Source organism: Canis aureus, chromosome 16 (genome assembly GCF_053574225.1).
Source record: "Canis aureus isolate CA01 chromosome 16, VMU_Caureus_v.1.0, whole genome shotgun sequence".
Classification (NCBI taxonomy): Eukaryota; Metazoa; Chordata; class Mammalia; order Carnivora; family Canidae; genus Canis; species Canis aureus.
In genome coordinates, this window is record NC_135626.1 from 51,984,105 (window position 1) to 52,128,283 (window position 144,179).

Consider the following 144,179-nt stretch of genomic DNA (forward strand, 5'->3'; position numbering starts at 1 on the left):
GAAGTAGTTTGATCCACTAGTAGTATTTTTACTGTTATATAGACTGAAAATGCAGACCCTCCAGACTTGCTGAACACTTTAAGTTGCTTTCAGATAATTCAGGCAACAGCACAAAACATAAAAATAAATACGGATACACACACTTAAATTTTCTGCCTTTGCCCTTGGATCACTTAGATAATAGAAACAAAATAAGACTCCCCATCTCCTCCCCGCTAATTCCTTCAAATCCCAAACACAAAATGCCTATTTTGCCTGATTCACCAAATATTCATCACTCCTCTATTTTAGATTGCCCACTATAGATCCTCTATATGTGCTTTGCTGTTAACTCCCTTTCTATGAAATACAGTCTAGGTGTACTGAATTATTTTAAAGCATAGCCAAAGATGATTTCCTGTTAAACATGTATTTAAGAATATACTTCAGAACCATTGATTTTAAAGTCAACTAAAAGTCTGGTTCTTCTACCTTTTGATATTTGCATAGTTGAAATGTCACAACAATGACCAAAAAAGACGACTTCTGTGAGCCAGATAAGCAGCCTCATTACTTTATGAATCTACCACAGACATGAGCATATATGCAAGCATTCTTATAAGACTATATAACTAAAATCCCAAACACAAAATGCTTAATTAATATATACATTGCTTTTGTGGTCTACTTTTGCAGAGTAGAAAATTCACACATATGAAAAATGCTATCAGAAACCCAAGCAAGAAAAGTAATGGCCATTAATATGAGTTTTTCAATAATTACAGATATCAAAGAGTTGGGGTTCTATCGTAAAAATAAAATACATTATGTTCACTCAATAAGTACATTTATTGTACTTAATTAGGATAACCTAATGACCAAAGGCACTGAGAGATCCTAAAATATCCTTAATCAAACTAATGTTGAAATTTGTGTGTACTTTTGAAGTCAAATGTATCTTGAGTATGAGAATCCTTTTTAAAGTGGTAATTCATACACAGAACATACCCTGCTGTCTGGTAATCACTGCTTTGCTCTGAAGTGTAAAGTAGAGGCAAAGACAACAAAAAGCTCATAACCTAAAAGAGAGAGAGAGGGAGAGCATGTGCACATAAACACCTATGCTATGACTAGGCCAGACACTAACCAGTACTGAACAAAGGTTTTGCCAAGTAAGGACCATCTGAAACATCAGAAATATATGTCTATGCAGTTTGTGTATGTACATACTTTACATGAACAGCATTTAGAAAATTTGTATTTTGGCCACTGGGGCGGTTCAGTCAGTTAAGTGTCTGCCTTCGGATCAGGTCTTGATCCCCACATAGGGCTCCCTGCTCATCAGGGAGTCTGCTTCTCTTGCTCCATCTGCCTGCTGCTTACCCTGTCTGTGCTCTCTCTGTCAAATAAATAAATCTTTAAGATAAAAAAAGAAAATTTGTATTTTATTTCATAGTAACTACATATATTGACACAAACTACATATATTGACACTATTGAAATCTCTCCTTTCAACTAAAAACTTTACAGTTTTTTTGAGCCATCCATTGTTCCAGGTAATGAGGAAATTCCTACCCTCAAGCAGTGGGAGAAACAGTCAAGCAAACAGACATTTCTGCAGGTGAGCCTCCAAGACCTTCCACATTTGAATTTTCCCTCTGGATCTCCAGGCTCAACTGATTTCTTAACATGGATGAATTGCAACTACCAAACTAATACACATGCTTTTTATCTCACATAACTTTTAATTCCCATTCCCTTCATATCTTCCATATAATATACTCTGCTCCTTTCCTTCCCTTCCATCCCCATACGTCTCCCCGCCTTTGCTCCCCTTTCCTCCCCTTTCCTTTCTTTTCCTTTATCCATTCACATTCATCAGCTTCGTTAGGTTTTATAATTATCTATCATAAATTTGGCTGCTCTCTTAGCAAATGGATGCTATGATTATCATTTGATCATTGAAATTCTCAGTAAACCATATTTTTGTTTACATCATGTTTGACTTTTAGGTGGCCAAAAATAAGACAAAAATGTATTCAGTGAAGTCCCTCAAGGATACAGAATGTTCAGTCCAGGTCAGTCTCTACCTCTCCTGCCATCTTCTCTCCATCCACATTAGACTCTTACAGGACTTTGAGGTCTAATTTTTCTTTTTATTCATCTTTGTGCCACAAGCATCTAATACAGGGCATATTCAGGGCATATACCTATTTAGGTATAAAATAAATGAGGAAGAACTAGATAATGAATATTGCTCCTCACAACAGTACCCTAAAAATTGTAAGAAAATGTTCAGCTAAGAAGGCAAGCTAATAGTTTATAGCAACAAGATCAAAACCAGAAAGAACTAATTGGTTAACTAGAAAGGTTCATTATTCAAAATTCTCTGAAATCCCTAGCATTAGGGTTAACACAGGTTACTTTGCATATCATTGTAGAAGTGAAGAGCATTATGAACTCTTGAGCCAGATTACCTGAGTACCAATCCTGGCTTTGTCACTTGTTATCTGGATGAACTTGGCAAGTTATTTACTCGTTCTGTACTTCAGTTTCTTCACCTGTAAAACTGTCATAACAACATACTACCATCCTCATAATGTTATGAGGATTAAAAGAGATAATATTTATAAATTGCCTAAAATTGTATTTGGCACAGTAAATACTCTGTATTGATAAATACATAGATAATACCAGCACCTCCCAATCTGAGTCTTGAATAATTCTGTTCCGACAAGATGCTCTATGTAATTATATGTTGAATAAATTTTGAGAATGTTGCATTTTGTGGAGGTCACATTACAGATTTGTAAATGGAAAGCTTTAAAAAATTTTATGAGGGTGGTCCAAAATAGTGGTATAGTAAGACTCTGAACTCACCTCCTCCCACAGACACACCAAATCTACAGCTACATATGTTATAATTCCTCCTGAAAAAGAACTGAGAAGTAGCTGAATAGTGCCCTCCACAAGGGAAAAAAGGGCCACAATGAGAGGGGTAGGAGAGTCAAAGACATGGTCTTGCCCTTTATCTGATATGTCATTATTATTGCTTCTGTGCATGGCAATTACTATACTTCTTTTTTTTGTTTTGTTTTGTTTTGTTTTACTTTTTTTTTAAAAAATTTTGTTTATTTATTATAGTCACAGAGAGAGAGAGAGAGAGAGAGAGAGAGAGAGAGGCAGAGACATAGGCAGAGGGAGAAGCAGGCTCCATGCACCGGGAGCCTGACGTGGGATTCGATCCCGGGTCTCCAAGATCGCGCCCTGGGCCAAAGGCAGGCGATAAACCGCTGCGCCACCCAGGGATCCCAAAAAATATTTTATTTATTTATTCATAGAGAGACAGAGAGAGAGAGAGAGAGAGAGAGAGAGGGAGAGGCAGAGACACAGGCAGAGGGAGAAGCAGGCTCCATGCAGGGAGCTCGATGTGGGACTTGATCCCGGGTCTCCAGGATCACACCCCGGGCTGCAGGCAGCGCTAAACCGCTGCGCCACCGGAGCTGCCCTGTTTTTATTTCTAATAGCTGAGTTATATATAAACATGCTCTTGTCATGTTGTTTTTTTTTTAATTTTTTTAAAAAATATTTTGTTTATTTATTCATGAGAGACACAGAGAGAGAAGCAGAGACACAGACAGATGGAGAAGCAGGCTCCATGCAGGGAGACTGACGTGGGACTCGATTCAATTCAACTTCACCTCTTCATAGGGGAGTGACAAGTTTCTAGAAGGTTTTATGAGACTAGAGAGATTACTGCAGTTATTTTTGGAAAATATAGTCTTCTACAGATACATCAACTCCTTAGCTTGGAATCCCCTTTCTTTCGTTGTTCTCTATGAAGCCCAGCACATCCTCAGTGTTCTGCTTAGACATCACTCGCTTTTACTGTGTCACGTGTATGACTCATATATTTGTCTATTATTTCTCTTTATCCAATACACTTGTTGATATCTAACTTGTCATTATACTATGAGCTCCTTAAGAGCCAGTACTGCAAACACTACTAGCTCACTGTCAATCATCATATAGGTGACAAAGGTTTGATGGTGCTGAAGCAACCTTTCACTCCCATAGATGTTACTCCCAACCCACAGTTGAGTTCGGCCCATAGAGCCAGCTCAGTAAGGCCCCTGATCTCAGGCCACTGATTTACAGCTTTGCTACTCAAAGTGTGGTCCACAGACCAGCAGCAGCAGAGCCTCACCTGGAAACTTGTTAGAAATGCAGACCATCACACCTTATCTGAGACCTACTAAATCTACATTGTAACAAAATCCTAGTGACTTGTTTGCATATGAAAGTTCCGAGAAGCATTGTTTTAAAGAACAGCTCTGGTCCACTTGTGAATAAGTCAATGCAGCCAAGTGAGTGTGTCCATCTGGACCCCATGCCTCTGCTTCTAGGCTATGCTTCTAGTAAACAGAACTGTGGAATTATCTGCCCAAATGGCTCTTTCTGAAAGGGCACTGTATTTCTGTCATGTACCTCCCCTCTCCCTCCTGCCTGTAAAGCCCCTCATGGTATAAGGTAGACCCCGGGAGGCAGGCTGTGGCTGGGACTTCCCATTTGTACCTTTTGCCTTGGGCCCCAATAATAGTTAGAAGTAAGCTAGCAAGGATAATCATTTTTCCAGCCTTGCTGGTGGGATTTTGATAGGGATTACATTGAATTTATAGTTCAATATGAGGAGAGTGGCCATCTTGACAATACTTAGCCTCCCAGTCCAGGATCATGACATGTCTTTCCATTTACTTAGGTCTTCTTCAATTTTTTTCAATGATGTTTCCTAGTTTTCAGCATGCAAGTCTTATATTTCTTCCATTAAATTTATTCCTAAGTATTTTATTCTCTTTGTTGTTTTTGTGAGGGAATCATTCTTTTAATTTCTGATTTTTTATTGTTAGTATATATATATATCTATATATATATATATAGATATATATATATATGGTTAACATATATGTATATTGTTTTTGTAAGCTCGCTAAAGTTCTTTATTACTTCTGGAAATTTTTTTGTGGATTCCTTTGGATTTCCATATAGGATCATGTCGTCTGTGATTAAAGGCAGTTTTACTTCCTTTTTTTCCCTTCTAGTTGCCCTTAATTTAAAAAGAATTTTTTTTTTATTGCACTAGCTGTAGAATCTCCAGTGTGAAGTTGAATAAAATTGGTGAAAGCAGACATCTTTGCCTTGTTCCTAATCTTAGAAGGAAAGCATTCAATATTTCAGGCATTAAGTATGATGTTAGCTGTGGGTTTTTTATAGATGCCCTTTATCAGGTTGAGGAAGTTATCTTCTATTCTTAGTTTGAGAGTTTTTATTATCAATAAATGTTGGATTTTTTCAAACGCTTTTTCTGTGTCTATTGAAATGATCATGTGTTTTTTCTGCATCTTTTGAGATGATCCTGTGGTTTTTGTCTTTTATTCTATTAATCGACTACATTTTCATTTTTTCTTTTTCGTTTATGTACTTTCAGGAATTTTTAGGGCTTCCTGAAGTTCAAAGCCAAAAGTTGTTAAGTTTCACTTCTTCCATTTGTCTTGGAGGCAACTAATTTTCTTCCTTGAAATAAAATAATCTGTTTGTCAAGTGTTACTCCTACTGGGATGAGTCTAGTTTCTCTTCCTTCTTTTGGGTTTTAAGTCATCTCAGGATTTTGTTGAAATACTCTAAAATGAATTAGTCTTCCAAGGAGCAAATGGGTATAAATTTATATAAAATTTAAACCTACTCAGGTAAAACCTACCCTCTCGGTCATTGCTTTTGCAAATCACTTGAGAGCCAGAGGAAAATAAGTCTCCAGATACTGCTTATCTAGAAAAAGTTGTAGAAACAGAATTGAGGACTGGAGGAGAGAGATGATGTATAGACAAAGATTCTGCAAAGAATCTTGTTTGAGTGAGCACTTAAATTAACAAAACCCTACCCTTTACCACTATGTCTGATACCTACCATCAAAATCGGTCTTTGGAAAAAAAAAAATCAGTCTTTGAGTCCAGTATCAGAAGTATTGTGTGTGTGATAAGATAAATAACCTATTTTAAATGGGCAAAAGAGAGATGCCCGGGTGGCTCAGTGGTTGAGCATCTGCTTTCTGCTCAGGGCATGATCCCAGGGTCAAGGATGGAGTCCTGTGTCAGGCTCCTTGTGGGGAGCCTGCTTCTCTCTCTCTGCTTGTGTCTCTGCCTCTCAATCTCTCTCTGTCTCTCATGAATAAATAAATAAAATCTTTAAAAAAATGGGCAAAAGATTTTAATAGGAAGTTTAGAAAAAAACCTGTATGAGTGGGACTAAAAAACATGTGAAAAGGTGCTCATCATCATTAGTCATCAGAGAAATGCAAACTAAAATCACAATGAGATATCACTACACACCTTAACAGATGGCTAAAAGTGAAAAGGTTGACAATACCAAGTGTACATGAAGATGTGGGAAAAACTGGAACTCTGTTGTTTTCAATATGCTGGTAGCAATGTAGAATAATATGGTCACTTTATTTTTATTTTATTTTATTGTATTTTAATTCCAGTATAGTTAACACACTGTTATATTAGTTTCAGGTGTATAATATAGTGATTCAATAACTTATACCATCACTGTTGACAACTGATTGGCAGTTTTTATAAAGCCAAATGTAAACTTACCATATGACACATATATTCTGCTCCAAAGTATTTACTCAAGAGAAATCACAATCTATGTCCAAGAAAGAATTGTATACAATGGTATTAGCAGCTTTGCTCATAATAATTCTAACATGGAAATAACCCAAACGTCCATCCACATGAGAATGGATTAAAAAAAAAGGTATATCCATCCATACAACAACATGAATGGACCTCAGAAGCATTTTGCTGACAGAGAAAAAGTCAGACACAAAAAGTACCCACTGTATGATTCTATCTATATGAACCTTGAGCAGGTAAAACTCATCTCCAATGATGCAAAGCAGATCAGTGGGTGCCTGGGGCTGGGAGGTCAGGTGTAGGATGAGATTAACTGCAAAGGGGCAGGAGAATATCTTAGGGTGAGGGGTAGTGTTATATAATGTGAGCATGGAGATATTTGCACAGGTGTATATTGATTATTAAAACCCTTTCCACTGTGCACTTAAGATAGCTGACTTTTATTCTACTTCAGAAAAAGTTGATCTAAAAAGAAAAACTATATACATAGTGAAGAATATTGAAATAGAAACTTTTCTTGAAGATTGATTTATTGTTTATTTCATTCATTTAGAAGACAGAACAATTTTTTTAAAAGATTTTATTTATTTATTCATGAGAGATACACAGAGAGAGGAGGAGACATAGGCAGAGGGCTCCCTGTTAGGAGCCTAATGCGGAACTTGATTCCAAGACCCCATCATGACCTGAGCCAAAGGCAGACGCTCAACCACTGAGCCACCCAGGTGCCCAAAGCAGAACAGTTTTTATGGGAAGAAGATATGGTTCCTGAGACACACTGTTCCAGAAGGAAGTTTGAGTGACCTGCTACTTTGGTGAAATCCTTCAGGTGACTGATGGCTGCAAGGAAAGGGATCCTGGGGAGTAGGGGATGGATAGGAATGGAGGGAGGCTAGAATAGACTTCCTGCTGCATAACTGTCTAGATGCTTTCTGGTACAAAGCCATTCACTCTTTGTTACATTTCTACTAGAATTATTTTGTCTTTAGTTTTTCAATTTGTTGAATGTCACTCTCCTAAAAGGAGTGACAAAGAATTTCAGGAGAAAATAGAACAGTTGAGTGGGATAGGGTGAGGGACTGGAAACATTCAGACAAAGACTGCTTAATTATGTTGTAAATAATTTACTGCTGAGAAAGAAGAATGACAAAGCCCTTAAAGAAGCAAGGAAGAGTGGGCTGGGGTGTTCCAGAGGCCAGGGAAGCTTGTGTACTCCTTTGACTTAATCTTGCATTATTTTTCTTCTTTACTGCTGTCAGACAGCTCTTGGAAGGTCTGTATGCTCATTTATTTAATTTAGCATTTAAGTCCCATGTAACAAGCTGTACCCATGATTTTCAAACATAAATGTGTACAAGACTCTTGTGGGGAAATGCAGGTTCCTGAGCCCCATCCCTGAGACTCTGCTTCAGTTCCTTCAGGATCTTCATTTTATCCTATATGGTTTGGGTACATTGTCTTTACAGACATTTGAGAAAAACTGACCAGGAAGGTTATAGGTGAGAATAAGTAAGCATAATTTGATGATCATATTTTCTTTTCCAGAGAAAAGAAACACAGAAGTGATCAAAAGAAATCTTACATTAAGAAAAGCATCAGAGGCATCCAGGTGGCCTAGTCCATTAAGCATCTGCCTTTGGCTTGGGTCATGATCTCAGGTCCTGGGATGGAGCCTTCCATTGGGCTCCCTGCTCAGCAGGAAGTCTGTGTCTCCCGCTCCCTCTGCCCTTCCCCATCTCGTGCTCTCTCTCTCACACGTAAATAAATACAATCTTAGGGGTGCCTGGGTGGCTCAGTGGTTGAGCGTCTGCCTTCAGTTCAGGGCCTCATCAATTCCCAATTCTGAGAATTGAGTCCCGCATCAGGCTCCCTGTGAGGAGCCTGCTTCTCCTTCTGTCTCTGTCTCTGCCTCTGTCTGTGTCTCTCATCAGTAAATAAATAAAATCTTAAAAAAAAGAAAACATCTGTATTTATTTCAGTGAGGGGTGTGTATGTGTATGTGTGTGCTTACACACTTGTGCACACAGTAGGAGAGAGCTAAGATATTAAGTAGGAGGTTTAGAGCCTTCTGATATAGGGAACATATGCTTTGCTACTTATCACCCTGACCCGGATCTGGTTTTAAAGACTCTACTAGTCTATGCCTCAAATCCTTTTTTCCCAAAGCCCATCAAATCGGTAGCAAATGTGAAACATTTGCTGGCCTGTCCACCTAATCCATCATAGTACAATACAAAAAGATACGAAGAGACTGAGGTGGATAAAGGAAATCAATACCCGTTTCCTGTTCTTTACCTTGAGATCCTTTGTCTGGTTTCACTATGTCTTCAACAGAATAAGAAACATAGCTTGAATTCCCAATCAAAATCAGATAAAATGCAGGCGATAAGACATTGTGTCTCTCCTTTCTGAAGATAAGAAATTTGGGTTATAACAGAGCCAAATTGCCTAAACTCACTGCAGTTTTTTAGTGATTAGAAGTTTTTTGTGATTCATAGGAACTTATATATTTAACCATAAGGTATTTAGAAACAAGGCAAATATTCTAACAATAGAATGTTGAGCAAGTTGAACAAATATTTTAATTCTCCACAAATTATAAATAATTCTGTATACCTTCCAAGTTAGATTGTAATCTTTCTTTTCTTTTTTTTTTAATTTTTTAATATTTTATTTATTTATTCATGACAGAAAGAGAGAGAGAGAGAGAGGCAGAGACACAGGCAGAGGGAGAAGTAGGCTCCACGCAGGGAGCCCAAGGTGGGACTCGATCCTGGGTCTCCAGGATCACGCCCTGGGCCAAAGGCGGTGCTAAACCGCTAAGCCACCCAGGCTGCCCTCTTTCTTTTCTTTTTCAAGATTTTATTTATTTATTCATGAAAGACACTCAGGAAGAGAGGCAGAGACACAGGCCAGGGGAGAAGCAGGCTCCATGCAAGAAGCCAGATGTGGGACTCTATCCCCGTACCCTGGGATTATGCCCTGAGCCAAAGTCAGATGCTCAACCACTAAGCCCCCCACATGTCCCATAATCTTTCTTTTAAAATTCCTGAGTACTGGGACACCTGGGTGGCTCAGTGGTTGAGCATCTGCCTTTGGCTCAGGGTGTGATCCTGGGATCCTGGGATCCAGTTCCACATCGGGCTCCCTGCATGGAGCCTGCTTCTCCCTCGGCCTGTGTCTTGGCCTCTCTTTCTGTGTGTCTTTCATGAATAAATAAATAAAATATTTTTTTAAAAATCCCTGAATACTATTACACTGTACATACATAAGCAAATATAAATATATCCATGATTTCCACACTTTATGGAGCAATATAAACAAAAAATATAATAGTTCATTATATTTTCTAGCCTGATGGCCCCATAGAGCAGTCTTTGCAAAAGTTTTCTAAATTGTCTATGAGTTTTTTTTTAAAAACCATGTTTTTAACACATACATATATATATATATATATATATATATATGTCATTTGGACACTTAGAAAATTATGTGCTTATTACATACATACTACATGGTTTTCATTTATGAGTGAAAGATTTTTCAAGTATGAGATCAGCTGCTTCTTGATAGCATACCTAAGGCATTTCTTCAAAATGGTCATGTAGTAAAAGAGAATAAACCTTATTCCTTAGCCTTTGCATAGAAATGTGTTTAGTATAATACTTGTAGATGAGATCAATAAAGTTATAGGAGACTCTAAGAAAAAGATGGAGAAAAAAAGCCTATTTACAACAGGTTAATAAAGCTCATGTGCTTGCCTAATAGCCACATTTCCCACCTACACATGAGCATCAACATTCAAGTATGGTTAATGTGGGCTACCTTTCATTTTGTTTATTATTATACAGCTAGGGTTATGCCTTCAAATTGTCCCCCATAAAAGAGGGAGTTGCTTAATATCCAAGTACTTATGGTGTTTCTCCTCTTGTGGGGCTCTCTTGATTTTTAAGTTTTGAAATACAACAGAGTACTACTTGGGAATGAGGTATTAGCCTGAAATGACCCTCTTTAACATAAGCCTTAGATGTTGATAGAAGTCCCTGGTGAAATAGGTTTCAAGTTTTAAAAGGAGGCAAAGAAATGTAATACAGCTATAATTATTATTATAGGGAATGTGATCTCATAAATACTTGTATAAGATATCATTGCAAAAAGCTCTTAAAATTACTTTTAAAACAAGTCAGAAAATTATTTAGTTCACAGGCTGAACTAGAAGGAAACTTTCCTTCTAGTTATATGTGATTTAGGATAAATTCTCTAATAGCATCGTATACGGATTTAAAAGTGCTCTAATTCAAAAACCTACTTGGACGTTAAGATGATGTATTGTAATAAGCTGTTGGATGAATCCGAGATTAGTTCTGGTCATAACAATGATGCTGTATTTTGTTAATTTCCATTAGGATTGCCCTGCTCTAACAATTATTGCTTGTCCCTGGGTGAAATATAAGTGTATGTGTTCCTTTGTAAGCATTTGCTTATAAGAGAATGTGTTATGCTAAAAAAAAAGGAGTGATTAACAAATTTGATCATCTTCTCTTCTACTTTGGAGCAAAGTGGAACAATTGGGCTTAGCTGCTGCCCATGTAATACCACACGCGGAGTTAAGAAAGACTGATGAGCCCAGGTTTTGGGCTGAGACTTTTCCATCCATAGCCTCTCCAATCCCTTTGCCATGTTCATGTACACAAGGTTACCTGCATGCTTTCATTCCCAGCTTCTGTGTCTTTGTTGAAGGGTTGCCCCAAGTGTCTAGATTCTAATTTCCCTACACATGGAGGGTTGGCAGTACCTAGGAATTTAAGTTCTCCCAAATACAGTCCTTAGCCAATGGTTAATAGATGCAGGGGTATAATATACTCCTCCCTGGCCGCCTAATGGGAATAACTGAGGAAGTACCTATACTGTTGCCAGAGCTTCCCTGTAGCATCAATCCAGTGACCAGCTGTAGGATTTTGCTTGATAACCTTACTGGCCTCCTTTCTTCCCTAGTTTTCACCATTGATTTGTTCTGGGAATGTTTCCTAATCAATCACTTTAACATGAATCCTAATCTCAAGGTCTGTTTCTAGGGAACTCTTCCTAAGAGAGGTGGTTCATTGTGGATGCTTGCAAGTGCCTTGCCGGGGTCACAGAGGTCGGCCCACACACCTGAATGAAATGGATACTACCCCTGCAGCAGGAAATGAGATGGGCTTCCTTCTTTATAGTTGATTCTGGCCAGATCTCTCCTTCGGGACCTAGGCATTCATTTCCCCAGCTTCTGGGAACATTGGCAGCTCACATTCTTCTCTGTGAATTGTCATTAGCCAAAGGGCAGCCCCCATGGCATGGCTGTTCAATGTGGAGTTCAAGGCCAGGTCTGCTTGTCTCCATTTGGGACAACTTTAAAGTGCTATCCCAACTCTAGAACTTCCATGGCATCAACTGAAAACTGTTGTTATTCCTTGTAACCCAATTCCTTCTGCCCAGCCCTGCTTTTTTATTCCCCAAGGTATTCTGAAGGACATTCTTCCATAAAACTCTTGCCAATAAATCTCTCTCTCAGAGTTTGTCTCCTGAGGAAACTGACCCAAGCTATATTCTTCAACCTTGAGAGAGAGGGGTGGGTGACCAAACTGACAGTTGAGAGGTCTGAAAACAAAGGCTTAGAGAAGTAGTTTGCTGGAGGCTGCATAGTTTGTAAGGATTAACAGAATCTGACTCAAACCACCTGGGTTTGAATCTGGATACCTTTCTATTTGCACATAAAACATCTAAAATGTGTGGCTAAATTTTCTTTTTGGAGGTTTTTATTTTCATTACTTATTTTAATAGTATATTAAAATATTTTATTTACTAGTTTTTGTTTTCTTCTAATGAGAATAACTACTAACTACATATGCTTCAGGATGATGGGCCATGTTAAACTTCTCTCTACCAAGTACACTTATTTGTACTCTAAGATTAAAAAGGGAGTTTTCTGGCACTCAGTACTCAGAAAAACATCCAGGGCAATACTGTGTGCTCTAAGGATATTTCTATATGTTGGAAGGAAGTTTCCATCATGTGCTAATGATAACATTTCCTTTTGGAGCATATGCCCAAAAGAATAGCAGCTTAATGGGAGAACTTTGATTAACTGCCCAGACAAGTTTCTGTCAACTACTATTAATAACAAAAGATATATATGGATCTGAACACTGTGCGCACACACACATATGTACACACTCACACATACTGGATCCTCCCTTTCCTTCACCATCTTATGTTGGGGTCTGTCAACCTGTGAGCAAATAGGACTATAAAAAGTGTTCATTAAATTATTTATTGTGCCTAGCTGGGCTATGGCTGCAGAAAATGAATAGGATTATGCCTGGTGTTTTGCCAGATATGGCCTAGTATTAATAAAAAGAGAGACATAATCTCATCTGCTGTGAAGCTTTAGAAGAAAAATAAATTCTGAAGAAAATATTCTTGATAACATTGGAAATTAAGTCTATAATAGTTTATTGATATTTATTAAATACATTTCATTAGCACTGTTGAGATGGGAAAGCAAGGAGTAAAAGGGAAAAATGAAATGTGGGAATACAGGTTGGCTGGTAAGAATGACAGAGTGAGCCTGATAAACAGGATATGTCTGCGGTTGATTGGTATCCTCAATTTCACTGTTTTTTTCTGACCTGTCATGGATATTTCTCTCTTGAGTTTATGAACAAGGAGATAATCATGATGTTCTGCTGCTGCTGTCCAGTAGAATTTTCCTACATCTTCCATGCCCAATATGATAGTCAGTAGCCATGTGGGGTTATCTAATACTTGAAATGTAAGTGCAACTGCAGAGCTGAATGGTAATTTTCTTTAATTAAAAGTTAAATTTAAATCGCTGTATGTGGCCAGTGGCTAGTGCATTGGATGGTGCAACCTACAATTATGTAATAAGGTGAAAATTTTAGTTCTTAACATTTATCATTAGGATTCCTTTTAGGTATAAAAATGACTTTCCTTAGGATGACTGGTGCTAAGCCCATTTGGGATATATATTCCACTTTATATGTATTAGCTTATTTAATTCCCAGTTTAACTCAATGAGATAGTAATTATTATTATTCCCATTTTAGAGGCAATGAATCTGAGGTTAAAAGAGATTAAGTTACTTGCCAAGAGTCACATAATAAGTATAGATCCAAAGATGTGTCTGTCAGTGGATACAGCAGATGCTGCAGCATCATGGCAGAAGGACGAATTGCTTGGCATGAATTAAGGGATGATGAGATGAGTGAGAAAAATGGAGAGAGTCTGAGACTGAGACTCTATGGGGTGAAAAGCTCATGAGGCTGTGGGGAGGGGACTTGGGTTATGTTATAAACATGGTAACCACTAGCCACATATGCTTATTTAAATTTAAAGACATTAAAATTAAATAAGTCTAAAATTCAATTTCTCAGTTATACTGGCCACATTTCAAGAGTTCAAAAGCCACATGTGCCTAATAATGACTGTAGATATGGTGCAGAAGTAGGGCATTTCCATTATCATAGAAAGTTCTATTGGACAGGACTGAGTCATAGGACAGTTCAGGATGACTGTATCTATTGACCAGGGAGGTGGTTTTCACTGATGTAAAGTAAATCTCTCTTTCATCTTCCCCCCAAATTACCAGCAAAGCCCATTAATTTCATGAATGGCCTATAGGAGTAAATATAAATTGAAGAAAGGGTTATATTTCTTGCCTAGGTCAATATGACATGGTATATGGGATGAGCTTCAAAAGCAAGAGGCTGAAGTCTCAGGTGGTCACATAAGTTGTAAAAGGTGTTCTTAGGGTAGGATTGGAGCTTAAACTCCCATAAACTGTGGAATTAGGGGAGTGATGGTGGTTCAAACTAATTTTCACTAAGATTTGTGGATACTGTGACCCTCTCTCCTCCAGCTGGCAGTATTCATATGACCATTCTTATAATGTGAAAGAGGGAATTATGTTCTACTCTTATTCTTGATCTCATAATCTTTAAAACATTTGTCAAGTTTTCTTGAAAGCTGCAATTTGTAGTAAGTTTGTATTTATCCATCCTGCTACTGATTTTAAGTCACCACACAGGAGACATTCCTGGCTCTAATTAATAATAATGGTTAGCAATCTAAGTACAAAACACTGTTTTAAGCATTTTATACATATTAAACTCATTTGTTCCTCAGAGTAACTCAAGGAAATAGTGTTCTCCTCATTTTAAAGGCAATGAATCCAAGGCACAAGAGACTAGGTAACTTGTCATGAGTCCCATAGTGAGAGAGGCAGGATTTGAATGAATTTTTCCTCAGAGGCCAACACAATGTCTTTCTTGGGTTTCAATAGGCAGGTAACCAGTGTCTTATGGTTTGTTGGCCTGGCTCCTGAATCTTGCCCTTGTGTGTTGCCTTCATGGATACCTCGCTGCAAGAAGAGTCAGCTCTGCAAGTGAATTGAATACATTAATTCACATGCCCATCATTTCTGGGAGTATGGAATTGAAACACTGAAGAACATCAGGGACACCCTGAACACTTTGTAATTGTGAAGGAGCCAACCTCTACCCTTTGGGTGGAAAATAAAAGTTTCCCTGCCCAACTGTGCAGCTCTCTGAAGGAACTAGCTGCCAAGCTATTGAGAATTTCTGGATGTTCACTGAATACCTAGTTGTCATAATTTCACCAGCCATATTACAGGAGAACAAGCAGTAGAGATATAAGCAATCTATAATTAATTGCATATTATACTCCTGTAGAATGGTCGTGATGGGATGGACTTTAGGTATCATCTGGTCCAGACGTTTTCAATGGCTGGGTTGTAGACAAGGAAGACTTTTAAATATGTGGAAGCCAGGTCCTACCCCTGGGGACTCTGATTCCATAGATCTGTGGGTAGGATCTGGACATCTGTACTTTAAGAAGATGTCCACTAAACAGAAATTCATTGGTCACATTTGGAAGATGTTAGAGAAATAACTAATTAATTTAAAATCTGCCAAATTAAGGGGAAAGCATGCACTCATCCTTCTTTTCACTTACCAATGCTAACAGGAAACTTGAATAGCTATTTAGGGAAAATTTCTCATTACAGAAGATTGCAGCTAGTATGTAAAAAAAGAGGTAAAATATCATCATTCTTAAATCCTAATGAATCAATGGATCAAGGCAATGATCATCAATAGCTGTAAATAACACAAAATGGTCATCCTGATGAAGGTACACAACACCACGTATAAAGTGTTCTCACCAAAAACTTAAAATAGAATCTCATCAAGTCTCTATATCTCACTTTCAATTTATAAGAGATATAGAGGACAGAGGAACATGCTAAACAACCCTACCAGTATTCAGTAATCAAAATCCAGACTATGACAACATCTATAGGTCAAATAATCCTGTTTCATCCTCAAATACATTGAAAGGGGGAAAAAGATGAGGGGGAAATCCCTGGAAAACGGATCTTGATAAAGCTCTTGACTTGATCCTACACTTAAAATTATATATTGTTAATTTTGTTAGGTGTGATAATTACGTTGTAGGTACTTTTAGAGTTACTGTAATGTTTATGGATGAAATAAATATTTATGAATAAAATAAGAAGATTTACTTTAAATTATGTCAGAGAAGGGAGGTAGGTAAAGGATTATATGAAACAAGAATAGTCCTAAGTTGACAACAGTTGAAGCTAGGTGATGGACAGTAAGCAGTCATCATACCATTTTTGCAAGTTATGTATATGATTGAAATTGCCAATCAGAAAAAGTTGATAATAAAACTGTGTCCCAAAATGCAAAGGCTGTGGCTTACAGAAAACTACAACTCTCAGGCTGAATCCAGTCTGCTGCCTGTTTTTGTTAATACAATTTTATTAGAATACAATAAACTGTACCTATTTATTTGCCTGCCTGTTGTCTACAATGACAGAGTTGAGCAGTTGCTGCAGAGACTATGTGGTCCATAAAGCCTAAAATATTTGCTATCTGGCCCTTTACAGAAAATGTTTGCCAACTCCTAACTTAGAAGAAGTTACAAACTGAGAAAAGAATTAACTACTAATTTTTTGTTTGGTTATTGTTATACATACCATTTCTCATGTGTATGTTTCTAATTTTTTTCAGCTTTTTAAATAATGTTAGAAGGAATATTAGAATTCAAATATCATCATTTTGTAACTCCTGATGAGTCACCAGTTGTAGGCAATGGTTATCAATAGGAGTAGGTCTAGGCATTGGTCATCAAAGAGTAATACATAATAATATTGATGTAATAATGTGCAATACTATGAATGATGAATGGTTTAAGCTATTGTTCTAAAATATATATATAAGCCTAGGTGATTCCAATGACTGTACCAAGTTGAGAACATTAACCTCCTTTCTCTTTATTATTCATATGTGAAAAGTTAAGTCACAGAACAGATACCAAAAGGGAGTACCCACCCAGAGACCCAGACATGTTTCATCATGTGAGTTCTTCCTGCCCTCTCACGGTGTACTAGAGTGTTTAAAACAAAACAAAATGGTATATGAATCCTAGCAAGATATGCTTTGTATCAGTTTTCTCTATCTCAATTCTGGTAGTTCCTATAAACCATATCGGTCAGTAAAATATTGTGTCCTGTAGCACCATTACCTGCCAAGTGGAGAGAGAAAGGAAGATAGTTATGTAATACCTGCCCCTATAGTGATGGCCCATATATTATCTGTCTAATCTTCTAAAGAATTGGGTGGTGCAGAGGGTGGAGTATTATAATATTCCAATACTAGCTTCTCTGAAGGACTAATATATTGCTGATTTAGTAGTGGTCAAAGTTGAGAAGTGGGAAAGGAATGGTTGGGAAAAACTCTAAGGAAACTTGGGCTCTCACAAGGCTAAAGGAAGTAATGCTGGAGTAGCAGAAAAGCTTGAAGCTGAAAGACTTGGTTCAAGTCCTGGCTTTTTTCTTATGACAAGGTGACTTAGAAAAAGCCCCTTAACCTTTATGAATTGCAGTTGCCTCTGATGTAGCAGGCTAACTTCACAAGGTTGTTGTGAAGATTAAATGGAGTAATGTATCTGAAAGAATTTTGTAAACTCTATAACACTAGGTAAATAGAAGTTCTCATTACTTAGGCTCATTCATTTTGCCAATGAACTAAAGCCATCTTTGGTGGTTGCCAAGTTCAGGAACGTTAAAAGAAGCATTTGGCTTTCTGGCAGATGGGTGATTTACACTGAATCTAAGCTGTTGCATGCTGTCTTTTTAGACTAAATAGCTTACTTTCCATTTATTCTCTTGTCTCTAGGAAGGGAGCTGGATGTGTCATGGAGAAGAAGCATAGAATGAAAAGAGATGCAGGAGTTGAGGCAGCCATACACTTCTTTTAGAAGCAGTATCCCTCTATAATTTGGCAGAGAGAAGGTAAAATGAATACAAAGTAATGTGTGATAGAAAACAGAACTGAAAAAAAAAAGAAAAAAGAAAACAGAACTGAGGGGATGCCTGGGTGGCTAAGCGGTTGAGTGTCTGCCTTGAGCTCAGAGTGTGATCCTGGAGTCCTGGGATCGAGTCCCACATCGGGCTCCCTGCATGGAGCCTGCTTCTCCCTCTGCCTGTGTCTCTGCCTCTCTCTCTCTCTGTCTCTCATGAATGAATAAAAAAAAAAAAAAAAAAAGCAAACAGAACTGAGAAGGAAGGAGTGAGGAACACAGAGATGGTAGATGTACTTTCAGATACACATGGTTTGCAGTCACCTATAGCATGACATTCCAAAACTAAATGCAGTTTCCTGGTTTTATGTGTAACTCTGGCATCTTCCCAGCCTATTTACTTCCTTTGGTTCTAAACAGTATCTGACAAAGTGTAATGCACATAGCAAGAACTCAGTAAATATTTGTGGAGTGAATATTTCCGTTAAGGCTGAAAATTGAGAGTTGGCTACACATATTCCTTTCCTTTCGTAACAGGACTTTGATAGCTTAGAGAAGGGCTGAGCCATTCAAACAACATTGAGAATTCAGTTCAGGTTTGACGTGGTTAATTATCATCCTGTTTTCTCTGGCTTGGCCAGATATCATAACTACTTTCAAAGGTTCTGTACAGCTAGGATACAGCTAGAAGCCACTGACAGTCTTGGAAACTACTATTATCTAAACATTTTGCAGAGATGTATTTTTTATTCTCTGTTAGCAACTGAATTCTTGCTTTTGTATTTAGTCTAATTGCCACTCAGAGCAGAATATTTTTAATTGGTGCATCCTTTCTACCTTGCCCACTTCTAAATATATGAATAAACATGTTTGCTGCTTAAAAAAAAAAGAGTAAGAGTTTCTTGAGAAGGTCATCATTGCACTAAGATTCTTCGATATCTTAGATATTGAATAATATTATAGGTATTAAATGATATAGCTATTAAATAAATGTGTATATTTTATACACAATACTGACTGGATCATGAGGATATAATGTACAACATGGTGACTATAGTTAATAATTCTGTATTCCATATTTGAAAGTTGCTAAGAGGGTAGATATAAAAATTCTCATTGCAAGTAACATCTTACAGCTATGGTGATGGATGTTAACTAGACTTATTGTGATGATTTCCCATAAATATGAATATTGAATCATTATTTGTATACCTGAAACTATTATAATGTTATATGCCAGTTATACCTCAATAAGAAAATAATTTGACAAGGTTGAATATTCATATTGAATTACAGTATGAATATGCAAAAAAAAATACTGAGCATTTGGGATAGCATTTGTTTCTGACGTTTAATGCAGGTGACCCAGACAGTACTGGCTCTTTTTGAGAAATTTATTGCTTAGGACTTGCCTTAAGTCAGTTTGGTTAGAATCAGAGCCTGGGATGGGGATTCTTGCTTGAATGATTTATTGGGGAAGTGTTCCCAGGAGAACAGGAGCACGGAAGCAGGAGAGAGTAAGGAAGGGAGCTAAGCACGGATGTGGTATCAGCTGGAGACTGGCTTCAGCCTGACCCCGTGGGGTGCTGACAGTATCACTACATGGCTCCTTTTCAAAGGTAAAAGGAGTTTGAAAGCTCAGTGAATTTTGTAGTCATTTTACTTGACTAATGAAAAATCATATGAAGGAGAAAAGATCCTGGAAGCTCAGGTAACAGCATTTCCTGTCCCTAAAAGAATTTCTGTTCTTCATGCATTTTCTTTGGTTAAATTAATCCAGAAATAATGTTTTTAACCTCTCATGCTTTACCTTTTTTTTTTTTTTAACAAAGAAATTGATGAATGTGGAAGAATTGACTAAAGATTATTGCTTGAAATACTATTCTGGAAAGAAATTGTAGAAATTAATAGCACTTATGATGTGTACATAGATAGATATGGCAATTTTGAATTTGTTAATTCAATCTTTTAGTTCATATTTAAAAAATAAGACTTTCAAATTTAAAAATAATCCTTGGTTTAATTGTTATGTAAAGGACGACAAGTAGCAGCTCACAAGATGCATATAGAGAAAATTTTTGCCAACATCAGTAAGACAAATAGTATTAAGTGTCTAATTAGGAAATTCTACCACCCTGAGTAGACTAAGTGTTACATGAAACTTCTTACTTGAATACAGTTGGTGACGATTATTTCAGTATGTGTGTGGAAGGAGAGATGTTAGCGAGAATGAGATAGGATTGTAAGAACGATGGTGAAGATTTGGTAGATTTTTCTAAAGCTAAATACAGAGTATGTATATATACATATTCTATATATATTCTCTCTATATATATTTTACATATATATAGTAAATGTATAGCTAAACAGAGAATATATATATTCTATGGGAATATATATTTCCCCATAGAATGTCATTTCATATCCATTTCACTGTTAGCACCAAAATGGAAATAGCATTTGCTACCTAAATTGGGTTAAGAGAGAAATAGATTAAAATTCATACAACATTTTGCATATGATAATGTGATGAAATTTGTCAAAATTACTCATTGTCTCTTCCCTTCTTACTCCTTTCTACTTTGTAAAAATGGGTCAATAATTTATACTATCTCAGGGCACCTGGGTGGCTTAGTGGTTGAACATCTGCTTTTGCCTCACGTTGTGATTCCGGAGTCCTGGGATCGAGTTCCGCATCAGGCTTCCCCTTTGCCTATGTCTCTGCCTCTCTCTGTGTGTCTTTCATGAGTAAATAAATAAAACCTTAAAAAATATACTGTCTCTAAAGGTGTTATTTATTGCTTTTTAAAGACTTCTCATTCTTTCACTGATTATTTTTATTCTATAATTCCTTTTTATAATTAAATTTATTTAAGTAAAGTACCCCCAAAGTAGAGGTCCAACTCAACCTGAGATCAAGAGTCATATGTTCTACCAACTGAGCCAGTCAGGTGCCCCCTATGATTCTTTTTTGATACATGTGCACAAAAAGGTATGAGAGAATTATAATAAACAAGCAAACAAAAGATCATGAAGTATGTGTACTATAATCTAAAATACTGTGTACTCATAGAAAAAGACATATGGGCCTATATCTGGACCCAGATACTTTCCCTGTGAGCACTACAAAAACAACCACAAGGATGGGGAAGAAGGAAATTGGGAGACTTTGAAGGTCAGTTGGCTGTATAAAATGTGTATAAAATGTGTATAAATGTGTATAAGTCCCAGCATAAAAGTAATTTAGTAAAGGTCAGAAAGATGTTGGGGTTTTTTATGAGTTATCAGAATGATGTGAGACAACATTGGGGAATTAGCAAAGTGCCAGAATTGAAAGGGAGTGTCAATAGGAAAGCTAGAAGCCTAGGGCCTGAAGGAGACTCAGGTAGGAAAGAGTTCAGAAACTTCGAAGGGGACAGAGTTTGAGCCAGGTTCAGGATAAACCCCTGTTGCCACTGCACAACATCCTATAATTTACAACCTAACCTTAATCCTTGTTGCTGTTTTTTTTTTTTTTTAAGATTTTATTTATTTATTCGTGAGAGACACACAGAGAAAAGCAGAGACATAGGTAGAGGGAGGAGCAGGCTCCCCGCCCAGACCCCGATGGGGGACTCCATCCCAGGAACCCTGGATCACAACCTAAGTCTAAGCAGATGCTCAACCACTGAGCCACCCAGGTGCCCCGAGGGACAGAGAGAGAGAGAGGGAGAGAGAGAGAGAGAGAGAGAATCTTTAGCAGGCTCCATACTCAGCACAGAGTCCTGCATGGGGTTTCATCTCACAACCCTGAGATCATGACCTGTGCCAAAATCAAGAGTCAGATACTTAACCGACTAAGCCACCCATGTGCTGCCTTGTTGCTTGCATGATAAATAACAATCCTTTCCCAGAACTGGAGTCTTGACCCGGTTTAGTGCCCTGGGCCCTCACTAAGACCAGTCCTTCCAGAAGGCTTCCTTTGCATGTCACATAGGCCCGCTCAGGGCTGGCCTTTCTCTCTGGTCCTGACTTCATCGAGAGATCCTTTGTATCCCTCCCTTACTCTTCACTGCTACTGCCTGGGAAAGTCATCAGAATTTTTTGTTCTGAGACTAAAAAAAGGGCACTGTCATGCAATGTTGCCTCCTTGAGGACATCCAAGGGTTTCTGAAGACCTAAAGATTGGTGGCAGGACCTTGAAGGGGCACAGTGAAGAGAAGGCAGTCTCAGTACCAGTGGGCCTCCAGACCCTAACACGACTGATGTAGGGGCGGGTCTTCCCAGCAGACAGTGGACCCCAAAAGTGGTTTCCAGGTGTGAGTACATTCCCAGGGTAGTGTAAGAGATGATTCCCTGGGAGGTGGGCAAAAAATGTCAGAGTTCCTGGGTTTTTTTCCCCTTATCTAACATTAAGCCTTAGTAATATTGAATATGCATGTGGACATTGGTACCTTTTATGATTGTGAGATGGTGCATATTATGGTCTTTGAGGCATCTTAAGGCAAAGATGGGCGCTCCACTATGTGTGGTGTGTGGTGTGCAGTGGGTGGGGTTGACCTTGGCATCTTCACTTACTTGAATGTTACTAAGTGCTGTGATTGATGTGTTCTGGGCTACTTGTGCCGTATTAATTGTGTTTATAAATATTTCTATCTACTCAAACTAACCCTTGCAAAATGAACAAGAGGGTTAAGCAGATTCCTACAAAGAGACTGAAGACTAAACTAAATGTAAGTATAAGCAAACAACAAGAAAGCAACAGAGCTGGTGTCACTTTTATTCCTAGATAGACTCATCAGTCACTGAAGAGGTAAAAATGATGTTGGTCCCACTAGATCTGACAAAGTTAGCCAGAGTAAATTGTCGTTAGCACAATGACTTTATGATGTAGATCTACATTGATTTTCATAATGATGGTCCTTACCTTTTGTGAATATGGAGCACTAAGATATCAGTGTATGTGTTTTTTTTTTTTAATTTTTATTTATTTACTTATGATAGTCACAGAGAGAGAGAGAGGCAGAGACACAGGCAGAGGGAGAAGCAGGCTCCATGCACCGGGAGCCTGATATGGGATTCGATCCCGGGTCTCCAGGATCGCGCCCTGGGCCAAAGGCAGGTGCCAAACCGCTGCGCCACCCAGGGATCCCTCAGTGTATGTGTTTTTAAGCACAGGATGAACTTGGTAGAACAAAGGAGGAACAGGACAATAAGGAGTTGGCTTTATTTTTCTCTAAACATCATTCTTAATCATGATTGTCTTAGTCCATTCAGGCTATTATAACAAAATACCATAATGAGTGGCTTATAAAAAACCAGAAATTTCTTTTTCACAGTCTGGAGGCTGGGAAATCTGAGATCATGGTGCCTGCATGTTTGCATTGGCTCCTAAGGGCCCTCTTCCTGGTTCATAGCTGGCATCTTCCCATCAGGTGAAAGGGTCTAGGGGAGCTCTCTGCGGTTTCTTTAATAAGAGCATTAACTCCGTTCATGAGAGCTCCAGCCTCGTGATCTAATCACCTCACATAGACCCCACCTCCTAATAATTCACATTGGATATTAAAATTTTAACATATGAATTTTGAGGTGGCCACATTCAAAACATAGCAATGATATCCCCCACCCCACCCCATTGTTGAACAAGTTATTGGATTAATATTATTTTAGTCACTTGCAGCTATGTAAAAAGCCTCATGTAGGTAAATATAAGCCATCTTCAGGTGTTAGAGGATTCAACTCAGCCTAACACTGAAACAGCACTCTCACACCCAGGGGACTTACAGTGTCAGAGGTGTCTCAACCTTTCTCAGGTAGATGAAGAGAAGCAAGAGCCTTTTGTCACTGGTGCCACTATTGTTCTATCTTGATTAACACTGTCTGGCTCTTCCATGGGACATTTGTGTGTTGTTTGGAATGTCCTCCTGTGGGAAGTGATGTGGGTGATACATTCTACTACCGACTCCTGGGTCCAGCCCCTTCAGCTCTTACCTTCGGCAGTCTACCCTACAGACTCTAACTCCTCACCCTTGTCCTCATGGGTTGTTTTCTTGGGCAGGCCCCATCAAGACAGTTTGGACATGCATCTATGTGCCCATGGGAACCACCTACATTCTCGCCACCCAAAAGAGAGCATTCAGGTCTGCTCTCCTCTTGCCTTTGATGGCTGAAGGCTCTACCTACCCTCCTGCTCTCTGTTGTCACTAGCTGGTAAATAGATCCCAATCTTCATGTTCACCCTTGCCTTCATTCAATCAGTCCCCAAGTTATTCTGATTTTACCTCTTAAATATTTCTCAAATGGATTTTTTCCCTCTCTTTTCTTACTGCCATTTTTTGAGTTCGATCTTTCATCTATTTTTCTTTCTAACTTATCTTGTCCTCTTGAAACCTACCCTCCATGTAACTGCTGGAATGATTATCAAAAATGAAAATTGAATCCCATCACTATTCTGCATAATGAACATTGATGTTTCTCCTTGGGCATTGCCTACAGGATCAGTCCCAAGTTTAACTTGGCCTAAAAGCTTCTCCATGATCTGATTCCTGGTCACCATAAACACATGCCAAGGTACATCCTGGCTGCCTTGATTTTTACTATCCTTCCATTGGAAATGTTTTCTAGCCATCATGCTGTCCTCCCCACAGCTAACTCATTGGTTAAGACTCAGCTCATTTTAGTCTCCTCCAGGGGCCTTCCCCTGAGACCTCACCTCCACCTACACTCCCATTGGCCCTGAGCTGGGTTAGGAGCCCCTCCTCATCCCTCTTTAGGCTCTTTTTGTCACTGTTGGTTCTATTACTGCACTTACAGTGTATGTTCCAGTATGTATGTGTCCATTAGACTGAGCATCTGGGAGGAAGAACAGGGTCTTTTTGATTTGACTTTCCTTGTGCTGGCACATGATAGGCACTAAAATATTTGCTGAAGGAATAAGTGAAGAAATGGAAGAATAAAATAAGGCTTTAAGATAACAGAGGGCAGGAGATGAGGTTGGAAAAGATGATTTGACTCCTTCTTTCCCCTTTATTGTTTCTGCTGCAATTCTGAGTCACCACCAAGTGGGCTTTCTCAACAGCAGTGGGGAAGCCATCTGTGCTCCCACCACCTGTCTGCATGTCTTTTTTTCCCACTTAAGAAAATACATGGCCAGAGTAGAGATGGTCATTCCTTTGACTTGTAGCACAAAGATTTCTTGCCTAAGAGGATCGTGACAGTTTGCCTGGTTTTAGGAAACAAAACAAACAATGGAACTGGTGCCTGTGGGTTTTCTCATTGGATTCCAGACGTGTGGTGGGTGTGAGTAATCATAGAGAGGTATTTCTGAAATGCTTCTAGGTTTCCAAGGTTGTCTGATAGTCCCAATTCTTACAAAGCATTTTCAGACTTTTCATGACTGCAGTTGCCAATGGGAAGGTAGACTAGGAATAGGCAGGATGATAGGCAGCCATGAGAATCTGGGACCAGGATGGCTGGAAGACCTAGAAACAGTATTCAAGAAGCTGCCATTTGATGAGGCTCCTAAATAGCAGGGTTGGGGAGGTAGAGAAAGGCAGGAACATGGTGGGCCCTATGGCACATTTTGCCTCTGTCTGTATTTACCTAGTGTCTAGCACTGAATCTGGGAAATAGCAGACATCTGCTAAGGGAGAAGGTGACACAGGACTTAGCAATGTCTAGGATTATTTCAAAAAAACAAATAAACTTGTCCTAAACCATGGCAGCCACTGAAAATAACTTAGTCTTGCAAAAGTATGGACTTTCTAAATTAAGAGAAATGGTTTTGGCCTTCAGTTCTTGCATATGCCTAAGATCATTGTTATATAAGCAGTAAGATCTTTCCTGTAAAACTCTGAAGAAACACCAATATGCTTTTGCAGCCTGCTCAGTATCCATCTCCCCTTTTTCTGATAAAAGAGCCCCACCTTTTCTTTTGGGGAATTATCCTTCTCTGTAGTTAATCCATGTGAGATCTGTCCTCTTGTTTTCAGAAATGGACATGTCTAAGACCCGAGACTAGGCAATAAAAGGATAGCAACTCCTGGCCACAGTGATGTGTCTAGGGGAGAGGACAAAAGTCAGGCCTTGAAGATACAGGCTTGGCTCTTATCTTGGAATGATTGTCAAAAAAAGCTGGCTTTCTTTCTTTTCTTTCTTTTTTCCTTTCTTTCTTCATTAGAGAGAGGAAATCTTAAGCATTTTGGACTAAGCATGGAGCCTGACATGGGGCTTGATCTCATAATCCTGAGTTCATCACCTGAGCCAAAATCAAGAGTTGGATGCTTAACCGACTAAGCCACCCAGGTGCCCCAAAGAGGTTGCTATGAGAAAATGTAAGCCTAGAAATGCTGGAAGCTGTGTTTGGGAAAAGCCTACCTGGAAATTATGCCAAGTCAGAGGAAAGCAGAGCATAATGATGGAGAAAATCAGATTCCTGATAACATTGTATGTATGCCTAGATCAAGCCAGACCTGTAACCAAGTTAACCCTGGATTTGTTATATTCCAAAAGTCAATAAATTTCTTTTGTTTAATTAAGTCAGTTTTAATGGATTTTCTGTTATTGTCTATCCCCAAATTTCTCACATTCTAAGACCCTGGAATTCTGCTAGGAGTGGATGGAGTCTTACCTACTGCTGTCTAGGAGATACTTCTTGTATATGCCCTCTGGTTCACACAGGAACATGATAGAGGCTCACACTATGGAAAATGACAGGAGTTATTAGGACAGAAGCTCATCCCACTTACTCTTTTTCTTAGGTAGATACGTAAGGTAAAGAAATATTGACTTGAGACATGATATGTATTTTTAAGGTTACTATGACATTTTGAATACTTTCAAAAGAGAAAATAATTTTCCACTTTTCCCTCACCCTCCATTTCTTCTTCTTCTTTTTCTTCTTCTTCTTTTTAAAGATTTTATTTATTTATTCATGAGAGACAGAGAGAGAGAGAGAGAGGCTGAGACATAGGCAGAGGGAGAAGCAGGCTTCCTGCAGGGTGCCTGATGTGGGACTTGATCCCAGGACCCAGGATCATGACTTGAACCAAAGGCAGATGTTCAACCACTGAGCCACCCAGGGGCCCCTCTATTTTTTTTTTCTAAGGACAGTGATAAGAAAAGCTCTTCTACTTTGAATCTTGAGTTTTCTGTTTGTCCTTGCTTCCTATCCCTCTTTCCCACAGCCCTCCTGCCAGTCTCCCAATGTGGTGCCTGGGACAGCCTTGCCACAGGGCCCATACCAATGCCAATAGCTCCAATTCAGAAATAGTTCTGACATCATTGTTCTAACTTTACCTTCTCTCTCTCTCTTTTTTTTTTCCTCTCTCTTTCTTATTTGCATTGGACTCAGTTCTGTATTTATTCCACAAATATTTATTGGCACCTACTATATGATAAGCACAGTTTTGGGCATTTCAGATATATCAGTGAACAAAACTATTCTCACAGAGCTTGCATATTATAGTGTGTGCATGTGTGTGTAGACAATGAATAATAAATATTACAAGCAGGTAAATTATATAGTCATAAAAGGGTCCTGAGGAAAAAAGATGAAAAAGCAGAAAAAAAGAGAGTAAGGGGTTCAGGTTTCCTGGGAGTGAGAATGGTTGCAGCATTCCATAGATCATACTGAGAAGGTAAAATGTGAGTAGAGACCTGGAGGGAGGGAGTTAGCTGTTAGATTTGGGGGAGAAGCTTCCAAGGAAAGAGAAAAGCCCATACCAAGTCCCTCTGCAACAGTGTGCCTGGCAGTGTTCATGGAATGGCCAAGGTCTCTGTTGCTAGGGTGGAGACAGAAGAAGTGAGAGTGGTAGGAGGTAAGGCAAGGTGAGCAGTGGAAGGGGAAGGTAATGGGATCAGTATCATGGGGGACTTGGGCTTTTACTCTGAATAAGATGAGGACTTATTGGAGGGTTTCAATAGAAAGGGACATGATCTGACTGATTTTAAAGCAATTACTCTGGCTACAGAGTTGAAAATGAGCTTCAGAGGAGCAAGAGTGGAGCACTGAGTATGTAATCAATGCCAGGGATGATGGTCGGGGCAGGAGAGGTGTTGAGAGTGGCTGGGTTTGTTCTAAAGACCAAGCCATGAGTACTTGCTGACAGATCTGATGGGGGAGCTTGTGAGAAGAACAGAGGAAAGTATTCGCCTTGAGCCTTTGCAAGGATAGAATTATCATCAGCTGGGAAGGGGAAACTGAACCCCTTCAGTTTTGTGGGGATAGTAACAGTTCAATGCAGGACAACTGAGGAGGAAATTAGAGATGCTGGGTAGGCAGCTGAGTACTGGGTTTCAGGAGGTAGGTCTGGCACAGAAAGATAAACTCGGGAATTTTTACCATTGAGATGATACTTAGAACCTCATTGTGAACTGTAGGTCCTTCATGTTTAGCCTCCCATTACCTGCCTGATCTGACTTGCAGTGAGAGTTGAGAGCATGACACATTGGGAAAAATATATAGGTTTTGGAGTAGGACAGATCTAGATCAGGATACTAGTGCTGCTTGGGCAAGCTCCTTATCTCTCTCAGTTACAATTTACTTACCTGAAAAATTGAATGATAACATCTATTTTTAGGATAGTTGAGACCCACGAAATTAAATTATGCCTGTGAAACTCCTGGCACATGATAGGTACTCAAGAATTAAGTTCCTACCCACCATTTTTTTCTTTTAAAAATCTAGTATGGATGCTTACTGGTGATTGCAGCCCTGTTCTTACTTTCTTGGACCAGCTGTACCCAAAGTGGGGTCACTGAATAGTAGTAGCATCAGCATTACTTGGGAGCTTGGTAGAAAAGCAAATTCTCAAGCCCCATCATCCCAGCCTACTGAAACAAAGTTCTGGGGTGGGACCCAGCAATCTGTGTTTGAACAAGCCTTCCAGGTGATTCTGGTAAAGTCTGGAATTTCAGAACCACAGCTTTAGTGTCCATTTACAAGCTTCTATGTGAGTACACCTGTCTTTGCTCATGGCCCTGCATCACTGCTGTTGGGAACACTTATTTTTTTTTTAAAGATTTTATTTATTTATTCATAGAGACACAGCTAGAGAGAGAGAGGCAGAGACACAGGCAGAGGGAGAAGCAGGCACTATGCAGGGAGCCTGATGTGGGATTCGATCCCGGGTCTCCAGGATCACACCCCGGGCTGCAGGCGGCGCTAAACCGCTGCGCCACTGGGGCTGCCCCGGGAACACTTATATTGACCAAATTAAATGGCTTTACTATACCTTTCTATTGCTCCTTTAGCTCTGATCTCTCAGCTGAGTCCAAACTTACACCTCCAATTTTCTCTACATTAAATAAAGCTGTTCTGGGAGACACTCAAACTCAAGGGGCAAGATATCCTGTCCCTTCAAAAGAAAAAAGGATTCAAAACCAAAAACTCCCTGTAAGATAAAGAACTCCAACTTCCCTCTCTTTTCCTAGGTTCCTTATTTTAATACTAGGGAAATGCTTACCGCCTCTGCTATGTTGCACGTATCATTTCACTGACTTCTCCCTAAAACTCCATAAAGTAGGACTAATGTGAAGTTCCACTTAGCTGACAAGGAAATTGAGGATTAAGGAAATTAAATAGCTGACTCAGGAGTACACAGGTGGTGCCAGTCAGGGGCACCAGAGGGAGACTATGAGGCTGGAGGGGAAAGAAGGGACTTGTTCTCTCCTGCTCTGCTTGGAATCACATTCTATGATTTGTGGTTGCAACAGAGCTTTTCCTTCATGCAGAATGAGAGTGGGCTTTCTTGAGCAGGGGTGTGTGTGTGTCTATGCCCTTGCACGCATGCATTTTCCCCAGGTTCAACTGAATTAAGCAATCTCGTTACAAGGGGACTGGGTACCAGTGAAGCAACTTTCATTCCTCTCTTCAGGGTCTTTTTAAAAAATTTATTCATGAGATACACACACACACACACACACACACACACAGAGAGAGAGAGAGAGAGAGAGAGGGAGGGAAGGAGAGAGAGAGGGGGAAAAGCAGACTCCCTGAAAGGAGCGCGGGATCACTCCCTGACCAAAGGCAGACGCTCAACCACGGAGCCACCCAGGCGCCCCTCTCTCCAGGGTCTTACCATAGACCTCTTCTCTCCTGCGCTGGAGGAAACTAGGTCACTTTTGTTTCCACGGAGCCATCAAAGGAGCTTCATAAATAGGTAGTCTGCCACTTTATGTTATTGTTAGTTTGTTTCTATACAGTTGACTTTTGGGATATGGAAATGAAGATCTGTTTTCTCATTACTTGGGAAAATGAGAGTTTATTTTTTGATTCCAACTCTTTAAATATATAAAACAAAATTATTTAAGAAATGAGTAGGAGTTTTTGTAAGGAGGGTTATGTGATAGAATATATTCAGAGATATGTAGGAGAGGCTAAGTGTAGCCAAAAAAAAAAAAGCTGTAGTGAATAATAAGAACATCTGGAGTGTAGACTTTGGTAATTTTGGTATTATCATTTGCATTTTAAATGGGTGAGCAATAAAACAGCAGCTATTCATATATCTCTCTACTCAGCCTGACTTAAAGTGCACAGTTATGATTTCACCCTGGAAGCTGATAAAGTTTTCAAGGCATCATATTGTCCACTTCTCTGCTCCTGAGAAACGTGTTAAAATGAAATAGAAACTTTGTGAGGCCAATAGTACAGAAAAGCAGCCTATAAAGTTCTGGGACTAAAGAACTCATGTTTGAGTCTTTTTACCTCCACAAAGTTGAGATCTTTGTTGCCTGCCATAGTGGGTCGGGTTCTGTACACTGATGAGAACAGAAGAGACTGGGCATTTGGAGATGGTTGATTTTCCATCTTAGTTGTCAGATTATACTTATTCCTTTCTTACTGCTGCATTAAAAGCTTATTTTTTGGAAAGTAGATGCCCCAAGAGAATATTATCTAACCCTAATTACTCATTTGAGAGATTAGAGTAAGTGTTTCTTAAACTAGGAGGGGATTTTCACTTTGAGGGCAAGAAGGTTTTCCCTTCTTATCCTTAGTCATAGGTTGTGCTGTTCCTGACACATCCTTCCTCTCCAGTCTGCTTCCTGACTCATGAAAAAATACCAGAGAATATACTCCATTATTTAAAACATGTTCTTCATGCATTTACTTAAGGACTGGTATCTTCTGTTAATAAAAACATTTAGGACTGTAGTTGTCCAGTGCAGGTTCTGCTTATGGAGTATTTTTAGGAGATCTGTAGGTACAAAATGATGGTAAAAAGCCTGTTGGCTTTTGCTTGTGGTGAAGATTAGCTTCACAGATAACCTCAGCAGATGAGCTTCACAGCCCAAAGCCACGTGAGAGGGTATTTCCTGGGCAGAGTTCCCCAAACCATATGGCCCCTTGGGAATATTGTTACCTATGTTGCCAAGAGTTTGTTTATTCTCTTTCCCTTTCTTATGTACCAAATGTACTTTACTTCTTTTCTGTGTGTTCCCACATCAGCTTAATGCCCCCTTGAAGATTTGCAAGATTTGGAAGGTCTTTTCTTATCCTTGGATTTCATTTTGTTTTAAAATTATGGGTACATTATCTTTAAAATCTTCATCAGCTCCGAAAGTCTGTAGTTTCTTTTCTAGGACTTTATGTTTTAGTGCATTTGACTCTGGTCTTAATTTTAAAGCTAATCTTGGTATTTAGCTCTCATTTGAGATAAATGTCACAAGCAGAGAAGGGAAGAAATAGTATCTTGGTGTCTTAAGTACAGGAATTAGAAGCTCATGAATTACAGTGAATCTTATGTGGTGATACTTACCTTTGTTTCATTTTGCCTCAGATGACTCCTGTATAAAAGGCAGATAAGAGGGGTGCCTGGGTGCTTAGTCAGCTAAGCATCTGCCTTTGGCTCAGGTCATGATCCCAGGGTCCTGGGATTGAGCCTGGCATTGGGCTCCCTGCTTGAAAGCCTGCTTCTCCCTCTCCTCCCCACTCATGCTGTCTTCGTTGCTGTCTTATCAAACACTCAAATAAATAAATAAATAAATAAATAAATAAATAAATAAATAATTTTTTTTATAAAAATCTTTTTTAAAATAGGGGGAAGTTAATATTACTTGGAGATCCAAGAACGAATACTGGGGTATGTAGTTATGAATGCTATGCAAAGAAATAATACAAGGGCAATGGCAACATGTATGATTGAAATGAAAACCATTTTTGGAATTGTATTGCCTCTTGCTAAGGGTAAAACATAGTGGAGGGGTTTTACTAGAAGCCTGTATGTGCTTGTAGTGGAATGCTGAAACAAACTCTATCATAAATTAAAAGCAAGAGTACCATTTATTCTAGGGCCCTTTGTAAACCTAGATAGAATCATCATTTTGTCTCATTTAAAATTTTATGAATCCTGGGATGCCTGGGTGGCTCAGTGGTGGAGCATCTGCCTTTGGCTCAGGTCATGATTTTGGGGTCCTAGGATCGAGTCCCACGTCAGGCTCCCCACAGAGCCTGGTTCTCCCTCTGCCTATGTCTCTGCCTCTTTGTGTCTCTTGTAAATAAATAAATAAATAAAATATCTTTAAAAATGTTTATGCATCCTGAGAATATTCATAAGTCACTCTGTGGCAGTATTGTCATTCAACTCTTCAGTGTCTTTAAAACCAGAACAAATTTTCATTTAAAAAATTATATGGATTAATTGTAAGATTTGAAAGAGAAAAATAATTTTTAGACGAGAGGGAAAATGATCTCATTACTTGACTTTTTTGCTCCATTATTGCCTTAAAGAAAAACCCCATTGATTTCATTATAAAATGACAGGATATTAGAGAATAATTAATATAGTTTGAAAAATTTTATAAACATTAAGACAAGTTGAGACAGTTATTTTGACTAATGTCTGTATCTAATCATAAATTAAAACACTGAAAGGAAATCATATAAACATTAAGACAAGTTCAGACAGTTATTTTGAATGATGTCTACACTTAATTGTAAATTAAAATACTGAAAAGAAATGTAAACATGGGTTCTTTCTTTAATGTAAAACATTACAGGCCTCTTGATGATCAGAAAACTGCAGGTTTATCTCCAAAGTCAGTTGTAGTGATTGCTAAGGTCAGTGGTTCAATTTTAAACAATTTGAGTCTGTGGTATGTGTTTACCAGGCTAGTGTTAAAGAAAAAACCTTCATAAATATGTATTTCTAGGATATAGCTATCAGAGAAAGTCTTGTCAACTTTTATGTACTTTTATGACAGATTGTTTTTCTTTTTCGCACAAAGGATACATGGCTGATTCAAAGCTTAGAACAGTTCAATAGCAGTTATATGATACCATGACAAGTTCTATCTAAGCTGGTTTAAAAATATTCCTCAGGGAATGTTTCAAAGAATGGCACACAGTGACAACTGGAAGAAAACTGCTTTATTAATAGTTGGCAATTCCTACCAATTCCAGGCATGTTGCATAGCCTCTGCTCAGCCCAGTGATCAGTTAGAGCTAGCATCCACCTCTAAAACAACTGCTTACATTTTCTGTGGGAAACATTAAGACCATGCTCATATTATAAATATTAAGGAATACTCTTGTGCAAGCCAGCTTTTACCTTACATAAAATGAATTTATATTTAAACAGAAACAATGTGAAATAGAAAGTGTTGCTCTCTCTGATGAAGACTTAGCATTCTCTTTGACCAAAATGTGAATTGGGTGGCTCCAATTCAGTCTTTTCTATGACCCTCCAGGTGAGAAGGATTTTCATCTCCTGCTTTTCCTTTGTGCCTTATTCTCATTTTCACTTTCTTACCTTAATATATGTTTTATTTGCTTTTTCACTGACTTCCTACTTCTCCTTCCTCTGTTGGTTCCTCTTCTCTCTTTTCTCTTTATTCTCTTTCTCCCTCCATGGATTTACTTTCTTCCCTCTGTACTTTGAATTTACCTTTGTCTCCCTTCCCGGTTGAAATAGGGAAACAGGCTAATAGAGCCAAATAAATAACATCTACTAGACCCCTCCCTCCCTCCTCCCTCCCAGCCACAGAAAATTTATATTTGTGAATTTTTTGTTTATACTGGCAATTACAAGAACTTCAGTGTTCACTTCTTAAAGTTGTGCCTTAACCAGAGGAGTATTTATAGGAAACCACTACATGTGAAATGCAGAGTGGAATTAAAAAACTTAAAAAAAGTTATTTTATTTACTAATGTTTACTAATGGCTTAGATTTACCCTATTAAGTAAACAAGCAAACGATGAACTCATCTCAGTATAAGTAGGAGATAAATCATGAATAAATAAATTATACTTTCTTGCTATGGTATATTAGCAGGAAGCTTTTAAAGTGGTAACACCTCATATCTATAACACAATTGTCTCCTTTAAAACAAAACAAGTGCAGAAAAACAAGGCAGGAGGTCATGCTATACAAACCAGCCCCTGGGATCCATCTGGTCTAATAGCCTTATCTCATTGAGAAAAGGGATAGCTGGCCTGCAAATATAAGCTGTTTGAAGATTGAAAAAGCAATAGATTATATTCTGCTTACATTAGTCCTTAGGAAGCAAATACTAAAATAAAAATATTTTGATATCAGCCTCTTTATCTCCATGTGAGCTAAAGGACACTAAATTTTTACAGGTCACGAAATATTTAACTTGGTACTCTTTTGCCTCAGAATCACAATATTGATACCTAAGTAAGGGTAAACACTAAAAATGTGAAATTAACAAAATACTACTGTTTAGTCTTGAGGCATAATTTTGAAACAAGAAAAAAATGTGATATAATTTTAATAGTAACACAACCATTTATTTTAAAACTATGAAGGCTGCTGAGAAAGACATCCCCCAATCTTTCTAATCACTAAGTAGGTCTCCCTTGTAAGGCTCTTAGGAGGATACCCAGCTAATCAATGGCAGATTGCTAACTCATTGCTATTCATTAAATGTATTGTTTGTAGTGTAGTTTTTGAGCTATTGCATTAAAACTATTGCAGTAAATGGCCTTATAAATATTAAATATAAATAATGAAGTTGTTTACTCAAAATTCTTTTGTAACATTTTTCAGATCTGGATTAAAACAAATCTGGATTAAAATAAATATTGAGTTTTTTTATATTAACCTATACTACTTTGTGCTAACCTAAACCATTTTTTCCTGACTTTCTTAAATCAAGTTGATAGCACACTTCTAAAAAAATACATTTTTAAATCTGGAAATAATTTAAAGGGTACTTAAAAGCTTTAAGAAAAAGAATGGTCCAGGGCACCTGGGTGGCTCAGTGGTTGAGCATCTGCCTTTGACTCGGGTCATGATCCGGGGATCCTGGGATGGAGTCCTGTATCAGGCTCCCTGCTGGGAGCCCGCTTCTCCCTCTGCCTATGTCTCTGCCTCTCTCTCTGTGTCTCTCATAAATAAATAAATAAATAAATAAATAAATAAATAAATAAATAAATAAATAAAATCTTTAGAAAAAAGAATAAGACTGGTACAGGGAAGATCTGTATGTCTGCTATCCAGGCTCATCTATTGTTAACATTTTATCCAGTTTGTGTTGTTGTTTTTGCATACTCTCTTTCTCTCTGTGTATATGTATATGTATGTATATCAATATAAGTACATACATTTTTTCTGAACCATGGCCCCTTTATCCCTAAGTACACGATGTTTATTTTCTAAGAATAAGAAAAAATACCTAACCACAGTACAGTTAAAATTTCAGTACATGTGTTAATACACTTTAAAAAAATATTTTATTGTTTTGTTTGACAGAGAGAGAGCACAAGCAGGCGAAGTGGCAGGCAGAGGGAGAGGGAGAAGCTGGCTCCCTGCTGAGCAGAGAGCTCAATGTGGGGCTTGATCCCAGGACTGACTGAGCCACCCAGGTGCCCCTTGATACACTTTTATTTAATCTGTATTCTTATATTGTGTATAGACTTAGTAATGTCCCTGCCTCACTGGCTTCTATACAGTAGTATCTGGCTCTGAGTACAGAATCCTGTCGAGGATAGGATAGGACATCTTGTGGGTTATATCTCTTAAGTCTCCTTTAATCTTGAACATTTTTATAGCTGTTCTTTGTCTTTTATGATAAAAGTTGCTCATTTTGGCTTGCTTGATGTTTCCTAGGGCTTAGAGTCAGGTTATGGATTCTTGGCTGGAATATTATGTAAGTGATACTGGATATCTTCTTAGGGTATTATCGGCTGGAGGCAGACAATACTAGTCAGCTCCACATTGGTGATGTTAATTTTGAACACCCAGTCGAGTGTTGCTCTATGTCTCCACTGCATGGCTACTGTTTTTTTTCTCTTACAACTAATCAGCAATCTGTGGGAAACATTAAGACCATGCTCATATTCCACCATTCATCAAACTTTCTCCTAGATTTAGCATCCATTGACAATTCTTGCCTGAATTAATTTTCTCTGTGGTGGTTGTAAGATAGGCAAAACTCCTGTATTCCGCATTTACCAGTTGGCACTTGACATTCTACTGTAAATAAGATCCCTCCTTTCTCCCTCTTTAAGTATTTATTAGTGGTGAGGACTTAATGGATTCCTTTTTTCTCTCAATGGTTTATAATTCATTACTGCCACTAAGCATTTTGTGCTTAAATTGTCCCAGATTTGGCCAATGGAACCCCTTCAAACTGACTCCCATGTCTGTATGACTTGGCTTATTTTTGTAAGAATTTCCTATTTTATGTTCCAAGCCCATCTTCTGTTTATACTTCCAGTCCTAGAATTGGCCTTTTCCCCCACCCTGAGAAATCTTATTTCCTGGTAGTGGGGAATGGTATTTAAAATGGAAAATCTGGGTGTTAGTGTATTCATTGCTGCTGAGGTATCTTTGTTTTCATGACTTTTCAGTAGACAATGCTAATAAATACCTGCATGTGTGTATACATGTACAAACACATGTGTATATACGCACACACATGTGTATACGTATGTGTACAAGCATGCATCTATATATGCATAGACATATACATATTTGATTTTATTTTTAAAGAAGATTTTATTTATTTTATTTTAGAGAGAGAGAGAGAGTGCACAAGTGGGGAGAGGGCAGTGAGTAGAGGCAGAGGGAAAGGAAGAGGGAGAGAGAGAGAGAGAATCTCAAGCACACTCTGTGCTGAGTGCAGAACCTGATGCAAGGCTTGACCTCATGACCCTGAGATCACAAACCAAGAATCAGACACTTAACCAACTGGCCACCCACATGCCCCAGCACATACATATTTTAAAAATCATGGGTTCACCCATTCCTTCAAGTCCAATCTATCATTAAATGTGTTTTCTCACCTTCCTCCATTCTCTGTTTCTCCTTTCATAGTGAGAACCTGGCTCCCAACAATATTGATACATTTATTATTTCATTACTATAATTTATCCAAGATTGTTTCAGAAGTACATAGCCCATACCAGTACAAAGACAAAAGCTACAAAAAAAAAAAAAAAAAAAAAAAGAACTTAGGTTGTGTGTGCAGTTTTACTTCTGCTCCTGCTCCACAGACTGCATAATATATAGATTGAAGTCAAACATTCTGCTCATATGTTTCTGAGATTAAATTTTTTTCTTTCCCTATTTACTATGAATATGGTATTCACTTGAAATATAATTGGATTCATTATTTTGGTTTGCTTTCAGTTTTAGATTTAAAAATTTTTCCCTTTCCATCTTTGTTGATTGAATTTTATTTATTTTTTGAATGTCTAAAACAGTAACATGCTTCCTAAATTCAAAACTATATGAAAAGATAGAGCAAGAAGCATCACTCTCCTACATCCCTTCCTCCCCTTGTTTGTGCTCTTAACTCTTCCTGTGTTTCTTTGGTGAAGATAACAGATCAATATGCTATCTTATTTCCTCTTCTTTTTTCTTTTTCTATCTATCTACTTTATTTCATCTTACTGAAATTTTTTTTCTTTACTTAACCATCTTCCAGAACTAAATTTGTATCAGTTTGTAGATATCATTTTCTTTCTTTTTACAGCTTCATAGTACTCATTTGTGATAATAAACCAATCTTCTATTCTTGGGCATTTATGTAGTTTCTGATATTTTGTATTTTGCAATTACAAATAATGTTGCAATGATTAAACTTGTGCATGTATATTTTCATATTATTGGAGGTAAAATCTTCAGGATACATTTCCAGAAGTACATATATAATTTTGTGAAATATTGCCAGTCACTTCCAAATGGGAATTCTCTTTCATCTTGCATTTCTACCAGCTGTGTAGGAACATGCTTGCTTCCTCACAGCCTCACCAGCCAATGGAGTCTGTTATCAAGCTTTTTAATGTTTGCCAATCTAATAGATGAGAAATAGTATCTCACTATGGTTTTAATTTGCATTTTTCTTGTTTTGAGTAGTATTGCATATCTTTTATTTATATAAAGGCCACTTTGATATCCTAAACATTTTTGTCTGTGTCTTTATTTTTCTTTTTTTTTTTTTAAATTTTATTCAAGACCTCTCCTTTTTTTTTTTTTAATTTTATTCAAGACCTCTCCTTTTCTTTTTTTTTTTTTTAAATTTTATTCAAGGTGTGTCTTTATTTTTCTTTAGGATTTATGGTCTTTTTCCTCTCAGTTTTAAAGCCTTCTTTATATAGTAGGTTTATTAGCTTCTTATCAATGTAATATGTGGCAATTGTCTTCTCCCAGTTTATCATTTGTCTTTTGGCTTTATTAATGGTTGTCTTTTTACTGGCCATTCATGCAAACATTCTTTATTTTTATATAGTCCAATTTATCAGGCTTCTCTTACTGTATTTACTTACTGTTTTTAGTCATAGGAGCCTCTCCCTCTGCCCAAGTTAAAGAGGAATTCACTTGTTTCATTTTAGTATTTGTGTAATTTTATTTCTTATATTAAGTTCTTAGATATAGGGGATCCCTGGGTGGCGCAGCGGTTTAGCACCTGCCTTTGGCCCAGGGCGCGATCCTGGAGACCCAGAATCGAATCCCACATCGGGCTCCTGGTGCATGGAGCCTGCTTTTCCCTCTGCCTGTGTCTCTGCCTCTCCCTCTCTCTCTGTGTGACTATCATAAATAAATTTTAAAAAAAAGTTCTTAGATATATTTGGAGTGTATACTTGTGTTTAGTTTGAGGAATTAATCTAATTTTATCTTTCTTTTCCAAATGGTTATCCAGTTATCTAACACTATTTATTTATTTACAAAGATTTTATTTATTTATTTGAGAGAAAGAAGGGAGTGAGCATGAGCTGGGGGGGAGAGACAGAGGGAGGGAGAGAAGCAGACTCCTTGCTGAGAGAGGGGCTGGGGTGGGGGTGGGGCTTGATCCCAGGACCTTAGATCATGACCAGAGCCAATGGCATATGCTTAGCTGACTGAGCCACCCAGGTGCCCCTGTTAATTGCTTTTTTCAGTTAACAGTCTCTAGGGGCGCCTGGGTGGCTCAACCATTGAGCATCTGCCTTCAACTTAGGTCCTGATACCAGGGTCTTGGGATCTAGTCCCTCATCAGAACTCTCTACAGGAAGCATGCTTCTCCCTCTGCCTATGTCTCTGTTTCTCTCTGTGTCTCTCATGAATGCATAAATAAAATCTTAAAGAAAAACCTCCAACTTTTTGTTTCTAAAAACCTATGGACATCTTATCATCCTGTTTGTACCCTAATTTCCATAGTTGGACAGCCTATTCCCTAATAAAACTGAATAATGATGTTAGGCACTCTCTAATCTGTTCTGGTAGGCTTCAATCTAAAATATATGCTAGAATAAATAAGAAATTTAAATGGCTTTGGGAAAGGGAAAGTAACACCTAGAATACCTTCTGGGTGCCACATACTTCACAAAGTATTAAGTCTCAAAACAATCATGATGTTACTGATTTTGCTTTTTACATATCATATAGGGGAGTAGTCTTCCAAAGAGCCTATCTTACTTCCCTAAGAGTAGTTAATGAACAAGAGCAGATTCAGAGCCTGTTCTGTGTGCCATCAATGTACACTTTAAGTTCACTACCTGTTAAAAAACAACATTGCATCACTCTTACCGCATCAAAGGTAAACATTGTATACATTGTCTCCCTTGATTTTTAGAAGTACCTGTGACATCAGTAAGGCATGGAGTATTATTACACTAATTTTGCAGAGGAGGAATTGAGGCTCAAGTGAGGGTAAGTGTCCCAAGATTGTTATTAATAAGTGTCAGAGCTGGTTCTAGAGCATGTGACCACGAATCCTGTTCTTTTAAAGATATCACACCCAGCCTAAAAATTCAAAGGAAAATAATTATACCTCTTCTTATCAATCTTAGACATGGATGATTTGAAAATGAATTCTTTGTAGGAGAATAGCAATGCACTCCGTACTTGCCTCATGGTGGGTGGAAGACTTCCTTTGTTCACTGTGAGTCAGAGGGTAGCAGGCACTTTCCCTATTACTGTCATTTCTGATCCTCTTGCTGCTAGCTGTCTTACCAACAAAATATAAGAACTGAACTTGAATCAGTGGATCTCAGTATTTTCTGTACACTAGAATCACCATGAAGCTTAAAAAACTACAGCTATCTGGGTTATCCCCCAGAGATTATTATTTAATTGGTCCAGAGAGTGACCTGGTCTTCAGGATTTAAAAAAATTACCCATGATGCTAATGTGTACTCAAGGTTGAAAACCACTGGCCTAAATGATTTTTAAGATACCTCTATCTTAATATTGTGTATTATGTATATACACAATAATTTTAAAAGATTTTATTTATTTATTCATGAGAGATACAGAGAAGGCAGAGACATAGGCAGAGGGAGAAGCAGGTTCCATGCAGAGAGCCAGATGTGGAACTGGATCTCAGAACTCTGGGATCAAGCCCTGAGCAGAGGGAAGATGCTCAACCACTGAGCCACCCAGGCACCCCTCAATATTGTATATTGAGGGGTGCCTGGATGGCTCAGTTAGCTGAGTGTCTGACTCTTGATTTTGGCTCAGGTCATGATCTCAGGGTTTTGAGAGGGAGCCGCCTGTTGGCTCTGTGCTCAGAGTGGAGTCTGCTTGAGATTCTCTCCCTCTCCCTCTGCCCCTCCCCTGCCCACTCATTTGCTCTCTCTAAATAAATAAATAAATTACGTAAATCTTAATATTCTGTGATATTGAGATTTCTTTTTTTTTTCAAGATTTTATTTTTTATTTATTCAGAGAGAGAGGCAGAGACACAGGCAGAGGGAGAAGCAGGCTCTATGCAGGGAGCCCAACATGGGACTCAATCCCAGGACTCCAGGATCACACCCTGGGCTGCAAGCGGCGCTAAACCGCTGCACCACCGGGGCTGCCCGATATTGAGATTTCTTATTCTATACTAGTTAAGAGTACAAACTCTGAAATTAACTGCTTTTTTCCTTACAACAGTTGGATCTTAGATAAAGCACTGAATCTCTTTAAGCTTTCTTAAATATTTCTTTAATCTTAATTTCTCTATGAAATAAGCACAGTTATGTGGCACATAATTTCACAGTTAGTGGGTACAGTTACTTCCTAGAGTTTTTGTAAAAAAAAGTGTGATGATGTTATGAAAGCACTTAACACAGAGACCAGCAAATAGTTATTACTCAATAAATGTTAACTATTATTTTCTCTTTGGCCACCTGGTTTCTTTCTTTCATCCTTTTGTTTTTATTTATTTATTTATTCATGAGAGACTAGAGACAGATAGAAAGAGAGAGGCAGAGACACAGGCAGAGGGAGAAGCAGGCCCCGTGCAGGGAGCCTGACGTGGGACTCGATCCCGGGTCTCCAGGATCACACTCCGGGCTGAAGGCAGCGCTAAACCGCTGAGCCAACAGGGCTGCCCTGGCCACCTGGTTTCTTCTCGAAATGCTGATTTTGAAGGAAAGAGAGTGAATCCTAAATTAGAGGCTGAATCATGGGATTTTATCTGGCCTGTGATATACCTGGTGCCAGGCTCCATCATCTTAACAGAGCCTTGAACCACAAATGGTAAGCAATGGAAAGTACCCATGGGGAGAAGCTGCAGAGAGAGACAGCCACGTGGATGGAGATCCATGGCTGCCCTTGGCGAGGGAAAGGAGGGGGAAGAAAAATCTAATAGGATTCAGTCTGGGTGTTGGTGTGTGTGCACCTCTGGGAGTGTGAGAATGCATGTCAGTTTAAGTGAAATTTCTCCATGTGTCAGGAAACAGAAGATCATGAGAGGGGAGAAAAACAAGGAATTAAGTATATGAAGAAAGAGATGTACTTGAGAATACAGAGAAATACTTTTTTTGTACTCCCCCCACCCCCGCCCGCTTTCTTTTTTCCTTTACCACCCACAGAATCTTGGCTCGCTTTCGTGCACTCCCATGTATGTAGTTTACCTTGGCTGCTGTTGGAAGAATGAGAGAAAAATGCGGACTTTTAAAAGTTTGGCATAACTTTGAAATCACAGATGTTGTATAACCAAACTCCCTCCTTGCCTGCCTTCCTTTCTTCCTTCCTTCCCTAACATTAATTAGGAGCCAGACTCACTTAGTACTCAGTAAATGTTTATTAAATTAATACATTCAATGTTGGGCCTACGGGGACTTAAAAGATCAAAAGACAGGGCTTGCATCCTTGAGAAGCTCATAATTTCCAAATTTTGAGGGGATATTACTCACTGGATTGACATGATAATGGGCTCATCTTCCTCACTTCCCGGCGTTAGGGGATTTCTCATTCTTTGCTGGGCACCAGAATCACCTGGAAGGCTTGTTAAAATCCAGATGCTGGGCTCACCTGCAATTTCTGGTTCAGTGGGGTTGATGTGGGGCCCAGTAATTTGATTTTCTAGGAAGTTCCCAGGTTCTCCCTTTCCCTCCTAATTGCCAGCAGAGACTATAGTGTAACACAGGCTGCTTTCCAAAGCAGTTTTGCCTGGTGGTGGCGGTGAAGGTTGTTGGTGGCATGGCTGGTTGCATTTTGTGTCTGTGAAACCCCTGAGTGAGCTGACAGGTAAGAGTAGAGGTGAGTCAGATCTTTCCCCTTCTTCAGAGCTACCATGCTCTCGTGGCATGGTGCAACGACCAAGAACTGTCTTTTGCATAACAGCTCATCACTGCCGCATTTAATGGGAGTATCTCTAGATGATGACACATAATCTTTCAATCTAGAGCAGTTGTTAATATGTTTTTTGAGTGGGTCTGTTTCATAGGTATTTGGAAGAAGACATTCTGGGTGTTTTAGGATAACAACTTACACTTTTAGCTTCCTTTTAAAAATAACATGCCCTCAGAAGATGTTAATTTTGTAGTGGTGAAATAGGCAAAGGCTTTATGAACCAGTCCTTTTATAAGAGCCCAAACTACCTACATGAAGATGACTTTGAAGTTGGTATCTCGTGTCCAAATTTCTCAAGAGGTCTCCCCTGGAATCTTTCGTGCATATTTCAGGCTTGCCATAGTCAACCCAGAACCCCTCATCTTTCTTCCCAAGCTCTCTTCTATATTTCTATTCTCTATTTTGGTGACTAGCGCTATCTAGCCAGTTTCCCAAGCTGGAATTTCCCGCATCCTTCATGTTCTAGGTCATGCAGAATCTGAATGGGTTTGGTTGCTGTGACTCCTCTCTATTCCATCAGCCATGGTCTCGGCTAGGCTCTGACTCATCTGAGTCATTCATGGTGGCCTCACAGCTGGTCTTCCTGCCTCATTTGGTCGCACCGTGGCCCCATCTCCCTAAAGCTGCTGGAGTACTCTCTTAAAATGCAAATTGGATTTCATGGCTTTACTTCATATGGCTTTCAGAATAAAATGAAAATTTCTAGGCCAAGAACCAAGCCTTTTAAGAATTTGCTTTTGCTTTCCTCTCTGCCCTCAGAGCTCACCACTTTACATTTTATATCATTCACTCAAGTCACATAGAACCAACTGAAGGTCACTGAGGCATTATTGTATTTTAAATATTAATACAAAAAAACTCTTTATTTTGAAGTAGCTTCAAAAAGAAAAATTGCAAGACTAGGACAAAAACCTCCCATATATTCTTTACCTAGATTCACCAACTGTTACCATTTTAACACATTTGCTTTCTAGCATTCTATCATCTCTCTCTCTCTTTCCCTAATCTACCTATCTACATGGTGTTGTTTTCTGAATCTCCTGAGAGTAAATTGTAGATTATGATCCTTTTATCCAAGTATGTATTTCCTAAGTACAAAGGCATTCATTTGCAGAAACATAGGGCCAATTATCAAATTCAAGAAATTTAACATCAATAAAATTATTACCTAATCTATAGGCCTCATTCAAATTTCACCAATTAAAAAAAATTATTGAAGTAGAGTTGGCACTCAATGTCACATTAGTTTCAAGTATACAACATACAATCTCACCAATTTTTATAGCACTTTTTGTTTTGTTCTCTGTGACCACTCTTTGCATATAACTGCTACATCCCTGTAGTCTTCCTTAATGTGGACAGTTTTTTATGCATCTACAGCTGCTCCCAGTCTTGTCTGTCTTTCTGGAATACTCTTTCTCTTGTTACTCAACAGACTCTTAGTTCATTAAACTAGCACTTACAAGCACTTGCTCAGACATGTTTTACATGACCTCCCAATCTGATTTCTCCAAATCTCTTGCTACACTTTAGGAAAAACCCTCATTCTTGCACTAATCATACTGCTTCTCTTATTTGATTTGTAAGCCACTCAAGGATAAGAATAAGGCTTTAACTTTTTGTCACAGTGGCCAGCAAAGTACTCAACATAAAGTTTGTGCTCAGTATGTGTATTTAAAATATTTTAATGGGCATGCTCCCATGAATGAGTGTTTAACATTTAGGGATCAGTAGCCCTGATACCCAGAGAGCTCCTTGGATGGATGGAAGTGTTAGGACATGGAGTGCGAATTGCTTTTACCTAATGGGAAGGTAATCTGGCAGTATCTAACAAAATTTTAAATTTAAGTTTAAACGAAATTCCATTTGGGGGCTACATCTTATGATGAAACAAGGACCAGTTCATAAAGTCATGAGTGCAAGGAAGTTTATTGTCACATCATTTATTGTAATTTAAAAAAATACCAGAAACAATTTAAATGTTCATTAGCAGAAGAATAGTTGATTACGGAACAATCAGGCAATTGAAAAGAAATGAACATTTTGGTACATTCATGTGGTAAATGGAATGAAGGCATAGCTACTATGCTGAACAAGAAAAAGCAAACGCAATAGGGTACAAACTTTTGGATTTGATTATAGGAAATTATGAAACAGGTGAAATCATATCATGGTTTACTGGCACAGAGAGGGCAGGTTTGACTAGGAAGGGGCACAAGGAAGCTTTGTAGGATGATGGAAATGTTCTGTATCTTGATGGGGTGTCAGTTCCATGGATATACACACTTGTAAAAATTTATTGACCTGTACGCTTAAGGTCGGTATCTCAATTATATTGTTGATTAAAAAAAAATGTGCATAGCCCTGGAGCTAATTGCTCTTCTTTGAGGCTACATCTTATTGCAAAAGAAGCACATAGATATAAGGATATGTTCACAAGGAAGTTTGTTGTAACTATTTATTATAGGAAAACAACAAAAACAACCAAAAACTTGGAAACATCCTAAATGTTTGTCTCTAAAAGAATAATATTTTGATATAGGTATAAACAAAAATGATGTAACTACTTAAAAGAATAAGTACTATCTAAATGTACTAATTTAGAGGGATGTGTATAATATATATTTTTTTACAAAATAGAAACTATTGAATAGAACTATAGAGTATAGTATATTATTTTTATAAAAAGTAGGAACAACTTTTATATAATTATAAATGTGTATATAGCATATGGAGAAAGGTATTAAAGAACACCAAATTTAACACAGAGAATCTAGTATATATTTCTGCAGTTTGTATTTTTACGACTAAAAAAAAAAAAAAAACCAAAGTGAATTCAGTCACAAAAATACATGCAAGGATCCCTATCAAAATACCATGGACTTTCTTCAGAGAGTTAGAACAAATTATTTTAAGATTTGTGTGGAATCAGAAAAGACCCCGAATAGCCAGGGGAATTTTAAAAAAGAAAACCATATCTGGGGGCATCACAATGCCAGATTTCAGGTTGTACTACAAAGCTGTGGTCATCAAGACAGTGTGGTACTGGCACAAAAACAGACACATAGATCAATGGAACAGAATAGAGAATCCAGAAGTAGACCCTCAACTTTATGGTCAACTAATATTTGACAAAGGAGGAAAGATTATCCACTGGATAAAAGACAGTCTCTTCAATAAATGGTGCTGGGAAAATTGGACATCCACATGCAGAAGGATGAAGCTAGACCACTCTCTTGCACCATACACAAAGATAAACTCAAAATGGATGAAAGATCTAAATGTGAGACAAGATTCCATCAAAATCCTAGAGGAGAACACAGGCAACACCCTTTTTGAACTCAGCCACAGGAACTTCTTGTAAGATACATCCACGAAGGCAAAAGAAACAAAAGCAAAAATGAACTATTGGGACTTCATCAAGATAAGAAGCTTTTGCACAGCAAAGGATACAGTCAACAAAACTCAAAGACAACCTACAGAATGGGAGAAGATATTTGCAAATGACCTATCAGATAAAGGGCTAGTTTCCAAGATCTATAAAGACCTTATTAAACTCAACACCAAAGAAACAAACCATCCAATCATGAAATGGGCAAAAGACATGAACAGAAATCTCACAGAGGAAGACATAGACATGGCCAACATGCACATGAGAAAATGCTCTGCATCACTGGCCATCAGGGAAATACAAATCAAAACCACAATGAGATACCACCTCACACCAGTGAGAATGGGGAAAATTAACAAGGCAGGAAACCACAAATGTTGGAGAGGATGCGGAGAAAAGGGACCCCTCATACACTGTTGGTGGGAATGTGAACTGGTGCAGCCACTCTGGAAAACTGTGTGGAGGTTCCTCAAAGAGTTAAAAATAGATCTGCCCTACGACCCAGCAATTGCACTGCTGAGGATTTACCCCAAAGATACAGATGCAATGAAACACCGGGACACCTGCACCCCGATGTTTCTAGCAGCAATGTCCACAATAGCCAAACTGTGGAAGGAGCCTCGGTGTCCATCGAAAGATGAATGGATAAAGAAGCTGTGGTTTATGTATACAATGGAATATTACTCAGCCATTAGAAATGACAAATACCCACCATTTGCTTCGACATGGATGGAACTGGAGGGTATTATGCTGAGTGAAGTAAGTCAATCGGAGAAGGACAAACATTATATGGTCTCATTCATTTGGGGAATATAAGTAATAGTGAAAGGGAATATAAGGGAAGGGAGAAGAAATGTGTGGGAAATATCAGAAAGGGAGACAGAACATAAAGACTCCTAACTCTGGGAAACGAGCTAGGGGTGGTGGAAGGGGAGGAGGGTGGGGGGTGGGGGTGAATGGGTGACGGGCACTGAGGGGGGCACTTGACGGGATGAGCACTGGGTGTTATTCTGTATGTTGGTAAATTGAACACCAATAAAAAATAAATTAAAAAAATATTGTAATGATGGAAACAAAAAAATACATGCAAGGAAATAGAGAAGTGGATATATAAAAAATAAAACTAGTTGGAGCTGAAGACGTAGTTCATATTTGGCTCAATTCCAATTGTCATTCCATTCCAGCTGTCATTTGCCTTTTTGTCCTTTGTCCAATTGTCTTTTGTTACATAACATTGTTGAATGAATAATATGAATAAGTGATATAAAGAGCTCCTATAAAAGAAATCAGAGAACATTACATTGTGTTCTCATTGAAGTTAAGCATGTGAGTGAATCAGCGGACTGGTTGGAATGGTGAACCACCAAGTTAGCAAATTTGACAACTTTTGGCAAATACGATTTATGTTGTGGGAATGAGGCAGAGATGTTTTCACATGTCTTGTATTTATTTGACCAAAAATTTCTTTGAGGGATGCACAATTATGATGTACACAGAATGGACAAAATGAAAACAAATGTTTGTGTGGTCAGGCTTGTCCTTCTGGCTAAACCAGTCCACAGACCGACACATCTGAGCCTCTCTCTGTTTCTATGGAGGCAGTGTGCCATAGCAGAAAGAGAATTTTAGAAAAGGGAGAAAGAAAGAAAAGAAAAAGAAAAGAAAAGAGCTCAGGCTTTATGGTAGGAGAGGCAGGGATTTGAAGAATGGTTCCTTCACTCCAGCATACCGATGGACAAGTGTCTAACTTCTCTGAGTCTTTCCTCATCAGAGGAGACTGTGCGGTTTGCTGTATTTAAAAAGACAGCGCAGTGCCTGGTGCGTATCAGGTACTTGAACAGGTTAATGTACCTTCTTTTCTAGTTGCACTGTCATATTTATACCTGTTTGGCAACATCCTGGTATTTTTCTTTTGGCAAATTCTGATCTTAGAGGAGTGCTCAGAAACGAAGGGATTTATCTAGCCACATAGGTAACTTGCCAGATTTCACCTATATTTGACACCTCTACTTCTCTCAAGTCTACAACTTCCCATCATGAAGCTGGCTTTCCTGTGCCCTTACTTCCACTTTTCGTCTTGAGCCGTACAGTTTTAGCAGAACAGGATCCTTAAGTCGCATTTGTGATAAAAGAGACAGCAGCTTACATGAAAGTGGCTTTTTCTCTGCATGTTGAGTCTGCCTGACTGATAACAGATCAGAAACAGCAAGTGGCCTTTGAAATGGAAACACTGACTGTAGTGGGGAAAATGAAAGGATCTTACGTTTTTTGATCAAAGCATGATATCTTCTGCTTTGGAAAAGGGGGTTACTCTGCCGCCAAGGCCTCTGATACTGCGTTACCTACTTACCCTAAGGAAGAAGATTCAATTTCATAGCTATTACACTGCTACATAGTTTTAAAATATATTTATAGATAGACATTTCCTCAGTCATTTTGCTTCCTTTTCTGACTCCTGTCCTCCAGTCTGGCCTCCAGGCAAATGGTCCTGTGATTCTTAATTCAAACAGCATTTAAACAATTCTCTGGAACCTTAATCCTTAATGAACATACACTACTAAAAAGAAGATACACTTTATTTTTTTTAAGATGTATTTATTTATTTGAGAGAGAGAGAGAGGGGGAGAGAAAGAGAGAGAGAGAGAGAGAGGTGGTATCAGGAGAGAGGGGAACTCCTAGGGTCTGTGTCTGGGTGTGAGGAAGAGGAGAGGCTGGTTCTGGCAGTCTCATCGCGGGAACAGTGAAATATAGAGGTAGGCATACTGTTTGATAGTGTCTTTGGCTCATCTGTAGGTATGGAAGAAGCCAGAAACATGCCAATTTGCCTGTATAATTACAAAAACCAAGTAAGCGGTTGGTGGGTTTTCTACCTTCCTTGGCTTTTTGACATTTAGTTAACATCCTCACTTTACACTTGCACAGTATTCCCTCTCTCTTCTTGTCATATCATGGGTGAAAGAGCCTCCAGGCATTCTGGGACCTCTGTAGTTTAGGATCTGAAAAAACCAGAGAAAGACTAACCTATTAGGTTGGGCTGAGTTTGTAGGAACCACTTGCATGCAGAATCTACTGAGGAAGGTTGCCTGCACTTGAAAAATCAAAGGACATGGTGTGGGAAAAAGACCTGCTTTAGCTAGGCATTTGACAAATACCTAGGGGTGAATTTGTAGATCAGGCCATGGACTGAGTCTTGGGGGGAACTAGTAACAGAGGCAAAAAAGAAATGCCAGTGAGGTAGAATGAAATTGAAGAGAGAGAATGTCCTAGAGCCAAGGGAAGAAAGTGTTTGAATGAGGAAAGCCTGATCAGCTGGATAAAAGGAGGGTAGATAGATCAATGTGGATCTTGACAAAAGCAGTGTTAGTAGAGCAATCAAGGCAGAAGCATGGCTACCATTGAGTTGAAAAGAGAATAGAAGAATCAGACACAATGAGTATGGATAACTCTTCTAAGCAGTTTAATTGTAAAGAGCAGGAGAGAAATAGAGCAGTGGCTAGAAGCGTGAGTAAAGAGAAAGTTTTGAAAAAATGAGAGTGTTTTGGAATGCTAATGGGAAAAATCCAGGAGACAGAGAAAAACTGATAATGTGGATAGAGAGAAGAAATTGTGCTTGATTAGTGAGAGGAGATAGGATCTACTGTGCATGTGGTGGGATGAACCTTCCCTGGGAGCACCAGGAATTCCTGTCTGTCACAATGTGAGAGAATGTAGAACATGAAAGTGCAGATGCAAGAAGGCAAGCAGATGTGGTGGTGGTGGTGGTGGTGGTGGGGCGGCCTATAGAAATTCTCTTCTGGGGCACATGAGTGGCTTAGTAGGTTAAGCATCTGCCTTTGGTTCTAAGTCATGATCCCTGGGTCCTGGGATCAAGCCCTGCATTGAATTCTTTGCTCAGTGGGGAGCCTGCTTCTCCCTCTTGCTCTCGCTTCCCCTGCTTATGTTTTCTTGCTTTCTCTCATTCTGTCAAGTAAATAAATAAAATCTTTAAAAAGGGGGGATTCTCTTCTGACTGCTTCTGTTTTTCAATGAAATGGGAAGCAATGTTATTGAGAGTGAAGATGAGGGCAACAGTGCTGGGGCTTTGAAGAGTGATAATAAAGTGTGAAAGTTTCACAGGACGGTGGGAGAGAGAAGAGACAGGAGACATACAATATAATTTACGGGGAGCATTGAGAGACCAGGTATTTCTTGTGAGATTAGTTAGCATGAGTACAGAGAGCTGGATTTAAACAGTATTGCAGTTTTCCTCACCCCCTGCCACAAGCCCAAGGTGAGAGGGACCAGAGAGCTAAGGTGATGAGTTCAAGGGAGTGATTAAGATGATAGACCATGACTCTTGGACTGGTTAAGGAGTGACATTATGAGGTAGATGGTGTGCTGATGGGATCAAAGCACTGTTTGAACTGGACTAAAAGTGAGCTTTGGAAAGATAGACTAAAGGTGAGCAGAGTGGGATACATGGAGCTGAGATCACAGTGGGGAGAAGTTGTTGCTAATAACAAGATCTAGGATATGAAGTGAGTGGTCAGTGTAAGGTGGGTGAAAAGAGCATTGGAGGAAAAGAGGTCAAGGAACCGAGAGATGAGGTTATTGAAAAGATCACACATATATGGCAGTCCTGAAGAACTAGAACAGTGGGCTGCGAAAAAAAAAGCTACAATCTTCAAGGAGTGGGTAGGAGTAACTTGGAGGCGGTAGGTGACTATGACATGGAGAGGAAGTGAACGCTGTTGTGCGAGGAGACCCAAAGCTGGGAGTTTTCAAGAGGAAGGCGGGAGAATGGGCTGGAAGTGGCAATGAGGAGCATGACAGACACCTACTTCAGTTTCCGGCTGGTGGTATGTGTGTCACCACCTAAGAATCCTACGGTTAGAGCCTTCAATTGCACAATAAGGTGAAGCAAATGTTGAGAAGGAGACTGGGGTTTCAGGGGATTTTGCTATGGATAAATCATGCATTCCAGAGGGTCTCACAGAGGTGTTGTCAGGAGTTGGGAGTGATGGAAAGTAGTGTCAGAAAATGGGGTTTGTCGGTCTATATGGGCACTAGAGTCTTCGGGATGAAAGAATAAAGGCATAATAAAATTAACATTGCTAGTTACAGTGAAAATTTTTTAACAACCTTAGATCCAATCGCCAACTGGTTTCATACTCATCCTGGCTCCTCCAAATGAGTAAGCAGCTGTTTACATCTTTTCTCTCTCCTAGGAAACTATAGATCTGGCCAAGCAAGGGGCTAGAGCCACAGCTCCACCAGATCAGGGTTGGCAATTGCTTTCAGGTGCTCTGCCCTTGAGGGCAGTGAACTTGATTGGGGGAGGAGAGGGATAACCAACCACCTTTTCTGGAGGTTTCAGCTGCTCTCCATGTGGCCTCATCCTCAAGAACAGACTTAGAACTGGGAAGTGCTTCCCAGGGTTTTGTCCATGGGCATGTGGGCATCGGTAGCACCAACATACCTGCGGACTTGTTAGAAATGCAAATATTTGACCTTATCCCAGAAATACCAAATTAGGAAATCTGCTGGAGGAGGGGAGTCAGAGCAATGTGGTGTTAACAAAGCCTTCAGGTGATTTTGATGTACACTGAAGTTTGAGAACCACTGTCCTATAGGAAGGCCAGACTGTTCCTGGGTCGTCCTTTCTCTGGCCTTTTGGGGTATCATCTTGAGGTAATCACTCCTGTATCCCACTGACTCACTTGGCCCTGATCACCCCATTCCTATTCCCTGGCTCTGTTCCCTCCTCTGAAGGAAGTAGTGCTCTCACTCTCCACAGTAAAGCAAGAATACCCTTACCTGTCTCATGCCTTCATCAGCAGGGTCAGTTCAGTTCCCCTGGACCCTGTATATTCCTGGCAAGATTCCTCCCTCAAAATTCTCAGCCTCAAACTGTGTTACTGAGTCTGGTTAGTGAAACCGATTAGTGAGTCTTGTTAATGGCAGGTTACAGCCTGGTGGTCATTTGGATATCTGGTATTCACACTGGTCATACTGCCGAGCAGGACACATCCAGAGGAGCAGCTCTAGGCAATCGGATTGGATCTAAGGTTGTTAATACTCCTCCACTCTCAGTTGGGATTAGTTCAGGTGGTTGGCAGAAAAGTGAGCAAGAGAAGAAAAAGAAAAGTCAGCAAGTTGCTGAGAAGGGTCAGAGCAGCTTGACCATCTTCACGTCTCCAGCCTACTGTCTTGCTAGGTCTCACCTACCCCTGCTCCTAACAATGGCTACTTTCACCGTTTTCCTGGTTCCTCTTCTCAACCTTATATTCCTTCTCCCCCCTCATAGCTTCAAACATTTGCTCTCTCTAGACTTGCCTCTCTTACCCCCTCCTCTACCTAGGCACACATTCAACCCTCCCACCCAAAACAACCAGGTTCCTTGTGAACCTCTCAAGCTAGTGCTTTCATTTGCATCTTCCTGTTTCCATCAAAATTGTCCCATGGGGGAAGGCTTACTTTTTCTTTTCTTTTTTTTTCATGACAGCAAAGAATTTGACTATTTTCGTCTAAATCTATTTCGGGAGACAAGTCCAATTCCTCTAGCAGTGAGGGTGCCAAATGATGGCTTAGGATGGCTTTAGCTTTTTTGTTAATTTCCATCAGTCTCCTAAAGTTGCCCATTTAAAAATACAGTCAAGTACATAGTTTGCTATGTAATTAGGTTTGAAGACATTCTTTTTTAAAAAGATTTTTTATTTGAGAGAGAGAGAGAGAGTGCAAGAGAGCACAAAAAGGGGAGAGTAAGAAACAGACTCCCTTCTGAGCAGGGAGCTGGACTTGGGGCTCGATTGAATACTGGAATTCAATACTCTTTTTAACCCTGGGATCATGACCTGATCGGAAGGTTGACGCTTTCCTGACTGAGCCACCCAGGTGCCCTGAAGACATACTCTTTCGTCCCAACTAATAACTAGATTGCATCCCTAAGTTCTTTTAGAAATTTGGGAGCTGCTACTGACCTGTGTGTGGTTAGGGATGTCCCCTCAGGTCTATATGGAGGCTGAGACTTTCTAGTCTCTATATTTTAGGTGCTCACTGCACATCCCAGGGACTGAGGCTTAGCAGCACAATTAATGGGGCCACTGGAAACATCTGCTGATTTCTGCATCTCCTACAGCAAGGGTTTCCTAAGCTTTCCTAATAAGAATGACCTGGATGCTTATTAAAAAACAAACGGGTTTTATGCCTCTTCTATAATTTTGGTTCAGTAAGTCTGGGGGTGGGGCTCAGGAATTATACTTTTAACAAACATCCTAAGTGGGATTTTGAGAATATCCTATAGCATTTAGGAGAGTGTCTAGTAAAACAACTGTACTCAATAAATATTTGCTGAGTGGAATTTAACTTGCTTATTTCCTTTTTGTTATTTTGCTTTATGGTGACTTGTGCTTTTATATTTTCAGTGAACTCTATTTGTCTGTTTTAAAGATTTTATTTTTTTATTTGACAGAGAAAGCACACAAGCAGAGGGAGTGAGAGAGGGAGAAGCAGGCTTCCAGCTGAGTAGGGAGCCTGACTCCGGGCTTGATCCCCAGACTCTAGGATCATGACTTGAGCTGAAGGCAGATGCTTAACTGACTGAGCCACCCACGTGCCCCTGTTTTAAAGGGTCATACCACTATGACTCTTTTAAGCATGCTAGCCCTGAAAACTGTATCAACTTGAGCATTGAATACTGGAATTCAATACTCTTTTTAAAACGATTTTATTTATTCATGAGAGACACAGAGAGAGAGGCAGAGACCTAGGCAGAGGGAGAAGCAGGCTCCCTATGAGGAGCCTGGTACAGGACTTGATCCCAGGACCCCAGGATCATGCCCTGAGCCGAAGGCAGACACACTCAACCACTGAGCCACCCAGGTGCCCCTCAATACTCATTTTTAGTGATAGAATTCACCTGTTGGTTGCTATATGGGTTATACTCAAAGTCTTTACCAACATTTGTAAGAGCTCTTATTGCTTAACCTTCCTGGGGAAACTGTGTTTCATTGATGTAAATGGAATATTTCATCATTTGCTGATTATGAACTGTGTTTGCAATTTACCCTGGGAGCATGTGCTTTATTAAAATCATGATATTAGATTTAACTTCCTAAATCATTTTATGAAACTAATGTAACAGTAATACCAAAACCTAATAAAGTATTAAAACTCAAACACCATGGGCTAATTTCTCCTATAAACAAGATGTAGAATTTTTAAATAAAATAGTAGCAAATCAAATACAGCATTATATTAAAATAACAATATATCACTAGTCAATAATTTCCAGAAATTCAGAGATTACTTGATATGAGAAAGTATATCAATGGAATTAATCATATTAGTAGTTGGAAGAAGAAAAACAATCAGATGCTGAAAAGGACTTGATAAAACTCAACGTTCATTTTTTTTAAAGACTTTTTATCAAATTTGGGATAGAACGCTGTGTATATATTCACATCTCAGAATGCTTATTTTAAACTATTGGCTTGTATGATATTTAATGGCTACCACATGAGGCATTGCTGTCAAAGTCAGAGTAAAAAGAGGGATCCTGAGTGGCTCCATGGTTGATCGTCTGCCTTTGGCTCAGGGTGTGATCCCAGGGACCTGGGATTGAGTCTTGCATCAGGCCCCCTGCAGGGAGCCTGCTTCTCCCTTTGCCTGTATCTCTGCCTCTTTCTCTGTGTCTCTCATGAATGAGTAATTAAAAAAAAAAAAAAAGGATCCTCACTAACACTTCTTTTAACATTCTTCTAGAATATTTAGCCAATGCTGTTAGATTTGAAAAAGAAATAAGAAGCATAGGTCAGATTATTCTTTGACAATGATTTGATTACTAACCCCAAAGAATCAACCAACAATTTTTTAAAAATCAAGAGAATCATAAAAATATCAATAGTTTTCCCACAAATTGATAATAACCAGATAAAAAAATGTAATGACTCTAATTACAATATTAAAATCTATAAAATAGTTAATTAAAAATATAATAAGAGGGGCACCTAGGTGGCTTATTTGGTTAAGTGTCTGCCTTCAGCTCAGGTCATGATCTCAGCAGGGGTCAGCAGAGTCTGCTTGTGCCTTTCCCTCTGCCCTCCCCCCTGCTCATGTTCTCTCTTTTTGTCTCTCAAATAAATAAAATTAAAAAAAAAAAAAAAAAAGGAATGTGTAAAACTCATGTAAACTTTGTTAAAGGAAAAAATCAAGTTGGAATATGGGCAAGTATGAGTTTTGATCAAAAGACTCAGTATTGGACAGCCCGGGTGGCTCAGAGGTTTAGCGTCTGCTTTTGGCCCGAGGCATGATCCTGGGGACCTGGGATGGAGTCCCACGTTGGGCTCCCTGCATGGAGCCTGCTTCTCCCTCTGCCTCTGTCTCTACCTCTCTCTCTCTCTCTGTCTCTCATAAATAAATAAAAATATTTTAAAAAGGCTCAGTATTAGGATGTCAGCTCCAGATGAATTTACAATTTTGATATAATCTTCTTGAAATATTATTGGGCTCCAGGGGGGAATAGAACTAACAGATTCATTAAAAAGTTCATGTGGAAAAAATAAATAGACCCAAGTATTCAAGAAAATTTTGAGAAATAATGAGAGTGGATATGATTGTGAGTGTGTGTGTGTGAAGTTAAGTGTAGATATGAAAGTACATTTTGAGTTCTAATACTTAAAATAGCAAGTTGCTGGTGAAGCCTACATGACCAGATGACTGGAATAGAACAGAAAGATTAGGACAGTCTCAAATCAGGTGAATAATACAACATAATAGTGACATTTCAAATCTGTTGGGCAAAATGATTAGCAAATGGTGCTCTGTGAGATCTTGCTGGCTGGTGAAGAAAATCCCTTCCTCGTCTCTCCCCACCTCTGGCAAATAACACAGCTCCACTTTTATTTGTGATACATGCAATGGCTTCTCATATAAGAGTTTATTTGGGAAAAGCTTTCCACTATCTTAAATTGGAGTTCTAAAAACTGCAGAAATGGAAGATATTTGATCAAATGGCCAGTTATATGAAAAGGAATGAAGTTAAGATTTTATAATGCTATCATATACTCCAAATGGGTTATGAACTAAATGTAAAAAATGAACTCATTAAAGAACTTAAAGAAGAGAATGTAGGTAAGCATTTATATACTCTTTGGGGTAGAAAAAGCACCTGAGCACATAAAGTAAAAAATTATAAAAAGAAAATATTTATAGATTTAACTATCTAAAAAAGGAGAAAATCTGCATGTCAAAAAGCACCAGAAAGATAATTAAAAGTGATAAAGTGACTAAATGCATCTGTAATTATTTCAAAAGGCTTAATAATATAGATGTTCTTATAATAAAAAAATTTGAGGGATCCCTGGGTGGCGCAGCGGTTTGGCGCCTGCCTTTGGCCCAGGGCGCGATCCTGGAGACCTGGGATCGAATCCCACGTCGGGCTCCCGGTGCATGGAGCCTGCTTCTCCCTCTGCCTTTGTCTCTGCCTCTCTCTCTCTCTCTGTCTCTCTGTGTGACTATCATAAATAAATAAAAAATTAAAAAAAAATAAAAAAAAATAAAAAATAAAAAAATTTGAACATTCCAGTATAAAAATAGATAAGCAGTTTGCAAGACAAAAAATTCATTATGGTCAGCAAGTATGAAGAAATATAATGACTAGTAGTTGGAAAAGTGAAAATAAAACGGATACCGTTTCTTCTCTTTATCAATCTGGCAATAATTAGAAGTAATAAGGCCACCGTTATCAGTGGCACTGGGACACAAACTCTTATTTGTGTTAAAGAGGAAGAAGACAAGTGTAAGTTGAAAGTAATTTGGCAACATGTAGCAAAAGGTTTAAATTTGTATATCCTTTAATGCAATGTTGTTATTTTCAAGAATATAATTAAGGAATTGATATAAGTAAAAGGAAATTTATTAAAATGTTGTGCACAGTAAGGAAACGATGGAAACTGTGTATCTAAAAATGGGAGATTAGTAAAATAGATTCTTAATAAACAAGAAATGAAATAAATTTATAATACTAATATATATTAGTAATATATTACTACAAATATAATACTAATAAGTATATTAGTACAATATATTTTTATAATGAAATACCCTGTGATCAATAAAAACAATACTATAAAAGAATATTCAGGGGCACTTGGGTGGCTCAGGGGGTTAAGTGTCTACCTTTGGCTCAGGTCATGATCTCAGGGTCCTGGGATAAAGCCCCGTTTTGGGCCCTTGCTCAGCAGAGAGCCTGCTTCTCCCTCTCCCTCTACCCGCCACTCTGCCTACTTGTGCTGTCAAATAAATAAATAAAAATCTTTAAGAAAAAGAATATTCAATGACATAAATTTTTACAACTTATGTTCAAGAAAAAAAACAATTTGTAAAAGTATTAAGTATACTACAATTCCTAAATTAAAAAAAATGCATATATATGCCTAGAAAAAAAGACTGGAATGTATACTCAGATGTTTATTTTGTCTAATTTTGAATATTAGGTTTTTGGGTGTTTCTTTTTCATTCCTCTTAGTATCTCTCTATGTTTTCCAAAATTTCAACCATAAACAAAGCATTTGTTTATTCATAGTTCTATTCATAAAAAAACAAGGAGTTTTGGAAATTACTTAGATTTGTCAAATTTTAGCTTTTAATTAATCCCATGGAGATTTTGGATTGAAATTCAGTCTCCAGGCTTCTTTACTTCACCATGCCCTATTTTTACCATCTACATTTTCTTCATAAAGGGTCAATGGTATTTTAATTTGCTGAGACAAATTGGAGCAAATCATTTACGTCTGTGTTTATAATTTTGCATTGTTGTGTGCTTTTCGGGGGAGAAAAGGTTTACATCATCTTTATTAGCTCCATGATTATTTTGTGTAGTAATTCTGCTATGAGAGCAGAAAACTTGGAAATATAATTAAGAAATTCTCAAGCACAGCAGGAGATTTTGCTGGAAAAGAAAATGTTGAATATGAAACTCAACGATCATGAGAAACTAGGACTTGTAAGTGGCTTGCAAACCCTGACACAGGAGGAGAGGAAGAAAGCATCACATCACTTCAAATCTGTGGTGATTTTAGTAAAAGATATTTTTCTTATTACTTGATGTAGCCATTGCCTTGCTTATTTCCATATTATTTTTACCTTGGAGAATTGCATTTTTCTCAACTTATTTTGCAAGGTCTACCTGTTGCTCTATCTCCAGGTATCTACGAGGCATGATTAAATAATCCTTTGCAGTTGCATAGGGACTAGAGTTAGGGCCCAGGCCTCAGCACTGGCTGTGCACAATTGAGAGGTTGTGGAGCTTATGCATACCCAGAAAGTTATTAGGATTTAATCTTTTTTTTTTTTTAAGATTTATTTATATATTCATGAGAGACACATAGAGGCAGAGACACAGGCAGATGGAGAAGCAGGCTCCATGCTGGGGAACCCGATCTGGATACCAGGATCACGCCCTTAGCTGAAGGCAGACGCTCAACTGCCGAGCCACTCAGGTGTCCCTATTAGAACTTAATCTTGCCCTAAATCCCAGCCATTGACAAATCATTTTTGTTGATATGTGAACCTTGTTCTCCATGCTCCCTGTGGTTAGCTGGAATATTTTCACAAGGCAAATGGACCACAGAGGTCCATGTTATTGTCACTCTTTGACTTCCCAAGTCACTGAGAAGTGATATTGCCTGTAGGCTCCTTGTGAATCCATGCCAGCCACGTCAAAATCATTCTATTCTTATGAGATGTAGTATAGACCTGCTGATCATCAGTATTAGCGCTCACCCCTAGCTGAGACAATTCCTGTCTTGTTCCCTCTGACTCAGGGAGCATTGCTTTCCCCACCAACCTATGTCTAGAGCTGATTCTGCCTGAGTCATAACCCCCTTTTCTCCCCTGGGATATGAAACAACTGGTAAAGTTTAGAGAGAACTTCTTCTTTAAAATAAATTATGTGATATTTTACTATGTGTAATAGAGGTTAAATAAATCTAAGTTGCCTTTACTTATTTGGAACTGGGGTCAGATTGACCTTATAATCTTTGGAACAAGTTCAAGTGTCACTATTTTAGCTCCTTTGGAGAACATTAGGGGAAATAGGTCATTTATGGACAATTCTATGTCATAAAACAAAAAATATGATAGTTAGATAACTGTTTTAGATTAAGTCTGCACATTTCAATGAACAAATAAATAATGTCAGAGATGTATTTATTACACAAATCTATCCTCATATTTTATTTAGTTAGAGTCATTTATAACCCTAAGAAAAAAAATTGCTAGCTTGAAACATTCATAAAAGAGCAAACAAATACCCTTGGGCAGAGAGTCTACCCACATAAATTGATTTCTAAATAAAGATTCAATTTAGATTTAAAAGTCTTGTATGCACCCAGAGGTATCTATTACATCTGTAATTTCCTTGTGGGGTTCTAGTGCCTGATTGTGCTGTCATCAACTTCTTATTAGTTGTTTTCACATGGAAGAAGGAAAGCTTCCAATTAGCACAATTTTTTAATGAACATGTGTTGGAAATCATTGCCAACATATATCACCTCTCTTACACTGATCTAGTCTTCTCTTTATCAACCTCTCTGCTTCTACTATTTGGATCACCTACTTAGCTTTGGGTTATGATACTCCTGAGATAAAATTTTAAAACTGGAAAATCTTTTTTTCTTATTTATTGGGAAATATTGTGGTAACTTCAGATATTGGTTATGTTAAAATTTAACAATATGCAGGTATTATCAAACATTTTCAGTTTCATAGTTAACCCTGCATACCACTGAAAGAGCAAGTGATGTTGGGAGTGTGCTCAGAAAAAGTGTCCGGCAAGAGCACTGCAAGTTTTAGCGTCTCTTCTCTTGGCTTGTCCTCTTGCAGAGAGCCACTGAGATTGCAATGCACAGCATTGGCCTTTGTGTAGCAGAAGTTCACTCATATGGGGCATATTTTTCTTCCTCACCCCTCTAAATTAATCAGGAATAGCAATGATATCCTCGTGGAATATCCATGCCATCTTTCCCCTTTTGATATCAGCCCTGGAATAGGCAATATGTTTTTCTTACTTATAATTGTGCATTTCCAATTTATTAACATAACCCAGAAGTGCAGCTGTCCCTTTGTTTGCTTGGCTGAGTCTGAGTCCCACACAATTTTTTGACTCAATATGGCCTCTTTGCTGACTTCCATGAGAAACTGAATCACACCAAGCATATCCTGTGTTTTGTAATTTGTGGAAGATGGGCAGGATTTCTTGCAGAAGTTATATTACAGGGCATTTCATTTGGGAAATTGTCATCACACTTTCTTCTCCTGAGTCGTTCTCTGACTGCCTCATTGCCCACCAGGGGTCCCTTTTTGCCCTTTACCCATCTCAGCTACTCCCTTTGCCATACCTCATTCTATTCACATATTTGTCACTCAGTAGATAGTGACAATGAACTTGAAGTCTGGGGTGTTTTCTTTGGATTTGTCTGTCTATGCCTGGAAAAGTAACTAGTACATTGTGGTTAGCTCTCAATAAATATTTGCAGAATAAATGAACAAAAGGAACCATTAATTATGAAGATTTATTCTTTTTCCTTTGCAAGGGAGTAGGAATTTTATTCTTAGGCTTTATTTCCTTGTTTATACCTATTATTACCAGTGTTTATGCTAATGAGGTGAAATGGAAAAGTGAAGCAGTTAAGAAATTTAAACAGCAAATCTATCACTTAATTTTGAGGATGAGAATTCATTCATTCATTCATCCATCTGGTCAGTCAATAATTTTTGATAGCTACTATGTGCTGACAAAAACTCTATCCTTGACTAAGGACTAGGCCTCAATCTTGGTCCCCATTTCTGTCTTTGGTGTACACAGCCCAAACTTAGCCGAGAATCCTGCTAAGTCAACACTTATTCCCTTGATACCTGATCACCCTGGCCTGCCCACAGCAAGGATCCTGTTAGGTCAGTTTAGCAAGAATCCACCCCTCCCATCCTTGACATCTCCTCTTAGTAATTTTTCTACCGTTCTTCACCTTTAACAGGCTCTTTGGCCATAAATCCCCAGCTGCCTTTGCTATATTCAGAGTTAAGCTCCATCTATCTTCCCTATTGTATTACTCCTATTGTAATAGTCTTTTTAAAAAAATTTATTACATGGGAGACACCCCATATAGAACTTGAACTCTTAACCCTGAGATCAAGAGTCACATGCTCTACTGACTGCACCAGACAGGTGCCCCATAATGGTCTTGAATAAAAAGGCTTCCTTACCATTTTAACAAGCGTCAAATTAGTTTTTTCTTTACAGTGTCAGGCATAAAACAGGTAAGTTAGTAGCTATCATGGAGTTCAACTTTTACTTGGTATAGAGAGAAAAGAAGCCAAAAAACTTCACAATTCCACCCAGAAGAACACAAAGACAAACGCGAAAAAATAAATATGTTAAGACTCCCTCATAGGTATAGAGAGGACTTCTTTAGATTGGATGACCAGAGAGGGCCATCCCAGGAAGAAGACTGTGAAGATGGGAGCTGAAAGGCCAAGCATCACTCCGAGATGTGATGTGGGGAAGGACAGTGCAGGTGGAGAACAAGGCGAAACCTGGAGGAGAGAATTGTAGGAACATGCTGGGACATAGTAGAGGGGAGGAGTCTGGCACAAGGGTGAGGCCAAGAAGTGAACCAAAACCAGGTAGTGATGGGTGTTGTAAGCATGTTGCTTCGGTTTTTCACATTTCATTGCTGTTGTTGGCAGATCTAAGAAGTTGTCAAACAACTTCCTCTTTTTAAACTCTGACTGAAGCTTCCCCTCTCCCTGGATTTGTTATTTTGCATAAGATGACTGAAAAGTAAGGACTGGCTGTTGCTCAGGGATATTACCATTTTATGTTTCCTTTAATGCTCTAAGGTAAAGGAAAAAAGTTCCTAGATAATAGCTGGTATGCAGTTTGTACTTGGTTGCTTTTAATTATTTCTTATACCATTGGCTCCTCTCTGGGACTCTTTCCCTCCTGGAGGGTTTTTCATCATATAAAAGATAGGTCTGCTTAATTGTTTTCTTTTTGCTTGGGTAGTCTTTACTGATATGAGAAAATGTTGAATGTTTTAAGTCATCTCAAATTTACCAACCTGGTTCTATTAAAAATTTAGTTTATAAGTCCCTTTTCTCCTATTATTAAGTATTCCTAATTATGGTTCCAAAAGATTATTTTTTCACTGTGTTCTTTTTCAAAGAGTCTACATATTTCAGTTTGTGACCCTATCATCATTTGACACTTAATACTACTTCAAAAAAACTTTCAGAATCTTTGTGCTAGGCATTTTATTTGAAGAGCTATACTGTAATTTTCTATCATACTATGTTTTTGCAAAACATTGTGATTCTGATAGTTATATTCTATCTGGATCATAGGATAGCTATGTTTTTATTTAACTTTGTAAGAAACTGCCAAACATCTTTCCAAAGTAGGACCATATATTCCTTCCATCAGCAATGCCTGAATGTTCTAGTAACTTCACACGTTTTTTCAAGGACTGGTTATAAAGCTGCCTGGGCATCCTGCTTTGGGTAAAGCTCTTTCTACATTGTGTCAATATGTTGAACCCCTAAGACTTTACACGGTCCTAAGTTCTTTTCTGAAAAAAAAAAAAAAAAAAAAAAGATAATTCTTTGTTTCTACTCTTTTAAATAATATAGTCAGAGAAAGTAAGAATGAACTTCTATCTAATTTTGCATGAAGTGCTAGAAGAGAGGCAGGAGAAATATTATTTCTCTGTGCCTCAGCAATGACCCCTTCCAGATAGAAGGGGAGAATCAAATTCATGTTTGGTTTACTGTGGGGTTTTTTTTTTTTTTCCCTCTGGCATTCTGTCATGCATAAGAATGAGGTTAGAAGAAGGTTAGAAGTAATTATATTGAGAACTACAATAAATGCCAAGCTTTAGTCATCATTGTATTTAGGGCTGGAAATACTCTGGGAGGTTGATTTAAATCACCTGCTTTTACAGATGCTGAAACTAAAACTCAGAGAAGAAAGTAGCTTGTCAAGGTCATTCTTCTGGTTAGCCAACCCAGCCAAAGTGAGAACTTAAAACCTGACATGTCCGTTTAGTGCTAGTTTTGCTTTGCTTAAGAATACCCATTATCACTTCCTTGAATAAGGCTGGCTGTTTTCTGTGTATTTCTTTGTGAAAAATGTGTTTTTGTTCAGAATTACAGGTGGAGAAATATACACTGGTCAAATATATTCTTTAAAATTGTTGTGAAATAAAAAGGCACTTGTAAAGCAGTTTCATGAAGTAATTGAGTCTGAAATATTTTGAGTTCTTTCTATCTTCAAACTATATGATGTTATTATGCAGTTGCCATGGGAAAGCATGTTAGCTGCCAAAAACCTAAAACAGATCTTGGAGGTTAAGCAGGTGAGTTTAAGGCACAGAATACAATTCTTGTAGAAGAAAATATAGTATTCATTTGAAACAGTACCTCTGTGCTAAGAAACTTCTAGTTATGTTCTTTCTGTGTGGCTGGGAGATTTAAACACCCTTATTAGTTTATTCAGATGAAAGAATGGCAGCAGCTTTTGTTGGAGCCCGAAAAGTGATTCTTCCAGGAAGACTTCAAAAGCAGTCCTTCAGGCTAGAACTTCTCATACACTGTTTACTTTCATATCAAGAAAGCCATTTGTGGTCTCCAAATAAACAAGTGCCATTTGATTTTATCATACTGTTGACAGTGTGGCTCGAATGTACCGTAACTACAGAATCAGGCAGTGGATTTTGAGTGTTTTTTTTTTCCCCCAAGAGCTCTTGGGCTTTGAAATAAAACCAATAAATCCCTTGATGCTCCAAATAGTTTTCAAATCTTATTTAGAGTATTTCTAGAAGTCAAACAATGAACCATTGTCCTATGTAGATGAAGTCTTATATAATCTTATTTATATTCAATTTTCTGTTCAACTTTGATTCCATTCAACTATCTATCTGGATCTTGGGCCCTTTCTAAGCCTTTATTGAGAGAAACTAGTTTTTCTCTATAGGAAAATCCTACAGTTGCATCAGGGCAGAGTGCGTTTGCTCTAGAGGAATGATGCATTAGCCTTCCTAATGGTGTGTATATTCTTCTCTGAGGCCAAAAAATAGGAATTTTATTTTATTTATTTTTATTTTTATTTTTTGTTAAGATTTTAATTTATTCATTTGTGAGACACACACACACACACACACACACAGAGAGAGAAAGGCAGAGACACAGGCAGAGGGAGAAGCAGTCTCCATCAGGGAGCCTGACATGGGACTCGATCCTGGTTCTCCAGGATCATGCCCTGGGCTGAAGGTGATGCTAAACTGCTGAGCCACCCGGGCTGCCCAAAATAGGAATTTTATACATGCTTAATGGATAAATAAGTTAAATTGAATTTTATCTTGCATGAATACATATGAAACCACACATTAATAAATAAGTGTTAAGACTATCATAAATCTGGATCATGTTTTCCCCAAGTCAATCTAGATCAGGGGTGAATAAACTTTTCTCTAAAGGACTCTCTGGCTCTGGCCATACAGTCTCTGCCATAAGCACTCATCTCTGATGTTGTTGTACAATAGCAGCCATAGACAAGATGTAAACAATTGGATGTGGCTGAGTTCCAATGAAACTTTATTTACAAAAACAGGCAAGAGACCCATAGGCTGTCATTTGCTAACCCACGACCTAGCTGTACAACATTGTGCATATGAAAGCAGATGAGCGATGAAGGATGCAAGCATCAAAAGTCCCTTTGGCTTTTATTTCAGTATTTTTCTGCCTTTGTTCATGGAGTCAAGGTATTTCCACTTCATAATCTCACTCAGAGACAGTGTTGTAAAAGGCTTTTCCATTTTTGTTAAGGAAAGCTTGGACATTTAGAGGTAATCTGCTTTTGTCTGTGCTATGTTCTTTAGAACTTAGCATACCACCTAGGATTAATAAATGCTAAATAATAATCATTTTTCATCTCACCACCATACCCTTTATGGTGTCTCCTTGGGCACCCCCAGAGGTGTTAACCTGTTGCTTTTACAATGTTCTATTACACATTGTCAGCAACACCTTGCTGATTAAATCACATTCGAGAGAGAGACTTAACTGCAAGGCTGTAAGTATTCCTGACAGGTTGTTCTTGCACAGGTTTGGTTTCTCTTGTATAAAGATTAAAAATCTTGTCACAGCCGGTAAAAAATGAAGTGCACAGGAAACCACCGGGCATCCACAACTCACACAAGGCACTTCCCTAAAACTCAGAATTCAGATGAGGGGGCTAGACTATATGAAGTAAGATGACTGGGAAGTGATGATCAAGTATTTCATAGCACTGAGTGGTGGGCGATGGCAAATCCTTTTGTGGGTGTTTGTGCCAGGGACAGTGTCTTCCAATAGAAGTGAAGCTTTCTTTCATGATTAATCAAAGAATTTCATGTTTATAACTTCATCTAGACCGATCCAAACTAGTAGTCCTATTTTTTGTGTGTGGTTGCTCAGAGATGAGATTTTTCACCATGAATCTAATTTTTCTTTTCCTCTCTCCTCAGTGCAATGGTTATAAAATTGTCATTTTGCTCTTCTTTTAGATTCTTTGCATAAGCTGGACTTGTGCCCAAAGCAGCAGGAGATGCTGTCCTATAAAGCCAGAACATTTTATAAGTACTGGCAGTGAGGGTTTATTACTTCATTTCCCAAACAGCACAGAGAGCCACTGCGGAGGTCTCGGGAGAAGAGCTGCGGGAATCTGGAAGTGTTGACTGTCCTGGTGCTGAGTCAGTCCCAGGCTGTGCTGCCTTCGTGGCTTCGGCTTCGTGCCTTGGGTGGTGATGAGCAGAGTAGGCAGTGGGGATTTTGGTGCTGCCAGTAGTGTTGAAGTAACTAGTTAGGCGATACAGCTGTCAATCAGGAAAGGCTGGAGGCTGGGACCAGTCATGAAGATGATGATTTGAATTCAGATAGATGATTTTGACAGTCTTTTTTTTTTTTTTTAGATTTTATTTATTTATTTGGGGTGGAGTAGGAGAGAGAGCACCAGCAGGGTGAGGAAAGGAGGAGGGGGAGGGAGAAGCAGACTCCCCGCTGAACAGGGACTTGATCCCTGGACACTGGGATCAGGACTTGAGCCAAATGCAGATGCCTAATGGACTGAACCACCCAGCTGCCCCTGATTTTGACAGTTTTAATAAACAATCAGTGTGGCTGGTAAAGTTTTTTAATTTCAAGATATTAAACGGTATGCCAATACTAGAAAAAAATTTATATGGGTTTGTGCTTTTGTCACGCAGAATCAGCCATTATTAAGAGTTTGTCATATTTGTTTCAAGTCCTTTTATAAATAAAAGGAGATAATACTAAAGATCAAAGTTGAAGTATTCTGTTTCTCATCCCTTGTTCCTTTTTCCCTTGCTCACCTATAAGGTCATCACTATAATTTGTGGGCGCATTTGTCAGGGTCCTGGTGAGAAACAGACATCACATTCAAGATGAATAATCTGTCATATGTTTGATGACGAAACCATCTATGCAGGTCTAGGCAGAATAATGTAGGGAAATCAAAATGGATATCAGGGTGCCAAAACCTGTAGGTCTAAAGAATGGGGAGGGGGGGGGACATTTATTCGATTCTGGAGGAGAGAATTGTGTTTCCACATTCCAATTCCACACAATCTTGATAGGTGTTTTGCCCTTTGGTTGAGGGACAAGACCTGCCTAAGGCAGCCCTGTAGGGATGGAGGAGCAAATGAACACCCTAATCTCATTTTCCTTCTGCCCTCTGATTGCTAGCCAGTGCCCTTATTAGTCACAGCCATCCAGGAGCAAGAGGCCCCAGTGGGGTCCATACAGACCAGTCTCTCATGGCAAGGAAAGAATTGGAATATGGACCCAGAAGGGCAAATATAAGACATCTAGCTCAGTATGTATCCTGAAACTATTATTTATACTTGTCCCTGTATATAACAATATAATGAATAGTATATAGTAAGGGTCAGCAAACTTTTTCTGTAAAAGATCAGATAGGAAGCATTTTAGGTTTTGTGGGCCTCATACAGCCTCTGTCATATATTCTTCTCAATTTTTACAAGGCTTTAAAAATGTAAAAATTATTCTCAGCTTATGGGTTATACAAAGACAGGTTACGAGCTTGATTTAGTCTGTGGGCTGCAGTTTGCTGACCTTTACTGTATATTAACAATTTCGTGTGTTTAAAAAATTTTGGCATCATTTATCTTACACTCTAATTCTTTCCTGACACTGTACAACAAATTATTATGGATTTAATGACCTACAAGAACACTCACTTATTATCACACAGTTCTGTAGATCAAAAATCCATGTGGGCTCACAAAGGATTACTGAGATAAGAGCGATCAATATCTTGGTTACTATGTTACAAGGCTTTGTCTTTAATGATAGAAATCTAGTAGAGATATTTTTGTCCATGGGACTTCCCAATGGTCTTCAGGTTATATTCAGTGGGCAACTATTTATTGAACCCAGCCATACGGCTGTATTTAGCCATTGTCATGAATGAGTGTGTTGTATGGATGTGAGGAAGAAGATCTCCTATTCAAATGGTACCACTAACTGACTTGGAACCAGTGTAATATGATCCTTGTCCTGGGTAGCTTATAGCTAGTGATAGAAAAAGCATTTTGTTGTTCTTTGACTATGACTGAAGCAGACAATAACAGAGAAGCAGGAAATGGGATGTCTTCTCTTTGGTGAGGATGACAGGGTGCCTACCAATCAGTGAGGATACACTGTCTGAAACTGGATTAAACGGAGAAGATTATTTTATTTTTAAAGATTTTATTTACTTATTCATGAGAGACACACACAGAGAGAGGTAGAGACGCAGGCAGAGGGAGAAGCAGACTCCTTGTGGGGAGCCCGATGTGGGACTCGATCCCAGGACCCTGGGATCACGCCCTGGGCTGAAGGCAGACGTTCAACCTCTGAGCCACCCAGGCATCCCAGAGAAGGCATTTTAATCTCATATAGCAAGAAGTTCAGAGGTAGGGTGGCTGCAGGATAGGGTAATTCGGCAGTTTGACTATGTTCTGTAGGAACCAAGAACTTTTATCCCTTCACTCTGCCACCCTCGGCATAGATTTTTCCTTAGGTTCCAGTAACATGCCTGGAGTAGTTCCAGGTATCAGGTTCAGGCAGAAAAGCTTTAGACGTAAGGGACCAACTGCCTCTCTTAGAAGGGAAGAAACTTTCTCCAGAACACCCCTTTCCCAGGGGCATTCTTTTCATATCTTTCTGGTCAGAGCTGGGTTGTGGGCCAACTTCTGAGCCAACCCCTGCCAAAGGGAATGATATCACCATTAGACCAAGAAGGTTTATTTCTGGAACTGGGGTCAGTTTCCTCGAGGCACAGGGTTGCTGGGTGTGTATCTGAACAAAATCAGAGCCTTGTTAGGAAAAACAGGATGGAGAGAAGCAAGACTTGAGGCCAATAATAGTTTCCACTGTATTCTGACAGTCCATGTCCTTTCAAATACGTTAAAAGGTATTCATAGCTGCATTAAATATAATTTCTCTATAACTATGTAAAAATAGAAGTGCAGTCATTTTTTTTTTAATTTTTATTTATTTATGATAGTCACAGAGAGAGAGAGAGAGGCAGAGACACAGGCAGAGGGAGAAGCAGGCTCCATGCACCGGGAGCCTGACGTGGGATTCGATCCCGGGTCTCCAGGATCGCGCCCTGGGCCAAAGGCAGGCGCTAAACCACTGCGCCACCCAGGGATCCCTAGAAGTGCAGTCATATTGGTAATACAAACTTATGTTTTGAAGACATTGTGTTAACCAGTTTTTCACTTTGATTTTACAGGTTGCTTTCATATTTTGGAATAAATAAATCTTCTGTCAGGTTTCAAACATTTCAAAATCCCTTGTGAAGCTGGTAGACCCTGGGCTGCTTGAAAATGGGGCTATTTTCTAGCTGGAGGTAGGATAATGAAGATAATGAAGATAATGAACAAAATGGGATTTTGTTTTTTTTTTTTTCTTAAGATTTTATTTATTTATTCATAAGAGACACACAGAAAGAGAGAGGGAGAGAGAGGGATAGGCACAGAGACACAGGCAGAGGGAGAAGCAGGCTCCACGCAGAGAGCCCGACATGGGTCTCGATCCTGGGTCTCCAGGATCACGCCCTGGGCTGAAGACTACGCTAAACCACTGAGCCACCTGGGCTGCCAGGGATTTTGTCATTTATAGTTGAAATATAAATGGTCATCTAACCATGGTGTGATTTCAATTATACAGAGAAGGGCTGTTTTCTTATCCAGGGGACCAAGTCTTTTACTGCACAATTAATGATAAAGCTCAAAATACAAAAAATCCTTCAGGTAGTACTTCAAGCTTCACTGGAGCCATATTGGCAGCTTTTTAAAGTGAAAAGATGAGAATAAGAGCTATAGACACCAAAGAAGGAAGCAAGGGAGCCTAGGTAGGACACCCAAAACCAAATTCTTTTGGGCACCTATACTGTACTCACTAATCTCTTAGATATTTAGTAAGCACTGCTATGTAGCAATACCTGAAGGATACGATGAGAGACTTAAAAAGTATGTAATCCAAGTTCTTTTGTCTTAGGAGGCTGCCATCATGGAAGAGTAGGATGAAGGTTGAGGATGAATTTACAGTCATGGATTTAAAATATCAGGGTAGGGCAGCCCCGGTGGCTCAGCGGTTTAGCGCTGCCTACAGCTCAGGGCGTGACCTGGAGACCTGGGATGGAGTCCCACATCAGGCTCCCTGCATGGGGCCTGCTTCTCCCTCTGCCTGTGTCTCTGCCTCTCTTTTTCTCTCCTCTCTGTGTTTTCTCATGAATAAATAAAGTTAGCATACAATATTAAAAAAATAAAATAAAATAAAATATCAGGGTATGATCTGGACTATTTAATGTCCTAATTAGATTAAATTAAAACTTTTTAATACAGGCCTGTATTCAGCAAATAGTTCTTGTTTTCCGCTCTTAGGACTTATCATGTTGTATAATTGTTACCTTTAGACACACCTCTCTCTTCCTGACTAATCTATAAACTCTCTGAGGTCAGGGATTATGCCTTTTTTTTTTTTTTTGATTATGCCTTTCTTATCTTTTATGTTCACTGTGCCTAAAATGGTGCCACGTGCAGAGATGTCATTAAACCTATGTTAAGCGCATATAAACTAATAGAGTATCTGGCTCTAACAAGCAAACAAACCAACCCAAGCAATGCAACAAAAAAAGAAACCTAACGCTTTTTATTGCCTCTCTGACAGATTCTTTGGGAAGCTGAACTGACAATAAAGACACTTGGCTTTCTTTTTAACTCTCTAGCCATTATAGTTTGAACCCTTTGGTTTTTCTTTTCAGAGCAGAGCTTTTGAGATCCATAAGGCGAGATCTGTTGTGAGTACACAGGATGGCCACATGTCACAAAGCCAAAGTGGAAGAACATCTCCTCACCCCAAGCTGTGAATGCTCCAGGTGGTTCCTCCCTGTTCTTTCCTCTGGGCTTTGTATGCAAAAATTGTTACAGCAGTTTGCTTCATGCTGAGCTAGAATCAATTTAAAGCAGATTTTACATATTTATTTAAAAATGGCCTGTAATGTATTTTAGAGTCAGTATTGATTCCACTTGTCTTTGTGATTACATCTCTGACTGGTGTTTTTGTTATGTTGCAATTGCACAGTAAAGTAATAGGCTTTGAGATTCTATCAGTGCTTACTCTTTTCATGTTGCAAATGCTTGATAATAATTCGATTGTATCTCTGCCTGATGTTTTAATACTCCTGTCTTTCAGATTGCTCTTACTGGGGAGCTATTTACTCCAGAGAGTTGCTACACCCTAATAAAAATAAACAAAGCAGGAAAACATGTAGTTGCATATACTTCTTTGTGTGACACTTGTCTGGGCTGACACTGGCTCAGGCTGACTTTCACAGATACCATATGTTCCAGTTATCTATTGCTGCATAACAAACCACCCCCAAATTTAATGGCATAAAACAACAACTATTTCATTACACTCGTGGATTTTACAGGTCAGGGATTTAAACAGGGAAGAATGAAGTTTGCATGTCTCTACTCTGTGAGGTCTGGGGCTTCTGCTAGAAATATTCAAACATCCGGAAGTCACATTATTAGCTGGGGACTGGAACTATCTGGATGCTTCTTCAATCACAGGTCTGATTAATGGGCTAGGGTGAGTTGAAAATTGGGCTCTGCTGAGTCTGCCTCCTGGAATGCCTGCCATGTGGTGTGGGCTTCCTCAGAGCATGGCAGCCTTAGTGTTGCTGTGCTTCTTACATTCTGGGCTCCATGAGGGAGTGTTCCAGTCAACAAGATGAATGCTGCATGACTTTTTCTAACCTAGCTCAGAAGTCATGCATTTTTACTTCTATGACATTATCTTGGCTACAAGTGAGCGACTAAGATTGGTTCACATTCAACCAGAGAGTAACTAGACCCCATTTCTTGATGAGAAGGCTAACAAAAAACTTGTTGTCTTTAAAATCTTTACAATAAGTGCTTTACCTTTTTTGTCAAGTCTGGTTTTCATCTTTTTAAAAAATCAAAAAAATTTTATTTATTTATTTGAGAGAAAGCACCTGAATGTATGCATGAGAGAGAGAGAGAGAGAGAGAGAGAGAGAGCCAGCGAGCATGGAGGGGGAAGGACAGAGGATGAGGGAGAAGCAGGCTGGGGATTAAGACCTGAGCCAAAGGCAGACACTTAACCAACTGAACCACCTAGGTGCCTCCCCTGTCCCTCTGCTTTTTAAAAAAGATTTATCCACTCATTTGGTGGGGGAGGGGCAGAGAGAGGGAGACAAGCTGACTCCCTGCTGAGCAGGGAGCTTATTGTGGGCAGGATCCCAGGACCCCGAGACCATGACCCAAGTAGAAACCAAGAGTTGGATGCTTAACCAACTGAGCCACCCAAGCACCCCCTCCTCCCAACTTTTTGAATAAAAAAAAAGGTTCATCTGTTAAGGGGCAAGTTTATTAAGTACTTATTAAAACATGCTGAGGCATGATAAGTAGTATGGAAAAAGAAAAAACTTACAATGAAGCTTGCAATTTAATCAGAAAGGTGGTATGAAAATATATATAAACCTGAGTAACATATTTACAGAGTAAAGTATCAAGGAGTACAAGTCAATATGTCCTAGAACTTTGCAGTTATAGCTGTGGAATTTTTATAATATGCAAATATTTTGGATCTCATCCAAAACCTAACTACTCACAGTAGCAAACATCATCCAAGCAACTCTTACAAGGCTCCAGAGTCTATGAAAAGAGGAGTCCAATGAACATAGAATGTTAGAGTTGGAAAGAACTTGAGAGATTATTTATTCCAACAGTTTCAATATGTAGATGAGGAACTGTAGGTCCCAGTATGTAAAATCACTGACAGTTCAGGAAGGGGAAAAGAATAATCTTTTTCAACTGGGTCACCTTAAACATGTAAAATATAACTTCTATAGGTTTCAGTTAAATCTTAAATTGTAACAAATTATCCCCAAATGTTAGTGATTTACCACTGGGATTTATTTCTTGCTTATGCTCTATGTCCATGCTGGGTCAGGCATGGCTCCCCTTGAGGAAGTTTCACTGTAGGACCAGGGAGAATGGAGCGGCCCACTTGGGACATTGTGGGTTGATGTAGGGTAAAGAGATCATGGCCTGGCAAAGTCTGGCTCTTAAAGCTTCAGCTTGGAAGTCACAGGCTAGGTCTGATGTCCAAAGAGCAGAAACTATGGATCTTTTCTGAGGGAAGGGGTTGCCTTCAGAGAGGGGCAGCAAGTATTTTGAACAAGAGTACAGTTCATCACAGTGATGTGGGTAAAAGTGCTTAGTGAAGAGTGGAACACCAATGAATACAAGTTGTCTTGATCTGTTGACAGTCTACCAGCTACTAATGATGGACCTGTGGCTCATCTTTCTTACCACATTAGTGCTTAATAAAACGTCTTATTAATTAACTTATTAAGATTTTATTTATTTATTCATGAGAGACACAGAGGGAGGCAGAGACATAGGTAGAGGGAGAAGCAGGCTCCTCACAGGGAGCCTGATGCAGGACTTGATCCCAGGACCTCAGGATCATGGCCTGAGCCAAAGACAGACACTCAACCACTGAGCCACCCAGGTGCCCCACAAAACATCTGTTTTAGAACTGTCAATCACCATAGTCCCTGTGCCAGATATAAGGATGATTTTCCTAAGGATGAATCATTGTATATAAGTATATATGTGTATATAGATATATAGAATTTGTGTATATATATAATATATATATTTTGGTAAGAGTTGATCTTAACAGCTATTGCAGCTTTCAGTTTGATTGATAATTTTATACTACATGCTAGCAAGCCTTGTCACATGTGTCTTAAATCAGCCATTTTGACCTTATGTGTTTTATTTGTGAAAAGGAGACTTCCATCACATTTTTTTTCTGACAGAATTTGTCTTTAAGAATACATAAATTCCATTGTAGCTATATAACTCCTCCATAATTGCCTTATTCATCTCTAAATTATGCTTAGAGGAGGCAAGATGGATGATACAAGCTTTTCAATGTTTTATGGAGAGTTAGATGCAGACTTCTTGGAAACTGTTTCTCTCAGCTCTTCTTTTTCAGCTAATACAGGCATCAAAACTCAAGGAAACTCACTTGCTGTAGAAGCTGATCTGCAGAATCAATTGGATTGTTTGCTAGACTAAAAGATCTGTGATGTTTGGATCCCCAGAGCTTTATTTGGGGGGTAACCTTTCATGTAGGGTCACCAGTGGCTTCTAAATTTAATGTACTTTCACCAGTGGGTTTTGAAGCCAAGCCTCCGCTCTGTTGTTTATGCGGATTTGGAGGGGGAGAATTGACATGCTCATTCAGAGGGAAGGTAAATTGAGTTCTGTCTTTTAGCTCTGGATTGTTGAACAGGTTGCAATATAGTTGTTATGACACTAGCCTGGTGTTGACCTTCATGTAGGAATTTTTGTAGATTTTGCAAAGCAAATATAAATGCAATGAACTTTAGTCATGGCCAAAGCCAAACTGAGAACACCTTTGAAATCTAGATTAAAAACCCATCACAAAATTTATTTCATATAGGTCAATGAATTATAAAAGTGAGGGGTATTAACTTCAAATATCCCCGCTCTCCCCCTCATCCACACACACAAAAGGCAAGTGCTTGGTAAAATGCCATTATTTTCACAAGGTAGAAAGGAAGGGATAAAGTAACAGGGTATTTCTATGTTAAAAAATAATAACAAGGTCTGTATTGACCTGTTCCATCATTAGCTTCTCCATCAGTTCATAACTTCAAAATGTTTTCTCAAATGGTTATGTATTTGGCACATGGGAGTAAAATTTGAAGTGGTAGCCTAAGTTTTAGAGTAAGCCAAATCTATCACAGCAGTAAGTTAATGTAAAATAACATTCATGAGAGATGTTAACTGGCTAACTAACAATACACTGCAATAGACCAGACCCAAGTTTGCATACATCCAAGGGAATAGTCTGTAGGGGCCTGGGAAACCATTACTGTCACCATTTTCCTATATCCTTTTTGGAAAAGGAAGACCAAAATGTGCCCCAGGTCTGAGATATGGTCCAGAGCACATATTTATAAGAAAAATTCTTAAACATCAAAAATAAAATAAATGTTTGAATATCACAGCAAACATTAATTTGATTGCAAATTAGTGGGCGTCTTTAGAATATCAGTGGCATTGTGTGAGAATGAATTTTAAATTTGATCTAAGATCTCTGGGGTCATTTAGCTTCTATTTTCTATTGTCCAGGAGGAAAGGAACAAAAATAACTTTAGTTCTTCCTTTTGCACTTGTGAATGAGTGGTCTCCTGGCATAGGCCTTCTATTTCTTGTATTTTTCACTTATCTTATACTCAGGTTATAAGTCTGAGCTTGTTATATTCAGATGATGGGAAACCACCTCTAAATTCTGTGCTTAGTCAAGAGAGCTGTGTATAAAATTACACACACATATACATAATATACACATTTACATATATAATTTCTAACAAATGGTCATTTTGAGTGCCCAACACATGAAAATAAAACTTCATGAGACCAAATTCTGAGACCATGGAATGGGCTAGGGCCTATATGTGTTGTGCTGTTTTACTAAGGTATTATTTCTCCAGAATGCACCATAGTGTACAGGAAGGAGCAGGGCCACCTGGCCATGAAATGGGACAAAATCCTGAGAAGCAGAATTTAAAATAAAGAAAAAAGAGGTGGGATAGTGTGAATAGTAGATTTTGCTGTCTAATAAAGATGAAATTTCTGGTGACACAGTGATTGGCCAGGGATGCTCTGCTGAGCTCAGCGGGGGTGGCATGGGTTTGGCTCCAGGCTGCAGTTTCCATTCAGGTTTCACCCTTGTAGTGGTCAAATTTCTGGGGCCTGCTGGCTGCTCAGGACCCATTCTTCTTATAGTGATGCCAGAAACCCAAAGGCATAACTCAACTAACTGCACTAGCCTCTGCTTACATCATGTTTGCTAATATCCTGTTAGCCAAATCAATTCATGTGCAAAGTCAAGGGGGGAGAGGGAGTAGGTGTATAGTTCTCCCTTAGAGAGAAAGTACTGAATATTTGCCGAATGATGATCTAATATCATAAATGGTCTGCGTAAAATCTTCAATGTATTGCTCTTTTATTGTGTGGTAGGAGGTTGGCTTGGTGATCTGGTAGTTTGATGGGGCTGGAGAGATGATAAGGGACTTGGCCACATTAATAATAGTAATAATACTAACATTACTGATAATAGCATATAACATTTACAAAGGCAGGATGTTGTATCAGGCTAATAATAAATAATAACAGTAGAAGCTGCATATGCACTTATACTTTAGACATTGTTCTGAGCACTTTACAAAAATTAATGTATATAATTCTCACAGCAACCCTATAAAGTAGATGCTATTATTACCTTAATTTTTAGGTGAGGAATTGGGGGCACACAGAATTTAGGTGGTTTTCCCAGCATCAAATAAGTCTAGTAAATGATGAGCAGAGATAGATGCCCAGAGTCCATGTTCTCCCTGCTTCTTCAGCCATTTTATGGGTGGAGGGCTGACATGATCTAATTTACATTTTTTGAAAATATTTTATTTATTTATTCCTGAGAGAGCGAGAGAGAGAGAGAGAGGCAGAGACACAAGCAGGCTCCATGCAGTGAGTGGGACTCAATCCGGGGTCTCCAGGATCAGGCCCTGGGCTGAAGGTGGCATGAGCCACCAGGGCTGCCCTAATTTACATTTTGAAAAGTCATTCTAGATTTTCTGGAAGAAAGAATGGGCAAAATCATGGAAATGGTAAGGTCTATTAGAACAATGTTTCTCAAAGTGTTACCTAGAGCCTGCTATTATGACTTTGTTACCGGCCCATGACAAAGTAAGCACAGAAATTGAGAGGAAGCGTTTAGAAGCTCTTACAGAGAACTTGATGTTATTTCCAGACCAAAGTGTGTGATCACTATCCTAGTAATTCATTTTTACTGTATGTTATGAAAGTGTTGGTTCATAATGGATTGGAAATGAAGCACAAAATAAAACAAAAAATGCAAACAACTCTCCCTTCGTCACAAACAGCTTGAGAAAACGCTGTGTAGATTAGTGCGATAATCCAGGTAAGTGTTTATTGGTAATACCTTGAACAAGGGTGATGCTTGCGGAGACAGAAAGTAGGTGGATTTGATAAAAATTTTAAGAATTAGTCAGTCTTAATTGCAAACATCTTAGCAGAGATTGAGGGAGAGGGGTGGAAGAGTACTAGGCAGATTTAAAGGAAGCATTCAAAGATGCTCATCTTGCTTCATTTATATGGGGCCTGCATGCTGCTGGTGGTAGCAGTTTTAAGGAAAAATCACAGGAATACAATTCTGTTTGAAACCCAGCAAAGAGGAACTTAGAGGAAACTTTTGGTAATTTTCGATGTAGGTGAAATGCTTGTTTACTATTTCAGAGTGATTGATTCATCTTGGTTTGCCTGGGACTTTCCCACTTCTAACGCTGAAGTCCCACATCCTGAAAGTCCCTTCAAGTCCCAGGCAAACCGGAGTGGTTGGTCACCCTCCGTTTTATACTGTAAATAGTATTTTATGTTATACTGGTGGTACATGTGCAGTAAACATCTTCTTCCACTTTGCTACCAGCTCATCTGGTGAGGTCCTCCATTCCTGGGATATTGGAGTATGATATAGATGCCCAGACAAAATAGGGGGATTTGAGTGAGCCCTATTGGAAGAAATTTCCAAAATGATAAAGAAATAAGAGATGGAAATAAAATGAGATGTTAATTATTCAGACAGACCTTGGAATTTTTTCCTGCAATGTGGAATTTCTCACAAATTCTTGACTTTGCTGACTTTATTTTGCCATGGGGAAGAGAAAGCATGAAAGGAAACTACTCTACCCTAGTCCATAGGGAAGAGCTGGCAGGGAGCACAGAGTGTCAATAGCTTCAAGAAGACATGGCTGTTTCAGCTTAGAGCGCACAGAAGAGCAGGATAGAACATGATGGGAGGGACCCGTGATCTCCCCTCCCCACATGAATATCGATTTCAACTTTTTAGAGAGTTGATTGTGATGATTCCACAACCAGAAAACATAAAAGGATATCCAGATCAAGGGTGGAGTAGCTTAAAAAAATCTTAATAATGATTTGGAGGGGAAATGGGGAAAGCACTTGTTGATGCAAACATAAACTTTTCACGTAGGAAGCTCATTCTTGAGTCTTTCCTATTTATGCAGGAAGTGGATTTAGAGCTTCCATCCCACCAGCGGGTGGTGGCATACAGTGTGGACTGTGTGGCTGATGGCTAATTAGCTAATGTGCTTCAGTCCAGGGTGCCATCTGAATCCTTAATTCTGCCATACAGATCCAGTCCTCACAAAAGGGCCGCCATCTTGGCTTTTTAATGTAACATTTCTACTTTCCCTTGGGCCGTATTCTCACTGTTGCCTTAGGGACTGTCTTCTTTGGCACCAGATGTCTCCTAAATACTGTGCAGTTCTGGATATCTGCCTGAAAGGATCATCCGAACTATGATCTCAGCAGCCTTCTCTCAAGAATCAAGGGTGAATCTGTGTCCTAAAACTAGGACCACACCTGTATTTAACCTATATCACCATCATCTAGGAATTTCACTCCCTGAGACTGAGACCTTGCCTCCCCCTTTTCTTTTTAATTAATTTGTCACACACACACACACACACACACACACACACGGAGAAGCAGGCTCCATGCAGGGAGCCCGACATGGGACCCGATCCTGGGTCTCCAGGATCATGCCCTGGGCTGAAGGCAGCACTAAACCGCTGAGCCACCCGGGCTTCCCCGAGACCTTGCCTCCCCTTAATGGTCTTCCCTCATCAGTACCAATGAAGAGGGAGCTCCATCTGGCTTTGAGTATTCAGCTGCTAAGCAAACACCCTGGGCTCAGAAATTCTTTTATTTATTTATTTATTTATTTATTTATTTATTTATTTATTTATTTATGATAGTCACAGAGAGAGAGAGAGGCGCAGAGACATAGGCAGAGGGAGAAGCAGGCTCCATGCACCCGGAGCCTGACGTGGGATTCGATCCCGGGTCTACCAGGATCGTGCCCTGGGCCAAAGGCAGGCGCCAAACTGCTGCACCACCCAGGGATCTCCAGAAATTCTTGAATACTCTAGTTAAGTATGCCTTTGACACAACCCTTTGGATATTCAGTGTTGTATTACTACATACTCCCATTCAAGGGCCAGCCCTGCTGCCAGGCCAGGTCTCCTGTCATGGAACTGGTTTCCTTTCTTTCTCACTCTGAGTTCATAGGATACCTCTTGACCAAGCTTACTCCAGTGATGACAGCTGGGCCTTATAAAACACAAAGGATGACGATCAACTATGTGACTACCAAACAAAGGATAAAGAGGACAGCTGCCAGGGCATATGGAGCAATATTCACAGATGACAGAGAGAAAGCAGGACTGCTCAATTCCATGTATACTTCTGGCTTCCCTATTAAGTCAAATAATCGTCAAATGTGGTTAAGAGGGAATTGATGCCTGGGATGGGTGATGAGTAGTAATAAGAGGGCACCTAAGTATTTAAATGAAAATTCTCTGAGGTTCAGGTAAATCACTCTAGGATTCTGGCAGACTTCTCAAATGGGATTATTTAATCTTGATGGATAATCTTTGATGAACCTGAGAGATGCAGGAGATAGTCAATCATATCATTTTCCAAAAGGGCAAAATCCAGATTTCAATAATTAAAGACATATGAAATTAAAGGCTTTTCACAGAAAAAATTGAGAATACATTTTTAATCAGATGGTTCTTAGTGCTTAGAAAGAAATGTGTTGGTATAATCCAAGGGCAATAAATGGCAAGTAAGTCCTTAGAAACCAAAGGAGCTTTATCACTCTTTCAACCTCTTTCCATTTACTCCTCTATCTACTTCTCTCTCTGCTCTGATTTGTTCCTCTATCTTTCTTTTGCAAAGAACAGCTGCTGTTCCCTCTGCTCTTCCTGCATGACACATCATAGCTGTCACCAAGTGAAGGGGGGGTATCCTCAGATTCTGAGTCTACATTCCTTCACATGTCAAGTACCTGTCCCTAGTAAAAATTCTAGAGCACACATTTTATGGCCCATTGACAAAACATCCATATTTAACTCATAAGAGGGGTTAAGATGGGAGTACTTGTATTCTTATTGATCAAGAATTAATCTATCAAGTGGGACTAAGACCACACCTTTTCTAAAGCTTCTATTCCCACCTTTCAGAATCAAAGGAGACTCATTCGCTGGGGTTAAGACCTTGCCTTTCCAAACCTTCTTAACCGTCATCATCAAGGATGAAAAAGGAGCTCCTGAAATACCCCTCTTTCTACCACTGAACATTCACAGACTTGCCACTGGTTCCTTGAATCCATAAGGACCAATCTTATTTTGTATTTATCTGTGCTTATACACATCACTTCAAAAACCTTTTGACATACAGGGCAACTCTCATCTCCCCCACTCTAATGCTCCAAGGACCATGAACATCCTCTAATCTGTTTTCCTCTACTATGCTTCCACATATCTTGAAACCCTTTACCACATACTCTGGATTTAATGATCTATCATCAGTAAAATCCCATATATCTTTTATCTTTTCATTTTTTGCCATTTTATCTTAATGGAAATTTGGTTGTCTCTGAGGATGCTGTGTTTACTGTAGCCTTCTCAAGTAATGGCTGCTTTTGTCCTACTACTTTCTCACTTCTAGGCCTGAGGGATTGGATAGGTGTCCTCTTTGCCTTTTATTGATGCTTTTAGACCATTTTCCTCCTCCTCTCCTTTTTCTTCCACTCTGAATCCAATATCATCAAACTATATCAACCACTATCTCTCATTCACTGAGTTTAGATCATGAGGTAGTTCTCCAAATTTCTTTATGATTTTAGATTCTTGTCAACTATCCCTCTCTCTAATATGATTCTTTTTTTATAAGATTTTTATTTATTTATTCATTCATGAGAGACACAGGGAGAGAGAGAGGCAGAGAGAGAGGCAGAGACACAGGCAGAGGGAGAAGCAGGCTCCATGCAGGGAACCTGACGTGGGACTCAATCCCAGGTCTCCAGATCAGGCCCTGGGCTGAAGGTGGCACTAAACCGCTGAGCCACCCGGGCTGCCCTCTAATATGATTCTTATGCCCTAATGATTCATATATATTTAATATATAGCTGATTCTTTCAACTTTCTGATCTTTTATTTCCTTGATTTTATCTCTTCCAAAAAATCTTGTCTTCCATTCTACCTCAGCCATTATTTCTCATTATCATATTCTAGACCTTGTTTTAATTAATAACCATAAGTCTTTCATACTCTCAACTTCATGCCTTTCCTCTCTCACTACCATCTTGAAAATTTTCCAGTTCATTTCCTCTAATAGCCCAATTTAAAAGGGTTTCCAAGACCTCCCACTCTACCACAAAACTCCAATGCATTGAACATATTATTTTTCTTCTCTTGCTCAATTCCTTGATGTCCTTTTTCTCCTCCTTATCAGGGTAAAAATTATACATTCTTTATAATCACTCCTTTGCATACATCTTCATCTCCTTTGCCTGTATCTTGGTAAAAAAAATATAACCCTGGTGAATTTTGTCTTTTTCATTACTCCAAACTTATGCCCATGTCTAGCTGAACATGGCTAGAAAAAAAATTCACAACCACATTGGCTAGCCTCATTATAAATTCATGATTAGAAATCACAAATAGGCCTTTAATGCTTTCAGGCAAACATAAATTCCTTATCCATTATTCTCCTACTCTTCTAGATGATTATGTCACCATCTCTGTCTCCTTAAAGCTCCAACATCTCCTCCTCCATTTTTGGTCTATGGTGATGATTTTGCTTTTGGCCTCACTAAAAACGTGAAAGCACTCAGAAGAGAACTGCCACTGACTCTACCACCACCTCTATCTACTTACCAACATCTGAATTCATGTCCTATACTTTCCCTTTGCCTATCTCAGCTCTTCTCTCCACTTGAGTACGTGATTCCATATCCTTTTGCTCCAGCATCACTCAGCAGTTCCTTCTTCTCTTGCCAATATCATCAATATTTCCTCTCTCTATGGGATTGTTCTCATTTGTTGTTTCTCAATTATAAAAACCCTCTTCTTGGAGGGTGGAAGGGTGGGAAAAATGGGTGAAGGGGAGTCGGAGATACAGGCATCCAGTTATAGGATGAGTAAGTCATGGGAATAAAGGGCATAGCACAGTGTATATAGTCAATGGTATTGTCATAGTGTTGTGTGGTGACAGATGGGAGCTACACTTGTGGTGAGCAGAGCACAATGTATACAGAAGTTGAATCACTATGTTATATACCCAAAACCATTGTAACATTGTGTGTCAACTATATTATAAACAAAACAAAACTCTCTTCTTGATGACACATTCACCAACACTTGGTACCCCACTTCTTTGCTTCCCTTTGGAGCAAAGGTCCTCTAATATGATTTGAGCTTATTGACTCCAATTCTTCTTACATTTCCTTAAACCACTCTAGTCAGGTTTTTGGCCTCATGACATCACTGAAGCCACTCTTGTCGATATAAGCAATGACTTCTACATGGCTACATTGAATGGTCAATTCTCAGTATCTATTTTATTTGATCCAATAGTGTCATCTGACCTAGTTGAAAGCTCTTTCTAGCACTTTGTTCATTTGGTTTCCAGGCCTCTACATTATCTTGCCTTTTTCTCTACCTTAGCAATTGCTTTATTTTAATCCTCTTCTCTGGTTCTTTCTCTTTCTCTTTTTAATGTTACAGGGCCCCAGGGCTAAGTCCCTTGATTTACTTTCATCCTTTTTGAGCTCATTGAGTCTCATGGATTTAAAAACTATTTATATACAAACAAGTTCCAATATATTTCTAGATTGGACCTTTCTCCCAAACTGCAGACTTGTATTTCCAATCTGTCTAAAATAGACTTTCTGATTTTCCTCCCGCATCCCAAACTTCCTCCATCTCTGGCCTTCCCTGATCACAGTTGATGACAACAACTCCAAGTATCCTGTGTCTCAGGCCAAAAACCTTGGCATAACTCTTTTCTCTTTTTCTTAACCATGTGCAATTTATCAGCAAATATCGTGGACTTCATTTTCAAAATAAATGTGGAATTTGACCAGTTTTACCACTGCCATTTCTCACTACTACTGACTGCCTAGGTCTGCGTCACCATCTTTCACTGAGATTACCACAATAACATCCTAACAGATATTACTTATTCCTTTTAGATACAGCAGCCAAAGTTATCCTCTTAAAATGTAAATCAGATCATGTCACTCTTTTTAAAGCCATGCAGTAATTCATTCAACATATGAATTAAAATCCTCATGATGACCCACTTACATCTCTGATCTCATTTCTCAGTCTTTTCTTCAAATCATTTACTCTACTGCAGCCACATTGATTTTCTTGTTTCTCGAACAAGCCATTTGCCTTTTGTCTTAGTGTTTTTGCATGGGTTCTGTTTTCTGCACAAATGTCCCTTTCTCAGAAATTTGCATGGCTGACCTCCAAGTCTCTGCTCAAATGTCATCTTTTCAAAAGGACCTAGTGAATCTACTTAAAATTTCACTTCTCACTCCCAAAACCCTTATCCCATTCTACTTTTCCTTTTTTTTTCATAGGATTTATCTTCTGTCATAGTATGTAATTTACTTATGTATTATATTTAATATCTTGGTTTTTCTCCCCTGCTATAATATAAGTTCCAAAGGGCAGAAATCTTTGTCTATCTTGATCATTGATATATTGCAAGGGCCTAGAACAGTTCTTGGTACATAATAGTTGCTCAGTAAGTATCTGTTGAATAAATAAATGAATCCTAATTTCTAGATGTGTCTTACTTTGTTAGGTGTCCCTTCTTTTTCCAATCAGCCAAGGTGAAGGGGATGAAGTCAAATGTAAATAAACAGGATTATTTCCTCCAGAGATGGGGTAAAGTAGGTTCTCTAAGAAGAAACTTTTCTCTAAGAAAGTAGAATAAAGGTAGAAGGGAAATAATGAGCACATCTGTAAAGATAGGATCATGAAAGTGTTGAATAACCAGTAGGTTATGGGGCTTGGGGCAAATCTTAGAAGTTGGACTAAATGAGATTGATGACTCCTTCCAAATTTAACATTATACAATACTTGAATACTCCCAAGAGTATGGATGCCTGGATGAGATTTCTAATGGTGTTCGGGAAAATTCTCCTCTTGCTCCTTATCCATTTAATAGTTTTATCTTCAACTTTAGAGACTTAGAACTTAATAAAGTTATCAGAGACATATACCGAGAGAGGTAATATACAAGATTGTAGAATCAAGGATTAAGGACATTTCAGTGGACTCCAATAATGGACTAAAACAAATAAGATAAAACTTAACAAAGATCAATCTAAAGTCCAGCATTTGGGGGTAAAAAAAAATCAATTGTGCAAGTGCAGAATGAAGGAAATGAGGCTTGACAGCAAATTATGTGAAAAAGACTTAAGGGTTTTAGTTGATTATAAGATCAATATGAGCCAACAGTGTGATGTCCTAAAAACAAAACCAAAACTTCTCAAATGTAATCTTGGGCTACATTTGTAGAAACATAGGCCTGGATGTATAGTAAGCTACATAATAGTCACAGGGTACTTCACATTATGGAGAGGATGGGTAAAATGTTTTGTCTTTAATCTCAAGTTTTTTACTTAGTTGAGGTTGTCCCATTTTAAGAGGAGCATTGACAAACAGGCAAAATGCTGAGGACATCAGAAATGCTGGGTTCTTTCAAACTACATTTATTAAGGGCAGATATTATTCCTGGATGTAGTGAATAAGCACACCAAAATCCATGCCATCTGGAGTAGTCAAAGAAAGTGAGGATAGTTTAGTTTTAAAAAGCTAATACATATATTTATTTGATAATGTATTCTATCATAAAACAGAAATACTTTAAGATATTTAGTTATTGTGCAAATTTTGAGCAGTACAAGAAATTGGAAAGAAGCCAAAAAAATTTTCTTCGTGGTTACCCTATTCACGGATAACCACATTTTTGCACACTACTTTTACTCCATGCAAAATTTCCAGAATCCAAAGAAAGTGTGAAAGTGTGCATGAATGGCTTATGTGGGCCAAATCTGAAGTGAGGTTTTTCACTTCCATCCACAGTTGACTGACTGGTCAGAACTAATTTTAGGGTTCACAGTACTATCAAGGATGCTGGGAAATATGATGTAGCTTTGTCCCAGAAGAAAAGAGAATGGTGTTTCTTGTATAATCACAACTCTCTTTTGAGACCTGGTTACTCTAGTTGGCTTTGTTTTGATTATGATTCAGTGTATCTGCTATTAGAAATATCATTCTTGGGGCATCTGGGTGGCTCAGTGGTTAAGCGTCTGTCTTTGGCTCAGGTCGTGGTCCCAGGGTCCAGGGATCAAGTCCTGCATTGGGGTCCCTGCATGGAGCCTGCTTCTCCCCCTGCCTATGTCTCTGCCACTCTCTCTGTGTGTCTCTCAAGAATAAATAAAATCTTAAAAAAAGAAATATCATTCTTTACTTGAAATTATTTTTGGATCAGAAGTAGTTTAGTTTACAGTTCTCCTTTTTTATAGTTGCCATTTTGTCTTTCTAGCTTTTACACTGAATTTTGTTCAGGTGATTTTTTTTGACTCCTGGGTTAGATGAGTATTTAACTTCCTAATTTTCTTCACATGATCCTGACTTTTTTTGTTTGTTTTACCTATATTCCATTAGGGGTAGCCTAGTAGAAAGTGCACTGCTGTCTGAGCACTTGAGATTGTTTTGATCAGAGCAGGAAGGTAGAAATCTGCCCTTCTGTCTACCTCAAATGCCTTCCTTTTAAGACTTCCTCAATGCTTCTTCAATTGTCCTGTACTAATGTCTTCTCTCACATACAGTTTCAACTCATTGCTTTTAAAGAGCAGCAGCTTCATTCTTTTCTATAGCTCTGTTTTTGTCATGATTTTTCTATGTTCTGATCTCTGATCCCTTTTAGTCTCTAGATAGGTTTGTTTAACTGCATCCCTTCATGCACCACAGAATCTCTCTGCTGGATTTAGTTTCCTTAAAACTACATGATGCTTTGGGAAATCCCAAACCTTGCAAAGTATCATTTAATAGAGGATAACTGAAGCATCTTGACTCAAAGATAAAGTTTTAAAAACTTCTTTTCACTGGTAGGTACAAGAGATATTTCTTGTTTCCAAAACAGTTTGGCAGGTTAATAAATTAACAGGTTATTTTTTACCAAAATAGTGATAATTGGGTAATTGGCCTATGATACTTCGGAAATAATTTCAGCATAATATATTATATATACATATTTGTGTTCATTTTAATCCATTCACCAAAGATAGTTGCTGGATCACACCCTCCAGAAATGGTTAGCCAGCATTTAATCCAGAGGCCACACTGCAGAAATGGTTACTCTAAGTATTTTACTATGCAGATTTCTGATCAATACAACAGGCTTTGTTAATGAGTATAAGTTAGAAATGGACTTTCATTGGTAAACTTAGTGGTCAAGATGTAGGGATTATCTAGAAGATACTCTCTATCCATGCATGAATAGGGCAAGGCTAAAATTCATGTAAGACATACTGTTATGCCTGTGCTAGTTGTTTTTAATCAACACCCATTCTGATGGGGTAAATGCTTATTTTTTAAAGATTAAATAAATAAATATTTGAGAGAGAGAGAAGGAGAGACGTAAGGAGGTGAAGGACAGAGAGAGAGGGAGAGAGAATCCCCAAGCAGACTCCCTGCTGACTGTGGAGCCCAACACAGGGCTTGATCCCAGACTCTGAGATCATGACACTCAACTGAGAGCACCCTGTAGCATTTTTTTAAAAGATTTTATTTATTTATTTATTTATTTATTTATTTATTTATTTATTTATTTATTCTTGAGAGAGCCAGAGAGCAGAGGAAGAAGCACAGGAAGAGGGAGAGGGAGGGGGAAAGAATCTCAAGTAGACTTGGGGCTGAGTGTGGAGCTAGATGCAGGACTTGATCTCACCAGCCTGAGATCATGATGTGAGCTGGAACCAAGAGTCAAATCTTTAACCAACTGAGCCACCCAGGTTCCCTCCCCTGTTTTGTTTTGATATTAGATAGTAGTTTGAGCATTGCTTCTTGGAACAAGGATATGAATGAGAGACACCAGGGGTGCTGGAAGTGGAGCCCATTTAAGATTAGCTTTCTCTCTCTCTGCCCCTCCCTCCCACTCATATGCTCTCTTTCTATCCTTATAAAATAATAATAATAATAATAATAATAAAATAATAATAATAATAATAGAGTGAGAGAGCCCAGCAGTCAGTACCCTTAGAAATGGCACAGTCACTGCATTTGGTTATAGGGTTACACAGTGGTCAATCAACACAACTGTATGCAGCAGCCCTGAAAAGGGCTTTAGGTTATGATTCCTAGGCAGTCTTATATTAAGTCATTGATTAGAAAGATTCTTGGTTGTCTGACTCTACTTGAGGGTTAGTTGAGTCCTGGTGTTTGATTTTTGGCACATTTGGCTTGGGTAAGCCTCTCCCACAAGGTGCTGTCAGATTTTCTAAAAAGACAGAGAGTTGGGATTTCATCCTGTTTAAAGAACAGGATACATGATTGTCTTGGGACTGCCTGCTAATTAAATGGCAGGATTCCATCAGACATTTGCCTTCTTTGCTACTTTGTAACAAGATTGTAGAGAGATCTGGAACCATCTTTTGCCTCTAATGAGGAGCTTTCAACCTGTAGTACACTTTGCATAGGTAAAATTCAAGATGTCCATGGTGTTGGATATGAAAATGGATTAGGGTTTTTCCTTACTAACTCTAACTGAAATAAGACTTTCCTTCAGTTATAAGTGTAGGCAACACATCCTTGTGTTACTAACTTCCTTTGTCACTAATAGAAATCACATTTATTTTCATCACATATAACTTTTATTGCAGATATCCCAATGTGCCATTTCATCTCACCTTTACCTTGCAATTATAGTGATAGCAGATCCACTAGTAGGTCTATTTTTAATTTATTAATAGAGAATTCTATGTATTTTTATATCACAGGTATTTAACAATATTTCAACAACTGTATTTCAATGTAGTTTGTTTTCTTTTTAATTCCTATGCTTTTTGTCTTATACATTTAACATGTTATTCTGAGGAGACACAACAATGATGCAGAATTTCTGCTTTTTTAAGGCAATTGTTATTTACCAAAAAAAAAAAAAAAAAAAAAAAAAAGCCTAGTTATTTACGACTGAATTGATTTAGGTTAGTTCCCAACAAAGTGGACAGGTGGTGCAAGAATAAAGTCAATGGGAAAAATGTGGTAAGGAATTAACACCATTATCCACCATGCAGTTTGGGTGATTCTAAGCTGGCCAGCACCATGGCAAATTTTGAAAATCAGAGGCAATATCTCTGCAGATATGGCATAGCTAAGTTCTGAGAGGTTGTGCAAGACCTGGCCCATTGGGTGGAGAGGAGGAGGATGGCATTCCTCTACTTTCTTTTCCCGCTGTGCAATCTTGTTTTTATATTTCCCTTCAATTTTTTTCATGATAATTTTAAACAACACCATGTAAACATACTAATTTAGATATTTTTGAGAAAGTGTCACTTTTGGAAAATACTCTTAGAGGGAGCAAGTATACCCCATTCTCTGTCCCCATTCTGTCTGTTTCACTTCTGGACATCCTGGGAAATAAGTAGAATACAAAGGACTATAGAAAATGACTTACAAAATGATTTTAATTTTAGAGAATGGTCTTTCCTTTTTCTCAAAAAACTACTTTATCTTGGTGTACATTTCTACAGTAGTCACCACGATAAATACTAGGTAAGGAGTTAAGTTAGGTAGTTGAGGATGATAACAAAAGATAAAAGAAAATTTCTCTTTATTTTAAAATTATATATAGTTCAGTAATTTTCAAAATTTTTTGAAATTTTTTTTGACCTATAGTCAGAAACGCATTTCACATCCTGAGCCAGTACACACGCATACATGCGCGCACACATGCTTGGAACAAAACCTTTGGGAATCAATACTTAATCCTTATTTCCATTTCCATTCCATTTCTTTCTTTGCCATTTTATTCCATATTTTTCATTTAGAAAAAATGCTAGTATAGCAGAATCTGAAGCTTGAAAAAGAATATTGGCTTAAGTGGGGTTTGTACCTTAAATTTCTAAACACAGTTCAGAAATAACACACTATACTTTCTCCTACCTTCTCCATAGCACTTATCATTGTGAAACAAAACTAAGTGAGGGGATTGTGGGGGACCTAACATTAAGAACTTACTACGTGTTGATAACATTATATTTGTTTTGTTCTCTTTTCTACTCCTCTGAACAGTCTTCAGGAATAGAAAAACCTAAACTTCATAATGGCTGAACTTTTTATTTATTTTCTTTTTCACTTATGTATCCATAGTACCTAAAAGAATGACTGGTATATATTAGGAACTCAATCGCTATATTAGTTAATTTTATTGTCTCAAATTTAAGGAAAGAAAACTGAAGCTCAGAAGGATTGGTGACTTGCTCAATGTCTCAGGGATTGTAGGGGGTGGATCTGGGCTTAATAGAATCTGTCCAATTCCCAAGCCATGGGATGTGTAGTGAGAAGTGTAGAGTCAGCCTGTTAATTTGACTTTATGCATACAAGATGGTATTGTGTACAAGGAAGTTTGGTGTGGTAGGTTAACACCCTGTTTTAGAGTAAGATCTGGTCCTGAAGGCTTGGGCCGTTTTTATATTTTTGATTATTCATTCATGCTGAGTCAGAACCAAGATCATAGGAATATTTTGGTCACAGGTCATACATTTTTTTTAAAAAAGATTTTATCTATTTGAGAGAGATAGAAAGAGAGTGAGAGCATGGGCGGGGGGGGAGAGGAGCAGAGGGAGAAGCAAACTCTGCTGATCAGGGAGCCTGACATACGGCTAGACCCAGGACCCCGAGACCATGACCTGACCTGAAGGCAGAGGGTAACTGACTGAGCCAGCCAGGTGCCCCAACAAGTCATGCATTATGACTAGAAACTTTTTTTCATCATCAACAAAACAATCACAGCTAGCCATTCTGCTGACTTTGTTGGATTCCATCAGGTAAACACAATCTGAATCAACCAAGAGTTAAATCTATTTACTTGAAGACAGGCAAACCCTTAGTGCTCTTCTACAAGTTCTAACCTGATGGTGTGGAGCCCCTGGGATAAAGTCATAGTTGGTTCTTTACGAAGGCAGAGACCTTCTCTAAATCTAGATCACATAGATTTCCAAATAAAATCATTCTGGCTGGGTCACCTGGGAGGCTCAGTCAGTTGGGCATCTGCCTTGGGCTCAGGTCATGATCCCAGGGTCCTGAGATTTAGCCCCACATCGGGCTCTCTGCTCAGCAGGATATCGGCTTCTCCCTCTCCCTTTTCCCTGCCTCCCCACTCGTGGTCTCTCTCTCTCTCTCTCTCTCTCTCTCTCTCAAATAAATAAGTAAAATCTTTAAAAAAAACCTCATTCTGGCCAAGAGAGACACTGAGCCAAATTAACAGTACCCCTCCCCCTACGTCTCTCCAAAGACCTTGGCAATAGGCTTTCTCAGATAGAGGTGGTACAGCTGTTGTCTGAGGTAGAACTATCACCCTACTGCCTAACAATGACTAGCTCACCACCCCAGCAACAGAGGAGCCAACAAGACTAAGACATTTAACAACTAATCATGGAGCTCCAGGAAGGAGACAAAGCTGCCTAGCAACTCCCCAAACAGAATTGCCTTTAACCATGTGAAAAGAATTTGATTAATGGATTCAGAGAGTTTGGCGGTAACCATTGACATCCAAGCATAGAGTATGTTTGTAGGAATGTGAGGCTGGCAAGTTGTTTCAGGCTGAGATTGGGGTTTGAGCCATGGAGGAGGACACTTGAAGCAGAGTGATTTGTGTCTTATATCTTTAAAGATGGATTCTCAGTGACTTTTTAAAAAGATTTTAATTATTCATAAGAGACACACAGAGAGCTGCAGAGACATAAGCAGAGGGAGAAGCAGGCTCCCTGTGGGGAACCTGATGCAGGACTCGTTCTCAGGGCCCCAGGGTCACGCCCTGAGCCAAAGGCAGCCGCTCAACCACTGAGCCACCAAGGTGCCCCTCCCAGCTGTGGTCAGACTCAGTGAGTGGGTAGCAAACTGGAAGGCAGGTTGTACATTTTTGGATATTGGGGCCATTAAGAGCAGAATGTTATGTTCACTGGTCGATGTATATCATTCTTAGTGATAAAATCTTTGGGAAAAATTAATGAAGTCTGGTGAATACAAAATGCATGTAAAAGCACTTGAGTTTTCATAAAGGCATATTTTCACTGAGTTGTGTTGGACCGTGGAGTCATCCTTTTCCATTGCAGGGGGTTACACATGAGTTAGAGATCAGAGGCTCTGGCACACTTTGGCCAGTCTTTTCTGAGCTCAGTAAGGATTTATCTCTGGTTTTTGCCTGGTTTAGTAAAAAAAGAATGAATGCCTCAATAGTTGCTCAGCATTTACAGATGGAACTTCTGAGCCATTCCATTTTGTCTGCCTGTTCCAAGCACTGCTTCTGGACCTCCTATACCTTATTAATTTGATGCAATATGTACCTCTTTCTTACTTGCATAAAAAAACCCCAACGCATGGGGGTGGCTTGGGTGGCTCGGTCTAATTTCAACTCAGGACCTGATCTCAGGGTCCTGGGATGGAGCCCACATCAGGCTCTACACTCAGCAGGGAGTCTGCTTGTCTTTCTCCCTTTGCTTCTCCCACTGCTCATGTTCTCTTTCTCAAATAAATAAATAAAATCTTAAAAAAACACAAAACCCCAAACTCTTTGTAACAACCTCCTATTTAGTTTGTCACACATTGGTATCACACTACCATGTGATAGTGTTGCCAATTTTAAAGTGTCTTAAATATTTGTGTCTATTTATCAGAGATTTTCAGAGGTTTTTGAACTATTTTTATGAACCCTGGGATACTTACAGGAATGTATAGTGTTTCTATTCATTTCTCACATATATGGAGTTAGTTTATTTATTTTTGGCCAGTTAGCCCTGCTTTACTTGTTTGGCAATTCTTCGTGAATTTAAATTTCATCTCCAGCTCTGAGTTTTCCAGAAGCAAACTCAAAAAAAAAAAAAAAAAAAAAAAAAAAAGGGTGCTTCCTTCCTTTAGTTTATATACTGACAAATTTTGTCAATGCAGTGCAGTTTTACAATTTAAGAAATTATAATTTTGGAGAGCTATTCCTCCATTTTCTCTGTTATTTTGTTTTTTCACATGCAAAGCTCATTTTCCCCTAAGGATGCCAACTTATTTAGATGAATTTTCACCATTTTGATAGGATATTTCTTTTTTATACAATAGCCTTAATAAAGAAATAACAAATTTTTGATTGGATATGCCTGAAAACAACATTAGGCTTTTTTATGTTATTTTAGCATTGGAATGTGAAAGAAAGTGGTAAGAAATACTTGTCTGTACAATGGCTCATTGATTAAGTATTTTGATACTGATAAGCATTGTTGACCCTGTTATTCCAAGGACACTATTTTAGTCTGTTTGGGCTGCTTTAACAGAACGCAACACACCAGGTGGCTTATAAACAATAGAAATTTATTTCTCATAGTTCTGGATACTTGGAAGTTTAAGGTCAAGGTGCTAGCAGATTTGGTGCCTGTTGAGAACGTACTTCCTAGTTCATAAACAATTATCTTCTTGTCATGTTCTCATATGGTGAAAGGGACAAGGGAACTCTCTGGATTCTTTTATATAAGGTCTCCATCCTCATGATCCAGTCAATTCCCAGAGGCCCTGCCTTCTAATACCATCACATTGGGTGTTAGTACTTTACATATGAATTTTGGGGGACAAACATCCAATCTATAGTATATACTAATATTGACTTTATGTAGTGTTACTAATTTTGTTTAAGCAATCCTTTGGCACATTTGCCATCACTAAATTATTGTAGCAGTTTTAAACTTAAAAAAATTGAATTTTCTCCATATTTGACATACTTTATCTCATAATTATCAACTATAGTAGGAATTATTGCGTCCATTTTACAGGCGAGAAAACTAAGGCTCAGAGAAGTTAGTAACTTTTCAAAGGTCTCTGACCCAAGTCAAGATTTAGTGCAAGAATGAGATTGAGTTCATTTGAATTTACTCTTTCAAATCTCTTTAAAAAAGCATAACAATCATGTTCATTTTGACAGGTTTTCATGATAGTAATTTTTAATGGTTTCATTTAGAAAGACTGTATGTAGTTGTTACCTAGACAATTATAGGCTTCTTCAGAGGGCCTATATGTAGCAGATGCTCCCAGTGTCTCATTCTTATCCCCTTGGCGCTTATTATGTCCAGGCACACAGCTAACCTCCCATTACTAGCACATGTATGTCTTTATAGGCAACAGGTACTGGGAATTCATGCCCTCCCCCTCCCTTGACGTGTTCATTATTGTCTTCTATATGCCAAATGTATATGTGTACCTTCCCTCCCACCCCAAAATCCATATGTTGAAACTCAATGCCCAATGTAATGGTATTAGGAGGTGGGACTTTTGGAAGGCACTTAGATCATGAGAGTGAAGTCCTCTATAAAAGACACCCCATAGAGCTCCTTCTGCGATGTGAAGAATAGCTAGAAGGCACTATCTAGGAACCTGAAAAAGTGCTCTCACCAGACTGAATTTGCCTGGGTCTTGATCTTGGACTAGTCTCCAGAACTATGAGGAATATATTTGTTGTTTATGAGCCACCCAGTTTATGGTATTTTATTACAGCAGCCCGAACAGAATATGCCATTCACTTTCTTCTCTTTCCTGTTTTACTTCCTTTCTCCATTAGTGGTATTTTTTTTTTTTTTTGGATCACCTCCGAATGAACTACTTTTCCTTGAATCTTTATTTCAAAATATGTTTCTGGGATAACTCAAACTAAGACACCACCTTACCTATTTGTTATGGATATTGGAAGTAAACCTAGTAAACCTTATGGCCTGGAGCATCCAATCTCAGGTTGGGGCCCTCTCATTCTGGAATTTACAAAGGTGGCTTCTCATTTGCCTGGCCAGTTGTCTGTTCCTTGCTTTTGCCTCCTTATCTATATTTTATTTGACTGCAGACTAGAATTCCCAGTTCCCTGCTCTGACTCTTTCCTTCCTTTTTTAAAAAATTTTTGATTTTTGGCAATGCATTTGGGGCTGACTCTCTGGTTAGTCACCTTATCTACCTAATCTCTTGACACTGAGCATTACTTCCATATATTAGTTATCTATTGTTGCATAACAAATTACTACAAATCTTAGTAGCTTATGATAATAAACATTTGTTATCTTACAGTTTCTGCAGGTCAGGAATCTGGGTGCAGCTTAGCTGAGTGCCTCTGGCTTAAGTTGACAGTTAAACTGTCAGCTAGAAGTGTGGTCTCATTTGAAGGTTTGATTGAGGGAGATCTGCTTCCAAATTCACTCATGTAGTTGTTGAAAAGCTTTGGTTCCTGGCCATACAGTTCTCTCCACAGGACTGCCTCATGACATGTGTATTAGTCTACTTGGGCTGCCATAACAAAATACTGCAGCCCGGGTAGCTTAAATGCCAGACGCTTATTTTCTCACAGTTATGAAGGCTAGACGTCCATAGTCAAGGTCTTGACAATTTTAGCTTCTGGTGAGAGTGCTCTTCCTGGCTTTTAGACAGTGGCCTTCTCACCATGTCCTTACATGGCCTTATTCTGTGCATGTATGGAGAGAGAGATTTCTGATGTCTCATCTTCTTTTTATAAGGACACCAGCCTTTATGTCCTCATTTGACCTTAATTACTTCTCTAGAGGTCCCATCTCCAAATACCATCACATTAAGGGTTAGGACTTCAACATACAGACTTTGGGAGAGACACATTTCAGTGTGTGACACAAGGTACAGGAGACAGTGAGAGAGCAAGTGAGAAAAGCATCCATAATGGAAGCCATAGCCTTTTCTAATCTCATCTTGAAGGTGACATCCCATCACTTCTGCTGTGTTCTATGTGGTAGAAGTGAGTGCATAAGTTTAACCCACGCTCAAGAAGAGAAATTTAAACAAAGGTGTGAATTTAGTAGGTGAAAATCATTAGGAGTATACAGGAGAAACTCTCTTGCTTTACTCACACACATAATACTTATGACACTACATACATGGGTCTTGTTTCCCCCACACACCAAGGCAATTCTCTGTGACATCAGCTGGATGTCCTACACTTTAATTCAATTTAATTCTGACTTGCTAGAGTTAGTGCAGATCCCGTACGTTAAGGGCTAAATCCACAAGACTGCTCTCAACTTCAAATACCAATAGTGAGTAGTAAGTTCCCAGGTTACCCACAACTTCTGTATGATTTGGTTACAAAAGAAGTTCCCACAGCCCCCTCCTTGGAGTTGATCATTTGCCAGAATAGCTCACAGAACTCAGGGAAACAATTACATTCACCAGTTTATTATATAATGAAGGATATGATAAAGGATACCTATGAACAGTCAGATGAAGAGATACATGGGGTGAGGTGTGGAAAGATTCTGAGTGCAGGAGCTTTTGTCTTTGTGGAGTTGGGATGTGTCACCCTTTCCAGGAGATAGATATGTAGGTAGAACTTCCAGCCAGGAAGTTCTCTGAACCCCCCCTTCAGGGATTTTAATGGAGCCTTCATCATGTAGGCAAGATCAATGATAAACTCCATTTCCAGTGTCCTTTCCTCTCCAGAGAATGGACAATGTGAGTATAGTAGATATGCGGTGTACCTCCATGGTAGGCTGCAATACCCCTATCTCAGTAGGTTGCTGTGAGAATTAAATAAGGTTATACACATATAGCACCCCAAATTTTATAATTTCTGAGAGCAAGCATTCATGAGGGATTTTACTAGTGACTAACAGGTTTGATTCCTGGAGAGAAGCATTCATGAGACAATAAACTAGGGAAGAATACTAACGTGATTGGGTAGATTTTAGAAACTGCATTAGAAGTTTGGCCATCATCTAAAATATGTGGGTTTCTTGACCCCATTTATTATCCACTTTACTTTCCTAAACTTCAGCAGACATTTAGCAATTCTGATATCAAATTCAAGAATGAAGTAAATAGTGTTTAAAGAGGAGAATGAACCAGTTGTATTTATATGCATATGTTGAGGAAAGAGAGGAGGCCGTGTTCTAACCGAGGGTGTTATAAATTGAGAACTTGGGTGAGAAAGGTACACACAGATTAATTTATAGAATCCTGTCAGCAATGCTACTTTTAAAATAGCACTTATAGGCTCTCTGGCAAAGGAAAAGTGAAACAGCTGGACCTGCTCCAGCCTCAGGCTTGTAAAACCACCAGTCAGTGAATCCAATAAGCAGATGCACATTCCTACCTTGAACCACACCTCCTCCCCCACACTTTTCCACAAATCCTACACACCAACCCTCACAAAAATATTTCAAGTTGGTTTACAAAATTGAGGCCTCAACCCACACTCATTACAGCCACAATCTCTTATCTCCTCTCCTTTGGCCATTTCCCAATACACTGAATCTCTTTCCCGGCTTTGCATGCTTCGTCAGAGCAGAGCTTGTCTTGAGCAGAGTTATTCACAAAGGATCTTGAATAGGATGGAGCCTTCATCCATATCTGGATCCATTCTTTAGCTTTTTGTAGGAGTGTGATTCAACCATCTAGGAATCCCTATGGCAGAGTCATGTGTTCATTTGGAAAATGTTTTCAATTCAAATTTGTGACAAGCACTGTGCCAGGGGCCAAGGACACAACAGGGCACAAGCCTCAGACCTTTCCCTGAAGGGAAGTCTGATGGGGAGACAAACAGATGTGCAGGAGTGCAGGGCATCATGGGAGCACCCAGGACAGGGAGGGGTGGGCATGGTCATGCAAGGCTCCTTGCAGAAGGGGTGAATGGGAATTAGCAAAGTGCAGGTGGAAAAGAGAGATGTGAAAGGAATTGAGGGAAGACTATACGCTATGTCCTGGGAGTAAAACTCCAGATTAATTGGCCAAGCAGGTGATTATAAGAGATTAAAGAGAGAACTGTATCCACTGGGTTCTGAATTCTTGGTCTACCAGCTGGCCATCAGGCTGTGGGAGTTGGAAAGAAGTCTAGCAATGATGGACAAGATGCTGAGTCCAGGGTGAGTTCTGTTGTGCTGGTAGGGTATTTTTGAAAGTTGAATTTCAGTGTCTTTGAAGATTATGGACTTTTTGTTGTTTGTCCCAAACCCTGCCACTTTTTAGTGTTGTAAACCAGTGGGTTATGTATTATGTTGCCTGTCTGTCTTTTTTTTGTGTGATCCTGATCCCTGGTCTGTGCCATTTCCTCGATTTTTAATATAAGGAGCTCAATTGCTAGATAAATAGATCACTCATTTATTCTTTCATTCAACAAATATTTATTTTGGCTCTGTGAGGGGGGCTGGGTACACATCGGTCATTTCAGCTTCAATGAAACTGATAGTCTGAAGACGAAGACAAATAAGTAAATAAGCAAATGGACATATATAAATTTTGCCAAGTGCTTTGAGGGTAAGGTGAGATGATAATAAGGGCCTACTTTAGAATGGATGGCTAGAGAGCCTTTCTGAGGGAGAACATTTAAGCAGAGACTAGAAGAAGAAGAAAGTTTTTGGAAGAGTTTGGGGGAAATGTGCTCCAGGCAGCAAAAGTGAAGCCAAATGTGAAGTTGGGCAGTTGGTAACTTGCCCAAGGGAGTTTCTGCTCAGCATGCCATGAACCCTGGCACAGGGTAGTGTCTGTCCAGAGGAAGGGGTATGCAAATTACAGAAACTCCATGAGAAGGCCCTACCTGGGAAAGATCAAAGACCAATTTTTGAACTGTGGAGGACAGATGTCCTTTTAATGTAACATGAATATTTGAGAGGTACAATGTAGGGAGGGTGGAGTTGGGGGATATATCAAGTTGTGGGTGGTGTGGGAAATCCAGCAATGGTAGAGGAAGGCAATTCGTGGAGATGAGGGTGACAGGGACCCACCAGGGGGGGCATCTATGCTAGGAAGACCCAATAAGGCCAGTCATCTGGCTTCCCAGGCAAATCAATGCCCTGGGAAACAAAGATTTGGAAATACAAAGCAATGATGGGGAGGAGGCAGCCTTAGGCTGATGGAACCTGGTGACACTGGTTTCCAGCACCATGGGAAAGAGGAAGAAAGTAGAAGGAAAATGGGTCAGAACTAAGTAACAGGGCAGGGATCCAGTCACCAGAACTGGTCCCCTAGGATCAGAGAAGAGTCCCAAGGCTCTTGGCACATAGGTTATTGGGCTGCTGGCCTTTAAAATCCTTCCTTATAAAACTTAACTTTGGGGAGTGCCCAGAGCAGAGTTTGGTTTGTAGGAAGTAATTAAGCTACATCAGATTTGAAGATTAGATGGACAACGTGGAGATCCAGGCAAGTCATAACATGATCTACACATCTGGTGTCTTAAACAAAGCAGAGTATAAATGTAGTTTGATGTGACTCAGTCTGGGTGCACCAGTGGTGACTCTTAGTCATTTCTACATTATTTTTTTAGTTGCGTCAGGCATTTCTTATCCACCATGTCACATCCTCACAACGCTGCTGTCCCCAGAGTCCTTGGCCACTTGTTTTCCCCAGCTGCTGCAGCAGTTGGCTTCATAAGGGCACAACCCAACAGTGTTCTGCTTCCTGCCCCTGCTGTGCATTACTGGCTTGCTCCTCTGGGCTTTCCCCCAAAGCCTGTGAGGTGTGAGATGCTGAACTGGCATCACGTTACATATAACCTGAAAGTGTGGGGGAGTTCAAGTCCTATGAAGTGAACTTTAGTCAAAGAGAAATGGAAGCTAGCTGATAAACCCTTCCTTCTCCTGCTGAGACACACTAGGTTATGTGTCTCAACAGTTGATTGTGTGGAATGGAACAATTGTCCTTGTTTTCAAACAGTGGCCAATTCAGTGGCCTGCCTTTTTTGCCATACTCCCCCTTTGCCTCTTTCTACTTCATGGGATTGCACTTTTAATAAAGTACATAAGCTTTTGCCCCAGGCTTTGCCAAGGTACAACCAGTTTCCAAATTGTGCTGGGGTCAGTGGCTTATAGGTCAGTAGCTGCATAACCCAATATTAGCCAAGAGCCACATGTGGCTATAGAGCACTTGAAATGTGGCTGGTCCTAATTAAAATGTGATATAAGTGTGAAACACACACTCAGATTTTGAAAATATACAAAAAAGAGAAAATATCTCAATAATTTTGTAATATTTATTACCTAAAGAAATGATAATATTTTTGATGTATGGAGTTAAATAAAATGTACTGCTAACACTAATTTCATCTAGTTCTTTTAACATTTTTAAGTCTGGCTATAATATTTCCATTGGACAGCACTTGCCTAGAGTTTGTGGAATCCAATCCTTATCCCATTAGAAAGTTTAGAACCATACCTGGTAGTTTCCCATCTCCTTTTGTTTTTTTGGGACTTCTCTTGTTTTCTATAATTTCTTTAAAAGCTATTAATCAGGGGGACGCCTGGGTGGTTCAGTGGTTGAGCATCTCCCTTTGGCTCAGATCATCCCAGGGTGTGATCCTGGGGCCCCAAGATCGAGTCCCACATCGGGCTCCCTGTGAGAAGCCTGCTTCTCCTTCTCCCTCTGCCTGTGTCTCTGCCTTTCTCTCTGTGTCTCTCATGAGTAAATAAATAAAATCTTAAAACAAAAGTTATTAATCAGGGATGTAGTCAATAAGTGGTATTTCCACACCAAGGGAATATTTTTATAGGGGCCAAAAGAAGCAATAGCTTGTGTATTTCATCTATTCAACTATCAAAATGGCCATCGTATTTGTTAATGCATAATTCTGCAGGACGTTATGTTTGTAATTTAAACTATAAACAAACAGGGTCCTAATTTGATGCCTTACCAGGCATATTAGCATAAGTGCAATAGGTGTTGAAAAGGCTCTTTTGGTATATTTTATTATATGTATTTTCTGTGCTATAATTGAGTATCATGAGTATAGTGCCTAAGGATTAACTTTTGTGCTTTTTAAAAATTTTTTTTTGTTCGCTGCTATCATCAATTACATGTTATGATTTGGCAAGCTAAATTAAATTTGTTGCAGGATTTGGCCCTGCTCCTTTCTCTGGAATTTCCTTGTGGCTTTCTTGCCCAGGGAGGGTATTTCATCATCAAATTGTCTTATTAAGCTCTCATGCACATGACATTGGCTACGCACTAGATACAGTACCAGTCAAATAGCCATGGATTCCACTCTGTTCTATAAAAAGACAAGGTTCTGGCTTGAAGTCACATTCCTTCTCTTGAAATTTAGTTCTGGTTGGATTGAAATATTGTTAAAGAATAGTTTGGTGTGAAGTTGCTTGAGGGATAAGAGTTGAGTGAGTTCATACTTAAAAGGAATGTGACTTGATTGGGAGGGAGAAGAGGGGGGATAAGGAGTCAGCTTCAAGCTGAGCAGGGAATGGAGGGAACAGGTTTTGAAGATTCAAAAGAAGCAGTGGTTTTAAGACAACAAATCAAATTCACTTGCCATAACATCCTACCTAAGCATAGGCTTTTCAGTTTTAGTGTAAGTCAACATGATAGCAGACTATGTTCTTTTTATCTTTGGTGGTTAATTTCTCTTAAAAAAAAACACCAGGAAACCTACTATTCAAGATTTTGAAATATTGATTTCGAGTGTTGAATTTATTCCAACACGATTCTAAAGACAACCTACAATATTCTCCTGGCAGACTCAGTGTTTGAGTTGATCCTGACAGCCAGGTTGAGAGATGAGTTTCACATGCTGCAGGTTTATTAATTTCCCTTATTTTCTAGCCTCTAAATTATGTTTTCATTGAAATTTTTTTCTTTTTTTTTCTCAAATACAAGAAACTGAAAGTAGAGAACCAATTCTATCAAAAGCTTCATTTTGAGAAGAATTAATGAAAAGTTGATTAAAGATGACGTGTAACTGAATTGCTAAATTAGTTTTCATTCAAAACCACAAACAAGCAGAGCATTGGGACAATCTCAGTAAATCAAGAATTCCAAACTATAGTCCCTAACCTGTTTTGCAGTCTTCCAGGGAGGTTAGAGTTACAAGTAGTACAGTAATAGAAAGGTAAAGCTTGTGTTGCATTCACAGCCCATGAGGATCTTTATCTACCCTGGAGAAGTTCACCTGCAAAGTAGACTTAAGCCCTTACCACAGTCTTGTTCAGTCTGGTTTTGTTACATTAAATAAACATCTTTTAAAAATTACACTATTAACAGCTTTCACTGCGCATAAAATTAAGGTTACTCTGTTAACATTTTATAACCCAGAGAGGTAGGTTATCACAGACAGAAAATGTGAAAGAAAATGAACTATAGCTTAGATTTTTTTTTTTTGTCAATCAACTTAAAGTATAATATTAACAGCAAACATCATCATAATAGTCACTTTTGAAATTATAAAGAATTACAGGGATGATATTCACGCTAGGCTTGAAATAGAAGACTTGGCTGACCTGGGAATGGTAAACAGCGGGAAGGTTGTGGCTTTGGTGTGTGGCCAGCAGGGCTGTATTTTATTCACTGTTATCCTCCAACCCCAGATATAGCTCTGTTACATAGTAAGCCCTTGTAAATGTTTGTAGACTGAACAAACGATGGTAAGCTAGGGGTTGTCATTGACATTGCCAGCTCAGCCGGGCAAGTTCTAGATGTGATATCCAGATAAGAGCCAGGGACAGGACCAGGTGGAAGCCAAACAGGTAATAGGAGAAAGTAGTACAGGGAGACATTGCTTAGGATTTCTGGTGCGTTCTTACCTTGAGGGTTACACAGGAGCTTTTCTTTTCTTTTTTTAAATAAAGAGTTATTTATTTGAGAGCGAGAGCGAGAGAGAGAGAATGAACAAGGGGAATGGCAGAGGGAGAGAGAGAATCTCAAAGCAGATACCCCACTGAGCTTGGAGTCTGACATGGGACTCTATCCCAGGACCCTGAGATCATAATCTGAGCCGAAACCTGAGTTAAGAGTCGGATGCTTAACTGACTGAACCACCCGAGTGCCACACTTGTGTTTTTCTGAGAGGCACCTCTGAAGGAGAGGTGGACCTGGATATAGGATGAAAGTGAGTAAGTTGAGTCACAACTGTGTTCATGGTAAGTGGAAGCACATTTTTAAGGACTGCAAAAGGAACCTGAGAAGAATTAAATATAAAGCTATTGAAAACTGAAAAAAAAGCTAAACTCACTTAGAAAGGACACATTTAATACTAGTTTTTTAAAAAGAAAATGAAGCATAAGTTAATAATTGTATCTGCAGTAGGTATAGCATTTTCCTTTTAAACATAAAATGACGTTTGAGCTATCACACTTAGTGTAACTTGCTAATGATAAGGGTGTGGTGGGAGGGCCGAGAAGAGGAAACTGAATATCTCGTGTGCTAGGCCTTATGATAAAGTCTTTGCATGTGTCGACCCCTGTGACCCTCACAATATATTACTAACACTTGAGAAGTTGACAATGCCTCATAGGGAACATGTAAGAAAGCTTTTCTACCCCCTTGTAATAATTCCATATATAATACATGCTTATTATAAGTTTCAAACACCAAAGAAGGTAGACAGGATAAATTATCTTCACTCCTCACACTTTCCATGATCTCACTTTCTTTCATGTATGTAATTGCCATTAACAATTTGATGTGTGGCCCAATTTTTTTTATTTGCACATATGCATATGACTTTTTAAATATGAAGATAATTGTAGAGGAGCACGAAATCATTGAACATATATAAAATGATTTAATTTTTAAAAAATGACTTTCACCCAAGTGTGATTATTTTAAACTTCTCTTTCCTGTTGGGTGGTATACAGGCTCCTTAAAGAAATTTCAGTCCTTTTTCATACCTTTCCTGTTACTTTCAGTTAGTAGAATGATTTCAATATTGATGATTCTATATTTTTTAAAGACTTTAGTCTTAAATGCAATTCAGAGAGAATTTCCTCACCGGAACCCCGGTGAAGGCCAGATCTATATGGGCTCCAGCTGTAGGTGTGTGGGGATGGGGATAGGGAAATTGCCTGTGGCCTTTTCTTAGTTGGCTGTATCTGCTATTCTAGTCTTTATGAGCTCAATGAAGGCATTAAGTATCAATATGCTCCTTGCAAGAGAGGCTTGCTTCCATTCAGCATTGGTGGGTGTCAGTAGTCCTTTGTCCTATTTGGATATCTCTTCCAGCCAAGGATGGCATCCTTTCTCATTCTTTAATAGGGCACATCTCTGTCCCCATGCAATACTCAACTATGGCGGTTCTAAGAAGAGTTCTTCCAGTCTCAACTGCTTGCCAAAACTATCTCTAAGGCTGACAGACACATGTGGGATCCCCTCTTCCATCTCTATCAGAAATCAAGAACTTGATGGGGATGGGAGCAGTTCTGATTTTCTTTCTACCTGGTGCTCTCTGCCCCTGGCCACTTGCCATCTCTCTCCAGTTCTCTTTTATGCTGGGAGCACGGAGCAGATCATTAGGTCTGCTGGCCAGCCAGATAGGCAGATAAGGAATGAAATGCCAAACTTTTCTCCTTGCAGTCACCCTCAATCTTTACAAGTAATTCTCCTGGAGCCTTACTAGAAATTGTCTACCTTGTTGTGGAGAAGGGGAAGCAATGTTCTCTCTCTCTCTCTCTCTCTCTCTCTCTCTCTCTCTCTCTCCCTCTCTCTCAATGGGAGGTGAGGGAATATGCTCTTTTCATGAACTGCTATTCTAAGCCTGGTGACCTTATCCCCTCTCAGTTCTCTTTTTATGTAGACTGGAAGAGGGTCATGTGGTGGTGGTGGGTGGTGGTAGGACTTGTTGTACATTTTTGTTTCTCCCTGTAAGGTCTGTGGGAGGGAGGGTGACCCCAGTTTTGGCTGCTCTGGGCACATAAAACATGAAGTGCTTAGTGCCTTCTATTTTCAGCCCTGACCCTTAGGCGCAATTTTGCACTGTGAGAAAAATCCAAGTTGACATCTTGTTTCATATCCTTATATATATACTAAGACCTTGCTCCCTGTGTTGGTTCTGTATTTGTCCCTCGGCCCACAATCTGTTCTCCACCTTTAGCTGTCCTGCAGTATGCCCTGGAAAGCTGACTTTTTTTTTTTTTTTTTAAGATTTATTTATTTGAGAGAGAGAGAGAGAGAGAGAGAGAGAGAACAAGCTGGGGGGAGGGGCAGAGGGAGAGGGAAAAGCAGGCTCCCTGCTGAGCAGAGAGTCTGACCCGGGGCTCCAACCCAGGACCCTGAAATCACAACCTGTGCTGAACACTTAACCAACTGAGCCACCCAGGTGCCCTGAAAACCAACTTCTATTGATTACATTACTTTGGCTCCCTTGTCCTCTTACTTCTGGTTGGTTTTGGCTAAAAGAAACACTGGTAAGAGATTGGAGACTGGTAAAGAAGGAAGTTGTAATATTTATAACCTTGGCCCTCTCTCCCAACACATTTCTCTGTGGCTGAAGTGCCTGCCTAGATGCCATTCTTTCTTAGCCCTCTTGCTCCTTTGGCTCAAGGCTGGTAAAGTTTCCCACTTTTGCTCATACCAGAGTGTATTACCATCCTGTGCTGCTTCCCTTAACCCTTTCTTGTTCCTTGAACCCTGTCAACACCTCTGAAAAGAGCCCCTTCATTAAAAAAAAAAAATTAGTTAAGGAAAGACTGAGTGGCTCAGCAGTTGAGCATCTGCCTTAGGCTCAGGTCATGATCCCTGGGTTCTGGGATCAAGTCCCACACTGGACTCCCTGCATGGAGCCTGCTTCTCCCTCTGCCTGTGTCTCTGCCTCTCTCTCTGTGTCTCTCATGAATATATAAATAAAATATTTAAAAAAAATTTTTTTAGTTAAATCTTTTGAGTGGACCATCTGTTTCCTGTTGTGACCATGACAACATGGTCCCCTTTTCATTAACAGAATGTTCTGAGGTCTACCATTTCATTAAAAATATATTTATTAAAATGAAAAAATGGTCACATAATCTAATCACATGGATACATCAGTCATACTCAGATTGAGGATATTCTACAAAAGAGCTGGCTTATTCTTTTTAAATATGTCAAAGTTGTGAAAGATAAAGGAAGACCAAAGAACTATTCCAGATTAAAGGAGACTCAAAATACCTGACAAGTAAATGCAATACCTGGCCTTGAACCGAAAAGAATTAGGATTTTTAAATTTTGCTGTAAACAACCAGTGTGTGTGTGTGTGTGTGTGTGTGTGTGTGTGTGTGTGTAGGAGGAGGGGGCGTGAGGAGGAGGGAGGGAGGATAAAACAATTGTGATAAAATGTTGACATTTGGGGAATTCATTCTACTGTTTTTATAACTTTTCTGTAAGTCTGAAATTATTTCAGGATGCAATGCATGTGCAGTGTACATGACTGCTGCCTTGCTGTGGGTCATTTATGTAGGTTGTCTCCCATTTTTCTGCTGGACAAGCAGTCCTGCAGTGAACACCCTTGTACACGTACCTCTCTTTACGTGTGCCAATATTTCTGTTGAACAGAGTTTAAGAAATAGAGCTGTTGAATCAAAGGTCATACGCATTATACATTTTGGCAGATTTTGCTGAGTTGTGAAGACTGTTTAGTAAACACCTACAATCTGTTTTACATTATAGCAAAAATATGAGAGAGCTTTTATGAAAAAGTTAGATTTTAACCTGCATAAATCATTCCTTCAAACTGATCAAATTTAAGTCACTAGGGTTGTTATTTGCATATATATGAACTGTTCCCTGCCTCCCCAGCCCCCCCAGATTTCAATGCCTTGCTATCTGCATCCCTCCTTTGCCCTGGAGTTTGTGACTCACATCTTCTTTTGATCGTCTTTTTCAACTCCATTTACTTAGGAGGGGTAAAAGAGTTAAAATACTACTTTCATAAGTGAATTATACCTGATTTTTGTATCAAGAATGATATTGTTTCTTTTCATGAACATATATAACCAAGTATTGTCAGTTAAAACCCTGTGAAAGAGCACCAAGTGACTTAATATCAAGAATGAATTCAGAAATGTTAGAAAATTGCTGTAGAGTTTAAAGAATACATTTACATGTTTGTTCTTTGGATATAATCACAACACATTAAAGCTGGAAAGAAAGTTATAGACCATTTGGTTCTCTATCTTCTTTTGTAGATGTGGAAACTGTGATTCGTGGAGTTTGATATATTGCCTGAAATCACAGTCCTGATAACTGGCAAAACAATAGTTAAGCCTAGTTTTCTGACTTTTAAAAGTGTTCTTTTCTGCTTCCTCTCTGAACTATCTTAAGTAAGGGTCTACAGACTATGCAATGGAGTAAATCATGCTATTAGCTATGCTACAAGATTGAAGATGATGATTCAGGGTAGAATGGTGGGAAAAAATATTTCAAGTACATAATGAAGAAAAATTTGCATAATATTATCAGTACAAATGATTTATACTGAACCCCTACCCAGGAATATTACTGGTAAAGTGGATACTTCTGTTTTCATTGCTCGGAACTGCATCAAAAGGTACAGTAATTATTATATTACAAATATATTCATACCTTAACCTCAAAAAGTTTTTTTCAAGTGGTAATTCTAGCATGCTTCATATACACACGTAAGATATTACTAAACATGTATCCTCTGCTTTCTCAAAATTTGTGCTACTTCACTTTTACAGAAGACTTACACTAGTATGGTAACAGGTTTGTTTTTGTAAAGCAAAAATCATCTTTGGATTTCCTTTCAGTTACAGAAAACAGCTACTAATGTTAAGTCTTACCTAAAAGCAAAGTGGTCTAACATGAACTTTCAGAAAGCAGGGGATACTCTTCACTTTACACCATTTTGGCTTATGACAGATTTTACAGGAATGCTCTATTTTTGGGTAGTGGGAGAAACCTATATTTGAAAAATGATTAGATTTCCTAGATAATTTGTGAAGCTGAAACTTGGATGATTCAGTTCCTAATTCTCTTTACAGTGCCATAATTCATACAAAGATCACATCATTTAATTGAAATGAACAATTATTTTGAGTATTTGTGTCATAAAAAGGAAAGACAACATATAATACAAGTGTGAGCACTAACCCCTCTCATCCTGCCAAATTATTTACTTTTGCTTTGGAAATGTATTTTTAAAATGCAGCTGGATATGGGAGCATGCAACATTCTGGAATCTCAGAAAATTTCATATAGAATCCTCAAGACTGAATGCCACTAGATCGTATCTATACCTTCTTTATAACTCTGGTGGGATCACTTGCAGAACATATTAGAATTTGAAAAACTTACATTAGTAATGGAAAATTTTATAGCAGGGTGGGGTTAATTTGTCAACAGTTCTGATTATCAGAGAAAAAAGATGGCCTGCTAGGGAAAAGTTTCTATCCCAAAGAACCCTGGGATTTGGCCTTGATTTGGTTTGATGTGGTTATCCAAAGGGATCCATTTGGTTAGAGGTTGGTGGCAACAGGCATTTCAGTCAATGGTGATATCATAATATGCCGTACCTCTCATCCCAGTGACTTACTCATTTCATAATTGGAAGTCTGTACCTCCTACTCCCCTTCACTCATTTTGTCTATCTAGCCACCACTCTTCCTGTTGGCAACCATCTTTTTTGTTCTCTGTATTTATGGATCTATTTCAGGTTTTTGTATAAGCTTAATTAAAAAAAAAACCTGCGTGCTCTAATTATAAAATAGAAAAGAAATAAAAAAGTTAACTAATAATATTTATTTAATACATAATGCTTGTGCACAACCACATTGGAACTGTGCTTCCCCAAATACACTAGAACAGCACTTCCCAAACTTGACTTTGCGTATAAATCTCTTGGGATCTTGTTAAAAAGCAGATTCCAGTTCATTATGTGCTGGGTGGATTCTGAGATTCCATATTTCTTACAAGCTTTCTGGTGATGTCAATGCTGTTGGTACATGGAATGCATTTTGGTCCAAGAAGACATAATGAAGACTGTTGCACGGGTAAAGAGAAAGCTACACACATAATCTGACAGAGGTGTGTTGAATTAGCGATTGAATTGCCAGGAGTAGTGTTGCCATTATTCATGTAAATCTTTGGAAATTCATGAACAATTTTTAGCAAAATTCAGATCAAAACAAAGTCAACTTTTCCCTTGATCTGCACAGTAGCTGAATTCTTTTTTTTTTTTTTTAAGATTTTATTTATTTATTCATGAAACACACAGAAAGAGGCAGAGACACAGGCAGAGGGAGAAGCAGGCTCCCAGCAGGGAGCCCGACATGGGACTTGATCCTGGGTCTCCAGGATCAGGCCCTGGGCTGAAGTGGTGCTAAACTGCTGAGCCACCTGGGCTGAAATGTCAGGTATTTATGCAGCAGGTCTGGGATGTGACCTGAGACGCTGCATTTCCAAGAAGTTTTTAGGTGATGCTGTTGCTGCTGTGGCACAGTTTGCTCCACAAATTCTGAGTAGCAACAGACGGAGTACCTAACTTCGTGGGCCATGGGTTGAAAACATTAGTGCCTTGAGCTGAGATGTGGACAGCCAGAAGTGAACAATAATAAGCCCATCTTTCTTTCCCCCCATAAGGATTATTTTTTCATCATTCTTTTTTACTTCTCAGGTTAATGAAAATCAGCCTACTAAGGTGGAGCTAGCTTGTCTGCAGGGGGTTACTGATTCTTATCTTCTCTAGAATGGGAAAACTCTGGGTCACATTTTCTCTAAAGGTCATTTTAGGTCTTAAAGGTACAGAGTAAATTGTACAGAGATTCTATTTATGTCATCAGAGGATTTAATTAGGCATAATCTGACTTATTGTTAATGGATACTCGAAAGCCAGATTTTCTGAAGATAACATTCAATTTGAATAATTACTTACTGATGATTGAGAACTTTCTCTAAACTTTCTCTAAAATTCTATTGGAGGAAAAATTGTTATTTGGTTCTAGAGTCAAGAAGACAGACATACAACACATGTGTTATAAATCTCTACTCTTGTGCCCAGAGTTTTGCAAGCAGATACCTAACGCATGAAATTTAAGGAGGCACCTGCTTTTGGGTATATATAGATATATATATCTGCATATAATTTTACATAGTTTGGAGTCCAGTGATGATTTGAAGTTCTGTTCTTTTTTTTTTTATTCTTTTAAGGAGTGATTCCTCCTTAAATTTCATACCCCACCTCTGCTACCTTGCCCTAATTCTGATCCTGCCACTATCCATGAGAGACATTGCTAGGAGATAATGCCTTGTGCTGAGGATTATATGGTGGATGTACCATTTACCTGGATGAAGATTTGTTCCATGTATCTTTGGTTGATTACCTGTTGTCTGGAATACTTTCTAATTCATAAGATTTATAGTTTGTCCCAATAACCCCCACATAAAGCTATACTAGAGCCTTTCGTGAAGACATTATAGAGAAAAATCTCAACAATTCTCTAAGCAGATTTTTTGTATCTAACATCTCTTCTTAGTCTTCTTATAAATATATTATTTAACCAAAGAATTATGTAGCTTGTATGTTTATTATTTTGAAAGCTAGCCCATGGGTGAGAATATCCAGGTTTAGTGAATAAAAACAGGCAAAACAAACCAAAAACAGAACATAAAAGTAAAAACCACAAACCAATACTCCTTTCCCCACATGACTTGTAGTCATGATTAAGTTATGAAAAATTTGTTATTTTTAAAAGAGAATAGATCCCAAAGGCCAAAACCAACACTTGAAATACTTCTGTTAGAAAAGCCAGCCCAGAGTTCTATATAGCTAGGTTTTGACTGTTTCAGACCTGCTATATCAATATCTCTGAGTGAAGAGTAGACATTTGGAATGTATAAAGCTGCCGGAACATGTAATGCTGGTGCTTATGCAGAATTAAGAACTAGAGCCATTAAAAAAAAAAAAAAAAAGAACTAGAGCCATTGAATATGTTTATTTTTAGGGTGTCAGAAAGCAGTCACATTATGAAAACAAAAGTTTATTTCACTATATGTTGACCTAAAGATATGTTACCAATTTTTAAACATTTTAATTTAATGTATAAAAAATGATATTACAATAGCAATAATGAATATAAAATAAACAAATCCTATGATCCCTACAAATAACTTACTTGTTTTCATTTTTTTTCTAGCTTAGTCTGTCTCCAGGCTTCAAGAGTGTGTGATTTGCAGTGGTGGAGGATTCTCACATTAAGAAAGGCCCTACAAATTATGTAGCTCATCATGTCTTTCTCTCTCTCTCTCTTTCTCCAGATATATATATCTGCATATAATTTTACATAGTTTGGAGTCCAGTGATGATTTGAAGTTCTGTTCTTTTTTTTTTTTTTTTTACAAAATTATATCATAAGTATTTTTTTTTCATAAGTATTTTTTCATGACATTGTGCCATTTCACCATTTTCCTGGTGATTAGTTTTAATGAGTATATAATATTTAAATAATCTTATCTATAATTAAACTAACATTCTTATACCTTAGCTTAATTTTTCCCATTTAGGTTGCTTCTCATTTTTCACTAGTATATATTCTATAGCAAAGACAATCTTTGTGATGTAGCTTTATCCTTTGAAAACGTCTACTACAGGGTACATTTCCAGGGTGGGAATCACTAGGCTGGGATGATCATACTTCTTGGTTTACCTAGGACAGAGATAGTTTATGCCTGGTGTATTTATTAATAGTGCCCCTTTTGATCTTGGAAATGCTCCCATTTGGGCTATAAATTTTACAGTTCTTGGCCATGACCAGTATTATGGCTATCAAACACTTTTAAAAGGGACACTGATAACAAATCAAATGATCAACAATGAGATATTAGAACTCAAGTAACATTGAGAATAACCTCTTTAGAAAATAAAATACAGGAAAAAATTACAGCTTCTTTAGGAAAGATGATCAAAATAATTTTAAATTCTAAATCACATACTAATTGAGAAGAATAGAAATAAATGAGCACTAACATTTTGGGGTATTCTTAACTTTAAAAATTTTTTTAAAAAAAGATTTTATTTATTTATTCCTGAGAGATACACAGAGAGAAAGAGGCAGAGACACAGGCAGAAGGAGAAGCAAGCTCCATGCAGGGAACCCGATGTGGGACTGGATCCCGGGACTCCAGGATCATGCCTTGAGCCAAAGGCAGGCGCTAAACCATTGAGCCACGCAGGCACCCCGGTATTTTTAATTTTTAACAAATATATGGTTGTTAATGTCCCGTGGTGGTGGAAAGTACCACTTATAAATCAAGATAACTTTATTATTATAGTTTCTAAGATTTATATTATTTTACATTAACTTTATTTTTAAAATCTACAGATAATTCAGGTATTGCATTAAAATTTCTTTACTCTTGGCATTATTAGTTTAAAATTTGTGATAATTCGGGAAGGGTTTTAACCACGATTTCTCTTTGTCAAGAAAGAAAGGATATTGCTAAGTAAGGAATAGTGTACAGGAACAATTATTTATCCACTCTGGAGAATAAAGAACTTCAGTAATTGTACTTACCTGGACAAAGTGAAATGGCACTGTAAACTGGGTCTTGTAGCTGCTTGGACTGATGCCCTAATTTGCCAGTTCAAATAATTCTTAACTATTCATTCAATTATGGTCTTCTTCCAAGTATGAGCAGTATGTCCAGCTCCAGTTAGTACATGAACATGGCCATGGCAAAGCCTCATTTCCCTGAAAATTGGGGATTCCTGGATGGCTCAGTGGTTTAGTGCCTGCCTTCGGCCCAGGGCGTGGTTCTAGAGTCCCGGGATCGAGTCCCACATCGGGCTCCTGCATGGAGCCTGCTTCTCCCTCTGCCGGTGTCTCTGCCTCTCTCTCTCTCTCTCTCTCTGTGTGTGTGTGTCTCTCATGAATAAATAAATAAAATCTGAAAAAAAAAGAAAATTGTACATCATTACACTACTTCTCCCTATTTCAGACAGGCTTGCCTCTTAAATTTATTCCAAATTTATGATATTTTGCTTTTTTCCTTTGAAGCTAGAGGCCATAGTTTCAGGATAGATGCAAAAACTCAACTGAAGGGATCCCTGGGTGGCGCAGCGGTTTGGCGCCTGCCTTTGGCCCACGGCGCGATCCTGGAGACCCGGGATCGAATCCCACATCGGGCTCCTGGTGCATGGAGCCTGCTTCTCCCTCTGCCTATGTCTCTCCTTCTCTCTCTCTCTGTGACTATCATAAATAAATAAAAATTAAAAATTGAAAAAAATTAAAAAAAAAAAAAAACTCAACTGTTCTAAGACCTGCATTTGGATGTGACCTTTATGAAACAAAGTGTAGTCCAGGATTTATAGGGCATGAAAATTCTGACAGAATGTTTCCTCCCTCCGGAAGGAAAGGGCAAATGGAGGTCAGGGGTACAATCCTGGATATAAGGTAGGGCTGCTGAGTAGGTCAGGGAACCTGCTTGTGGAAGATTAAAGAGTTTCAGGGTTTCGATGGAGTGCACAAACTGTTAAGTCTGAAATAGCATCATTTTAATGTTATCCTCAACATCTGTTAACTCCATGACTAGGGATAAGTTATTCATTGTCTGAGACTTAGTTTCCTTGTCTGTATATGACTGAGCAAGCTTTTCCCTGTAGTTACTGGGTGGTAAGTTTTGTCCCTAAAAGTGGAAAAGACAAGGATGTCCGAGAGGACAGTCAGTCAGGGAAAAATCAAGAAAGTTGGAGTTTGAGGAGATTCTCCTCAAGTAGAACAGATCCTCATGCCTGAGGAAAGGAGGTAGGGGAACTTTGGGTGGGCTTAGCCATCCTGATTAGCTGGATCAGAGTGGATGATTACCCATTTATGCCCTTGCCAGGAGACAGGCATCTTTTAGGGTACTGCTGGCTTCAGAGTGTGGTCTGGAGATGACTAGAGGGAGTATACACATTTCAAGGACAGAAACAAGGATGGCAGGGTCAATAGCCTTTAAGGAGAGGCTACAGTTGGGTAAGAAATTAATTCTGAGTCTGGATATCTGTTCTAAGCCTGTAGTTTTGGATTCAGTGGCCCCTAAAAAGCACCTTTCGTGCATAGAATCATGCATAATTCTCTCCTTTATTTATTGAGTACTGACTAAGTACTTAGTACAGGGAATAAAGAGGAATGAGATGTAATCTCTATTCCCAGAGCACTCATAGTTTAAGGTGGAGACATTCATTATGGTTTAATAAATACATCAAGGCTTATTTATGGACCTTCCTGGATAAGTTGACCTTGTGCTGGAAGTAACAATCCTGCCTTTCCTTCCAAGAAGCAAGGCGTAGATGCGGTCTTTGTCTGGTGCCCCAGTGTCTGGGTCTTGTGGTGATTCAGCTTTGTAAATCTAACTCTCACCCCATGGAATCACTCTGCCAAACTAGTTCTGTCCCATCTATGTTGTCTGATTTCTCTGCTAGTTTTCTCGTGGGAAGGGGACTAAAGATCTCCCAATGTCTTGAATCCTCTTGGTCACTGTCCCACAAAATAGGCTTTGGGTTCCTTTTCCTTGAGGTCAGCCCTCTACATCAGCTGTGGATTGAGGACCTAGTTCTTTATCCTGGTGTCTGTCACTTGTGCTGTTGCCTAGCACTAAGTCAGGACTTATTCCCATTAACTGGATTGTCTAACCCAACCCAGAAGTCCCTATTCTTTTTTCTGTTTTGTTTATTGTGGATCTGACTGCCTCTAGCCAATAAGGTTGGGCAGCTAGTAAGTGGACACACAAGGAATTCAAACTCAAGCAATCTGACACTAGGGTCCAGGCTCATAACCACCACACTGTGCTGTCTCTTATTGTCCAGTCACTCCTCCATTGTGTCTACTATCTAGCACTGCTGCTCTTGAGAAAATTCAATTCAGTCTGTATTCTATAGTCTCATATTACTATTGCTTTGTGTCCTGTCTAGTTTTCTCCTTCCCTCCCTTCCTCCCTCTTTTTCTCCCTTCCTCTCTCTGGAAGCTTTTTGGTTCTTAAATTTGTAGCAAGGGATGCCTGAGTGGCTCAGTGGTTGAGTGTCTGCCTTTGGCCCAGGGCATGATCCCAGGATCTGGGACTGAGTCCCATATCAGGCTCCTTGTGGGGAGCCTGCTCCTTCCTTGGCCTGTGTCTCTGCCTCTTTCTCATTCTCTCTCTCTCTCACTGTGTATCTCATGAATAAATAAATAAAGATCTTAAAAAAATTGTAGTGAGTGTTCTACATTCATAATGTGTCTTGATGTAGGTCTTTTTCTCTTTTCCTTTACAATTTTGGTCAGTACATCCTTTCAATTTATCAACTCTAGAGAAATTTCCTGATTCATTTCTTTGACAAATTTCCCTGATATCCATTCTCTATGAAAAAACAAATCCTAACTATTCAACTGATCTGATCCTCAGTGGACTCTTGGACTGATCCTCTATGTTGACTTGTTTTCTCTGATATTTTTCATCTTTGAATCCTACTCTTTAGGGAGCTTCCTCAGTTCTATTTTCAAATTCTTCTACTGAGTTTTTATTCTTGGCAATCATATTTAAATTTTAGAGAACTTTACTTATTTATATCATCTTGTATTTTTAAAAATAAATTCAATATTTTGTTAATTTTCTCCAATGCTACCACTTACAAAGTTTTGAAGCTCTCTTTTATTTCTAGCACTGTTCTTCCAGTTTTGTTTTTTGTTTTGTTTTGTTTTTTAGTGAACCTCTCTTTGTTCATGCTGGCCTTTCTCTTTTACATGGAAGACTTTTTACTAATGTCTGGTGATCCTTGATTTATACTTTAAAATAGCTTCTAAAAGTTGATTGGAAGTTCTCTTGCCAGGTTGAGGCTTGTTGATCAGTACCTTTGGCTGTGGAGTGATTAAGCAAGGAGCAAACCTGCTTTGGGACTCAGGGTATCCCAAATATGAGAATATGGAGATTATCTTGTTTAAGGGAAAAAGCTGATCCCCGTGTGAAACATTCTGTGTGAAGTTGTGTGGTGCTTGACTCATCCATATGTTGACTGTTCCAGCTATTACACCTGTATAACAAATTTCTCCCAAGCATGGTGGTTTCAAACAACAATAATAGTTTTTTAACCCTGAAGATTTCTGTAGCTCAGAAAGTGGCTGATCATTCTGATTGGTGGTTTGGATTTGGGATTGCTCATAAATTGGGACTTCAGTCATCTGAAGGCTTGACTGGAACTAGAAGACCCATTTCCAAGGTGACTCATTCAGGTGTTTGGAGAATTGGTGCCAGTGCTTGCATCTCAACATGGACCTCTCCAAGGATTGTCCTCCCAGCATGGCAGCTGGCTTCTCCAGAGTGAGCAGTTTGAGAGAACAATGTGGAAGCTGGAAAGCCTTTGAAGACTTACCTTCCAAAATAATTCCTTGTCACTTTTGCTGTATTCTATTAGTCTTATAAAGCCATTCATTATTTAATTTAATATGGGAGGGGACGAAGCAATTGCATATCAAGAGGTAAGGGTCATTGGAGGGCCTTTTGGGAAACAGCTATCAAACTCACTTCCAATTCATCATCCTGTCTTTAGTTTGACCCCTTGTTCTTACTTTGTGGTGTAGATTAGTTTCCAGTTCGAAGTCCCTCTGGGGTTCTGTGGAGAAGTCAGCTAACTTTGTGTGCTGTGTGCTTATTTCCATATCTGCCTCTATGTATACATTATGCTATGCCTTTTCCCCAACTCCCCATCCTTTTCATCTTTCAGCATTTTCTTGAAATCTGCCAGCAGATTCCCTCCTGTTTATAGTAGGTGTATATTATTCCATCACTCTCATTAATGAATTCTTAGGAGGAACAGAGAGAAATGTCTTTGGTCAATCTGTCATTTTTAAATTGAAGTCAGAAAAAATTTTAATGCAGCTCTCAGAATAGGACATAATTTTTTCATAAACTAATTTTCTGATTATGAATAAATTGCCTTTCCCTAATACCTCAGAACCACTAGTTAATCTAATTGAAATTGAAGGATTAAAAGAAAAACTTTGGTTTATCTATTAGACATAAATAATACTGTGTGTAATATGCTGCTTGACAGTTAAATTTTGGTAGTCTTATTTTTTGGAATTAATGTAAAATTAGGGCTGCAATTTATAATGGACTGTGAAGTTGACACTGTATTTTAGAAGCTAGAGAAAAAGATGAGCTTGATGACTAGTGATACTGTCACTTTTGTGGCTGAAACAACTCCATAATATACCTTTTTGTATCATTAAAAACATCTCCTTCTCTCACCAAAATACAATTCTCTCATAAATATTTATAGTCCTCCATTCCCTAAGCTTTTTATTACAGAGGCCTTCACTTACCCTGATGCACTGCTCTATCTTATTTTTTGTTGTTGTTAATAAAGGACATACATTGTTCTTTTGAAACCAGTAAGAAACCAAGTTGAAAAGTGCCCCAAATATCTAATTTTAGAGTTAATTTTACATTCAGATTTCTCCTTTTTTTCTTAAAGTAAAAACCCAACTACAATATAAAGTTTATTGTTTGAAACATTGGAAAACACACATAACCAGAAATAAAAAGAATAAATAAAAATCACTTATAATATCACCATTTTCCTCTTAGTTTATATATACATGCTCACTATTTATTGTAATAATTGCATAACTTAATGGTTTTTTATGATCATATTCCCTTATTAAAGAATATAAGCCAAAAAATAAAAGCCAGTTATTTGTCAATATACTTTATACATCAATAAAGCTGAAATAAAGAATTAAAAAGAAATATAAGACTAAATAATCAATTTTAATATATGCATATATTCCATCTTTTGAATAGAGTAATATGTTTAACCAATTTCCTATTGATAGAATTAAAGTTGCTATAAAATCTTAATTGTGATAATGCTATGATGACTTCATATATGTGTGTGTGTATACACACACAGACACATACACACACTGGCTCTTTGATTCTTTCTGAAGGATAGATCCTTTGAAGCAGAATATCTGGGTTACAGGATATAAACATTTCATATTGTCAACTTGACCACCAGAAACAACAATAAACATATATTACACAACAACAAACATATATTTGTGTGTATATGTGCGTGTGTGTGTTTTTAAACATTTTATTTATTTATTCATAGAGACAGAGAGAGAGAGAGAGAGGCAGAGACACAGGCAGTGGGAGAAGCAGGCTCCATGCAGGGAACCCGACGTGGGACTCGATCCCGGGTCTCCGGGATCACACCCCGGGCTGCAGGCGGCGCTAAACCGCTGGGCCACCGGGGCTGCCCTGTGTGTGTGTTTTTTTAGATTTTATTTATTTACTCATGAGAGACACAGAGAGAGAGAGGCAGAGACACAGGCAGAGGGAGAAGCAGGCTCCATGCAGGGAGCCCGTGGTGGGACTCGATCCCGGCATTCTGGGATCACGCCCTGAGCCAAAGGCAGACACTCAACTGCTGAGCCATCCAGGTGTCCCAACAAACATATATTTGAACCCCAGTTCTCCATACTCTCTACAGCACCAGTATTAAATAATTTAAAAATATTTTCCAATGGCAAGCTTTCCATTTCCACCTCCAGATTCATTCTCTATCCTTTTCCACTCGGCTCTTTGGAGCATCAGTGGGCCCCGTGCCCTCTGGTTCCCTCTGGGTCAGCCAGTGAAGCCATGGGCAGGAGGTGGGCAGGCGGGAGCACAGCAAGGTCAAGGCATTTGTTCTTTTGCTTCCTCTCTGTCAGGTTGATGGCGGATGGGCTGTTTCCTTACCAAACCTCACAGCTCCAGTCTGGTGGTCTCCACTCATTTTGTGTGCCAGGAACGGCTCCTTCCTTACTCTTTCTGACCTAGAAAGGGTCTGGGCTATTGTCAGCCCTGGGTGCTTCACCATCCCTGATTGGTTTCCCCTGACACTGTCCATGCTTTTGTAAGAAGCCCCCTGATGTTAAGTCTCCTAATCACTCTGCTTGAGTGTGTTCCGTTTTTTGCCAGGATCCTAATAGATGTGAACAATAGTATCTCATATTTACGGTATTTTTTTTTTTTGCTTCATATGTTACAATTTCCCTTCAAGTCTGTTATTTAACTTTGCAGCCTTTTTGCAGTTCAGTGTTAAATAGCTTTATGCAGTCAGATTTGTTGACTTTTTCCTTGTTATGTCGTGTTTAGAAAATTCTTTCCCACACTGATTGTGCAAATACCCACCTGGATTTCCTTCTTTTTTTGTGTATAATTACATTTTAATATTTATATCTTTAGTTTATCTGGATTTTATTCTGAAGATATGATTTAGGGATAAAATTTTCTTTTCTTCTTCTTTTTAAAGATTTTATTTATTTATTCACGAGAGACACACAGAGAGAGACAGAGACACAGGCAGAGGGAGAAGCAGGCTCCATGCAGGAAGCCTGATGTGGGACTCCATCCCTGGTCTCCAGGATCCGGCCCTGAGTTGAAGGCAGACGATTAGCCGCCGGGCCACGCATGCATCCCTCACTTCTTCTTTAAGCAGATTTTTCTCCCACTTTCGCAACAATACTTACCATTTCCCCACTCGTTTGAAGGTCTTCCTTTGTCATATTAGCCACTTATTTATTCTGTTTCAGTGATTTGTAGGTCTATTCTGATTCTTTTGTCTAGCCTTAATTTTTGTAACTTTAAATATGTTTAAAATATGGTAGAATAAGTTTCATCTCCTCTGTATTCTTTTTCAGAAAATTTCTGGATATTCAATTTTCATGTTTATTCTTTTAAGCAAACTAGGAATTTTTTTCAAGGCTTCTCTATTCCAAAAGTGTCTTAGGCTTTTATATGGAATTATATTATATTTACATATTATTTTGTAGAGAATTGATGTCTTTTCAATTTTGAGTCTTCTAATCCTAGATATATGGTCACTATATATTTACTTAAATCTTTTACTGTCTTGGTAAAATATCTTCACACATCTTGTGTAAATTTTATATTAGAAATAAGTTGTCATTGCTATAATGGAATTTTTATTCTTGTTATGAAAAGTGAGGGAGAGAGAATTATTCCTATTCAAGTTTTGAAGAATCACTAGCACATTTAAACTCAAATTCATTATAAACTACTTTGCAAAGCATTTCAATTTTTTCTTCTAATATTTGTGCTCATGGTAACTGAACCAACGATTTCACATCAATCTATAGTTAGATATCACATACCGTAGCTGTTAATTCATAAAAGTATAATGGGCTTTTACTTAAGTAAGAAGACCATACAGTACTTTAGTATTTATACTTTAAATCTTACCAAACATTAGTGGCATCCCACTATAACCTTATGAGGAAAGACATCCACATATATAAATTAATTATCTATAAAAATAAAAACTCCACATACATACATTTTCAATACAGCAACACCAATGCTAAATAAAAACTGTGTGCAGATTGAATAGCCCTAGATTTTTCAAAGCTCTTGCTAAATGTGAACAATTTTTACTGCAATAAGATGAATACTAAACATTAACTCTAGAGAATTTAAGTACACTAAACACATAGCTTTAAAAAAGCACCTCTAATTCAGTTTCAAAATGAGCATAGCATCATTGCAGAAATCATTAATGTTACAAAATATTTATAGATACCTCAAATGAAATTTCTGAGCAGTTACATTTTCTGCAACACACCTAAATTTTGTATGCATTGTTATGAATTTCTGAATTTAGTTAATGGTTTTTTTTTTAACAGACTTTAGTTTTTAGAACACTTCTACATTCACAGCAAAATTGAGCAGAAGGTACAGAGAGTTCCCATATGCCTTTCACCCCCACACATGCACAGCCTCCCCCATTATCAATAGCCCCCACCAGAGTGGCACATTTGTTACTATTCATGAACCTACACTGACACATCTTAATCACCCAGAGTCCATATTTTACATTATGGTTCACTGTTGGTGTTGCACATTCATTGGGTTTGGAAAAACTTATAATGACAAATTTCCCACTATAATATCATACATAGGGCATATCCTATCATTGCCCTAAAAGTCCTCTGTGCATTGCCTATTCATCTCTCCTTCCCCTTAACCCCCACAACAACTGATCTTTTTACTGTCTCCATAGTTTTGCCTTTTCTAGAATGTCAAATAGTTGGAGTCATACAATATGTAGCCTTTTCAGATGGGCTTCTTGCCATTAGGGATATACATTTAATGTTCTTTCATGTCTTTTTATGTCTCGACAGCCCATTTCATTTTGGTATTGAATGATATTCCATTGCCTGGATGTACTACAGTTTTTTGTTTTTTGTTTTTGTTTTGTTTCTTTTATTGCCTGGTACAAACTTATTCACCATGGTTTATTTATCCACTCACCTACTGAAGGTCATCTTGGTTGCTTCCAAGTTTTGGCAACTATGAATGAAGCTGCTGTAAACATCTGTGTACAGGTTTTTGTGTGGCTATGTTTTAAACTCCTTTGCTTGAATACCAAGGAGTGGGATTGGAGGATTGTATGGTAAGAAAATGCTTAGTTTTGTAAAAAACTACCAAACTGCTTTCCAAAATAACTGTACCATTTTGCATTTCCCACCAGCAATGAATGGTTGCTCCACGTCCTTCCAGCATTTAGTGATGTCAGTGCTCCAGATTCTGGTCATTCTAATAGGTGTGGAGTAGTGTCTCATTGCTCTAATTTGAATTTTCCTAACAACATCCACTGTGGAGCATCCTTTCATCTACTTATTTACCACATGTATATCTTCTTTGCTGAGATGTCTATTTAATGGTCTTTTCTTTTTATTGCTAATGTTTCAATTGAGGATACAGCTGTGGGATGGAAGATATTATTGGCAAACCAAAACATGAGATTAAATGGCTTATATGATTAAGTGTTTTGCTTACTGTCCTAATTTGTCTCTTAGACTTTTGTTTTCTTCAATTGCAAGTGACTCCTTGACAATCTGTCTTCTCTCCAAATTATTTACCTTGGCCCTTTGTGCACTGACCTCTCTGAGGACAAGTCAGGGTGTGTTCTTCTGACTCAAAGGTTTCAAAGAGAAGTGAGAAGCTTCAACATTTTTTATTGAGTTGAGTAAGCTGACCATGTTTAGGTTTGCACACAGTCTCCCCAAGTCTGTGTCTTTTGTAACCCAAGGCTTTGGCTGATCTGTCTTTTTCTTTCCTGTTTTCCTATGTACTCACGTTCTTCTGTCCTCCTCTCCCCCCTTTGAAGTCCCTTTCTGAACTCCTGGAGGAGGTTCAAACATGAACTTTTTCATTATTATTTGGTTGATTTTCTTCATCTGAACTAAATATTTCATTTTTTCTTTGTGCCTTTCACGTGCTTAATAATTTTTTGGTGCACATGCTTCAAGAATTGTTCTCTTTAATACACACCTTGGTGGCAGGTAAAATGTTTTATCTTTGTATGCCTTGCTGTGCCTAGCATAGTTCACTTCTCACACATAGCAGTTTGTAAAACTGAGTAGTAGTTTCTAATGCCAAGACTCATAGTACATGTTGACATTAGCCATAGTTGGAGTATGATATAATCAAGTATGCACAAATAAAGTTGTAGTTTCTGCTATTAATTTTATGTCAGAGAAGGGCAAAATGGAATTTTTTACAACTATTTCATATACATTAATGTATTTCCCCTTCCCATGATCCTTTACTGAACCATATTAAGTGTTCTTTGAAAAAAAAAAGTAAAATATAAAAGGATAATAATCCCAGTTTTCATTTGAGTAGGATAGAAAATACTAGGCAATTGATTTTTTTCATAAGTGTCATATTTAGTATGTCTGAGTATGGCTGTTACTTGATTTTTAAATAGTTTACTCTTCTAATATAAGTTCAATGTTTATTTAAGAACATTTTAGCTGTCCTAAGTAGAAAAGAGGATCTTGCAAATTTAAGTAGTGTGAAGATATTCATTGTGAATATTTCTGTGAATGGTTATAATAGGAAATTACCAATGGCTTAATTTTAATTATTTTTTCTTTTGCATTATTTAATAAAAGCAAATTTTGTGTAGTAATTTTTGAATTGAATTATTGTGGCTACCATTTTGGAAGATCGGAAATAGCTCCAGTTCTTGTTATCACCAAGAGGGGCAATTTTACTGAAGAATTTCCAGTGGGTGGTATAATAATCTGACTGGTTAATAAAGATTTTTCCTATTGTGAAAAAGAGACAATTCTAGGGGTAGGATTTGGCCTAGCACTCTTGACATTAAACTAGCTCCAGATGAGGGAGTACCTCTGCAAGTACCACAAACGGGAATTCCATTTACTTCCACGTGGGCGCATATGTGCAAACATGCTAGAGAGCACTTCACCACTGGACATGGCCCAATTTAGTTTCATATGGTAGTAGAGAACATGATTTTAAAAATCTGCAGTGGATCAATTGGAAAGAAAAATTCTGGCTGCCTTAGGGGTTAGTGGACATACATGAAGTTATTGCCTTTTTTTTTTCAATAAAATGTAGTTCAAATTGGTTTGTCCTTAAATATTTTAGACAGAAAAATGGTAAAGTTTAAAAGGCAAGTAACAGTGGACTGTTGTCAGTATCCTGTGCATTTCAAAGGTAGAACCACTTTTTAAAGACATTTTATATTTCCCTTGCAATTTAGTTAGGCTGTGTGTAATTGTTCTGAACTGGTTCAATGATTACAAAATGAATTAAACCTACTTTTCCATGTCAACGGATGAATAAATGCCTTGCTGTGTGATGTCATATTATTCTCTGAGATAAGGCTGAGAATGTGGCAAGCATGGATATGCTGGAAGTCAGAACTGAGTTCCGAGTCTTCCTCTTTTCTTACTAGCTGGGAGATCTTGGCACAGTTATTTCACCTATGCCTCAATCTCCTCCTCTGTAAAATCAGTGTAATGCCTGCTTCATATATTTGTTCTGTGGACAAGAAAAATACAGTAGATAGATGCTTACAATTGCCTGGTACAAACTAAGAGCTGAAAAAATGGTAGCTATTTTGATAGCTAAAATCCTCCCACATATAATACTACAAATTTAAAAATCAATAAATTAGATATTTGGAAGGAAAATCAATAAGTCAGGATAGGCTGGAAAAAAAGAGCAAGAGAATAGGTGTATGTCTTGGTTTGGTCAAAATGGAAAAATTAAAAAAAAAACAAAATGGAGAAATTACAGAAAAGATTGAGTTTCCTCTGAGTAATTTAAAATGAGGCTTTCTTGGGATCCCTGGGTGGCGCAGCGGTTTGGCGCCTGCCTTTGGCCCAGGGCTGATCCTGGAGACCCGGGATCGAATCCCACGTCGGGCTCCCGGTGCATGGAGCCTGCTTCTCCCTCTGCCTGTGTCTCTGCGCCTCTCTCTCTCTCTCTGACTATCATAAATAAATAAAAATTAAAAAAAAAAATAAAATGAGGCTTTCTTTTTTTTAATTTTTTTTTATTGGAGTTCAGTTTGCTAACATATAGCATAACACCCATTGCTTATCTCATCAAGTGCCCCCCTCAGTGCCCATCACTCAGTCACCCCAATCCCGCACCCACCTCCCTTTCCACTACCCCTTGTTCATTTCCCAGAGTTAGATGTCTCTCATGTTCTGTCACCCTCACTGATATTTTCACTCACTTTCTCTCCTTTCCCCTTTATTCCCTGAATAGAGAGTTTCGGTGAAGTGAGCAGTCCTTGCTTCACCATTTGGATGGTGCTGGATTTACTATTTTCATGGTTCCATAGCTGGTAACTTTTCAATCAACCTTGGGTATGTGGTATCACTCACCTTTTCCTAGCTCAAAAAAGTTCTTTTCCAATAAGACAGTATTCATATTGCCTTATGGTCAAAATGCATTTACATGCATTATGTAAAATGCATTTTACATTTCAATATTTGTCAGTTCATCCTTTGGGGGATAATGACATCTCTTGATATTGATAAATATCATCTGGTTGTTTATATTTCTCCACCTATTTAATCACAAGGAAAACTATAGCAGAATATCTGTCTTTATTTCTTTCTTGCTTTCTACTGATATCCTATTTTCCTGTAAAACACAGTCACAGTAGTTTAGGTAATTTCCTGAGGGATCTAATGTGGGTAAGTCATGGCTCCTTTTTTTTTTTTTTTTTTTTTTTTTTTTTTTTTTTTTTTGGTGCTGCTGCAGTTTCTTTTTGGCTCTCGTGGAATGTCTGCTTTTGCCCTTTGAATGTTTTAAGGTCACAGTTTGTAGCCCTTGTACTCTTTCTAATTATAGAAGTAACATAAGAAAAACTAAAAGTATCTATGAAGTAGAGAACATGGTCACAAACAAGAGTTGAGAGCAAAGAGGCATTGCAGTTTAATTGAGTATCTAAGAAAATTCGTGAAACACTTACCTGGGACCTGGAGATATTCACTTAAATGACAATTGATCAATTGATAGAGCATGAAATAAAAAAAGTTGGGTACACTGGGAAAAATAATAATATGACTAAAACAATGAGAAGAACAATTGTTATAAATATTTATAGTATACTTGTGATGAGCCAGGCAAGAGAGAACACTCTATGAGAATAAAACAATGTTGAAATGCAACAAAAGAAAATGAAATGATTAATACAGAATGAAAAGAGGCATGTAGAATAAATGTCAACAAAAATGACGCTATTTGAATAGAAAATGTTACAGTTTGAGTGGAAAACTCTTGCAGTTTGAGAGGAAAAGTGACCATTGTTTTCTTCTGTGTTGAAATAATATGAGATATAACATAAGACAGGGAAGAGCTATGCTAAAATAGAATGTATAATTTTTGAAAGTACAAAGGAACAGAAAACCAGAGTTCTTAGATGACATATAAAAAGAGAAAATTACTTTAGTTAATGAATGAGTAGTCTTAAAGGAGAAAGACAATGCTTCTTTTACATTCAGAAAAAAAAAAATCATTCCAAATGTTCAAATATAAGGAAGTTGTTAGCTTCCACATATTGGAAATCTCTGTTGCATTTGAATGAAGATGAAGATCAGTAGAGTATGCCAAAGAAAGATGTTTATGAGACATTTTAGGTGAAAAAATAGATAAAAAACCAGTATGCATGGTATGATCCTACTTTTTGTAAAGGAAAATATAAATGTGCTCACATAGGAAAAACTCTGACAGTGTATTAACTGAAGAATTACAAGTGACTATTTCTTAACAGCAAAATCATTAATTTGTTCATTTATTATATCATTCAATAAATGTTCATTAAACACCTGGTATATGTCAGGCACTGTGCAGAGCTCTGGATATATGTTTGTGAACAACAACAACAAAAATGCTTCCAGCTTTCATGGCAGCTTTCATTCTAGAGGAAAAACAAACACTTAGCAAATAAATGAATAAAATTAATTAGACATTATTGATAAGTGCTCAGAAGGAAGCACGCATATCAGAATGGTGTGGCACAGAATACTAGGGTAGAGGTGGGGGTTACTTAGATAGGCTGGAGGGTTGCCTCTCTCAGAAGGCAGTATTTAATCTGGTGTTTAAAGGAAGGGAAAGAGCCAGTCCTTTGAGCATCAGGGGAAAAACAGGAGAAGACGATGATAAAAGAACTTTTTGCTTGATAAAAGAACATTAACAGACATCTGGGATGTAGATTCAGGGCAGGGAATACCTTCGTAAAAATGGAATAAACTAGAATAAGTTGCTTGTAGCCCTGATTCTTGTCCTACCCGGAAACTGGAGAGATGAGACAATCTTCTTTGCATCTCAGTGAAAGACCCAAGGGGACTTTTATCCATTGTTATGGCTTAGAAGGCAAACAGCTGCCATCAGGAAAGTATTCCTGGACCCAGAAAACATTTAGTGCCATGAGTTAGATTCTGATTTAGCTCCTGCAAAACCATGAAATGACATCAAATCATTGATGTGTCTGGTGGCTGGGGGAGTCTAGGGGAGTGGGCTCTCTGAGATCCTTTCGGAGGGTCTAGGAAATCAAAACTATTTTCTTTTTTTTTTCAAAACTATTTTCATAATAATATTAAGATGTTATTTGCCTTTTTCATTCTTATTTTTTTGTAGGTATGCAGTGGAGTTTTTCTAAAGACTAAATGATATATGATATTGCAACAGAGTAAATGCAGAAGCAGTTGGGATAAAACAGTTGTCATCTATTAAGCCAAACATTGAAGAGATTTGCAAAAATGTAAAACAATGTTATTCTCTCACTATTTAGTTTTGATTTGGGGAAAATATAGTTTTTTAAATAAAATATGCTATTTAGAGTATATAGTACATAAAAGTTCATTATTATTTCTTCTTTTTCTGTTTTTATTATTGCTTTTTTCTAAATGAACAAATTGGTAATTAAAAAAAAAATATTTTTATCTATTTATTTAAGAGAGAAAGCACGATTGGGAGAAAGGCAGAGGGAGCCCAACTCTGGGGATGATCCCAGAACCTGAGAACATGAGCTGAGCTGAAGTCAGACACTTAACCGATTGAGCCATCCAGGCACCCCTGAGTAAATCAGTATTTAAAATTTTTCTCTTTTATGTTCAAATATGGTAAACATTGAAAAATACCACCCATGTGAACAAAAAGCTTTTAGAAGTACTTGATAATTTTTAAAGTGTAAAGAGATCCTAAGATCAAAAAGTTTGAGAACCAATAATGTACAAGAAGAAAGACTGGACTAAATCCTTAGGAAATGGTACAGCCAAGATTTGTTGAATTTCTTTCTAATTGTCAACTAGCATTTAACATATCGGATCTTTATGGATGCTTGCTTCCAATGCTTTTGAAGGAGAATAAATAAATTTTTAGAGCACTTAGAAGTTTTGCCTCAAACCTTTTAAGCGAAACCAGACACAATACGAAATAATGAACAAACAGGAAAAAAAAAAAACCTAGACAAATGTTTCTAAAGAATTCTAGCAGGAGAGGAGTTGATGTGATGTGAATAAATTTTCGTGCCTGTGTAATGGCATAGTCTTTAAGAATGTGGAAAAAGTTTAAGTTTAGGGAACTTTAAAAGCTTCTAAAAAAAGTTCTATTTTTATTTTAGAAATTGCAATCTAGCTACATTAACTAATACATTGTTATTTTCTTTATTAATATTTTTCTTTATTATATGTGCCAACAGTTATAATGTGTTGTTTTAACTGCTATGAGAAAGAGGTAGCTGCTCAGATACCAAGCCAATGTAGTAATCATTTACAAAAGATAATTGGATTCTCAAAATAGAGGAGATAATTTTATATGTAGATTGATAGTATGTTTGACTACAATCTTTTGGTAGCATGAGTTATATGCCATGATTCATCTTTGTGAGTCATGATTAACAACATGACCTATTTGTACATGTTGAGTTTTTGAGGATTGGGTAACAATAGGTGATATACTCCAGTGGTATCATTAAGATTCAAGAGCTCTTACAAAGGCGAGTCTTTGGAATAACATTTCATTAATTACCCACGTAGTTTTCAATCAGCAACTAACCCCTAATTATTCTGTAAGTTCATCCTTGAGCATGCTTTGCTTAAAATAACATTTATCATTTTTTTCACATTACAAAAGGAATACGTATTCATTGTAGAAATTATAGTAAATATGGAAATGCTTAAAGAATCAAATAATGCAGGCACGTCCTTCTCTTGAAGATCACTCTACTAACATTTGGGTACATCTCCTTCTAGTCAAATCTGACATGTACATACATGTTTTTCTTTTGCAAATGGAACCATATTGTACCTACTGTTTTAAAAATAGCTTTTTCCCCAACATTATTTCATTAACGTTTTCAAGTATTCATTTTGTTAGTATTCACGTTCTCTAAAGTTTTCCAGATATTTTTATTACTATTATCTTATAATTATGAGAATGTATCATGCTGTCTTGAAGATTCTATCACTCAGAGTTCTTGTTTGCAAACAACAGAAACTGATTCTGGCTAAATTTCACAGAGAAGGAATTTACTGGAAACATTGGCAGCTCCCAGGGTAGAGGGAAAGATAGGCCAACCAGGCTCAGAATGTGAAAAACCAATGACTATGGTGAAACACTAGAAATTTCTATCTCAATATGTGTACCTATCTGCTTAATCTACAGAATCTATTCATTTTCTTAGGTTAGAATCAAAAGAGAATGGATATGAGCTGGTTGTCAAAATGGTAAAAGAGGAACAAGTCAGACACTGACATAAATGGAAATAATTCCTGCAGCTCTGAACCAGAGGGGTTATTATATAACGAGACCAGGTGACTAAAGATCCCTCAGCTGCTGCCTTGTGAGTCAGGCATAAGACAGGCAGGTCTTCATTTCTTACTTACTGCTATTTATGAAGTGAACACCTTATTGTTATCTCTTTGGGTGACAGGAATAGCCACAGTGGGCTGTCCCTGAGGGATGCTTGTGGAAGTCAGCTGGAAGCAGGCCTGCATGACTTGGAAGTCGGAGTTGTGGCCATGTGGAAAAGCAGAGGAAGCCAGGATGTGAAGAATCTTAAGATTTAAGGCAGTGCTATATCAGAGTAGCAAATGAAGTCCTTTCATTCCCCCCATTCCCCTTCTCTAAATTGCTAAGTCTGAGACCATGTGTTAGTCTGACTGATAGAACAGCTTGAAACTAGGCCATTTGAAATATAGATGAATTCTTGAGGATAGGTGAGAAAATATGCCATTTTGAAAGCTGTCTTCTACTGAAATCATTGCATAATGGCATTCGGCAGCATTAGAAACGACATGGAGAAGAAATAGTGCTTCGAGAATAGAATTTCTCTTAGCTTTCTTTAGAGTACTGAGGAGTTCTTCCAGAGAATACTTTCTTGGTCGACTAAGTAAAACTGGATCTCCAACAACTGTTCTAACTGGGAGAAGTTGTCCTCCATATAGCACTGGACTGACTTTTAGTGGTGACAAAATATGTTAGTCGCTGTCCTTCTCCATTCCCTTCCTCCACCCCATCCCCCCAAAAGAAGGAGTGTTTTAGTGATGTTTCTTTCTTTCTTTCTTCTTTTAAAAGTGCTTATTTTGAGAGAGAGAGAGTGCAAGAGAGCATGAGTGGGAGGGCAGAAGGAGAGGGAGGGAGAACCCCAAGCGGAAGCTCCATTTAGTGCAGAGCCCAACACAAGACTCCATCTCAGCAGCCTGAGATCATGACCTGAGGCAAAACCAAGAGTCCCACGCCAGGTGTCCCCAGTGATGTTTAATTCTTAAAATGGAAGCTTGCCGAGAAAATTAGTGCCCTAGTCTCTGAAGTTTTCTTTTTCTATTTCTTTTTCTTTTTTTTTTTAAGTTTTTTTCTTTTAATTTACTTGTTTTTTTCAGCATTTGAGGACTTCCAAGAGTTGGCAATACGGAGCAAGAAATGAGCAGTAAATGGAGAAAGAGAAAATAAGGTACTTATGCCTATTGAGAACTTACTAGTTCGCTTATTTTGCACATCACTTCTCAGTTTATTCTCCCAAACACTCTATAAGTGAGTATTAGTATTTTTATGTTACAGAAGAGTTAACTGAAACTCAGCAAGGATAAGATTTGCTCATGAATGCAAATTGTGGTTTCTTCCCCTTTAAACTGTTTTCACCATAGCAGTTGAGGGCAACGAAAGGAAACAGGTAAAGGACATTGCATTTGGTGGGGATAGAGGAGAAGATGCAAGACTGTTTTATGACATTTGTAATTGACATTTGGTCAGTTCACACCTGCATTTGTATTTGATCACAATATAACCTCTAATGTAAAGTTACACAAATGTAAAGAACTGATTATTAATTGAATTTATTTAACAGCATGGTTACTAACAACTAATAATAGGAAAGCTGTGTCTGTGCTCTTTACATTATCAGAAACATTTTTTATGATAATTTGTTCTAATATCTGATGATTTTTATAACGGCCATATCTATCCATCCATCTAGCCATCCATCCATCCATCCAACAATCATCCATTCATCCAGCTTTCCTCATTTGTATAGCATATATATATATATATATATATATATATATATCCACATATGTGCACACTCAAAAAAGTTTTTTTTCCTTTTTTTATGTTTTTATTTAAATTCCAGTGAGTAAACATGTTGTAACATTAGTTTCAGGTGTACAATCTAGTGATTCAACATTTCCATAAGTCACCACGTGCTCATCACAACAAATGAACTCCTTTTTTTTTATTTGTATTTTTTTTAATTTTTATTTATTTATGATAGTCACAGAGAGAGAGAGAGGGAGAGAGGCAGAAACATAGGCAGAGGGAGAAGCAGGCTCCATGCACCGAGAGCCCGACGTGGGATTCGATCCCGAGTCTCCAGGATCTCCCCCTGGGCCAAAGGCAGGCGCCAAACCACTGCGCCACCCAGGGATCCCCAACAAATGAACTCCTTAATCTCCATCACCTACTGCACCCAACAACCCCACCAACTATCAGTTTGTTCTCTATAGTTAGTCTATTTTTTGGTTTGCCACTCTCTTTTTTCCTTTGCTCATCTGTTTTGTTTCTTAAATTCCACATAGGAGTGAAATCTTATGGTATTTGTCTTTCTCTATTTTGCTTAGCATAATACTCTCTAGCTCTATCCACGTTGTTGCAAATGGCAAGATTTCATTCTTATTTATGGCTGAATATATATGTTATACATAACATATATCATATATATATATATATATATATATAATTTCTTCATCCATTCTTCAGTTGATGGACATTTGGACTAGTTAGGCTATTATAGATAATGATGCTATAACCATTGGGGTCATGTATCCCTTTGAATTGGTGTTTTTGTGTTCTTTGGGTAAATATCTAGTAGTGCAATTGCTAACTAGTAGGGTAGTTCTATTTTTAACAGTTTGAGGAACCTCCATACTGTTTTTTAGAGTGACCTCACCAGTTTGCCTTCCCACCAACAATGCAGGAGTGTGCCGTGCCCCTTTCTCCACATCCTCACCAAAACCTGTTGTTTCTAGTGTTGATTTTAGTCATTTTGATGGATGTGAGGTGATATCTCATTGTAGTTTTGATTTGTACTTCCCTGATGATGAGTGATGTTGAGCTTCTTTTCACGTGTCTGTTGGCCACCTGTATGTCTTCTTTGGAAAAGTGTGTATTCATATCTTTTGCCCATATATAAAATGGATTATTCATTTATATGGGTATTGATTGTTACAAGTTCTTTATATATTTTGGATACTAACTCTATATCATATGTGTCATTTGCAAATATCTTCTCCCACTCCATAGGGTGCCTTTTAATTTTGTTGATTGCTTTACTCTGTAGAAGCTCTTTATTTTGATGAATTTCCCAGTAGTTTATTTTTGTTTTTGTTTTCCTTGCCTCGGGAGACGTATCTATTAAGAAGTTGCTATGGCCAATGTTAAAGAGGTTACTATGTTCTCCTCTAGGATTTTGATGATTTCATCTCTCACATTTAGGTCTTTAATCCATTTTGAATTTATTCCTGTGTATGGTGTAAGAAAGTGGTCCAATTCCATTCTTTTGCATGTTATTGTCCAGTTTTCCCAATATCATTTGCTGAAGAGATTATCTTTTTCCCATTGCATATTCCTTCCTGCCTGCCAAAGATGAATTGACCTTATAGTTATGGGTTCATTTCTGGCTTTTCTATTCTGTTCTATTGACCCATGTGTCTATTTCTTTGCCAGTACCATACTGTTTTGATTACTACAGCTTTGTAATATAATTTGAAGCCCAGAAGTGTGATGCTTCCAGCTTTGTTTTTTTCTTTTTCAAGGTTGCTTTGGCTATTTGAGGTCTTTTGTGGTTCCATACAAATTTTAGGATTGTTCTAATTCTGTGAGAAATACTGTTGGTATTCAAAAACAGCTTTTAAGTCTTGGGACATCTTTAAAATTTTACATTATTTAAAACAACATACAGTAATAACATTTTCTGATTGTAAAAATAATCTTTGCTAATTGAAGACAAGTTTAAAAGCATGATGAAAATAAAGATCACCTAAATCTTATAAACAGTGGAAACCACTATTAGCAGTTTTTCATATTTCCTTGTGTTCTAAAATATATATGTACAGAAAAAACCTTCTGTTTTAAGAGAATAGGTTTATAAGAAGTTAGAAAAATAGTGCAGAGCTGTCCTATGGACACTTACGCAGTTACACTCAATGGTTACATCTTACATAATTATAGTACAATATCAAAACCTAGATAGGGAGTTGCCTGGGTGCTCACTCAGTTAAACATCAGTCTCTTGGTTTCAGCTCAGGTATTGATCTCAGGGTTGTGAGGTCAAGTCCTGCTCCACTGGGGGGCTTGAAAACAAACAATATCAAAATCCAGGGATTTGATGTTGGTAAATGTGTATGTATGGTTCTATCATTTTATCACATGTATATTTTCATGTAATCACCACCACAATAAAAATTGTATATGCATATTTAAAAATTGAGGTCATTGTGTATTATCTACTTTATAACTCTTTTCTCCATTTAACAACACACTACACTGAGAATATTTTTCATAACAATTAATATCTCTCCTATAATGACAACATTTTTGTCTGTCTGGTTTTCCATTGTATAGACACACATTTGTGTGCATTTTGGATAATTTTTTATAGTAAATAGAACTGCGTAGTTAATGGCTATGAACATTTTAAAAGTATTCGCTGCATACTACTGAATTACCTCTTGAAATATATCGGTTTAAACTCATGTGAGCCAAAATGAATGATGAGGCCATTAACCAGTGACTTGGCCAACATAGGTTTTAGCATTAAAAGAAATCAATACTTGGGGTGCCTGAGTGGCTCAGTCAGTTGAGCATCCGACTTGGATTTTGGCTCAAGTCATGATCTCAGGGTCATGGAATCGAGCCCCAAGTTGCATTCCATGCTCCAGCAGAGTCTGCTTATCCCTCTCACTCTGTTCCTCTCCTTGCTTGTGTGCATGCCCACTCTCTCGAAAAATAAATATTTTTTTTTGAAAAGAAATACTTATTTGATAGGTGAAAGTGTTATTTTATTGTATACCAATTTGGATATATGTGATCCTAGTAAAGTTGAATATTTTTCATGCTTATTAAACATTTCTATATCTTTCTTATAAATTCTTTATTCCTATAATTCAGCCATAGGGGAATTCTTGCTTTCTTTTTTTTTTAAAGATTTTATTCATTTATTCATGAGAGACACAGAGAGAGAGAACTCTATATAGAATATATATATTCTTTCATATATATGTGTGTGTGTGTGTGTGTGTGTGTGTCATTTCTGTGTGAAGGATACTATCCCATGATCCTATATGTAGTAACTTTTTGTATGCTTGTCTTAGTTTGTTACTGGGTTTTATATTTTGTTTACAATGATTTTGCTGTACAGAAGTTAAGGTTTTTTTGTGTTATCAAAGCTATCAATCTTTTTTTTAGTAGTTTCTGCTTTTGGAGAGTCCTTTTCTACCTTGAAATAATTAAGTTATATTTTCTTTTTGTTCTTAGAGGATTTCTTTTTTATATTAAACTCTTTGAACCATCTGCCATCTATTTTAGTGTATAGTATAAGCTAAGAATCTAGTTAATTTTTATTCTAAATTGTTAGCTATCTCAGCAACAGCTTTCAAAGTCCTTTCCAGTAACCTGAAATGTCTTACTTATGTATGAAAATCAGATGTATAGTACATAAATGATAGAAAGCGGATTTTAAAAATTAAGATATAGTTGCCATGTAATGCTACATAGTTTCAGGTGTACAGCATAGTGATTAAAGTAGTCTGCATGTTATGCTATGTGTAGCTACCATCAGTCATCATACAACATTATTACAGTATCATTGACTATTTCCCTATGCTGTGCCTTTTATCCCTATGACTTACTCATTCCATAACTGAAAGCCTGTATCTCCCACTCCCCTTCACCCATTTTGCCCAACCCTGTCTGTGGCAACCACCAGTTTATTCTCTGTATTTATGAGTCTGTTTCTGTCTTTTTGGTTTGCTTGTTCATTTTTTTTTTTCAGATTCCACATGTAAGTGAAATAATGTAGTTGTCCAGAATAGAAAGTGGATTTAACTCATGAATTCATTTCTTTATTTTTTAAGATTTTATTATTTGAAAGAGAGAGAGTGAGAGAGAGAATGAGCAGGAAGAGTGGCAGAGGAAGAGGGAGAAGCAGACTCCCCACTGAGCAGGAAGCCCAGGAGGTTCGATCCCAGGACTCTGGTATCATGACCTGAGCTGAAGGCAGCTTAACCGACTGAGCCACTCAGGCACCCCATATCAATTCATTTCATTTACTCACTTATTCTTCTTCCATTCACTCATTCCATAGACACTCATTTAGTACCCACTGTGTGCTTTAGTTGTAGTGATTAAAATGATGGGCAGGGTATTTGTCATTATAGGATTTTCTTTTATGATTGGATTTGGCAAAGGAAGAGGACATAACAATAAGTAAAAATCTATGAAAATTTTAGATAGAAGCTCTATGAGAAAGAGAAAATATGACTGCTTCTCATGACCTCACACTCTAGTACACACTCATACCATCATATCTTCCTTCCTGCACACAACCGCTGGTAAACTCCATTAGTTTATGGATCACCTTGCTTATAGGTCACTTCTTGGTGTCTCTAACCACCTCCCACCAAGTAAAGTGGTAAACTGTTCCTCTCCACTTCTACTTTTTCACTGCCCAACTCCTTTATTCCATTTTTCTTCTTTAGTACATGTTGCTTCTGACATGCCATATGTGCTGTGGGTTGTTATTTATCATCTGTCTCACCCTACTAGAAGTAAACTCTGCTAGGTGGGGATTTTGTTTTCTTCATGGCATATGACCAGTACTCAAAATGGTGCCTGGCATAAAGCAAGCATTTAATAAATGTGTATTGAGTAAATGGGGCTGGGAACTACTTAGTGACATTTTAGCTGAGTTTTGAATAAAAGACCTTCTCTGAAAAGATGTGGGGAAAGATTATTTCATGCAGATACATAAAAAGATTTTTATATAAAAGCTTTTCTAAGCATTTTTCAAAAATTATTTCATGTAATCCTCTAATAATCCTATGATATATGTGTAGTTGTTATTCCCCTTATGCAGATGCAGAAATGAGGCACAGAGAAAGTGAATAACTCAACCAAAGGCATACACCTTTCTAAACACAGGCAAAAAGCCAGGCAACATGCAGCTAGTCTGTACGTTTATCTACTACGCCTTGCTGCCTTTCCAGGTGTAGCCAGTGCAAAAACCCTGAGGCTGGGACAAACCTGAAGTTTTTGGATGGACAGTAAGGAAATCAGTGTGGCTGGTGTATATTTAAGGATGAGGAACACAATATGAGTTGACTTCAGAGAAGTAGGTAAAGGGGAGAGCATAGAAGGCCTTGTTCTCCTTCTGGGGAAAGAGTGATATAAAGATTGTTTTTATTGCTGGAGACTTTTAACAGTGCAATGATGTGACCTGATTACACTTTAAGCAATTTGCTCTAGATCCTGAATGGTGAAGAGAGTTCATGAAAAAAAAAAAAAAATTCCTCACGAACAGTTTGTTAATTCTGTTTCCTCTGGATATAAATATTTTAAAGTTATAGTAGTTTATAAATTACCTCCATGAATGTTTGAGTCTTTGTTATATTGGCAAATAGAATATCTTTATATTTTTATTATGTTTTGTTATTTTCAGCACAGTGAGATTTAATTCATGAAAATGAAGATGATGTAACATTAGAACTTTTGAGAAGATGAACAGAAAGGCATAGCAGGCACAAATGTCAAACTGCAACTAATTCATAATATCCTGGCTCATTTCCTAAAATTCAATCATTTTTTAAAAAAACAGCTTTGTTGAGGCACAATTTACATACCATAAATGTCACCCAGTTTAAGTGAATAATTCAATAATTTTCAGTGTATTTACAGGATTGTGCAGACATCACCACATTATCATTTTAGAACATTCTCATCACCCCAATAAGAAACTTTGTGCCCGTTATCAGTCACAGCCCTAGGCATTCATGAATCTACTTTCTGTCTCTAAACTTCCCTTTTCTGAACATTTCTTATGAATGAAATCATACAGTATGTGATCTCTCATGTCTGGCTTCCTTCACTTAACATAATGCTTTTGAGGTTCATCCATGTTTTAGTATGTATCAATACCTCATTGCTTTTTGTTGGTGAATAATTCTCCATTATATGGATATACTACATCTTATTATTCATCCGCTGATGGATGGGTTATTTCCACTCTTGACTATTAAAAGTAAAAGCTGCTTTAGATATTCCTTTACAAATCTTTGTGTAGAGATGTGTTTTCATTTCTCGTGGGTAAAGATTTCTTTTGGAAGGAGTGGAAATACTGGGTTTTTGGTAAATCTTTGTTTAACATTAATTTTCAAAGTGTTTAAATAAAACCAGGATAACCTGCATCATGGTTTTTATTTTAATAAATTGCCATCACCAAATAATTTAGGTTGTTTTGCTATTAAACACCAATTTGTGAAACTAGCTTTTGGTATATACTTAAAATTTTAAGTTATTTAATAAGGAATGTCTGCATTTCAATAATATTTCAAATATTGAGAAATAATTTCTCTATGCTCAGATTTTTTTCTTGGTGCTCAATTTGAGAATTGATTAAAAAGATCTTTCAAATGAAGATGCTAAGTTATTTCAGAACATATAACATATGGAGTTATTTCTGTTTTTAAAACAATCTTCTGTGGAACAAGAGGTTTGCAAATCACAGGGTGAATATCTTTCTTCTTTGTTATTTTAGCTGCTGACATTTTAAATTCAATTTAGCAGTGGCCTTATATTTTTAAAGTTAATGAAGTGGGTTTCAGGTTCAGTTAACAGTAATTTAAGATGACAATTAAATCATTAGTGAAGCTAATTATTAAATGGAAAACTCACTGTAATACTCAAGCTCATAAAGAAATAAAATCTTATGTCCAAGTGCTATGCAGACTGTGAGCTGGTTGATGGGTAGTAATTTTAATGGAGCAGCACGGTAGCAAGGTTGACAGATGACAGTCCTGCACATGGAATTATTTCCAGCAAGCTGAACTTTAATATTTAGGTTCATGTTTAGTCACGATTTTATTTAGCTAAGTGACATAGGATATAAAACACTGTTTCATGGCATCTAAGGAAGTGTTTCTAAATAATGTAAATATATCTACTAGGTTTGCCCTGTTTATCTCAAACTCATATGACAAGCATAGTAATTGCTATGTTTATCATAATAAAAATAAAATCAAAATGATGCTGCTAGAAATGCTTTTATACTTTTATTTTGGTAAGCAAGGACATGCATTTGTATTGGGTATATACCTGGGGCAAAATTGTTGGATAATGAGGAATGCTATGTTTGATTTTGGTAGATAGGGCCATTCCATTTCTGTAAGTGGTTAACCCTCTTAATACTGTTAGAAAGTATCTGTTGCTCTGTCTTAATTTAATAGGTAGAACTGATGACAACCCACGTTCATTGACAGCAAAATGAATGACTAAGTGGTGGGATGTACAAAGTGGAGTACTATACAGCAAGGAAAACAGACTATAAAGTTCAGGTACGATCTGCTTGAATCTCAAGGGCATAATGATAAATGAATAAAGCAAGACACAGGTGAAATGTACTGTACAATCTCTATTTTTACAAAGTTATAGACAAAATTAAGCTGTGATGTTAGAAGTGAGGATAGTGGTTAATTTGGAGAGTAAAGAGGCTAGTGATAGAAAAGGGGCAGAAGGGAATTTTCTGGGTGGTGTTATATTTTGCTTCTTGACCTGGATGTATTCATTTCATGAGCTGTACACTTATGATCTACACATCTTCGTATATAAATATTAAAATTCAGTAGAAAGTAAAAGACAAGTAGGTATTAAACTTAGAAAAACATTCATTTTAAGTCCTTTTGATTTTAATTGTAGCATTGATTTGAACTTAAACAGAATCATTAAAGCAAAATTTATTTAAAAAACTCTCACACTAAGAAATTTTTTGATATATGCTATCCCATAAAGTACTTTTTGTCCATTATTTTTGTGATTTTTTAAAAAAGATTGTCTTTGTAGTTTTGTTCCTTTTTAATGCCTTTAAAATTCTGCCAGTTTTACAATACATTTTTTAAAAAGTTCTTAAAGTTAACATATAGTGTTTTTAAAGTTAACATACAGTGTAATATTAGTTTCAGGTGTACAATATAGTGATTCAACACTTCCATACATTACTCGATACTCATCACAAGGGCACTCCTGAATCCCTATCATCTACTTTCCCCATCCCCACCCTCTTCCCCTCTGGTGGCTAGAGGGACAGTACATTTTAATTATGGACAATCATGTTACTCTTGTGATTCTTTTGTTAAAACAATTTTAATTGTTTCACCATATAATTATTTTGTAAATTCCTCCCAAATAAGTAAGATTTTAATTTTGATTACTTTTATTTTAAATGAGTTTGGGAGGAATTGACAGTTTAAAAGATCTTTTTAATCCAGGTTTATCTATAATGTCTCTCCATTTATTTAAGTCTTCTCTTGTGCCATTTAGTAACTTTTTCTTTTTAAAACTAAATTATGATCACATGGTTAAAATATGAATACATTCCTGTTAAACAATGAAAACTAATAAATTGTAATTTTGTATTCAGATATATCACTTTTCCCTCCATAGGGCTATTCAAAGTTATCAATTGACGTGTACCCCTTCAAACTTTTGTATGCATCTACATATGTGTAAATGTACCCAGAAACATAAGTATGGTATCATGCTGTAGTATTTTTTGGTTTATATGAACTGTAACATGTAATCTACATTTGTGTGTATGTGTTCTGCTTTTCATTTTTCTCTCCTAATAATATGGCTGACTTAGAACCTTTTGCATACTAGAATATTAGAATTCCCTTATTCTTTTAAATTGTTGATTTGTGTTGTTGACCAGTAGAATGGATGTACTATGGATTATTTATACATTCTCTCTCTCTTTATTTAGGTTTATCTATTTATTTGTCAGAGAACATGAGTGGGGGAGGGGCAAAGGGAGAGGGAGAAAATCCTCATGCTGGCTCCCTGCTGAGGGTGGAGCCTGTCACAGGGCTCAATCTTGAGGCCCCCAGATCATGACCTGAGCTGAAATCAAGAGCCTGTTGCTCAATTGACTGAACCACCCCGGGACCCCTATTTTTATATTCTCTTAGTGGTTATGTAGATTGTTTCAATTTTTTATGATTATAAGCAATGCTAAGCCACAGCCTATCCATATATCCTTGTACACACTTAGAAGTTTTTCTCTAAAGTAGATTTTGAGAGGTGGAATTGGTCAAAGGGTATGCATATATAAAAGTTTGATTAAAACTGTCTAGTTCTTCTCTACAAATATTTTTTTCCAATTGGCATGCTCGCCAAGAATGCATAAAAAATTCATTTCTATGCTCTCATCAACACTTTGTATATTAAACACCACAGGAGATGGTAAAATGAATAATTATTGCTCTTGTGAAATTTATATCCAATGTGATCAAGTATAAAAATAGTCATAACAAGGCAACAAAAATAATGCATTAAAAGTAGTTGAACTTGTGGAAACCATAGCTAAAATGCTTGATGATGAGAAAAAGGATGTTATCTTTAAGATGCCCTTAGTGAATTCTTCCCGGCCAAAAGGGTAGGCTCAGAAACTCAATTTGTTGGCCCACTGAGTGAACTCATTTTTCAGGAATAGATTCACAATAAACAAACTTCAGAGTCTGAAGTAATAAACCAATTTATTAATGTACAGGAAGATAAGGAGTGCCAAAGGTTTCAGACAGGCTCTCCAACTGTCACCTTCTGTCCATGGATACTCCACACAGAGAGCCAAATTATCATTCAAATGTCAGCTAACCCAGTTTTTAGAAAATATATGCACAAGGCAGTCCATTTAGCATGTGCTATGTGAAGCCCTTCAACTTGGAAAACCAATTTATAATCTTGATCATTGAGCATTTAATGAGAAAGAGGAGAGAGAGTGGAGGTGGTAATGGGAATCACCATTTCCACAATGTGGGATATACCTGCCTCTGGTCAGAGAAATGTTTCCTAGGCAGAGACATCCTCTCTTTTGGACACTGCTGGGAGGGGCCCAGCCGATATTTACCTCTGCTGTTCTCTCTTCTCTGAGCTCACAAGGATGGACCTATCTGATGGGTACATTATATTTCATTACAATCAAGCATTATTCTCTAGGAGCAATCCATGTTTTTTAATCCTAATAATAAAATCAATAATTATAGTAGTAGTGTTTATTTAGGGCTTATGATATGCTAGGCACAGTTCCAAGTGCTTTAAATACATTGACTCATTTAATCCTCTTTAAAGTGTCTTTCTCTATCTCCATCTTTGTCCATCATGTATTTGTTTGACAGCTCATCATCTCTTTGAGGGAGCATTTATTTTAGTTATGCATTCTTGGAGTGGCCCTCAATAAGGGCACAATATATGGAAACACAAAATACATCGAGAATTCTAAGTAGAAGTGATTCTTTTTGATTAGGTCAATAAGGGAAACTTCTCATGAAGGAGAGGAAGGGGCTTTAAAAAGTGAGTAGAATTTTTATGGATGGAAATAGAAAATTCCCCACTCTAAAAAAATGAACAACAGTTTTTCTGCTTAAAAGGTTACATTTCACTTAACTGAAAAGTTTGCTTACATGAAATACTTAATTCCTCAATAATACCTGACACATAAAATCTATTTTATAAAAAGTTACTGGGCAGGCCCAGTGGCTCAGCGGTTTAGCACCGCCTTCAGCTCAGGGCCTGATCCTGGAGACCCAGGGTCGAGTCCCAAGTCAGACTCTCTGTATGGAGCCTGTCTCTCCCTCTGCTTGTGTCTCTGTTTCTCTCTCTCTTTCTCTCTCCTGTGTCTCTACCTCTCTCTCTTTCTCATGAATAAATAAATAAAATCTTTAAAAAAAAGTTTGCTATTGAGGGTAGGGCTGGGGAGACAATATGGATATTTTCCTGTAAAATTCTTATCATCTGATTAAATTAAATGGAAATTAAAATAAAAGACTGTTATTGGCCTTTTCTTTCTAATTGTGTTTCTCACACACTTGGACAATTTATATCTTAATGAAAATGAGGCTCAAGAGATGCTTTTAAAATCCAGGAGGGGAAATTAGAATGCATTCCCCTTGATTGCAGCATTTGCTATTTTAAAGGGAAAAAACATCAGTGGTCACTTATAAATTGTGATTCTGACCTACATTGCAGAGCTAGCAAATTTCCCTGCGAAACTGATCAATAACACGCTGTTGAAAGAGGACCTTGCTAACAGCCTTTCCTTAGAAAAAGCTAAGGTTGACAGTCCAGGAAACAATTTGTTCAATTTCATCTACTCTCTTGGAATTCCCAGCAGGTAAAATTGCTCCCTGTTTCATAGTCACAGAAGCATTTCCCTTAAAGTAATAATGTTGGTGTTGATTGCATTTTTTATTTTATTTTTAAAAAAGATTTTATTTATTTGTTCATGAGGGACGCAGAGAGGCAGAGACATAGGCAGAGGGAGAAGTAGGCTCCCCACTGAGCAGGTACCTTGATGCAGGACTCTATCTCAGGACCCAGGGATCACGACCTGAGCCCAAGACAGACGCTGAACCACTGAGTCACCCAGGTGCCCTTTGATTGTATTTTTAATATGAAACTTATAAGTAGGTGCTTCTGGGTAATCATGGTAGCCAGCTAGCTGTATCTGACACCCTTTCTCCCAGCTTCTGGTACAGTGCCCTGGAAAGATGCATAGAGAATACTGAACTGCAGCAGAGGAGGAAACAAAAGGAAAGGCAGTGAATCAAACTTCACATGAAATTTCTGCTATCATCAGTGGAGCAGAATTGAGATTCTTGTTTTTGGATTATGCACCACCCATCCAATTTTTAAAAAGATTTTATTTATTTATTCATAAGAGACACAGAAAGAGAGGCAGTGACACATCCATCCACTTTTTATATCAGAATAGAATAAAGAAGCTCAAGGTTGATAGGAAGAGATATTATTGAGCTAACCTCTTTGTAAAGGCAGACATCCCCTCAATCAGGATTTCCCAACTTTGGCCCTATTGACATTTGGGACCAGACAATTCTCTGTTGTGGGGGACTGTTCTGTATAATGTGAATGGCTCAGCAGCATTCTGGTCTCTACCCACTGGATGCTAATAGCGCGTCCTGACCCCTGGTTGTGATAATCAAAAATGTCTCCAAACATTGTCAAGTTCCTTCAGGGAGGAAATAGTTCAGGTTGAGAATCATGATATAGATGACTAGCTTAGCTAGAGCCTCCAGCTTCTCTGTCCTACCTCTCTTTTGTCTCTTTTCTTTTTTTTTTTTTATGACAGGAAGTCAATGGGGAGCACATTGCAGTGCCCTGACAGCTGAGGCAACTTGTCCCTAAAAAGATTTTAAGAAACTCATTTGGATCAAGATTCATCCATGGTGATAGAAGTTAAAGTAACGGTTATCTTTGAAGGAGAAGATGGGAGGGATGCAAAAGAGGCTTCTCCAGTGGTAGAAGCATTCCATATCTTGATCTAGGTGGTGGTTATCCATCTGATAAAATTCAATGAGCCCAACTTTTAGGCTGAGTACAATTACTATATTTAAGTTATACCTCCATTAACAATAAAAATAGAGAAAAAGAAAAGAAAAAGAAACTCCAACACAAGGCATATCAAAAGGAAAAGGACAAGGACTATTTCTTTGAAGATTGATAGTGAGAGTGAGCCTTTGAAAATGAAAAGATGTGAACATTTTAGAATGTATGTGCTTGCATCAAAGAGCTCTGCTTTGGGAGCCAGTAGATTATCACGTAGTCCATGCTGGTGGCTCTCTATCATTCCTATGAAGTAAAGAGGAAATTAGAATTAAAAGCTGGGGCTATAATTCAACCTTTTGTCATAATCTTGGAGTGATTTCAGCAAACTACAAAGATAATGGATTAGTTTTAAAAATGCAATGGATTAGTCCACCTGAGCCATGCCAACAGAAATGGAGTGCATATGCCCAGAAAGTTAAGAAGGAGAAGCTCCATATGAGCCACTCATCTGTCTCCTTGAATGCAAGCACTGTACTAATCAGTATCCCATACAGGTCTTCTACTGCATGGGTAATGTTCTCTAAGGCACAGTCCTCTGTTGCCCCTCTCCCAGTAACACCAATGCTTTTACATCTAAATCTAGAAAGCAGTGTCCTGGGGCTAGAGTGCAAGGGGCCGGCCATGGCTTATTTGTTTGGGGAATAGAGTTCCTGCAAGTAGAGCATTATGTCCAGAGCAAGAACAGTGAACAGGAAGTATACTTGGAATAAAGCTTGACATGAATGTAGAGCAGTTAGAATTCTAGAATGGTCAGTGCAATAGTGGCAGATCTGGCACCTCACATTACATATCATCTACGTAAAAATGGTGTGCCCACTACGTTTCATGACAATTTTTCTAGCCTTCCTTCCTGCCCAGGTCTCTACCTCTAACAGAGATTTGGAAGCTGCTGCTGTTGTTCAAAGCACCAGCGAGTGGGGAGGCATCAGGCATCTGCCAGTTCACAAATCTCAGCAGGTTCATATTTGAAACATGATCATTCTGTCCAGAGTGGCTGGTATGTCTGAAACCCTTTAGTGTGCTGCGTGTGGTTAATCTGTTAGATCTTCAGGATGTCTACAATGGTCAGTTTGTCCAGGTTAATGAGAGGTCTGTGCTCTTTCTCTTTTTCTTTCTTTCTTTCTTTCTTTCTTTCTTTCTTTCTTTCTTTCTTTTCTTTCTTTCTTTCTTTCTTTCTTTTTCTTCTTCTTTTCTTCTTCTTCTTCTTCTTTTCTTCTTCTTCTTCTTCTTCTTCTTCTTCTTCTTCTTCTTCTTCTTCTTCTTCTTCTTCTTTTCTTCTTCTTCTTCTTCTTCTTCTTCTTCTTCTTCTTCTTCTTCTCCTCCTCCTCCTCCTCCTCCTCCTTCTCCTTCCTTCCTTCCTTCCTTCCTTCCTTCCTTCCTTCCTTCCTTCCTTCCCTTTCTTCCTTCTTCCTTCCTTCCTTCCTTCCTTCCTTCCTTCCTTCCTTCCTTCCTTCCTTCTTCTTTTCTCTGGTATCTCTTCTAGGTCTAGATGAACTCTAGTATGTTTAGGAGGCAAAGAGGACTGAGAACATATGTGGCTGGGCTTTGGATATGTGCATGGAGCTCCCGCATGCCACTTTAGGACATGGGTTCCCACTGGCCCAAGATTGTTCCACTGGCATGTCTTAAATAGCTTCCTCCTCTTCTAAA

The 144,179-nt window shown here is 38.2% G+C and overlaps 1 long non-coding RNA gene across 1 annotated transcript; it reads right to left on the minus strand.

The window, feature by feature from the left end:
* Positions 1 to 13,159: 13,159 nt before the first annotated feature.
* LOC144286917 (uncharacterized) lies at positions 13,160 to 94,498 on the minus strand. The gene is made up of 3 exons (XR_013354864.1): positions 94,411 to 94,498; positions 26,686 to 26,755; positions 13,160 to 15,111 (listed from the first exon to the last, which is right to left on the minus strand). It is a non-coding gene; the product is annotated as an uncharacterized LOC144286917 (long non-coding RNA).
* Positions 94,499 to 144,179: the final 49,681 nt, after the last annotated feature.